The sequence below is a fragment of the Trachypithecus francoisi genome, unplaced genomic scaffold (genome assembly GCF_009764315.1).
Source record: "Trachypithecus francoisi isolate TF-2019V2 unplaced genomic scaffold, Tfra_2.0 Lachesis_group17, whole genome shotgun sequence".
Lineage (NCBI taxonomy): Eukaryota > Metazoa > Chordata > Mammalia > Primates > Cercopithecidae > Trachypithecus > Trachypithecus francoisi.
The window spans coordinates 8,790,846-8,935,024 of record NW_022681462.1 but is presented as its reverse complement, the minus strand read 5'-3'; the positions used below and the strand labels follow the sequence as shown (position 1 = coordinate 8,935,024).

At 38.6% G+C, this 144,179-nt stretch overlaps 1 long non-coding RNA gene across 1 annotated transcript; it reads right to left on the bottom strand.

The window, feature by feature from the left end:
* Positions 1-29,158: 29,158 nt before the first annotated feature.
* On the bottom strand, positions 29,159-110,218 carry LOC117099675. Its single transcript, XR_004443944.1, has 5 exons — positions 110,039-110,218; positions 35,680-35,761; positions 34,420-34,704; positions 30,255-30,363; positions 29,159-29,390 (listed from the first exon to the last, which is right to left on the bottom strand). It is a non-coding gene; the product is annotated as an uncharacterized LOC117099675 (long non-coding RNA).
* Between the last annotated feature and the right edge of the window lie 33,961 nt (positions 110,219-144,179).

Sequence of the window (144,179 nt, the reverse complement as noted above, 5' to 3'; positions counted from 1 at the left end):
CCAAACTTTACTATTCTCTTGTCTTTTTCGAAAACAAAAACAAAAACAAAAAAAAAGAAAAAGAAAAAATGAAACAATGGCCAAATGTGTACAGAAGCACACTCTACTTGTTAGCTATGCTGAGCAAAGCTGGATTTGTTCATGCACAGGAACAGAAAGCACAACAGTGAATCTTGGAGGCATTATTTCTTAGCAAAATTAGCATAACCCAGCACATCAGAGTATTAACATTTAAAAAGGATTTCAAACTGTCCTAGTATCATCAGCAGAGTCATGTCACTGATTTTTTTTATTGGTTCGGCAGGCTAGGTGTAATTGTATCAATATTTTAATGCTTGATGCATATTGCCTGTGATACATTGCTTGCATAAATAAAAAGCACCAATATCCAATTGCCAATGAAATAATCACATACTCTAGATCTTTATTATATCATGCATTATTTAATTACAATAATCAGAGTCCTTTGGAAGGTAAAACAAGATTAAAAAGGTTTTGTTTTATTGGATCTATATATTTGATTTAAACTTTACATGTTAGCTTTACATTAAGAATTTATAAGGCATCAGTTCAAATGGTGCTATTATAAGAGTTTATTTCTTTTATAATTAGTACAGTACTCTTAAAGTACTCTGACTACAAGAGATAATATTTCAGTATTTTAATGAGCTTTTTAAGTGTAATTGATGTAACAATCATTGAATTACACATTTCTACCTGAAGAATAATGAAGGAAGCATTTTAATGAGAAATTTAATCATTATTAGCAAATGATCTACTAAACTGCCATTTGCTGACATTTAAAAGCTTAATAGCAGAAAACTGTATTTTCCTACATCTGCATCAACATCGATGGCGATTACTTTTCTATTACTCTGATTTCCCAGGTTAACTTTCTACCGTCACTAATTTATTTATAAATTTAAGAAAACTTTCTTTAACCCACAGTTGTCAGCTCCTTCCAGAAAGTGTGGGGCTTGACACTTAGAGGGATAATTTAAATAAATTAGCCCCTTTTCCAGCCTTCAGCAGTTTTCGGCATAAAAGGGCTCTTTCTTGTGAGTATTCATGCTTGCATCAGCTTGATTTTGATGAATGCCCTGCGAATTCCCTGATAGTACCTCAGACAGAGAGATCTTAGACCGATGTCAACAAGGGTTTTTAAAGCTCTCTCATTTCAAGAATACATCAGCATTCAGAGGCTGATAGACATGAGTTCTTAAGAGAGCCTACTATGCAGCTTTTGTCGGTTTCTGGGGTTGGGTTTTGCTGCTGGGTTTAGAGGAATCTCTATGCTATGGGAAGAGAGGGTAGAATGGAGACATCATAGTGAAGTCCATAACAACATGTTTTGGGGGTATAAAAAGAACCACGAGATAATACTAGGTAGGCAGGATTTACATAACCCATTGTAGACATGGAGAGTAATGAGGCAAGCTCAGTCGTCTGACTGAGCATTGGACAATGCAACGCTGAAGTCAGTACACAGGCTGGCATAGGCATGATACCTGGAGCAAGGACTAATCCATAGGACCTTGCCTGCATTTTCCACGATCTGGCCATAAGGATAGTCATTTATAGGGCTCCTTACATGGAGTGCCAATCCAACGGTGTGCTTTGTATGGTGTGAATTGTCAATCTAGGGACAGAAAGTGGTTTAGATAGAAACACACTATTATGTATCCAACACACAGTGAGATCTTTTTGTTTTTTAAGTTTGAGTTTTGATTTAGCATTATGGTGTGAGTAGGCAGGAGTGAGGAAAGAGAAAATGCCAGCATGTGACTCACACCCGCCTGCTGAGGGTCCCCTAAAGTCCTTGTCAGTCCAGAGATGCTGGGTTTGGCCCAGATGCCAACTTCTTCCATCACAGAATTCTCACAGCCCTTTATTTTTTCCTCTCTCTTAAAGACTTTGCCCTTTTTCACTTTGCATGCTCTCAAAAAGATTTTCAGAATTAAAAAAAATCATGTTTTATGTTCCTCATTACCATGGGAGCCTGATTCTGTGGCTGCCTCTCCATAGCATATTGCCAACAGCGTGGTAGAGACTCCAGCCCTGACAGTTTGTGCTGGGCACCATGCCTGCGTCTGCAATGTCCAGTTGTCCTATTGCATGCAAATAAGCAGATAATGATAAAATTAGTAAATGACCTGCAAAGGGTTAGAGTACTCAAGGAAACATTGACAAAACATCTTGCAAGTGAAGGACAGAGCTGAGAAGTAATAGCCTACTTGGTTTTTGTGGGGTTCTTTAGGTGATAGTGATGTGGCATGTGATTGTTGATATTGTTTATGATGGAGGATACAAATGCCAAAACTCAAAAGAACAAGGTTGACATCATGTATTGGACTATATTTCAAAGTGTATTCATAAAGCACTTCTGATCCTATACTGAAAAGCAAAATTGCAAGACAGCACTCATAACGTGGATCTGTTTTTCTCATTACATGATAGTTACCTATAAAAATGGTACATGTGTCATATCCAGAAAGGATATAGAGGATGGCACTGAGATTTATATGTGAATCTTTGGGTATCATTTGTTTATAAACACAATGTATGCTTATAGAGGTACGATGTATTTTTTTATCAATATTGAGTTATAATTTTGATTTAAATAAGCATTTTTCCCCAGAACCCCAATATCAGAGGGAAATAAAAATGCAACATCAAGAAACACATAAGGGTATGTCTGACTGAAAATATAGAGTATTTTCAGAAAAGTTGGGTCAAGGTTAGCCATCAGAAATGATTACCAAATTAATATTAGAATGATACTATTCTATTGTGGTAGTACAATATAGCTAGGTACCCTGCATTGGTGGTGAGCCACCCCATTTTTTATAATCATTATGCAGCTTTTTTTGTTACAACTGAATTATAGTGATACCTGTCCAACAGATAATTTGAAGCTAGTCTCAGAATAAGAAGTACAACTTTCTCCAAGATGGATAAATAAATAAACAGATTATTATTGTTATTGTTATTATATGCAGCACTAAACCTATGCAAAATAAAAATGGAGCGTATTCTAAAACATGGAAGAACTTTGTCTCCTGAGAGCATAGTGAAATGAGCCTAGGAAAACACGTAGCCCTACTCCCACAGCCACACAGTGATAAAGGCAACCACATGAGTTGTATGATGGTTGTGGATGCAAATTTAATTCCTTCAAGGGTGTCTCCAAATATTCTGGTATTCAAAAGTGTGCCATTAATGCAAAAAGGGCATATAGATGAAAGTAGGAGAAAATTAGAACAAAAATTATTTCAAATGGAAGGTGCTATTTGAACAAAAGCATCAGTATTCTTGTAAATATGTAATGATTATCTTTTTGGTTAATCACCTGAGCTTTATTCCAGTATACTGGAATCTCAAAGACTTGAACTCATCCTGTTAGCAAACCAGATATAAACAAATGCTACTTTAAAAAATACACTTCTGAAAGAATCCATCTAAAGGTTGGGGGAGTGTGAGATGAAAACCACTGAGAAGGTTAACAATGCCCCCTCAGGGCAGCGTCCTGTTGCTGCCAACAAAGATGGTCAGGGACAAGTTCTCCCAACAGCTGCTAGGGCCTGATCCCAATTCAGGAGATGCTACCAATCACATAAAAGCTTGTATGGAAGATCAGAAAGCACATTCAATGAAGAGAGTTTCCCCTTCTTTTGCTATCATTCAAGGAATGTTTTTTCACCAAAGAATATAAAAGCCCACCCATGCAATCCCAGGTAAATATGAGTCCAATTAAGACTTTGGATCTACTTCATTTGTGCATCATTTCAGCTTTGATAAAACAATTGAAACATATACATGTACATCTATTTACTTCCCATACATACACACAAACACACACACACCTTAAATGCATGTGAATTTACTTCTTTTATAGGCAAAAGAACCATGACTCAGATTTTCCTGATTCCTTACTTTTCTTATTCTCTTTTTCTGGTTACTGTTCCCTAATTTCTTTCTGGTGAAATTTGCTATCTCTCATTCTTTGCTTTTCCTTGTAGCTTTACCTCACTCTGGCTTCATGTGGCCTTGTGTTAGCTCATCATTCCATTATCCAGAGTGAAGAGATCAGAAGCAATGTGATGGTATGAGGTTGCCTAAAAGCAAAATTACTTTCCATTTTATTTGTATCCAGGAGTCATTCTAGGAAGTCAAGTAAGCATGTAAAAAATCAAAATTCTTTCCTAGATTTGGCAGACCTCAAAGTTGTGAGAGAACACCGCAGTGCCATCCAGTCCTGAATCTGGGAAAATACAGACATCTCTTAGGACTTGCTCAGCAGGCCCTCCTACATATAGGCTGTACCATTTAATTGCCACCTGAAATTCATTGTTAGTTAATCATTCCCAAGATAATGCCAGGTAAAGATGTTTGTTTGAACAGTAACAGAAGTTCCAGTTAAGCAAAAAATATGTTCACCTGAGAATTCAGACATTCACGTATGTTCGAAAGACTGGTGGTGCAAGTTTCTTTCTGGTATATTTACATGAAAAATCGGGGTCCTCCTGGGGAAAAATTGACCTATGGAATAGACAGTTAAAGCAGAGATGCAGCCAGGCATGGTGGCTCGCACCTGTAATCTCAACAGTTTGGGAGGCCAAGGCGTTCAGATCACCTGAGGTCAGGAGTTAGAGTCCAGACTGACCAACATGATGAAACCCCGTCTCTACTAAAAATACAAAAAAGAAAAAAAAAAAATAGCTGGGCACGGTGGCAGGTGCTTGTAATCCCAGCTACTTGGGAGGCTGAGGCAGGAGAATTGCTTGAACCTGGAGGCAGAGGTTGCAGTGAGCCGAGATCACACCATTGCACCCCAGCCTGGGTGATGGAGTGAGACAAAAAAAAAAAAAAAAAAAACAAAACAGAGATGCACAAGAGCATAATAGAGTGAGCCCGGGACAACAAATGGCTCTACTCACATAGTCATATGGTGATAAAGGCAACCACATGAATTGTATGATGGTTGTGGATGCAAATTTAATTCCTTCAAAGGGGCCTCCAAATATGCTGCTATTCAAAAGTGTGCCACTAATGCAAAAAAGGGCAAATAGATGAAAACAGAAAGAAGAACAATAATTAGTTCAAATGAAAGGTGAGCAATATCAAAGCAGAGGGTCCTCCTTTAAGGTGCCCTACTAGACCCCAGTATTACATGGCTATTTACCCAGATAGCCTCTAGTCGTTTGGGTATTTTCTGTAGTTCTGTGAATAAATTCTACTTTCTCCTATGTGTTTTCCATAGATTAGCTCAAAAGTTACTTCCTGTGAATCCTGGGGTGTTATGACTGCAACAGGAGAGTCAGAAAAAACAAAGATGAGTTTCATAAAACTTCAATGAGTTATTCATAGTCCAACAAGTCAGCAGCAGTGGCAACAATAACAGCCAACGTTCTCAACCCAGATAACAACCAGATTCCCCTTTGGCAGAAGGCATGAAGCCCAGGTGTGAGTTGGCACCAACTGTCCAGGAAATGCCCTCAAGAGAGAAGGTACTCTTGGTATACATAGTTGTACCCTAGATATTAGACATGGGGAGGATGGACGCCTTTGTCAATGGGCATGAGAAGTGTCATCTTCACAGGTACCATGGAACAGTCACACTTTTGCAGCGGCAAGAGACATAATAATGGAGAAAAGGAGCAGGAGAAAGGAAAATGAAGACGTGCTCTTCTAAGAGGACTAGCTCAAGAAGCATAAAGTTAGCTGCTCCCTAGAAATTCCTAGCAGCAGACATGTAAGTAAGCCTGAGAAGATCATAGAGCCCTCAGGAAAGCAATCCAGGAAAACAGCCTCAGTGTTTGTTTCTGTAGTTTTGATCTTCCTCTGGACAGTGAAGGCCTGGGAGTCCTGAATTACATTATCCTGGAAAAGTCACATGCTTGGAAATATGTAGAAACATGACTCCCATAGCCCTGAAGTGAAAACATTCATTATGAACTAAAAAAAGTGCTCATTTCTTTTATCAAACCTGATATCCATTTCAATGTTAACAACCTAAAGCCTTTCAAAACATGGTATGAGGACTCAATACTGTCTTTTGTAATTGCTTAAACTTTTATTAAAAACGTTTGGTCCTAGGCTCTGCGGATCAGTCATACAAAAGTGAGCAACACATTTGAATGGCAAATGATCCTGCGAAATGTCAGGCCCAGGAATAATTTTGGAGCTACAGTTGATTAAAAAATTGACAAAAATAAGTACTGCATAAAAGCAGAAAAAATTCTCATCCAGTTCTCAAAATTTTCTACACGATTTTTGAAGGCTCAGATTTACTTTTTTTCCTTTATCTTTTAGTGCAAAGCCATGGGTCTCCTAAGAAGAACCTATGCCTATTTTTATGGTGTGACTTTTTATTACAGGTGCCTACCATGGAGGTTGTCCAAATACAGCTTTAAACCTAAGTGCTACAGAATGTAGCTGGGATTGCTGGGTGGGTTAATACTATCAGGACAGGCTCCTTAGAAGCTTTTCTTGAATACCCCATTTCTGCTAGAGGCCGCCAATTGATTTTTCCTAGCAAATAGAGCAAGGTCACTGAGGTAGAAAAAGCTTCCGGTCCATCAGAATTCATCGAAACAGAAAATTCAAACTTTAGGTCCACGGTCTTTGTTTCCAACAAGAAGCCCTTAAGTGAGCAACAAGAATGTTAACTTGACATTGCTTCCGACCAAGAGGGAGTAAAAGTGACCACATTTAACTTCTGCCTGAAAAAATAAAAAACAGATCATCACAGTGGTTTTCAAGACACTAGATAGCAGGCAACAAAGGACAGTAGTCCCTAAGGGATCTGAAACAAGTGAGGTGAACTCGGTAATTGCCATCAAATACACTTTGAGAGTTTCTAGGCTGCGGTACAGGGATGAGGAACCCAGGCAGATACAGCCCAATCCTTAGTTGACGAGACTGAGCTGAGAGTATAGGGAGACAAAGGCAGCTGACCGTTCACAAGACAGTGCCAGAGAGAAGAGGGCTGCCCAGAGAAGGGGCCTTGGGAATCTGCAGAGGCCCTCAGAGTACTTAAGCAGAGTAGTTATTAGCACAGGCCTGTGATGAAACTGCCTGAGGCCAGGGAAAGAAGTATCCAAAAGGATTAGAGAAAACAGTGCCAGGAGGCCACAGAGGGCTGAGAAGAGTGTTTGTTCCCACCAGCAAGGAAACGTCATAATTCACAGGGCACTGTGAAGAGTACACAGGAGTTTCTTGCCTCACTACTGGGAAACAACTAGTGCTAGACCAAACACTGCTCTGGACTCAATCAAAAACCTTAAAAGTAAGACCTTCCAAAATTCAACCTACAGGTAACTCAGTTGTGTCCCAGAACAAAAGACAAAAATATTTATGTAAATGCAAAAATAATCACCATCCAACAGGGTAAAATCACAGTTTCTGAGATTACCAGACATGTAAAGAATCAAGAAAAGAAAAGAAAAAAGGAAAGAAAGGAGAAAAGAAAAGACAACCAAAACCTTAAGGAACAGAAAAATCAGTAATTAAAGCCAACCCAAAATAGGCACAGATGTTAGTATTAGAAGATGAGGCCATTAGAACAATTATTATAACTCCATTTTATATATTCAAAAAGTGAAGAAAAGACATAAAGGATAAAAAAGATCAAAATCAAACTTCCAGAGAACTAACCTGGATGGGATTAACAGAATATTAGTCATTGTAGAAGAAAAGATTAGTGAATTTGAAGACAGCAATAAAAATCATCCAATACAAAAGAGCAGCCCGAGTGCAGGGGCTCATACTTACAATTCCAACAGTTTGGGAGGCCAAGGTGGGAGGATTACTTGACACCAAGAGTTTAAGAGCAGGCTGGGCAATGCAGCGAGACACCATCTCTACAAAAATAGAAATAAAAAATTAGCCAGGCATGGTGGAGCACACCTAGTCCTAGCTACACAGCAGACTGAGGCAAGAAAATCACTCAAGCCCAGGAGTTCAAAACAGCAGTGAGCTATGACCACACCACTCTAATCCAGCCTGGGTGACAAAATGAAAGCCTCCCTGTCTGTAAACAAAACAAAACAGAAACAAAAACAAAACCAAAAGCAAAAAATAAAAAGAACAAAACAATAATTTTTAAAAACATCAGTGAGCTGAGGGACAGCTTAATGTTGCCTAATATACATGTAATTGATATCCTATAAGGAGAGGATGGAAGTGGAGAAAAAATCTGAAGAAATTATGCCTGAAATGTTTTCAAATTTGATGAAAACTATAAACTCCAAATTCAAGAATCTCAATGAGCTCAAGTACAGGAAACATAAAGAAAAACTACCCCCAATGATCAAACCTGGTGAAAAAAGAAAGTTCTAAAGGTAGCCAAAGAAAGAGCCACAAGACACACAGAGGAAGACAGATGAGAGTTACAGCATATTGCTCTTCAGAAACAGTGCAAAGGAGAAGCCAGTGGAGCAACACCTTTAAAGTACGGATAGAAAAAAAAAAAAAGTAACTATTAAACTAGAATTCCATACCAGGGAACATATTTTTCTAATGTAATGATGAAATAAAAATTGGTTTCAGATGTATAAAAACTGAACAATTCAGGACCAACAGGTCTGCATGACAAGAAATATTAAGGAAACCTCATCAGGAGAAAAATAAATGACACCAAATGAAAACATGAGTGTCTAACAAAAGATTGAAGAGCCTTGGAAATAGTAACAAATAGGTAAATAGTTAAGATGTTTTTGTTATGATTTAAATTTCTTTAAAGGATAACTGATTATTTCAACCAAATGATGACAATGTGGTGTGGGATTTATAACAAATAATTATATCAGAAAAATGTATGAAGCAATAGCATAAAGAACGAGAGGAAAACACTAGAAGGATACTAATGTAAGGTTCTTATACTCTACCTGACATGGTACGGTAATATTTTATGTAGAATGAGATTAAAGGTATATATTATAAGCCCTAAAACAAACACTAAAAATAAAGAAAATAAGAGTTATAACTAATAAGCCAATAAAGGAGAAAAAATGTAATAATAAATGATAGTACGTTTGGGTCTGTGTACCCACCCAAACCTCATGTCTAATTATAATCCTCAGTGTTGGAGATTGGCCAGTTAGGAGATGATTGGATCATGAGGGCAGATTTCCCTTTTGGTGTTGTTCTCCTGACAGTGAATGAGTTACCACAAGATGTAGTTGTTTAAAAGTGTGTAGCACTTCCCACCTCTCTCTCTTTCTCCTGCCCTGGCCATGTGAAGATGTGCCTGCTTCCCCTTCCCCTTCTGCCATGATTGGAAGTTCCCCGAGGCCTCCCCAGCCATGCTTCCTGTACAGCCTGTAGAACTGTTAGCCAATTAAACCTCTTTTCTTTATAAATTACCCAGTATCAGATCTTTTTATAGCAGTGTGAAAATGAACACAAATAATCCAAATAATCACCCAGAAAAGTTAAAAAAAAAAAAAGAGTTAGAAAAAAGAAATGGAACAAATAGAAAACAGAAAGGTAATAGACTTAGTTTTTTCTATACAGGTCAATAATCATATTAAATAAAAATAGTTTAAACACCTTGTGTAGTCCAATATTACACTGCTATAAAGAAGTGCCTGAGACTGGGTAATTTGTAAAGGAAAGAGGTTTAATTGATCACAGTTCCACATGGCTGGGGAAGCCTCAGAAAACTTACAATCATCACAGAGGGGAAGCAGACACCTCCTTCTTCACATGGTGGCAGGAGAGAGAGAAGCACAGAGTGAAGCAGGGAAAGACCCTTATAAAACCACCAGATCTCATGAAACCTCACTATCATGAGAATAGCATGAGGAAACTGGCCCCATGATCTAATCACCTCCCATGAGGTACCACCCTCAACATGTGGGGATTACAATTCAAGACGAGATTTTGGGTGGGGACACAGCCAAACCATATCATTCCACCCCTGGCCTCTCCCAAATCTCAGGTTCTCACATTTCAAAACACAATCATGCCTTACCAACAGTCCCTCAAAGTCTTGACTCATTCTGAAATTAACCCCAAAGTCCAAATCCAAAGTCTCATTTGGACAAGGCAAATCTATTCTGCCTATAACCCTGTAAAATCAAAAGCAAGTTAGCTACTTCCTAGATATAATGAAGGTACAGGCATTGAGTAAATACACCCACTTAAAATTGGAAACATTGGCCAAAACAAAGGTGCTACAGGACTGATGCAAGTCCAAAATCCAGCAGGATAGTCATTAAGTCTCAGAGTTACAAAATGATCTTCTTTGACTCTGTGTCTCACATCCAGGTCATGCTGATGCAAGAGTGGGCTCCCATGGCCTTGGGCAACTCCGCCCCTGGGGCTTTGCAGGGTACAGTCCCCCTCTCAGCTGCTTTCATGGGCTGGCACTGAGTGTCTGTGGCTTTTCCAGGCACATGGTGCAAGCTGTCAGTGGATCTACCATTCTGGGGTCTGGAGGATGGTGGCTGTTTTCTCACAGCACCACTAGGCAGTACCCCAGTTGGGATTCCGTGTGGGGCTCTGACCCCACATTTCCCTTCCCCACTGCCCTAACAGAGGTTCTCTATGAGGGCTCTGCCCCTGTAGCAAACTTCTGCCTGGACATCCAGGTGTTTCCATACATCCTCTGAAATCTAGGCGAAGGTTTCCAAACTTCAATTCTTGACTTCTGTGCACCCATAGGCCCAACACCACATGTAAGCCACCTAGGCTTGGGGCACTCTCTGAGACAACAGTCTGAGCTTCTTTTAGCCACACATTAGCTTCTTTTAGCCACATCTGGAATGCAAGGCACCAAGTCCCAAGACTGCACAAAGCAGCAAGGCAGTGGACTCAGCCCATGAAACCATTTTTTCCTGTTAGGCCTCTGGGCTTCTGATGGGAGGGGCTGCTGTGAAGCCCTCTGACATGCCCTGGAGACATTTTCCCCATTGTCTTGGCAATTAACATGTGGCTCTTCGGTACTTATACAAATTTCTGCAGCCAGCTTGAATTTCTCCTTGGAAAATGGGTTTTTCTTTGCTACCACATTGCAGGCTGCAAATTTTCCAAATTTGTATGCTCTTTTGCCTCTTGAATGCTTTGGTGCTTACAAATTTCTTCTGCGGGATACCTTAAATCATCTCTCTCAAGTTCAAAGTTCTACAGATCTCTAGGGCAGGGGTAAAATGCTGCCAGCCTCTTTGCTAAAGTGTAGCAAGAGTCACCATTATTCCAGTTCCCAAGAAGTTCCTCAGCTCTGTCTGAGACCACCTCAGCCTGGACTTTATTTTTTATATCACTATCAGCATTTTGGTCAAAGCCATTCAACAAGTCTCTAGGAAGTTCCAAACTTTCCCACATCTTCCTGTCTTCTTCTGAGCCCTCTAAACTCTTCCAACCTGTGTCTGTTATCCAGTTCCAAAGTTGCTTCCACATTTTTGGGTATCTTTTTTTTTTTTTTTTTTTTTTGAGACAGAGTCTCACTTTGTCACTCAGGCTGGAGTGCAGTGATGCATGGTCTCTGCTTACTGCAAGCTCCGCCTCTCAGGTTCATGCCATTCTCCTGCCTCAGCCTCCCGAGTAGCAGGGACTACAGGCACCTGCCACCACACCTGGCTAATTTTTTGTACTTTTAGTAGAGATGGGGTTTCACCATGTTAGCCAGGATGGTCTTGTTCTCCTGACCTCGTGATCTACCCGCAATGGCCTCCCAAAGTGCTGAAATTGCAGGTGTGAGCCACCACACCCAGCCATTTTTGGCTATCTTTACAGCAGTCCTCTTACTCTATTGGTATGTTCTCACACTGCTATGAAGAAAATATTTAAGACTGGTAATTTATAAAGGAAAGATTTTTTTTTAAAATTATACTTTAAGTTCTATGTGCACAATGTGCAAGTTTGTTACATATGTATACATGTGCCATGTTGGTGTGCTGCACCATTAACTTGTCATTTACATTAGGTATATCTCCTAATGCTATCTTTCCCCCATTCCCCCTCCCCACAATAGGACCCGGTGTGTGATGATCCCTTTCCTGTGTCCAAGTGATCTCATTTTTCAATTCCCACTTATGAGTGAGAACATGCGGTATTTGGTTTTGTGTTCTTGCGATAGTTTGCTGAGAATGATGGTTTCCAGCTGCATCCATGTCCCTACAAAGGACACAAACTTATCCTTTTTTATGGCTGCATAGTATTCCATGGTGTATATGTGCCGCATTTTCTTAATCCAGTCTGTCACCGATGGACATTTGGGTTGACTCCAAGTCTTTGCTATTGTGAATAGTGTCGCAATAAACATACGTGTGCATGTGTCTTTATAGCAGCATGACTTATAATCCTTTGGGTATATACCCAGTAATGGGATGGCTGGGTCAAATGGTATTTCTAATTCTAGATACTGGAGGAATCGCCACACTGTTTTCCACAATGGTTGAACTAGTTTACAGTCCCATCAACAGTGTAAAAGTGTTCCTATTTCTCCACATCCTCTCCAGCACCTGTTGTTCCCTGATTTTTTAAAGATTGCCATTCTAACTGGTGCAAGGTGGTATCTCATTGTGGTTTTCATTTGCATTTCTTTGATGGCGAGTGATGATGAGCTTTCTTTCCTGTGTCTGTTGCTTGTATGAATGTCTTCTTTTGAGAAATATCTGTTCATATCTTTGCCCACTTTTTGATGGGGCTGTTTGTTTTTTCTCTTTGATGGGGTTGTAAATTTCATTGAGTTCTTTATAGGTTCTGGATATTAGCCCTTTGTCAGATGAGTAGATTGCAAAAATTTTCTCTCATTCTATAGATTGCCTGTTCACTCTGATGGTAGTTTGTTTTGCGTGCAGAAGCTCTTTAGTTTAATTAGATCCCATTTGTCAATTTTGGCTTTTGTTGTCGTTGCTTTTGGTGTTTTAGACATGAAGTCCTTGCCCATGACTATGTCCTGAATGGTATTACCTAGGATTTCTTCTAGGTTTTTTGTGGTTTTAGGTCTAACATTAAGTCTCTAATCCATCTTGAATTAAGTTTCATATAAGGAGTAAGGAAAGGATCCAGTTTTAGCTTTCTACTTATGGCTAGCTAATTCTCCTAGCATCATTTATTAAATAGGGAATCCTTTCCCCATTTCTTGTTTTTCTCAGGTTTGTCAAAGATCAGATGGCTGTAGATGTGTGGTATTATTTTTCAGGGCTCTGTTCTGTTCCATTGGTCTATATCTCTGTTTTGGTACCAGTACCATGTTGTTTTGGTTCCTGTAGCTTTGTAGTATAGTTTGAAGTCAGGTAGTGTGATGCCTCCAGCTTTGTTCTTCTGGCTTAGGATTGTCTTGGCAATGCGGGCTTTTTTTTGGTTCCATATGACCTTTAAAGCAGTTTTTTTCCAATTCTGTGAAGAAAGTCATTGGTAGCTTACTGGGAATGGCATTGAATCTATAAATTACCTTGGGCAGTATGGCCATTTTCACAATATTGATTCTTCCTATCCATGAGCATGGTATGTTCTTCCATTTGTTTGTGTCTTCTTTTATTTCAGTGGTTTGTGGTTCTCCTTGAAGAGGTCCTTTACATCCCTTGTAAGTTGGATTCCTAGGTATTTTATTCTCTTTGAAGCAATTGTGAATGGGAGTTCACTCATGATTTGGCTTTCTGTTTGTCTGTTATTGGTGTATAGGAATGCTTGTGATTTTTGTGCATTGATTTTGTATCCTGAGACTTTGCTGAAGTTGCTTATCAGCTTAAGGAGATTTTGGGCTGAGACAATGGGGTTTTCTAAATATACAATCATGTCATCTGCAAACAGGGGCAAATTTGACTTCTTCTTTTCCTAACTGAATACCCTTTATTTCTTTCTCTTGCCTGATTACCCTAGCCAGAAATTCCAACACTATGTTGAATGGGAGTGGTGAGAGAGGGCATCTCTGTCTTGTGCCAGTTTTCAAAGGGAATGCTTCCAGTTTTTGCCCATTCAGTATGATATTGGCTGTGGGTTTGTCATAAATAGCTCTTATTATTTTGAGATACGTTCCATCAATACCGAGTTTACTGAGAGTTTCTAGCATGAAGGGCTGTTGAATTCTGTCAAAGGCCTTTTCTGCATCTATTGAGATAATCATGTGGTTTTTGTCTTTGGTTTGGTTTATATGCTGGATTACATTTATTGATTTGTGTATGTTGAGCCAGCCTTGCATCCCAGGGATGAAGCCCACTTGATCATGGTGGATAAGCTTTTTGATGGGCTACTGGATTGTGTTTGCCAATATTTTATTCAGGATTTTTGCATCGATGTTCATCAGGGATATTGGTCTAAAATTCTCTTTTTTTGTTGTGTCTCTGTCAGGCTTTGGTATCGGGATGATGTTGGCCTCATAAAATGAGTTAGGGAGGATTCCCTCTTTTTCTAATGATTGGAATAGTTTCAGAAGGAATGGTACCAACTCCTCCGTATACTTCTGGTAGAATTTGGCTGTGAATCCGTCTGGTCCTGGACTTTTTTGGTTGGTAAGCTATTAATTATTGCCTCAATTTCAGAGTCTGCTATTGGTCTATTCAGGGATTCGACTTCTACCTGGTTTAGTCTTGGGAGAGCGTAAGTGTCCAGGAAATTATCCATTTCTTCTAGGTTTTCTAGTTTATTTGCGTAGAGGTGTTTATAGTATTCTCTGATGGTAGTTTGTATTTCTGTGGGGTCGGTGGTGATATCCCCTTTATCATTTTTTATTGCGTCTATTTGATTCCTCTCTCTTTTCTTCTTTATTAGTCTTGCTAATGGTCTATCAATTTTGTTGATCTTTTCAAAAAATCAGCTCCTGGATTCATTGATTTTTTTGGAGGGTTTTTTGTGTTTCTATCTCCTTCAGTTCTGCTCTGATCTTAGTTATTTCTTGCCTTCTGCTAGCTTTTAAATGTGTTTGCTCTTGCTTCTCTAGTTCTTTTAATTGTGATGTTAGGGTGTCAATTTTAGATCTTTCCTGCTTTCTCTTGTGGGCATTTAGTGCTATAAATTTCCCTCTACACACTGCTTTAAATGTGTCCCAGAGATTCTGGTATGTTGTATCCTTGTTCTCATTGGTTTCAAAGAACATCTTTATTTCTGCCTTCATTTCGTAATGTACCCAGTGGTCATTCAGGAGCAGGTTGTTCAGTTTCCACATAGTCGAGCGGTTTTGATTGCGTTTCTTAGTCCTAAGTTCTAGTTTGATTGCACTGTGGTCTGAGAGACAGTTTGTTATAATTTCTCTTCTTTTATATTTGCTGAGGAGTGCTTTACTTCCAACTATGTGGTCAATTTTGGAATAAGTGCGATGTGGTGCTGGGAAGAATGTATATTCTGTTGATTTGGGGTGGAGAGTTCTGTAGATGTCTATTAGGCCCGCTTGGTGCAGAGTTGAGTTCAATTCCTGCATATCTTTATTAACTTTCTGTCTCGTTGATCTGTCTAATGTTGACAGTGGGTTTTTAAAGTCTCCTATTATTATTGTATGGGAGTCTAAGTCTCTTTGTAAGTCTCTAAGGACTTGCTTTATGAATCTCGGTGCTCCCGTATTGGGTGCATATATATTTAGGATAGTTAGCTCTTCCTGATGAATTGATCCCTTTACCATTATGTAATGGCCTTCTTTTACTCTTTTGATCTTTGATGGTTTAAAGTTTGTTTTATCAGAGACTAGGATTGCAATCCCTGCTTTTTTTTTGTTTTCCATTTGCTTGGTAGATCTTCCTCCATCCCTTTATTTTGAGCCTATGTGTGTCTCTGCATGTGAGATGGGTCTCCTGAATACAGCAAACTGATGGGTCTTGACTCTTTATCCAATTTGCCAATCTGTGTCTTTTAACTGGACCATTTAGTCCATTTACATTTAAGGTTAATATTGTTATGTGTGACCTTGATCCTGTCATTATGATATTAGCTGGTTATTTTGCTTGCTAGTTGATACAGTTTCTTCCTAGCATCGATGGACTTTACATTTTGACATGTTTTTGCAATGGCTGGCACCCTTTTTTCCTTTCCATGTTTAGTGGTTCTTTCAGGATCTCTTGTAGGGCAGGCCTGGTGGTGACAAAATCTCTAAGCATTTGCTTGTCTGTAAAAGATTTTATTTCTTCTTCACTTATGAAATTTAGTTTGGCTAGATATGAAATTCTGGGTTGAAAATTATTTTCTTTTAGAATGTTGAATATTGGCCCCCACTCTCTTCTCGCTTGGAGCGTTTCTGCCAAGAGATCTGCTGTCAGTCTGATGGGCTTCCCTTTGTGTGTAACCCAACCTTTCTCTCTGGCTGCCCTTAACATTTTTTCCTTCATTTCAACTTTGGTGAATCTGACAATTATGTTTCTCGTAGTTGCTCTTCTCGAGGAGTATCTTTGTGGCATTTTCTGTATTTCCTGAATTTGAACGTTGGCCTACCTTACTAGGTTGGGGAAATTCTCCTGGATGATACTCTGCAGAGTGTTTTTCAACTTGTTTCCATTTTCCCCATCACTTTCAGGCACACAAGTTAGACATAGATTTGGTCTTTTCACATAATCTCATACTTCTTGGAGGCTTTGTTCATTTCTTTTTACTCTTTTTTTCTCTACACTTCTCACTTCATTTCATTCATTTGATCTTCAATCGCTGATACTCTTTCTTCCAGATGATCGAGTAGGTTACTGAAGCTTGTGCATTTGTCACATAGTTCTCGTGTTATGGTTTTCATCTCTATCAGTTATTTTAAGGGCTTCTCTACATTGGTTATTCTAGTTAGCCATTTGTCAAATCTTTTTACAAGGCTTTTAGTTTCTTTGCACTGGTTACGTAGTTCCTCCTTAGCTCTGAGACGTGTGATCGACTGAAGCTTTCTTCTCTCAACTCGTCAAAGTCATTCTCCTTCCAGCTTTGTTCTGTTGCTGGTGATGAGCTGCGTTCCTTTGGAGGGGGAGATGCACTCTGATTTTTTGAATTTTCAGCTTTTCTGCACTGCTTTTTCCCCATCTTTGTGGTTTTATCTGTCTTTGGTCTTTGATGATGGTGACGTACTGATGGGGTTTTGGTGTGGGTGTCCTTTCTGTTTGTTAGTTTTCCTTCTAATCATCAGGACCCTCAGCTGTAGGTCTGTTGGAGTTTGCTTGAGGTCCACTCCAGACCCTGTTTGCCTGGGTATCAGCAGTGGAGGCTGCAGAAGATAGAATATTGCTGAACAGTGAGTGTTGCTGTCTGATTCTTGCTCTGGAAGCTTTGTCTTAGGGGTGTACCCTGCCGTGTGAGGTGTGAGGTGTCGGTCTGCACCTAGTGGGGGATGTCTCCCAGTTAGGCTACTCAGGGGTCAGGGACCCACTTGAGCAGGCAGTCTGTCCATTCTCAGATCTCAACCTCCATGCTGGGAGCTCCACTGCTCTCTTCAAAGCTGTCAGACAAGGGCATTTACCTCTGCCGAGGTTTCTGCTGCTTTTTGTGTAGCTATACCCTGTCCCCAGAGGAGTCTACAGAGGCAGGCCGGCCCCCTTGAGCTGTGGTGGACTCCACCCAATTTGAGCTTCCTGGCGGCTTTGTTTATCTACTTAAGCCTCAGCAATGGCTGGTGCCCCTCCTCCAGCCTCGCTGCTGCCTTGCAGTTAGATCTCAGACTGCTGTGCTAGCAATGAGGGAGGCTCTGTGGGCATGGGACCCTCTGGGCCAGGCGTGGGATATAATCTCCTGGTTTGCCATTTGCTAAGACCCTTGGTAAAGCACAGTATTAGGGTGGGAGCTACCCGATTTTCCAGGCGTTGTGTGTCTCACTTTCCTTTGGCTAGGAAAAGGAATTCCCTTCCCCCTTGTGCTTCCCAGGTTAGGCATTGCCTCGCCCTGCTTCAGCTCTCGCTGGTCGGGCTGCACCTGTGGACCAGCGCCAACTGTCTGACATGCCCCAGTGAGATGAACCCAGTACCTCAGTTGAAAATGCAGAAATCACCCGTCTTCTGTGTCTCTCACACTGGGAGCTGGAGGCTGGAGCTGTTCCTATTCGGCCATCTTGGGCGCCTCGGAAATATTTTTAATTTACTCACAGCTCCACATGGCTTTAGAGGCCTCAGGAAACTTACAATCATGGCAAGAGGGAAAGCAGATACATCCTTCTTCACATGGTGGCAGGAGAGTGAAGTGCAGAGTGAAGTGGGGAAAAGCCCCTTATAAAATCATCAGATCTTGTGAGAACTCCACTCACCATGATGAAAACAGCATTGGGGGAACCACCCCCACGATCTAATCACCTTCCATGAGGCCCCTTGCCCCAGCATGTGGGGATTACAATTCAGATTACAATTCAAGATGATATTTTGGGTGGGGACACAGCCAAACCATATCACACTCCAATTAACAAGCAAAAATTTTCAAAAAATGATTTAAAAAATGAATGGCCTATACACCATTTACAAGAAGCACATTTTATATATAAAGAAACAAATACTTTAAAAGTATAGAAAAAGATGTTCAATTCTAATGATAACCAAAAGAAAGCTGGAGTGACTACATTAATATCAGACAATGTACACACCAAGGGAAAGACTATGAGCTAACTGAGCAGTGGAAAAGAAAGTAATTTCATAATGATAAAAGGATCGATACATAAAAATTCTAAATGTGTATATATGTAATAAAATATCTTCAAAATATACATGAAGCAAAACTGAGAGCTACATGGAGAAATAGACAAATTCATAAATTTAATCTAGAAATCTAATATCTCTTTCTTAATAATTGATAGAAAAAAATGGTTAGGACATAGAGATTTTACAATGGTATCAACCAAATTAACTTAATCGATACATATATATATATATATATATATATATATGGAACACTCCATCCTACAACCATTAGAAAATACATTCTCTCTTGAGCCCTGGAGGTTGAAGCTGCAGTGAGTCATGATCACCCCACTGTACTTCAGCCTGGGTGACAGAGTAAGACCCTGTCTCAAAAAATTCTACTTTTCAAATGTGCTATAAACACCAAGATAGGCTATCTTCAGAGCCATAAAAATATGTCTCCATACATTTAAAAGAATTCAAGTCTTAAAAAATATCTTTTCTAACTTCAAAGGAAGTTAAATAGGAAATCAAAAGAAAAGAATTTCCCAAATATTGAGAAATTTTAACACATTTCTAAATAAACCATAGGTTAAAGAAGAAATCAAAAAGGAAAATAGAAAGTAATTTGAACTGAATGGAAATGAAAACACAGTGTGTCAAAATTTGTGAATTCCAGTAAAACAGTACTGGGGATTGGGGAGGGAATTTATAACAGAAAATGCATATATAAGAAAAGAAGAATAGTCTTAAATCAATAAACTCAGCTTTTACCATAAGAAACAACCACACACAGAAAAAGGTAATGTAAAGTAAAGAGAAGAAAGGGAATAATAACTATCAGAGAAGAAATCTGTGAAATAGAAAATAGAAAAATGATTTTAAAAAATCAATAAAACCAGAAGCAGATTCTTTGGGGAAAAAAAATCAATAAAATTGGTAAACTTACAGCCAGATTAATTCACAAAAAGGGAGAGGAGATATAAATTACCAAATTCAGGAAAGACAGAGGTGACATCATTACAATTTTCAGGACATTTAAAGGATAAGGGAATACTATATACAACCTTATGTCAATAAATTCAACATCTTAGATGAAATGAAAAAATTCCATGAAGTAACAAACTACCAACACTCACTCAAGAAGAAATAGATAATTTGAGTAGCCCTATTACATATTTTTATTTATTTTAAAGTTTAAAACTTTCCCAGAAAGAGAACTCTAAAATTAAATGACTTTACTGGTGAATTCTTCCAAACATATAAGAAATTAATAATAGTGCCAATTTCACATAAATTATTTTATAAAATCAGAGAAGAAGGAATAATTCCCACCTCATTCTATGAAACCAGCATTAGTCTAAAAGCAAAATAAAAAAATAGGCATTACAAAAAAACTACTGATCAAATCCTTCATGGACATAGATGTAAGCATTTTCAAAAACATTTTAGAAAACACAATTTTGGCATGAACAGATTTTGCTTGAAAACCCAAATATATCAAAGTTAGTGAGACCACAGAGAGTGGGGGGCTATATCATGTTGTCAACTCCTTCAGTAAAAAGTTTCCTATTTTCACAGAGCCAAAAAAGCAAATGTTCTCCTTATTCACTAACTTGACTGGGATTTGAAGGTATAGAGTATTGTTTAGATTACAAATTCTGGAGTCACAGATGCCTGGGATTGAATTTTAGCTCTATCTCTTACTAGTTTTATAACTTGGGAACATTACTTATCTTCCCTGTGCTTCAATTTTGTCAGCCATAAAACAGAGATGAGAATATCTCTTTCCCATAGGCTTGTTACAAGGATTAAACAAGTTAATACTTGTAAAATGTTTAGAACAACTGAATGGCTGGGATATAGTAGGTGCTCACTTAGTCTGACAGGGAGCAGCCGTGGCAGGAGGAGTAATCATATCATGTGAAGAGCCATAAAAGATATCCCTGAACTCAGTACTAAAGAATGTGCTTGGTAAACACATCAGGGAGAAAGCAAGGAAATGAACATACCACATAAAGTGACCAGCATAAACAAGCACTTAGCAGCTATAAAGGTTATTGGTATTTTCTAGAAACTGAATAAGCTAATAAGTATTGAGTATAGAATACATTTTTTTGGAATGTGGGGAAGGGGGAGTATGAGGGAGGGGCACCACACCTATAGGAGGCGTAAAAGCTGGAAATTGAGAACAGATAATGTAGAGCCTTGTGTGCCATGTTAAAGCAGTGCAATTTTATCCCAATATAGGAAACCATCAAAGAATTTAACACAAGAATGTGTCATAGCCAGATCTGCATTTTTAAAGATAATTTTGGTAAAACTAAGGAAAATAGATCCAAAAGAAGGAGGCTAAAGGCCAGGGGACTGGCTAAGAACTGATGACTGTATTCATTTACCTATTGCTGCTGTAACAAACTCTCACAAATTTCGTGGCTTAAGACAGCACAAATTTATTACCTTTCCATTCTGCAGGTTAGAAGTCTGACACAGGTCTCACTGGACTCAAATCAAGGTGTTGGCAGGGCTACTTTTCTTCTGGAGGCTGTTGGGAGAATCCGTTTCCTTGTCCTTTATTTATGACCACGTTCTCCATCTTTAAAGCCAGCAACACTGGGTCAAGTCCTTATTAAGTCAAATCATTCTCACTCCTTTTCTGTCCCCATCTTCTACTCTTAAAGATTCTTGTCATTAAATTGGACCCACTGCCATAATCCATGATAATCTCCCTAAAGTCAGTTGATTAGCAACCTTAAACCCATCTGCAATCTTAATTCCCCTTAGACATATAATGTAACATATTCACAGGCTCTGGGGACTAGGACTGGACACCTTTGTGGGGTCATTATTCTTACCTCAGAAGCTATTATAAAACCTCAAGTAAGAGATAATAAGGGCCTGAATCAAGGTGGTGACACTGGAAATAGGAAGGGACATACAAGAGAGTGCTTTTAGATACTTAATTAAAGGATATCAGCTGGGTGCAATGGCTCATGCCTGTAATCCCAGCACTTGGGGAGGTGAGGAAGGAAGATTACTTGAATCCAGAAATTTGAGGCAGCAGTGAGCTATGATCATGCCACTGCACTACAGACTGGGTCACAGAGCAAGATCCTGACTCAAAAACAAATAATAAAAATATAGAAGAATACAGTGATTCATTTGGATGGCTTTAGAGTGTATAGAAAACATGAGGAAGAATAGGAAATTAAGGATGTTTCCTACTTAAATTTGAACAGCTTGATGAAATATGATGCCACTAACTTATGAGTTGAGTGTCTAATATGTAAATATAAAGTTCTCTTAGAATATTACAGGTGAGATGCCCAAAAGGTTGTTGGAAATTTGGTCTGAAGTTCAGGAAAGCAGTGATGCTGTTAACTAAGATTTGAGCATTTTCAAGTAATTTAATATCTCCAACAGAGTAGCCTGCTGTAAGTTACCAAGCACATTAAAGACAAACACACACATGCCCACTGAATATTCAGCAGCTCTTGTTGGTGCTAGCTAACATTTAACGTGAGAAAATAAGACATATCCAAAAAATAAAATGTAAATGATCAATCATATCTGCAGCTGATCTTCATTGGTAGCTCTTAAGTAGAGCAAAGACAAGTCTAATGGTGAACCCCTACAGAGGTGGGATCCCCAAACCCAAGGAATGTGGAAATGTTGATAAGGATATGTTCTGCCCTAAACAAAAATGGGACACTGGATGCAACCCATGACTTTCCAGCCCCATGTTTGCATGTGCTATAGTTTGAATATGCTATGGTTTTGTGTCCCTCCAAAATCGCTGTTGAAACTTAATCCCCAATGCAACAGTATTAAGAGATGAGGCCTTTAGGAGGTGATTAGGTCATGAGGGCTCCTCCCTTGTGAATGGGATTAAGGGCTTTATTAAAGAGGCTTCATAGAGTATTTGGTCCCTTTTTACCTCTCTGTTCTACCATATGAGGATGCAGTGTTTAAAGTGCCATCTTGGAAGCAGAGAGCAGCCCTCACCAGAAACCAAACTTGCCAGAACCTTGGATCTTGGACTTCCCAGACCCCAGAAATGTGAGAAAATAAATGTTTCTGGGTATTTATAAAATACCCAGCCTTAGGGTATTTTACAGCAGCACAAATGGACAAAGACATCATGTTTTGTCTCTCACAGGAACACCTATGGAAATATATATTTATCCCAGTAGAAACCAGGTTTCTATTTAAAATTTAGGGAGGATCTCCCCATTTGTGAGACTCTCCAACTATATATCTATATCTATATCAGTCTTAAAAAGGCATTGTTTAATTCACTAGAGCTGAAAAACTAAGTGGTATAATGATGTTAATATGCCTACAAAGGATGGTAATTTAAAAATATTTTCTTATAGAAAGACAAGACCTGAGGTATTATACAGGTCTATTAATTCCCAGCAATGCAAATGATGCACAGTCCAAACCAGGAGTAATAAAATGCCCTGCAACAGAAAACCCCCTGAGAATTCCATATATATGCCTGGGGGAGGGTAGGTGGGAAGGCAGGGTGGAAATGTCCATTTAAATATAGAACCTTGATTAATTTTCTTCTATAGAGGAACCATAATAACCAAAAACAAGCTCACGGATGTAGTGGTGGTGACATATGAGTTGGAACATGTGGCACGTACAAAGGTGAGTAATAAAAGCCAAGCAAACGAGCAAAAATATATCAAAAGTGACTAAAATTATGTGTTTTCATTGTTAAGATATGTAGTGAAATTCTCATCTGGTGAATTCCAATTCAGCATTTCCTTGATATATCTTTTATAATTTTCACTCTAATTATAATGAAAATCATTTTTCAATGTAATTTTGCAATAAAAATGTTTCTTTATTTCTCATTACATAAGAACATGATCTTGTATAGTTACTGAGCAGGCTTACAATGTGCACACTGTATCTTCTCTTTTTTACCATTTAATCTCTTCATAGTCTACAGATGTCAAGAGGTTCAGATTAAGCTTGTTAAAGATCTGCTTCACTCGAACTCACTGATGATTATTTATTTAGCAGTTTTATGTAACCCTGTCATTGATAAGCACTCTATTAATTTGCCGAGGGACAAATCAACACTAGTTATTTTTCTACCGGCTATTAGACTCGGTGCTGCTGTTTGTTACAAACCACTTGCCAGTTAATTATAAATTATGGGTCCTCTTTGCCTATATTAATTGATATCTCCTCTGCCTTTGTAATACTAGACAAATAAATTGAAGGCAAGATTTATTAGGCAGTGTATGTCTTGTGTCTTTTGATTAGTATTCTTTACTTTTTTAACATTTATACTTGTTTATACAGATTTGACAGACCAATGCATTAGAGAAATGATCTTTAAGGTGTTTTGTAGTGAAAAAAGAAAGAGAGAGAGAGAGGAAAGATAGAAAGAGACTTAATAGGCTTACTACAAATTTATTTCAAATGACCCACAATTCATTGTAAGCAATTCCTAAAAATGCCTTTTGATTTTGTGCTACGGACTGGTGATGGCAGCCTCCCAATTATGCAAAAGCTAATATTCAAGTGGTTTTAAAGTCTATGTATCCAGTTGCTATATGATAAATAAATATGATATGTATATAACAAAACCTATATCACATAAGCAAGCAATAGTTAAATGTCTTTTCTTTGCCTTATTGCTGATTTGCATCCAATTACACGTTCTTTTGCATACATACAGAGCCCTTTTTTCCTTTTGTCACTTAAACAATCTGTAGATGTAACATATAGTGACAAAACAATAAACTATAGCCATTTTAAATTTTCAGAAGCATATGTTATAGATGGCACTTGCCATAGGACATGAACCTTTCCATTTGCAGTCCACAGAGAAGCAGGAATCAGAATTTAGGCCAGGTAGAAATAAAAAAATATTTTACAAAAGAAAGTCTTAATTCGTTTGCTCCCTGGACAGTATCAAACATTGAAGAATTGCAAATTTAATGGGAAGGTTTACCCCAGAGGGTCATTGTACTATATTCTGATTTCAAAGGGCGTCAGGACCTAGCTATCTGCCAAAAGATCTGGGTCTCTGAAATCCTAATTTTGTACATAATTTCTCCATTTAATTGACAGTTTTGACCCAAGTTGCTTTTGCAGTATCTTGGATTCTGAGTAATTCCCCATCTGACATAAATCCAGCAAATGGACAGCAAGCCCATTGGGGTAGGCTGGATGTTTTTCCATTAGTTCTCACGGGAAAACAGAAACATATTGGTCAAGCATATCTATTCCTATTTTCAGTTCACATATAATTGAATCTCTTCTCCAACATTTTCATGTTTGAAGATTTCAAGACTCTCCAATTAGAATTTAGAGAAAGCCTTTAGAGTAAAATTAGCTAGCTCATTCAGAAAACATGTACTCTGCTAATGCGCTGGGAAACTGACCTTGAGCCACTTTTTAATAATGAGATTCCAAGGATCGTCTTTTCCTATGTACTATGCTACCTTTTGTTGGCTGTTTCTGGGCATATCTCCCAATGGATGTCATGAGCGATAGAATTTCCTGATAGCCTTGATTCATTTGATTATTCAGAAAACATGCTACTAATCATCCGTCACCAATTTGTTATATTATCTGTAGATCTTCCCTCTTACTCTTCCTACCATTTACTATTTCACCACTCAAAACCTCTGTCCCCCATGGCTAAATAACATTGGAGAGAAGTAAGATTTAAGTTACTATTTACAACTCAAAACCAATGTGATTAGCAGGGGATTGGAGTTGACTCTAACCTCTCAAATACATCATTTTTGATTATTCACATTTTAGAAATTCACATTGTATTTGAACCCAATTACATAGTTAATCTGCTGGTTGCTAAATTACACTGTACATTTTTTAATGCCTCATACTATTTTACCCTAACCCAGTGACTTTCAAATGAGGACAGTTTTACTCCCCAGGGAACATTGGGCGATATCCCCAGATGTTTGTCATTTTACAAATGGGGAAGGGGAATGAACTGCTACTGGCATCTAGTGAGTAGAGGATGGAGATAATACTAAACACCCTACAATGCACAGGACAGAGCTCCACTAACAAAGAATTATGGGTCCCAAATGTCTACCGTGATGAGTCTGAGAAACCTTGCTACAACCCCTCAAAATAAAGACTAACTTTCTTCCTTGAAGTGGCATCAGTAAGTAGAACAAGAGCTCTAGGGCAGAAAAATTAGAAATCTAATCATGACTGTGTTGTCTAGTATTTGGCGACCCACAGAGCTTGTCATATGTGTTCATTAATATAGGGGCTAACTTGAACCGCTCAGACAAAATGTGTACACTTGGGGACTGAAATGAACCTTCTGTAAAGCTTGCTATGTGTTACCTCATGAAAACATTATTAGAAATGCATTCAAGGAATATAATTCAATTCTATTCAACTCAAGATTGAATTAAGACTTCTGGGTTGGTCAATGCAGGGCAAACTATAAGTTACACATGTCACTGAGGGAACTTGCTCATGGGGCAATAGGCAGAAGAGGAAGCACGCGTGGTTAAAAGGACAACAAGTAGATTTTAGTGTACCTGTGACAATAAGAAGATTTACTAACCTGAGATTATGAGTCTTTTCATTCAACAATTGTTTACTGACATCCAGTGGGTATATATAATATTTGTTTTCCAACTGCTATCTTACTATCACTAAAGTATTTTTAATATATAATTACAAACAATGATATATATGTAATATATGTAAATCCACATATTCAATATTAAACATAATTTCTCATTTTTAAATATAAATAGATGCTCTATTATTATCAAATATCATATAATGTCATAATATTATGGAATATGAAATTTTCATACCTTCAATGTGCAACCTCATGTTGGAAACTGCTGCACAAGGAGATATAAATTTAATTCTTAATTAAATTTGCACATTCACTACTAGATGATACGCTTCTTGAGAACAGCAATGCTGTCTTTTTTTTTCTTTTTCTTTATATTGCTAGCGCTCAGAACAAAATGGGAACTTAATACATGTTTTGTTTAATGAACAAATGTTGGCCTGTAATAAGCTGACGATCCAGTAAGAGGAAATACAATAGATGCATATATAACTATGCTAAATGGCAGAATTATAATATAGTAGTGGCTTTAAAAAAAATTGCCTCTCTCATAAATTTTCTGGAGATACACAACAAAGCTTGGCCAGGCCAAGGACCCCACAAGTATTCCTTTTATTATTTCTCATTCTTAGGTGGTCCTTGGGTTATGACCACATTTCTTCTTGCATAAGAGTGCTGAATTAAGCTTTATAAGGCCCCATTAAGTTGCTTGCATATTACATATAAAGCTAATGTGGGACTCTACTGTATTTCTAGATCCCTTCAGGACTGAGATGAAACCAGCCAACATCATCCAATTAGGAAACACTTCAAACCCTCTCCCTCCAAAATGAGTTTAATTCTCTATTCAAGACAGATAAAGTTCTTTGTCTTTTTTCCTCTTAAACTAATAACTTTCAAGTCAGTCTGTAACTATGATTAACATATCACATGACACACTTATACTGCCAACATTTTGACCACCATTTTAACACTTTATGTGGAAAAACTCTGTGTGTCCTTTGGCACTGTTTTGCTTGTTGGAATTTATAAACAAGTAGACAAGGCTGGAAGGTGAGTATGATCTCATGTTAGATGACCAAGGAATTTTCTGCACAGTAATAAAATAGTCCTCACCACCCCACCCCTGTAACAGAGTAATTTTAATGACTTATACTTTGGTTTCATCCTCAAATGTCTTTGTAACATGTAATCTCCATACACAATGTTAATATTAAAGGGAATTTGAGTAATACTTGAATAATTACTCTTGTATTCACTGAAAATGAGTTAATGGAATAACCCTTTACTAATGCAGGCATTAGCTTTTTCACCTTGGAGGACCAAGCCCATTCTATGCCACCTTCCCTTGTTGACTTAGTTTTGTAATATTCACTGAGCACCTACCTATGTTCATTCAGTTGAGATTCCTTAAATTCTGCCATTCACAGGGAAAATCACTTCCTAAAGGTATCTGAACGCACAAGTATTGTCCAGCCAAGGCGATTTCAGATAAACTCTCTCTCCTTATGGATAGTTTGCTGAATAGGTCTATCTACATAGAACTGTCAAATTGCCTCACCAAAAATTAGCTGGGGAAGATCTGGTTATTTATTTCACACACATTTACATGAATTATATGCATATCATATAACACATTGCATATAATAACCCTATAGAGAAGATATTATCTCTGCCTTAAATGTGAGGAAATTAAGAAATGAGAGGTTAAACATCTTGCCATAGTAGGTCACACAGTAGTATATGAAGTAGCAGGTATTCTAAGAAGCAGAATCTGCATTTATTTAGAGGTAAACATAACACTAAATTTATTATTACATAAAAAATCAGTCCACTTTAAAAGCCACTGTACAACTGATGTGGCTTTAGGGTTTGATTGCAGAATTCTCTGCAATAGGGTTGTTTGGGATGTAATTAACATGACAAACGAGGGAAAGACACAAGTTTAGCAAAAAGCTCACTTTGAGTGGATAAATTTCTCTTTTTCCTTTTTTTAAATGAGAAAGGCTGGATAAAAGGCACATGAAATAACTGCTGACTGAGTGGAGCTCTTGAGCTAAGGACTTGTGCTGTGAAAATTCTACTTTGTCTAGCAAACACTATCAAACAGAAACCTTGAAAAGGGAACATTTATGTTTCTCATTTTCTTAAAAAAAAAATCAGCTCTAACCTCATGACTTCCCTAACAATGCTAAAAGTCACAGGTGGTAGGAGGAATATAGAAGCTAGAAGCAAGGCTTCTACTCCTTGAACAGTCTCTCATTCCCAGCATCTTAGTTTAGCTATGGATGCTGAGTGAATGCACAGACAACACAAACTGAGACGTCTTTAGGCAGTCTGTTCAGATGAGTAACTCAAATCCTCTGCACAAGCCCCACCCAGGGTAAAAGTCAGGAATTTCAGATTGCAATCCCCTAAAAGCCAGATAGAACAGGTGACTACACACAAATACCATGATTTTTCAATCACAGTCGTATCTAAAAGAAAAAGTCAAACACAGTGATTAGTATTAATATGATTTTAACAGAATCGTCATTCCAATTGCTCCAAAGGTGCCGTGGTTTAGTGGTGGTTTTGCGGTGGGCTTTGGAGTAGAACCGAACATTCTTCAAATGGTAACTCTGCAATCTACTGCCATGTAGATTATTTTACCCCTCAGAGTGACTGCTTTTCTTCTTGTAAAATAAATGTAATTCTTATCTCTTGGGATTTGAGAGGATTTAATGAGACTACACAGTAACACATTACTTGGCATATAGTGGATGATGAAAAAATGTGAATTTTATTATTGTGTTAAAAATGTGAATTTTCGGATCCTCCAATAAGTAGATGCCAAGATGAGATTCAATGTGCAAGAAATTTATTAGAGGATATGCCTGTGAAAGAAAATGAGGAGAAGGGCAGGAGAGGCTGGGGGAACTTTCAGGCCATGATGCAAGTCTGACCCCAGGTGAAGGAGAGAAAGGTGGAAGGGTGGAGGAATCCTAAATTGCCATGCATTTCTAAGGAAAGTCTGTCAAGGCCATCAGGCAGTCCTAGAGCCAAATTCGCCCATCGGAGGATCCTGCATCTCCAGAAATAGGCCTGCCTCAACAAAGATGCCAGGCTTATTCACAGGCTGGGAGCAGCCCGTGGGAAGCATAGACTCGCACTGTGATGAATTTCCAAGGCAGCAACTGAAACCTTGGGTCACTCAGGTTCCTTGCAGTACGAGAGGCATGTTCTTGTGGTCACCACCAATATTATTCAATGCAGATTCTTTGGCAAACCACGTGTTATTGTTTCTGAAAAGGCAAAAGAGGGCAGAGAGAGAGAGTGTGTGCGCATACGAGCACAATAGTACACATAGATTAGGAATACAAAGATATAATCTGGGCATCTTTTAGGTTATATATTTGTTTTAAAAATGGAAAGGAAGTTGTATGGATGCAAAAGGATTCCATATAAAATTCTAAGATGATTCTCATTCTGATTAAGAGCAATTAAAAGATTAATAAATCTTTTCCTATTTAGAGCTGACATTCATGAACAATTGATCATAGGTTTCCTTAAAATGTATTATTTTTCTTTTCTTCCTCTTTTTCTTTCAGTATACACAATTAAAAGGTTTTCGACTTCTTTTCGGTCTTGTTAGAGAATCCGAGAAAAACCACTGACCTTCTTCGTCTCTAAAATGTACATATATCCATACATATTAAAGGGTACAATTCCAAAGAGTTTATGGGCCCTATAAGGCCCATCAAAGAAACAGTGCTTACATTTATGAAGCTATTAACCTACATGATTTTAAACTATTTTATAATTTTTGGACTACATACTTCTGTGGATTAAGATAAACAACCAGTTATTGCTATTGAGACCGCTGGCTTTTTAAATTCACAATCTCAGTGCACACTAAGGCCTCATTCATCCAAGCTAAACTGAATTGGGAAGAGTCTATGTGATTGCACATTTAAATACATAAATAAAATGCGTATTTGTGTGAGAAGTTTCTTCTTATTCCTTCTCTTCTGCATACGATATGCCCAGTTTGGGACAGAGGTTCACATGCTTAAGTCAATTTGATTATGCATTAGGTCCTTACTTTCAATATTTTTAAATTGAATATTATACTACAGTTGTAAGTCTAGCACTGTGAGTTCTGTTACCTCACATTTGGCTTTCTTTTCCTTAGTGAATGTGTGTTTTAGGCTCTCTTCTCCTCTTAGTAGATGGGCATGTTCCCTCTTGCTTTCCATAGCTCATCAATGTATCAACCTTTCCAAGAGAAATGGTAAATTAGAGAGACAAACTGTGAAAAAAAAGGGACGGCTCTCCTAAAAATTTGGTCACACACTGAATTCACTTGAGCCTGTATTCTCAGGCAGAAGCTATGTGAAATTCAACATTCATCACACAACTGGTACTGGACCCACACAATACCTGTGCGCGATGGGGTAAATTCATTATGTCTCAGGAAACTGACTCTCTAGCAATGGATGTCTTCAATTACTCAGTCTCCAAAGTGCCTGCCCAGCCTCACAGTCTCAACTCTCTATTTCCTTTCTTTTGGGGGTTACAGTCAACACTTCAACCTGGCAGATTTTTCTCTAGTTTAAAGAACACGGTAAATGAGAGAGGTCTGGAATAATGTATTTCCTCCAAAGCTGGTGACCAATTAGTTGCTTGCCATGGACTGTCATTTCACTGCTCTGAGTGCTGTGTTCTTGTAGCTTGGTGATAGACACACTGTTTATTTTCCACTTAGCAGTCTTTGCCAATACTCCAAGTCCCACACAGCTGCCTCAATGTGCTTTCCTGGATAGCTCATGACAAGGAAAAGATAAGAGGTATGTGTGGCAAAATGGTAACCCTGAGCAAACTTATCTAGGGTGCAAAGCAAAGAGAATAGTGATTTTACTACCTCACCTTTTTATTTTAATGCTTTTCAATGAAATTGTGGGAAATGCCAAGTCCATGAGGTTAATGCTCAGACATAAGTACTGTGGCTAAAGACTTTGTGAGGGTTATTAAGCTGTTGACAATATGAGAATCAGACACATTCACCACTGGTTTAGTAATTGTCTTTCATCTAGGAGCAACTTCCCCTCTCCCCCCACCACCCAACTTTTATGATTCATCATATTTATTTTTTGTTTCCTCAAGCAACATCTTTTATTAGTTGCACACTCACTGCAGAAATTTAATTTCTGCAAGAGAACAACAAAGCAGTTGATTATTATTATTGAGAATCTGGTACAACATCGAGTGAAATAAAATCTATAAGGCATTAAAATGACAGATTAGGCGAGAGCTGTATTCATTTACAAGTGTTAGAACATCATGCTAATGCCTCACAAGCACAACATAAAATGAAAATCAACTCTTTCATGCTGCTTTATGAACAAACGCTGCGAAGCTCCCAGGAACACAAGCCAGAGCCTCCGTTAAAGAGGCAATGTCCTTTTGTAGTTTGCTCATAAGTTCATCCTTGACAAACACAAATAAAAACACTCCTCTCTTATGCACAGCCAGAAGCACTCCCTGCTTATCCCTTGGTCATCCCAAACTAAACACTGCTAATCCCAGTAAGATTTAAATAATTCATATGTACCTCATTTTTTTTTTTTTTTTTTTTTTTTTTTTTTTTGAGACGGAGTCTTGCTCTTTCGCCCCAGCTGGAGTGCAGTGGCCGGATCTCAGCTCACTGCAAGCTCCGCCTCCCGGGTTTACGCCATTCTCCTGCCTCAGCCTCCGGAGTAGCTGGGACTACAGGCGCCCGCCACCTCGCCCGGCTAGTTTTTTGTATTTTTAGTAGAGACGGGGTTTCACCGTGTTAGCCAGGATGGTCTCGATCTCCTGACCTCGTGATCCGCCCGTCTCGGCCTCTCAAAGTGCTGGGATTACAGGCTTGAGCCACCGCGCCCGGCACCTCATTGTTTTTTAATGGAGAGTAACACTTCACTTATTAGGCGAACTCTATTCTTTATATCCCACCTGGAAACCAAAGAGAAAGCGGAAAAAAGGGGCCCAAGAATCAGCAATTCAGGGTTATTATTCCACAACATCAAGTCCCCATAATTTATATGTACTCTAATCATTCAGAGCCTGTTAACTCTTACTTTACACACAATATTAATGCTTTTATGTTGTGAGCTGTAGCTCAATGCAGATAAGAAGCAAGTTACAAGAATGCTAGAGATCATCAGGCTAAAACCTCTAAACACTAGACTGGTTATTCTGGTAAGAAAAGAGCCACAAAAATATAATGGACAGAATGTCTCAAAGAATCTTCAAGGCCACCATACCTGGGGGTGACATTGCTCAGAGAACAGAGCAAATAAATTCTGTTTATAGTATTAACACAAGCCTTCCAAAAGGGACTAAATGAGTTCCATATTCTCTTTCTTTCTTGAAAGAGAAGTAAGTAAAACAGTTCAAAGGAAAGTCCATCAAAATTGTTAAAATACTTGAAAGGTAAGTTTTTAAGTAAGGAAGCCAAAATTTCACATATGCAGATCAATTGATTTTCCAACAATATTGTATAAAAGTGGATTGCTCATATATGCATATATATATTTGGGAATACATCTAATGTGCTTTACTATATATTATTGATTATATGTGTAATTATTCATAGGCTAGATAAACGACATAATTTATTTGTGAACTTTTAGAGAGTCATCTCAGATTCATTTACTATTTAATTCTCAGAAAGCAATTTCAGATGTCAGAGAATTTTATCCTGGAAAAGAGAACATCAAAAAGTTTCATTTCTGCGGTTCTACCATGGGTGGCAATTAAATAATGAGGATCATCAAAGTGACCCTATTAAATATCTCCTCCTAAGACAGTAGACAGAAGTGTCTAACACAGTAGAGGGTATGCAAACTCTCATCAATAATATGTCAAATATCAATTTGCATGCTACACCCATTCCTTAGGTGGTGCCAATGAGATATGCTGACATCTGTATGTCACACATAACTCCTAGAGCAGGGGTCTCCAATCCCCAGGTTGCAGACTGGTACCTGTCCATTGTCTGTTAGGAACTGGGCCGCATAGCCAAAGGTGAGTGGCAGACGAGCCAGAGTTACTGTGAGCTCTGCCACCTGTCAGATCAGCAGTGGCATTAAATTCTCACAGGAGCACGAACCCTATTGTGAACTGCACATGTGAGGAATCTAGGTTGTGTGATCCTTATGAGAATCTAACTAATGCCTGATGATGTGAGGCAGAACAGTTTCATTCCAAAACTATCCCACCATCCCCCATTTCTGGTCAATGAAGAAATTGTCTTCCATGAAACTGGTCCCTGGTGCCAAAACAGTTGGGGACTGCTGTCCTAGAGCATGTATGATATTTCCATCCACTCTCTTTCCCTTCAGGAAAGCATGTAGGAATATTAATAAATGGGAATAAAAATTTGACTTGCTACAATTTATTAAAAACCTAGAAAAATAAGCCATGGGAGGATTCTGCTATTTTTGTTATCAATAACAAATTTCTAATGACACAGCTTAGATATTGAGGTGGGGGAGGGCTGATAGGGAGGAAGGAGAATGTGGGTGGAGCAGGAGGCCTTCCACTCCTAGCTGTGTTGGCTTGAGCAACGTACTTTCACTTCTAAGGACTGTAGGATCAGTAATGAAGGAACTGTGATAGAGTTCCTACCTTAGACGTCTCACAAAGTTTGTGAAAGCTAATTGCAATCACATGATGTAGGAAAGGTACTGTAAAAACATAAGATAGTATTCATGTCAAATACAGGGCCCTGACTTTCCATAGTCTTTGTATCAAAATTTCTTCTCTTACAGCCTTGTAATTTCCAGAATTCTAACAAACCCCCGCCACTTTGAAGATAAGTATGAAATCGTGTATGCCTTGTACCATACATAAGTGTCCTTGGAATTAATGATGCAATCTATCCTACATGATGAGGCAAAGAATGAACTGGCAAAGAATCATTGAATCATGGATTTTACAGCCAGAATACAAGTCTGACAGGCATGAGCTAAAATGAAATGAGTGAAAATGTGAAGGAACATCAATATGGGTGGTACAAAGGGATCTCAGGCATATGGTTGCACCTAAGTTGTAATAAAGAAGCAACCATCCCCTGAGGTGGGAGGAGAAAAAAAAAGAAAGAAAGAAAGTGAAAACACATGAATTTGAGCTCTGGCCTTGTCCCCACTGACTGGCTTCTAATTTCTTGAACTTCACCCAGGCTGTGTGCCCAACAGACCACATGGTGATTGCTAAATTGCTCAATGACCACAAGTTACAACCATGGGGAAAATATTCATGAAAATTAACATCCCATTTAATACTCACCATGCTTCCAGCCAACACTTTGTGTACCAGAAAGTCCTCGAACTGGCTCCAAAACTTTTCAATTCCTGACAAATGCACTGGCCCCTCTCCAAGGAGCTGGGCAGCAATCTGTGCTTTATGCTGGTGTGTGGTAGTGGCAGTACCACTGGTGGGAGAGCCAGGAGGTGGAGGCGTTCTTCTCAAGTAAGAAAGATCTGAAGACCAGTGGCCTTGGGGATGCACCCAGGCACCAAGAACTCCAACTCAGCACAGCAGGGGACAGGTTCTTAACTGCTTTCAATTTCCCTAAAATGAAGGGCATATAATAAAGTCTGGATCTATGAAATAGTAACAAATGTTTGATTAATTTTGTTCATATTAGAAATGAACATTTACATTTACATTGATTTTTAGAGTATTATTTCAGAAGATTATGGCACCTTTGGAAGCAAATCTTCTAAACTATGAATCCTTCAGGACTTTCTTAAAAACAAAAATGACCACACTAATAAAATTAGTCTTGTCTTCTTTGTATGAGCTTGCGCACACACTCTGGACTTTCCTACATCCCTCATATCACATATACTTTAATCGTAACTCTATGCCATTAACTTCAAAAAACTGTCCTTATCCTATTAAATATACACTGGGGGGACCATACTTGTTAGTGCAGTCACTGCATGTCTACTCTTCCTCTCACACACACATCCTTTTCTTAACTACACTAAGAAAATATAATTATTTGCATTCTTCAAATATTCTCAAAATTCCTTTACATACACATTCTCAGGAAAAAGTTGGTTTTCAGGGAAGGATGAACACAGTCAAGATCCATTTGACTCAAGGCCTGATTTTCTCTAGGCTGTGTTATTTTCTCTGAAGTACTAGGTTTGCACAAATGATTGTTTCCAATGGTACAACCATCAGGTAAAGTGTGGGGTGGTGTCTTTCAGCTCTTCACATTCTCCTGGGTCTTGTCTGGAGTTTTGCACATACAATGTATTCATCCTACATACTGGACAATCATGATGATGGCCCAACGTGTATTGTAAATCTCACCTATGCAGGCATAATCATGTCTATATTTGGAAACAGAAAAATCTAACTAATGTCAAAGGTGTAATATTCCAGCTGCCACTTTTCTTTCCCCTTACAAAAGAAAATACAGGATGACAACTGTATGAAGATGCAACCGGAAGCAGGAAAACTTTGTTTCACTCCTGCCTCTGGAATTAGCAATGTGACTAATACTGGCCACATCCCATCCTCACTGGCACTCACGTCTAAAGAAGCATTTAGAGTTGATAATTTCCAAGGTCCCTTTCATCACTTAATTCCCAGCATAAGATAATCTTTTCACCATCTGAAAGACAAAAACATCTCCAGAATATCCAGGTCCTCCACCACATTTCGAACACTGGCCAAGAAAATACTATGGCTTTGTTCCCATGAGACCAATGTTGAACATATCTAGATGTTGAAAATCAAAACATTTAGATGACTGATTGACTGAGTTTTCCACTTTAACTTCTTTTTTAATGTTTTGGTGTTATTTAGAACAGCTCTGAGAACCCTACCAAGAGTTTCTTAGTCTCTTTCAGATCCTTGTACCCCCTATCTTAAAGATGTTTAGAAAATAAGGGCTCTCTTAGTGGCCTCTGTGAAGTCTCATGGTAACTGCAAGCCTAAGTGTAAGAGGTCCTTCAGGAGCCTACAAACAGCTTGCTTTCATTAAAGTGTGGTTCTCCAGCACCATGCAGTGATGACTCACCAGGCCTTATACCAGCAGAGCACCATTTTTAAAAGAGGCACATAAAAGAACCATGCTGTCCAAGTAAGCACACCTAAAACATTCTAAGTATGTAAAATAACCAACAAAGAGCGTTCTGAATCACAGTCCAAACATCATCCTTTAAAAGCACCATAAAATCAACCATCCACTCCCACAACTAGTTGTCATAGACATGATCCCAGTGCTTGATGGACTTTAGGAAAATTGACTCATTTGATGATCTCCACGCTAGGATATGTTGTAAGAAATTTTCAGTGAGAAACAAAGGAGGGATAAATAGGCAATAAGTTGTTAAAGATGTTCTGATGAAGCTAGCTTATTAAGTGAATATAAGAGGCTGTTCCAGGAATGTAAATAATTAAATCAAAGATGAAATTAGCTATAGTAAAAAAAAAAAAATGCTCTGTTCTGTGGAACCTCTATTTCCCTTTACTTGGCTTTAATGGACTGGTGAATTTGTCCATTATTGACCTATAGCCATGGGGCTCACTTGCTTAGATTACGTATAAAGACAGCCTTTTATCACATGGGAATTGGAGCAGATATCTATATATCACCTGTGGGACAAGTGATAAAAATGGAATGCTTAAGAATTTGTACTCTGGAAACAAAAAGGCTCAAATTGCAATCTCTTTTCCTTCTTTTTAACTCTGTAACTTCGTACAATCTATGAAACTCTTGGTGCCTCAGTTTCTTCACCTGTAAAATGGGCAACAATTTCTATGACACATTGCTTGATAAAGCTTAGATGATATATGTTAGACATAGTACTTTGCACTTACAAAACGTTTAATATGTAGTAGACATTTAAATTATCGCTATTTAGAAGGTTAAATGTATAGTTGCCTTACAGAGTAGTTAAGGTACTGGGGATGGCATATTTGTATGTGAATTACAACCAAATAAAGTCTCATTCTGGATGGAAAGAAGTGACTTAGGCTCATGTCCATGTGGCATTTGTATCACAGGGTAGCTGAGGACAGAGAAAAACAAACCAGAGGCCCAGAACATTGATTGACAGACTAGCCCTCAGCCCCTAAAGAGTAATGGCTTCAAGATTCCCCAAACATGGTTTCTGGAGTCTGAAAAACATCAACCAAGTATGTGGAAGGAGTAGAGAAAGTAGAGGAGAGAAAGGAGTCAGCTAATAGCTGACTCCTGGAATGTGATCATCTCAAATCAGACTAGTAGTACAAAAAAAGAGTCAGTATGAGGGGCAAGATGTGACGTACAAAATGAGATGATGGGAGCACCCGTGCTTTCCAGGAAAGCTCCTGAAATCATCTTAGTGGTAGATGGCTGATGGTTGAAGATAACCAGTTAGTGAATCTTTTTAGTTAGACAGCATTAGAGGCCTGTGCAAAGTAGGAAATGAGAAAAAGTGGTCTTAAGTCACTCTGCAGAATAACTTTACAGGAATTTTCAGTTTTCCTCTGGTAGGCTTGGAGGACTCGAGTAAGGCTGGAGACTTGAGGGGAGAACAGATGCTTGTAAAAAGATTACAGCAGGAAGAACAAACCCCAGTTTAATGGTCAGGGACTGAGTCCCAGGGAGGATACACCCTGCAATGAGGATGTTCAAGGAACTGTAAAAGTAGTGATGTCACACGGTCAATTTAAAGATGTTTTCTCTTCTGTGCTATAATCCCTCTCCACTACTGGGACATCATCAATAAATGCATATTATGTGTAATAACTCAATTTTGTGGTACTTGAGAGAATGATGACAGTACTCATTAGCATAGCCAAGCATTGTGGAGAGAGTTCAGAGAAAGCAAGAATTTAGGGCTTGAGGTGCATGGGAGAATATAGCATTACCTGTTTCCAAGTCTCTGGAAGCCTTGGGGAAATCCATAAATTGGGGGTTGGAGCCACTTTAGTTTTTATCTTAATGAACAGAATGTCATATGACTGCTGAAAGATGTTTGTGGATCTCTAAGAGTTGTCTGTTTGGACAAGCGTAGGAAGTGGTGTTGCAGGAGAGCAGTTCTCATCCTCCGTGAAGTTTACTATGAGGGTCTCCTGATGTCAGATGTCAGGGTATGTGGGGTCAAGGATGGAGGCCTCAGGAAGGCTTTTTGGGAAAGGGGTAAAATGAACTTGAACAAGCCTAGAATAGATACACAATGGACCCTGATTTTAATTTGAGTTGAGTAACTCAACCACTTCCTAATGACAAATGCATTCTTTTGCTCAACAGTTTGAATGTACCTACCCTCTCTTGAGAACTCGACCGTGTCAGAAGCTTAGTAGTAGAGTGGAGAGGGCATGGACTTTAGAGGTGGAGGCCTGGGTTTGGATCCTGACTCTGTCACTTGCTAGCTGTGTAATCTTAGACACCCAGTGAACCCTCTGGGCCTCAGTTTGCCTATTTGTAAAATGGGAAGAATATTCTCCCAATGTAGGGTCTGGTGAGATGTAGCACATTGGTTGTGCTTAATAAGAGACCGCTGAAATGATTTCTCTATAAATGCCATTCTAGTCTACACTGTGCACAGAGCCCTGTACCAGTCACTATAGAGACGTTCCAAGTAAGACATACGACCTCTGCCTTCAGTCAGTTCCAGTCAGCTAGAGATGAAAAGCCATCTACCAACCCCAGGATCGTAGAGGGGCAGAAAGTCATCATTTTCCCTTCTGCAGCAGCTTTCCTCTGCTTTGGACTTTGCTTTGGACTTCCTTAAAAAAAAAAAATCCTTTATAATTCTAGCAAAAGCTCCCAAACATCACTGTTTGCTATATAATTTTTTAAATATGCAAAAATATTTATCATACATATTTTATAAAAGATCTATGAACTTTAAAGTGGAAAAATAATTCTAAGTGGAAGGGAAAAAGAGCCATTTAAAGGCCCAAGATATAAAATAAAACTTCAGAAATAGCAGTGTAGGAGGGCTTTTTAAAAACATTTTAGGCTGGGCGCGGTGGCTCACGCTTGTAGTCCCAGCACTTTGGCAGGCTGAGGTGGGCGAATCATGAGGTCAGAAGATCGAGACCATCCTGGTTAACATGGTGAAACCCTGTCTCTACTAAAAATACAAAAAACTAGCCGGGTGTGGTGGCGGGCACTTGTAGTCCCAGCTACTCAGGAGGCTGAGGCGGGAGAATGGCGTGAACTCAGGAGGTAGAGCTTGCAGTGACCCGAGATTTTACCACTGCACTCTAGCCTGGGCGACAGAGTGAGTCTCCGTCTCACAAACAAAACAAAAACAAAACAAAAACATGTCATTTTATTTAGTATTTCTTTGAGAAAATTAATGATCTGAACAAGGAGAAATATTAGCACTTTTTTGACACCTTCCTTTGCACGCTCAGAGACTATGCTGTCAAAGCCGAGTATTACAAGAACATGCCGTGAGAAATAATGCATCAAATGTGCCTGCAGAGGGAAGGTTGTCCCGTCAGGGTCCTGGACTTGGAAATCATCTGATGGCCCCTCTGAGGACACAGATCAAGGCCCAAGATGGTCTTTGAGCAGGGCAAGGGTCAGCAGGGAGAAGGGTCTCATGTGCCACTTGCCATATAATTGCAGACACTGGCATTCATTCCTCAGCCTGGGCAAGGAGGTGGGGAAACACGTTGTGTGGTCTCATTTCCTTTGGCTTTGCCAGTCCCCAAATCACTCTCCCCAGAATGTCAGCTTTACTTACCAGAGCCATGGTGAAGGGCCTGAATCCATGAGGGAGAAGAGTCACTGTGGCTCAGTGAGAATCCTGTTGACCAGAGACCCAGCCTAGGCCACACAGATACTTGGCACAGGCTGGTTCTCTAGGGCTCTGAGGACATGCTGAGATCCCCGAGTAGAGAAAAAAGTCCTGGCTCTGCCATGCCAACTCTGTAGAGTAACACACACATAACAGGATGCGATGATTGTTGTTTCAATAGCCACGAGAGCAACTATTATATTCCATCTGACTAATGGTGCTTTATTTTTTTCTGATGCTTTTTGGACAATTTTATTATGTGAAAGTAGACTAAGCTTGAGCTGGAACCTTTCAAATCATAACATGGCTCAGAGAATGTTGTCAAACACCATGACTGCACTGATATGTTCATTATCTCCACATGACATGCTATGTATTAGGTCAGACCATATGAAATTGCTATTTTTCTAGATCTCATCTGGTCAAATATTGGTAATTTCATATGGCTCATTTAACATCTGTTTGTATGCCAATATCTATTTCCCACCCTAAAGTGTAAGTGCTGTGAGAGTAGGGACTTTGTTATGTTTACTGCTGTATCCCTGGAGCTTAGAACAGTGCCTGACACAGAGGCAGCATTCAAAAATATTCACTGAATGAATGAATACATGAATTCATTGATTTCTAGTGAAACCCTATTATGTGCCAGGCACTGTGCTAAGAATGAGGAATATATGAAAAAGACAGTCTTAAAGAGCTTTGAGTTCTCTTGGGAAAAAATAGATTTAAATCAGTACCTAAAAAACTAATAGGCAAACACTGGGACAAAGGGTAGTGCAGGATGCAAGGAGAGGAATGAATGCCAGTGTCTGCAATTATATGGCAAGTGGCACGTGGGGCCCTTGTCCTGCTGACCCTTGCCCTCCTCAAAGATTATCTTGGGCCTTGACCTGTGTCCTCAGAGGGGCCATCAGATGGTTTCCAAGTCCAAGACCCTGAGGGGACAAGCTTCCCTCTTCCATCATTGGGTCCCGGCCTGGACTGGGTTGGTAGGGGAGAAGGGAAAGAGGGCTGAGGTCTGGATTCCCAGTCAATAAAAACATTAGTATTGACATATGAAAAGGAGAATTGGGTAGGTGAAAACAGAAGCAGAAACAGTCATAAAAGCATAGTCAGATTTCTGACGTCAGACATGTTCACGTACAGCTCCACCAACCACAGAAAAACCAGGAGCATTAGCTGTCTACCTATGAAGTTGGCTGAATGAACCAAAGTATACCTTTTAGTTAAAAAGTAGAATAAATCAAAGGTATGAAAAACAGGCAAGACTAATTGGGTAAATAAATAGGCAAAAGAATCTTTGCCAACAAGGGCTGTAGTATTGTCCTAAGGATGAAGTGTGCTTTTTTGTTTCTTTTTGACTTCTTGTTTACCTTACATGTAAATGTAACAGAAACTAGTGTTTGACCAGTTTTGTGTCTATTTACTGTCTTTACATTTAATGCCTGTCTCTGCCTATTTCTCTCATTCCAAACACTTTAGAAATAACAAAGATTTTCTGAGTTCAATGAGAAAATCGTCACTACTGCTAGCATTTGTTCTATCAAATGCATTAAATAGAATGCCACCTCTGGGTAGGGTGGAGTTTATAGTCTGTCGTGGATCACATAGCTGACATTGCCAATAAGTATAAGAAATGATTTCAGGCTCCATCATTGTCACCCTGGGAAGAGAACACAGTCCTGCAGGTCTTGCAGTTACACAAAGAGGGTCCTCTAGAACGTGGCTGCCTTTAAAACAGAAAAAAGAAAGTGTAGAGGAATGAAACACTTTGGCACGTATTCCCCAAATGCAGATTATTTCTCTAGACTTCATTGTTTGCTCTTCTTCTTCCCATCCTTCCTCTATTCCAGGTGATCAGGGGAAAGATCACATCATCTCTGAGTTCAAATCCCAAAACAATTTCCTAGTCATGGCTATCCCAGGCTGGCAAAGAAAAGAGATACTGTCCTCACAACCTTGCATTGCTTCCAGGCCGGTCCTTTCCTGGAAAGGCATCCAACAGTATAAAAAGCAGCTTCTTCACAGAGCAGCTTCAGCCCCGACTGAGCCTTTGGGAATGGAATGCTACAAATTGTGGTGCTTCTATTGTATGAGCAATTCAATGGGCATTTCATTTCCAGTCAAAATCCAAACTAGTTAAAGTCAGCCTGTACCAGCTGCCTTGCTGAGAAACAGCAGCTTGCATTAAAATTACAATTATATTGTTTTGCCATGTCAGAAGCAAAGGTTAAAATCATATCTTGGCCGGACATTGTTTCTGTAATATTGGCCCTCTGCAAAGCTGCCTTGTGGATGAGCCCAGAAATGATGTGAAATATTTCTAATACAAATTTTATTTTTATGTGAAACTATTCAAATGCTGCTGTACAACATGAACTACCTGAACCAAATCAAATCCTCAGGTCAATTCCTTCTTCCGAGTGCTCCTTAGATAACAAAGTCTTGTTCTGCGAATCTGTTCAATATATTAAAGTTGATTCACTCGGACAGTGTGTAAGATATAATACATTAATCTGGGCCATTTCAATTTCTGAGGCTGGGACTATAAAACTGGTGTGCTGCATATCTAATTTTTTTTGAATACCTGATTTATGCATTCCTCTGATGCCGAGTGTCGATGGTATGGTGGATGCGGCTGCTACATTAACAACGGGCTGCATCAGCACTCAAATCTTATCTTGTTAAATCAGACAAATGTAGCTCAATGAAAAGGAAGGAATAAATGCCTGGGATGGTTGAAAGGAGTGAATTTTAATCCTGTTTGTTAGGGGACTTTCATGGTTTGCACTGGATGACTAAGGGGTGGGGGGGTCCCCTGGAGACTTTGGGTACCATGATTTATATTTATATGTAATACATATAATGTACCTAGAGCACACATATGAAAATATACACCTTATACAAATCAGCACACACCCTAACAGCAGAAACAGTGCTGCAAGATGCAGTGTCTATATTTTACAGATGCTGTAAAATCTCTATTAGATAGACAATTTATAAAAATGGGTCTCTTTTTAATATTTCCATTACAAGTATAAAAACTGCTCCTTTGTGCATAATTCTCTATATTTTTTCATCAAAAAGAAGTTACCATGAAGGCTAAATACCAGGAGGACGGAATAGCTTATCACAATCATTATAAATACGATGTTTTCAGGAACTTTTGTGGTACGCTGAATACTGCTGCCATTCTATAGACAGACAGTATTAATTCTCATTGAAGGGAAACGTCCCTGTGTTTGCACAATCAACAAGACCTTTAGAAATTATCTTTGTGCTATAGGAGAAGACAAGTTTTATCCCTGCATACAGCACAAATGACCAAGGCATTTATAATAGATGAACTAAACTTTAAAAATAAATTATTAGGGAGGATCCTATACTGCTAAACTCTAATTTAAATCTCCTTCTCTTAAAATATCCATAGAGTTCAGCTTCAGAAAATAGAAGTCAATTAAAATCTTTCACTGGCTCAAGGAAATACGTTTGGAAGCATGGGAGCACCACAACACAGCTGTAAACATGCATTGCCTATTAACATGTAAGTGTCACAAAATACAACAATTACAAAAGAGGCCAAAGTGGAGCTAGAATTATTTAATTGGCTCAAAGATAAACTTCCCTGGTCAGTGACACTTTGGAAACATATTATTTAAACATAAGTTCAGTTGTGCTTTCATTGGCTTCTCCCTTTCCTTAGTGTTTAATTATACAAGGTATATGTGTCAAGGGTGAGAGAAGATGAAATCTTATAAACAAGAGATACACTCACACTCCTCTCTTCCTTGTGGTGTTAGGTTTCCAAGATCTGCACCCACTATCTGCAACATTGCTATTAGTTACAATGGTCAGAGCTGTGACATGCAAACATTGAAGACGGCAACTGATTCGTACATATGACCAGATGAACTGGTCAAAGCTTTCATACATGTTTTAGAAATACAGAATGTTATTTCTGGGAGAGACCAGAGAGAGCCTCTTGCCAAATCTGGTCATTTTGCAGATGAAGACATCCAGGTCAAGAATTTTAAAAAGCCTTGGCCAAGTTCAAAGCCAGGGCTAGACCCAAGTCATCTGATATTCAATTCAGTCCATTGCTTCTTGATTGCACCACAAATTCAAAGCTTCCCACACCTCAGGCAGCCCCCACTCCCTGAACAATAGCCTCAAGCCAGAGCCCCTCCCTTTTATACAAATCAATATTCCCTAGACTTCTCATTAGCACTAAAATTTGGACTACATGTTTCTGAAAATGTCATGAAATCTCAGCTCATGTGAGCCTTATCTTAACAGTAGTAAATTGTGAGTCATGTTTGGGCAAGATTCGAAGAATGAAAACTTGAAATTATTTAGCTCTTAAGAGAACAAAATATCTTCATTATCCTCTTTAGAGGACTCAAAACTTGGCTTTAATTTGATAGCATGTAACATGTCTTTAAAAGAATCAATAGAAAGTATGGAGGCAGGTAATGCCAGCAAAATGGAATCCAGGAGCGTGGGCCATGATAATACCTGGTTCAGGGAGAGCACAGTGGAATGATGGAAATGGCAGGGTGAGGGTAACATATGCTTCTGCTCAGTGCAGAGTGCCAGCCAACCTCTCCTGTGCAGTGAACATGTGATGAAGTGTGTAGAACAAATGAAAAAGTGACTTTCAAACTGGAAAACAAAACGGGCTCCTTGCTAGTCAGTCAAGTTGTTTCACTGAAGAGCTCTTCCAGGATTCCCCACATTGCTCAAAATGAGAAGAAGATGCCCACTTCTCAGACCACAGACCAACAAGTCACCCAGCAGGGGAAGCCTCTGACACTATGTCAGCTATACTCAGTGGGCCATCGGTGGCACAGTAGGGGGTACCCTGGCTACAAGAATGGTCTGGAGCTATGAGGGACCTCAGCCATTTTCTACATTTTGCCCTTTCTGAGAGAAGTTTAGGGTCACAGAAATGCATAGTGCTTGAGGAAAATGTAGATGGGATGGAGGCAGAGTGAACAAATCAGCCAGGTCATTTTGACTGCCTAAAGGAAGGAGAGATCTGAAGCTTGAATTAAGACTTCATTAGTACACAGGGGATGCTGCAGATGTATTAAGAGCAAATAATGTGAGATCGGAGCCTCACTAGATGCTTGAATTTATGTCAAAGTAGCTCCATTACATATGTGTTCCCCAGGGTCAGACTACATTAGCTAGTTTCCTCATTCCACATATGATGAACTAAAGAGTCAATGGAGTGTACTTCAAAAATGCCTCTATAAAACATGTGTGGAGTGTCCATGGAACTTAGGTTCAGTTTAAGTGTGTGTGCATGTATGCATATTGCACGTGTGTATGTGAGAGACAAGGAGAAGGAATAAGACATAAAATGTCTCTAAGGTCACAGAACACTGACCTCATTGGCGGGGCTAATTTGATTGTGCGGGAACAATAGCACTGTACTCCTTTGCCAGCGAAGTACATGCTAATTATGCGATTTGCCCTTGATAAGACCTTGGTGGGTCATTCAGCAGTTGTGATCTGTCACTGACTTCTAATCATGTATTATCGTCTGGGTGAGTCAGAATGGGACCCTAAGCTTTCTGTCTTTACAGCAATGTGGCACTCTAATTACCTTATGCCAAGTGGATATGCAGCTACTGAATTAAGTGATCAGTGCGATTGCCTTCAAAATCTTCTCTTTCTCCTTTGTGTTGCTTCACGGCAATTTACATTTTAAGATGCCATGAAGCTTTTGGTGTGACTGAAAATGCCACTCTAAAAAATAATTATTTTATTTTAAATTTAAGCAGGATAATATTAAATTCATGCCATACTAGCATCTTACCTTATTTCTGTGGCATAAAAGCAGAAGCTACAATAAGAATCCTGTGAACAAACTTGTTGAAAAGCACCATGTTGGGAGCCTGGCTTTTGCTTTCAAAAAACAGAAATTGAAAAGGATTGGGAGTGGTTTGGGAGGTGGAGATACTCTTGAGATTGAGAGGACTTTCTAAGGCCCTTAAGTTTTTACTGTACTAATAATTTGCACTTAATAAGCAGACTTTAACAGTAAGCATTATTTTTTAACTTTTAAATAGCATTCGAGATCCACCCAAGGGCTACATGTGCAACAGAAATAAATTAAAACTCAAAGAATTAAGTCTCACCACAAAATAGTCATTAACTAGGGTAATGACAAATTGACCTTATAAGTATTTTAAGTTCAGTAACAATTCCTGACATATTGGTTAACTTGTTCCGTGACAGTTTGAGGGATCAGTGTGGTCCTAATTATGCTAATGTGGGTTGCATTATTTTTCTGATACTTTAAAATTTTGTTAGAGCTATGATACAATTCTCTATTGTTGCGTAGCAACTTTCAAATACTACAAGCAATCTGTTATGCTAAACCAGTTGTATCAACATCTGTATTTGCCTAGAGAATGATCTAATGCCTTTTGCAAAGAAAATGCACTACGGCATTTATAAAATTTGATAAGATACACTGATGTGGATGATCCTTGAAAATATGAACTCTGAAGTGCTCCTTGAAAGTTGTCATAAAATAGACCAAAAAAAAAAAAAAAAAACACCAAAAAAAAAAAAAAAAAAAACAACCATCACAACATCATAGAGCAAAAGTTACTGTGCTACTAACAGGAAATATAAAAGGATTTTCAAAGAATTTCTGCCTTGTGTGTCAACATTGCTGCAGAATTCTTTTATAGTAACTGAAAACTCAAAACCAAAGAGGACAATTGAGAGAAAAATTGCAGCCTTATTTTCCTGGAGTCACATGATGTGGAAAGAACATTATTTGTTGAATCCTTGGTTTGTTTGGGTGGGAGGGGGGAGAGAAAGAGGGGGCGAGATAGTGAAAGAAATGGGGTGGAGGGATAAGGAGGGGGATTAAGAGAGTCCAGAGAGAGAGGGAGGGAAGAAAGAGAAGAAGAGGCGAGAAAGAGAGAAGCCTAGACTCGGAATATTCTGCATTCCCTGGGTGGCAAAACAAAAGAGCCCAAGGAGAGGGGGGAGAAAAAACTGTGGAAAGTTGACACAGTCAAGAATAATGGCTAAATCTATCAAGTTTGATCAGGTCTACTATAATGAAGTGAGGCTTCATATTCCAAGCAGGGACAATGAAGACAGGAGTCAGGCTCTAGAAATGCGCTGCTCACTTTGTGCTTGGAATATGCAGCAGCCAGCAGGGAGCCACCAGATAATTACACAGTATTTGTGCGGTTCCAGGAAGCTTCCCGCGCAGGTTGAATGCCCGTGCTATATTAAAAGGCAGCACAGTGAAATGTTTTTAATGAATATTTTTGTCAGAGAAAGAAAAGGCATTTGAATGATTGTGTGTGTGAGAGAGAGAGGGAGAGAGAGAGTGTGTGTGTTTATGCTTGCACATGGGGAAACCAGAGGTGGAATATCACTGTCAAAATACAGGTACCTTTATTTATTTTTATTCCATTATTTACCATTTCAAGAGTCTGACGTCCTTTCAATAATATGAATCACAACATTCGGTTAATGTTATTTTGGGCTAATTGTATATATAATCCCTTAACTAATATTTGCTAATAATATCTTTCAATGAATTAGTACATCAAACAGAAGCTTAAAACTACTTTTAAAAATTCCAGTAGTAAATGAAATGTTTAGACACATCGAATCAGGAAATCTAAAGGAGAAGTAACACAGATGTTGATACTTACTAGTCAGTAGCCTTTGGCAGTGATAGCTCTAAAACATAAGAATACATTATTTCAGCACTCTTTAATTCTCACCTAACAGATGTGAATAATCCACTGAATTTTAAACCCACATATTCTATTCACAATGCCCCTTTAAGTTCATTTTGTGGGGCAAGACAAGCCACATACACTCAGATAATTCACTGGATAAGGTTGTGATTTTTTTAAAGTCCAATTCCATGAATATAATGCCAGATATATTTCAAATGTTTTTTGTTTACTTGATGAAAAAATATATAACTTCCTAAAATACATTTTCCGGGGCTGCTGCTACATATGTAAAGGCAGCTTTTTAAAGGCTAAATGACTCCCAGCAATTAGCCATAGACATCACACAATAACTTCCCTTTCCCAAATTAAATAAATTCAGCAATTTAAACCCTTTGGATAACAAAAGCATCTCACAGATATTTCTCTTTCATATCAAATGATTTTCAGATAATGTAATGACTTACATACCAAGGTATTAATTTAGGCCTGAAACCTCCACATTTTAAAAGGGGATATTGTATTTCACATGACTAAGTACCGATTGTGAACCATTATCACTTTTAACAAGTACATTCTGATGAGGTAGCATGGATCTTTATTTGAAGGGAGAGTTCCTACCACATTGCATGACACAGATGGTAGAGGTCAACAATTAAGAACAGTGAGAGTCACAGGATTTGTTGGTTGAAAGATGGGTCTGATGAGGCAATTTTCTATCTTTTTTTATTCTCCCAAAGAGTAATTTCAAGTAGATTTCTCAGTCAAGAGGCCTGCCACTCCCTCTAGCAACTGACTAAAATTTAATAGCTTTGACCCTCAAACACACACACACATACACACACACACACACACACGAAACCACACACTGAATTCAACAAAAGTGGTGACTGGCCCCGGATTATTAGAAGAGAAAGCAATAGCCATTCCAAATTCTCAAGGATTTGTTTCAAGGTTCCTGTCATTGAAATGTTTCCTTTTGTAAGCTGTATTATTAATAATTGCAAATACCTAAATGGGAACATTTAAATGAAAACTGGTTTCTTTTATCACATGGGAAAATAAATCCTAACCCTTTTAGAAAATAGATTCAAAATGAGCACACATAAAATACTGAAAAGGAAATTTCAGTAGGTATATATGGTTAAGTATATCTAACAAGAAAGACAGGCAATTACCTTGGCATGTTTAAATCTGATTATCAATCTGTCCTCAAAGACTTTCAATATTAAAATATAAACAATGGTCAATATGTTTTATTTCATTTGAATTACAGCTGCTTACAAATAACACTCTATTATGCTATGGGTTAAAACATAAAAAACACAAAATGCTTTTTAGTCATCTCTTCTACTTTTCCATTTTTACTAAAGATACTCCACTACTATATTAAGGAGCAATTTGTATTCATCATAAAATACTTATACTATACAGACCAAAATGGTCCGGTCATCGTTCTAGAAGTTTTAAAACAAAAGACTTCATTTTAATATCATTTGACCAGAAAGATGGAAAGCTTGGAATAGTGGGGAATAGGCTTTTCTACTTTTGTAAGAATTGCTGGAAATATATACATACAAGAACAGTCCTCAATCACAGGCAGCCGCAAAGGGCTCAAGAGAGGTCACCTTCTATTTTGGCCCAATCATAATTAGTAAACATTTTCAAATCATGGGCCAATATAGAGACGAAATCATGTTGAAGTTTTGTTCTACACCTTCCTTTCTTCCTCCAAGAAGCTATAATGAAAATGTACATTTACATGTAACAGAATGTTTAAAGACTATTTCTTCTATAGACCTTACAATTTGAATTTCCACCTTTTTTGTCAGTTGTCCATACAAATCTCTCTGAATGAGGCCTTGGGGATGAGACTCAGAGTGAAAGGGGCAAGGCCCAACTCTTCTGGCTTGGGGAAAGGTATAGTGAGGGCTTGAAGGGAGGCCAGTCTTTGCTTAAGATCACTGCAGTCATGCTTCTGCAATTCATGGTGTCATTTTCATTTGTCCTGCTCTGTTCTGGCAGCTACCTAGAACTAAATTAGAAGATTTGCTTGGTTTTACATCATTTGCATTGGTCCTCCTCATTCTGAAGTCTCAGATTTCACAGGGTCTTTTTGTGAAATCAAGAGTAAGGTTTTCGTTAATTCCCTTAGCCTGGGTACCCTTGTAAAACATTCATCTGTTTAAAAAAAGATGAAAAGCCAGTAATCTTTCCCATATAAAAAATAAAACTACGATTCCTCTGTCCTGGAAGCCTACATGTTGTTGTACACAAATGCTGGCGTATTCATAAGCAGCATCCTCATATTTAAAGGAATGTTACCCCCAAGATTAAGTGGTCCTTGGAAATGCCAACGACTGCGTTCCAGCCCCTTTGCCTGCAAAGAGCTTTGTGGCATAGAAAAAGGTTCCTCTTCACCTTCTAAGCTTCATTTTATTCAATTGGCTCTTTTTCACATTGTTATAGCTGGTGAATATAGCAAAGTTGGATTCAGAAGAGAACCTTAAGCGTTATCATAATGCTTAGAAGAAATGGCTTCACACTGTATAATCTATCAAAGGTGTCAGATTTACAAAATGCAGATTTTCTGTCACATTTGGGCACTCTAAGCACTGTATCTTTTCACTAAGGTGCTGACTGCTGTTTTAATGAGGCCCTTTGGTGGCTGTAAAAAGCTGAAAGATGAGGATTAGAGGGGTTACCCTAGATATTGTCTATTTGTCTTACAAATTTCACACTAACTACCAATTACATCGCCATAAACCTTTTGGCTACTTCAAGCTGTATGCCATATAATACATAAAAAATATGCTATGTTAACCTCTCCTATATTATACACGTAACTACAGCCACTGATGCAAGTAACATATCTAATGAAGCCAATAATGAGACTCTTTAAAAGTACTCTTGTTATAGGAATAATATTAGAGCAGTTCAGTTAGAGGCTAAGGTCCATTATGGAATACTTCCTGTATACTCTGGTCCTAGGTCTGGAAAGATGCTGACACACTAATACAAGCTCAAGAAGGGCATTAATCTTGCAACCTTCCACTTGTCATGCTTAATGGGACATCCTGCCTAGGTGAAATGAACCTGATGTATTCAGGTAAACATAATTTAATAAGGAAAGATAAAAAGAAATAGACATCTGGCATGACCCTAGGGAGATGAAAATACCTGTCTTTTTATTTAAGAAGCTAATTCCCCAGAAGAATCTACATTGTGCCCGGACACGGCTGTACATAGGAGGCACTCAAAAATATGTATTGCATTAAAAATATGTATTGCATTAAGGAATACATGGAAAAATCATGGTTAAAATTTTGAGACATCTCTGTTGTTTTTTCTCCCTCTAAACTTCCTGCAATCCATTTTGTTGGCGGGGAATGATAATACCAGGCAAGGAAGACAACTGTGTTCATCTTGAGGAAGAAGACACATATTAATGTGGGGTTAAGCATCTGAGTGTGAAATCAAGATCCGCAACAATACAGCATGAGATTTAAAAAGCAGGCATGAATGTCAGTGAGTAACCGTGCATCCTCTTTCATTTGCAATCACTCTTAAGTCTAATGAGCTTCCAAAAATTGTGTCAGTGTTTCAGATAAGCTTATAAAAGGCAGCTGTTGGAGAAGGTGGAAGTCCATCCTGCCAAACCATCATCACACACATCACACACATACACACACACGCCACACACACACACAGACACACATACACACACACGCCACACACACACACAGACACACATACACACAGACACACACACACACACACACACACACACACGATGCATAATGGGGCACTGGTTCCCTCAGTCCATGCTTAAACACTAATCTCCTACAGCTTTGAGAGAGACAAATCTAAAATAGCCCTAGAGAACATTGATTGGCCTTACCATTTAAAACAGCTAAGTAGTATCAAGAATCAAGCTAGTTAATATTCTGGGTGATAAATCTATGCTTGAAGTCAGTGAATAGTTTGTCATTTGGAATTTTTCCAAGTTCTCTTTGATTCAAAGATAAAATGAACATGGCATTATTCAGTCAAGGTTTAAAAATTAGACAAGTGGTAAATATGATTCAAAAGTGGTATCTGAAAACACTTGAAAACTCAGCTTTCTCCTCCTTCTTCCAGCTATTTTCAGATAAGTTAATACGTGGTTAAATAAATTATTTTGACAATAATGTGGTTAAATCCATTGTTGTGAATTTGAATTTATCACATTTCTATATTTAGCTGGCCAGGCGCTTGTAAATCTCCAGAGCTCATTTTTATAGAAAAATCAATGCATTTTCCCCCCAAACCCCCAGAAAATATATGTTACTTGTGAAAATGAGTCTTTTACTTACAATTTATTTCTCATGGGGACAGAGAGAAATGTATATGGGCACTCAACAAATGAATTAAAATAAAAGGCTGAAGAGAACCCTCACCAATAAAAACTCTAATTGGATAGTTCTGCAATGACAGGTCTTCCTCAGCTTCCTCCCTCACTTTCTAGAGCATCTGCAGAATGTTCACCTGGATAAGCAACCTTGCATATTGCTAGGGTTCATTTTCTAGGCAGTCTGAGTGTTACCAATTCCACTAGGCATGATTATCCAAGATGATAAGAAGTTGTCCATGCTAGAGGAACAAATTTGGCCTGTACTTATTATTAGAAAGGATATGAAAGAGTACTCTTAATAGAAGACAGCCATCTTCCTGGTACAGTTGAGTAGACAGGGGTATATGCAGATAACTAGGCATTTGGACCATCACATATAACTTTTTATTCATATTGTTATTTTTGTCCAAATCTCTCAAGTGTTTCATCCACAGAGTGTTAAGAGGAGTTACTTATTCATTAAACATTTTGCATAATCTTTATAAGTAGCACCATGGAAACCAAAACTACTGTACTACTTCGGTCTTTCCCTGGTTGAACTCAAAGAAAGAATTTCCATCCATAGTGCATAAAGAAGAAACATGCCTTCCTTATGTTCATCCCTTTTTTCTTATAAATGTTTTCTTAGCGATTACAATCTTGGATTAGTATCTATCAATTACTGACCCTTAAATCAGAATTGGAGATTCATAAGCTGCCAGTCTTAGAGGTAAGCACAAGGCTCTTCCCAAATCACTAATAACTCTCATTGTTTGGAGACTGCCTCTAGATATCATTCTAGAGACAGAATTTGTTCCTGGGGATTTTGCTCTGCTTGTCCATGATCTTGAACTCCAGGACCTTATTCTTGCCCTTAGATGACACATGATTCCATCTAAATAGGCAAAATGAGGTGCAAAGGGAAGAAAATCTACCAGTAGAACATACTTGCGACATTTGGAATCTATGGGCCTGATTCCCAGAAATCTGAATTAAAATGAGATTGGAAATGAGAAAAAAAAAATGTTGATGTTTCTAATCATTCTAATAAAGTTATCTAGCTTCTGCTGGATCATTTTTTATACCAAGAGCTGTGTTCTATTCTATATGGAATAGACTACGCTAAGCTGGATAAAAAATGTCACCTTAGGCACCTGAATTAATAGTTTGGTTATGTACTCGGTTAAGTCTTTACTATAGATCAGAATAAGTATGCTAGGCAGACAATTCTTTAGAGCTAACATTTTAAAAAGGTGCCAAAGCCCCTTTGAGATCTGTGTGAATTATCCAGATTCAGGGAAAAAATGTTAAATATACTGCGCTTTTCTACCCCCCTCATTTCTTAGTTGCATTGAATAAGTAAAATTGCAGCAAAGTTGGCAAGAATAAATACTTCCTCGGTTTTTCTAAAGCTGCAATTAATGATAATGAAGCTATACCTTATATGGCAAGAAATACAGTACAAATTGGATAAGTAAGAAAAATGATCAGCCATTGTGTGCCTCCGATATAGTACATCAAGGTATCGCCACTGTGAGGCTATCTTTATTTTAAACCATTAAACAAAACAATATAAATCTGCAGGCAGGTGTTTCTTGTTGCAGAAGTATTGAAAGTTGTAATGCAAACAATCTAATTTTAGCGTCTATGTAGAGTGTGAAGTAAATTTACTGATCACTGATGCATTGAGCATAGGAAGAAACAATCAGCAGGAGCTTTCAGCAAGATTATCCTATTAAAGCAGGAAGACTTCATGTGGTTGTTAAGGAAGTAGTCAAAAGCAGGTGATGGAAGTGGGGGTTTGACGACTCATCAGTGGGCCCAGTGTACATGTTAAGTTGTTGTTTTCTGCTCAGCTAAGCAGCAGAGAATTGATATGTTAGCAATGAAGTGCAATGACAATTAAATTGTAACTGACCTACATGTTACCGTCATTACGCGTTCTCTTTTTTACTGCTTTCCCTCTTATTTAATCACACAGTATGGGGTTTTTATTAGGCTGTAATGTTAAAATCTTCATCCATTTAGCCATAAATGTGTGACTGGATATCTATCAGACTTCCTTGCACTATACAAACAAAGCCATTTTGCTGAATCACTGTTGACTTGTTTGTGGCCTAATTTAATGAGTGTAATAACTTACATTACTATCCAGTTAACATTTAGGAGCCCAGAAAGGACCTGCTAGCACGCAGTAAGCTACTGTATACATTCTCTATTCATATCACTCCTCTTTGCAGTAAATTTTATACAATAATATGCACTGCTTACAACATAAGCTCAGCTTCCATCAGCTGAGGATAGCACTCTAGTAAGTTCACTCTGCTCAGCCTGAAATGCTTCCTACACATGAGAACCAACCAATATGATTCCCTTTTTCTGGATACTATAGTGGCTATATCTTCATCCCTTATAAAAATAATAAACACAGGTTATATAACCTGCAGACAAAGATAGTTTTGCCTTTCTTCCCATTTGTCTTACTGATATTTTAAGCCTCTTCCCACCCCCAAACTCAGGAATGAAAAATAGTTACTCAAGGACAGGGAAATAGAAACCATTGTCAATTAAACAAAATAGAGTAGAGTTTCAGGATAAAATTAAAAGCAATAAGTCAACAAATAAACTGAGTTGTCCCTATTTATATGTATGTGATTAAACTGTCCATGATTTTGAATACGCACTATATTTCCCTATACTAAAGTTACCCATCCTCCCATTTGACCCACACACATCTATATGCTGTCTTGCTAATTGTTTCTTTAACACAATCATATTGAAATGTATGTGTTTCCATTACATTACTTTGAAACAAAGATTTAAGAAAATCTTTGTCACTTGACTTTGCCTTAGCCATTTAACTGGCACCTGACAATTCAGTGAATCACCAAAAAAGAAAAGAAAAAAATCTCATTACTTTCATACTAATTTTATGCACAGATGATGCAGTCAAAGCTCTTTACTTGACCAAAATAATCATCACTTAAAAAGAAATATATACACATACACACAGAGTTGACAATTTACAAACAAGCACTTCCCCATTGAGAGATTTGGAAGAGACAAACCTCAGTTTTTCTTTCCACTTTCAGAGCAGCATTACTGCATTGTTTGAGTCAAGATTTAAGCCTTTAATTACTACCCATTACACAATATCTCAGATTGACATTATAATCTTAGAAGTTTCTAATAATAGAGTGGGAAAAATTTATAGATGGAAGAGATAGTTTTAAATTTTATTCCTTTTCATGAAATAGGCAGAGGCAACCTTCAGGCTTCTCATTCCAGGAGAAAATGCATCATTCTGGACAAGTGGAAAATTACTTTGGTTTTCATAAATGACGGGCCAAGTAAACTTTTGAGATGCTCATTAGGACCTCTATGTCTGTAGGTGTATCGACTGTCCAAAAAAAAAAAAAGCATTTTATTGACAACTTTAAATAAAATATGCAAATTCTCAGGTCCTAGAAATTAGGGGAAAAGCAGCTATAATATAATTTTATTTCTTCAACATTAAGCTCCTACAAATTGCAGGCACTCTTCTAGGCCCTGGGGAAAAGGCTACCAAGATAAAAGAACAAAATTCCTTGCCCTCATGGGGCATATATTCTTGTGGAAAAGAGAGAGTAAACAAAACATGAACAAAACAACAATTGTGTAGCCTATGAGAATGTGAGAGATGCTAAAGAGAGAAAAAAATAAATCAGGAAAGGGAGAAGGTGTTTTGTGGGCAAGACTGGATTTTATACGAGTGGTCAGGGTAGACCACACTGAGAAGGTATTAATCCGTTTGAGCAAAGACTTGTAAGAGACAAGAAGATACTTACATTAATGAATAATCTAAATATATATTACATGCAATTTGTTGTATAGTTTCATACATATAAATAAAATAAAAAACCTATAATAAACTATTAAAACTATGATTTAAAAAAACTAGTTGGATTTCCTTCAAGGAAATGTTCAAAAAAAACCTATCAAAAAAATAGGGTTTGGAGATGGTGTTGAGTCAAGCCACCTGGAAAATGAGTTCTTATATGCCCCTTACCACTTCCCCATTTTGAATCCATAATTCATTATTTGTTCTTGTAGTAAACCTGTCACTTGGGGGGATCTGGAGTGATAGCAGTTTTAAGCCAGGTTGGGTGAAGATAAACCTGTGTAATCTTGACTGTTTATTATATAACACCCCAATAATCATGACCACTTTTTAGGTCTCACTCCAAGTCAGACACTTCCCATTAAACATCCTTGAGAAGTAGGTATTATTATGCTCAATTCAAAGCTGAGTAAAATGGAATTCTGAGAAAGTAACCAATATGGGATAGTTCTGCTAAATATTGAGTAGAAGAGCGAACCATCAGACTCTTGTGCTGCAGTTCTTTTCCACACTTATTAGGATAAAATAAAAGCAAAAACAAAACCAAACAAAATAATCTGGAGTGTCAATCAAGAAAATCAAGAGCTTTGGAGGGTAAACAATAATTTGGGGTAAAGGTTGAACGTATCATTAAACTAGAAGTTAAATGCTAGCACTGCTGAAATTATGCGAACAATGGGTGGAGTGGTGCTTTTTTATGTAAAATGTGGAGACCAGCTAAAACTTTTAATGGGAACTGCCACTCTCTTGATGCTTCTTTCATGACGATGACTTCTGCTAACCTATATGGCTCCTATGTATGAAAAATGGGTCCTTTCCTCAGGGTAGAAACAACCCAGTGCTGGGACAGGTGAGTCAATTGCCAGGAAGATTTTTCTCCTCACTGGGTATCATTGTGCATGCATGACCTGCACCAGCAATTCTTGGAAGCCCTACTTTCTAAATGTAAATAGCCGCAGCCTAGCTAGTGACAGAAGTTAGAGAGGCTCTACTGTTACTTGATCATTTTCTTCAGGTTCTGTGTGACTCCGTCTTACAATATCATCTTTCTTGATTGACCTTTTTAAAATTCATAGTGGCAATGGTAACACTGGTAATTTTAATAAAAATCTATAAGAAAAAAGCAATTTATTTTGGCAACACAACGACAGTCTTGGGTAAGTTGATCTGAAGTTGCTGAGCACTTTCTGTCTACCTTCTTCCTATTCATTTCCTTTCCAAGCTCTAGAACTAAGCCATGTAAAGTAATACATCTTGGGATAGTAAAAGAAATGTGGGTTTTTGAGCCAGAGAGAAGTGGGTTTGAAGCCTAGCTCTGCCATTTGCAAACTGCAAAATCTCGGCTAAGTTCTTTCCTCTTTCTATCTGGGCATCACGTTTCCTTACTGATTACAATGAAATGAGATAATAGTTCCACTTTTCAAGATTTTTTGAGAAAATTAAATTTCTACCTGGACTTGTTTCTCCCTCCGGGACTCTGCCACCCAAATATTATCTGTAGGACAAGGGCCAGGTCCAAGGCCTTTCAGAATGTCATCACAGTTCTATCTTTATAACTCCATCTCCAATCCCACAACCACATACTGCCTTTCTGCACTATATTTTATCTTCTACTCTCCCACAACCACATACTGCCTTTCTGCACTATCTTTTATGCTCATGTAACACCAAAATGATTTTAGCTCTGCCAAACATACCATGATATTTCATGGCCCTAGGCCTTTCTACATACTATTCGCTCATCTTAGACTAGTCACCTCTCATCCACAGTCTATCTGGATGGTTCTTGTTCATCCATAACGCTTGACTCAGTTTTTACAAAGATGAAATGAAAGAATACAGTCTACATGCTCAGTAGTGTCACTGGCACATAGTAAGAACTCAGTAAATGTTAGCTCTCTCTCTGATACAAACCAGTTCCTTAAAATTAAATATCCTCTCTCCTCTGTGTAACTGCACCATGTGCAATCTTTTCATATATCCTATTTTATTGGAGAGAGACAATACAGATGGCATAGTGAAGCAAGCATTGGATTGAGACTCATTCTGAGTCAATTCCAATCCTCGCTCCCCACTTAACTTACTCAACTTTGAGCAGATCATGTAAGCTTCGTGATCTTCATCTCTCTATCAGGGATAACATTATTTACTTACAACTAGAACTAGAATTAATGGCTTCATGGTACGTGGTTCATAAAAACCAGCTACTCTTTTATACTATTCAAATCAGCTATTACTACTGTTGTTATACTAATACTATATAGTGATATTCCTCCAGATCACTCTGAATGGGATCCAAAAAATAATAATTCCAAAAATATAGATTAGGTGTTAATTTTTAGTGTGAATTCAAAGCCAGGAATGAAACCCAATATTCAAGTGTGTTATATCTGAATTTACTTTGTTGCAGAGTGCATTACTGTGAGGTCCTACTGTATTATTATTCTTACTATTAATTAGTTCCATCATCATTATTATGTAGTTTCTTATTTACTAGACTATTAGTTCCTTAAGTACAACCCCATATATTTTCCAGCCTAGTCTAGAATAGAGCTTAAGAGTTGAACTGCTTGGGTTCAAATTCCAGCAACATCATCTAATTCTATGATCCTGGGCACATTACTTTAACTCCCTAAGTCTTGATTTCCTCATTTTAAAAGGAGGATGATAGTAATAATGCCTATGTTATAGAAGATTGTGAGAATCAAAGGGGCTGAGGTATGTAACACAATCTGGCACCTAGTAAGTGCTCATTAAAGTTTAACAATATACCATCATCATCATCTTGTTATCACCATCATTATGACTATTGTTATTATTGACCACAGCACCTATCAAAAAGCCTGTTTATGTAGTAGGCACTCAGTAAAACTTAGCTTAAAATTTTATCAAATCTCCTTAAAATTTGGAAGTTGTTATTTAGGTTAGCTTCCCAATTATAGGCTCAGTCCCCTTACAGGCATCTCCAGATGGCTGGGTGTGAAAGGATCACTCTATAATTGGCCTGAATTCCCCCAAGTCAGTCATTTTCTCAGCACCATACTGAGGGCCTGAGGGCCTCTCACCCAGCTACCTCTCCTTCCTCCACCTTCTTCCACCAGAACTGGCCAGCCTCGGGGAAGTTGGCTTTTGTCTGTCTCTCCCACCAGCCATTGCCAAGCATGGCAGCCAGTCCTTTATTGGAGCCAGGTGGAGCTGGCAAAGCCAGCTGTTGCCTGCCTTGTGTTGCCTGGACTTGTGGATGCCAATCTTCCTCATCCCTGGCTCAGGATAAATTTTTGGCATCTTTGCTCCTTTCTGCAAACTCCAGGCTTGGGGTCCCAATACTTGGGGTTTTCCTTGTGGAAATGGTACCGTTATGAAAGTGATAATCCTATTATTCATTTACCTACATTCACTTGTTTGTTTAACTGAAAGTAGATTAATGTAAATGAGATATGGCATGCTATGTCCTCTGGAGCTCAAAGAAAATAAATATACAGATTCAATAAAAGGGGGAGGGGGTACCCACTATGTCTAAACAAGTAACTTCGAGGTCTAGGTGCCTTACACTGAATCCTCTAACTCCGGGCACCTCTTCTAGGAAGTTTCCATTTGTAATTACGCTGAGCCACTAGCCGATTGATCTCTCTTTAGAGGGGAAGTGGAAAAACAGAACTTAAGTGTTTTCAGCATTCAGCTCTCCTAACTGCTACAGCCACGGCAGGCTTATCTGGCGGGAGCTAGCAGGAAGCCTATAACCGCTTCATCCTAACTCTCCAAATGCTGGCAACAATTAAATGAATTCTTAAGAAGAGAATCAAAAAAGCAGGAGGCAAAATGAATGGCTTATCCAAGTGCTGAGGAAGGAGAGGCTGTGTATTCAAGATGGAAAGAATATAAATACACACACACATGCATATTATGTTACATATCTATAAAAATGTGAAATGTTATTTATTTTGAGAATACCCAGTCATTTCCATCTGTAGTAAGAATCCATAATAACATTCTCTGTTTATATAACTCTTTTCACCTCAAGAGATCCCGAATGCATTTCAGACAGCTCTATATACAAACAGAGGCCAGGAGCTCCGCCATCTCTGAAACTGGTGGTGGGAGCCAGGCAGGAAACGCGTGTGCGGCTGCATTCAACTTGGAGACCACTGATAGGAGAGGGGAATAGTTGGCCAAGGGCAGCAAGACAACCCCCACGTTCTTAAAACAGAGTCAGAGGGGACTTCAAAGTCTGGGTGACACCTCAAATTTTGATAGCTAATTAAGAAAAGAAGCTGAGGGGAACTCCATTTATTTACTTTGCAAGGATGAAGGATGGTGCAGGGCAGGGCAAGGTTAGTTAAGCAGTGACTCCAGGGAGTGCAAATAAATCTGAGGCATAGATCACAAAGTCTTCCCTCCAGCTTATATATTCCTATTACGAATACACTGATGATGGGAGGATATATAAAAAGGTAATACATGTTGATTCATTTATACCCATGTTTTCATCCACAATCTGCTTTCTCAGAGAGGATGGTCCGGAACACCTGGAATCCAATTTCTTTTTCTTTTACCAATTCAGTCCACAACAGTTGGTCTGGCTTCCACATAATTCTCATTTTTAAAAAATGAGAAATAAGACGACAGCCATGAGTCACAGGAATTCACACTTCAGAAACCAAAGCCTGACAGAAGAGTGTATTTCTACACGGCCCTCAGAGTAACGTTTGGGAAACTTCTGAGTATCCAGAAAATAAGCTGGAAAGTGGCTAGTCCCTGCCCAAAGAAAATACTACCAACCAAGTGCTCAGGACTGCCCTAGAAATCCTGAAATCTCGTTTGTCTGATTTGCAAATAGAAAATATATGTCCCTGGTGACACAAGTAGGAGATAGAGTGAAGGGATACATCCCACTGTGGAGAAAGAAAAGAGATTCTGGTGGCTATGTGGCCTGCCCTCAGCACTTGGAAGCCTTCCTTTCCTTCCAGTCCCTTACTGCTCCCAGTGCATTATGATCCTCCCACTGAGGCCCCGCACACCAGAAAAGTCCAATCTCTGAGCAAAGCCAGAAGCTCGATCTCTTGCAGTCTCAGACATTAGCTCTTCTAGGTTGTATAACCTTAGGGACTTCCCACATAAACTCAGCAAACAGTATGTGGAGGGGCATAGGGAGACTAAATTCCTTAGGGGCTTGCATTTGAAGCTGGGAAAGATGTAAAAATTACCTGGTGCTGGAGACAAGCCTCACTAGGACACTTTGGCACTGTTGCCTGAAAAGAGTCATGGAGGGAGAAATGGCAGGGACCGAAGGCCAATAGGGGCCTTCTAAAAAGTTTTTGGGAAAATCTTACCTTTCTAAAAATATGCCTCTACTTGCCCAGAAGCCTGAAAGAATCCTAAATGAAACAGTTTAGCACATTCATAGCAGTCCACTTTAAGGGAATACATCTGTGTTGAACTGGACTCTCAGGTGACCTCAATGAGGTAAGTAGAGTAAAAGTCTTACAAAGTAGGAAAGTGAGGCTTAGACAAGCCAAATGACCTAATTACCTCTAGAGCTGGAGCTGGAACCTTCTTACTGCAGAATTTTGAGTTCTTCCTATTGTACCTCACCCAAAGTTATAATAGCAGGCAGGAGATCAAAATGGTTTTCCCACTGAAATATCTATGATGAGCTCAGTGTATCACACTGACCTTTGGAACCTTCAGCCTTTATCTCTCTGTTCTCCTGAATAGGGACTAGGAAGAGGGGAGAGACTACAAGTTTTATAAGGAAAAATAACAGCGATTTTGTTTTCTCTCTGCAGTTCTCATTTAGCTCCTCCTTGCTACTCATCACATCATCCAAACACACATTGGGACAAAAACAGAAAAGGAGACACTAACATAGGTAAACAGATGGATTGATGGATAAAATTCATTTAAAAATAGTATACTGGATGATGTTTTAATTCTGATGAGTTATGAAGAATGTTTTTAAATCCTTGTAAATAACCCCCAAATGGAAAATACGTTCTTTTCCTTTGGTAGGACAAGGAAGGTTCATGTAATAAAAGATTATAGAGTTCAAGTCTATACAGTTATCAAAGTACTAGAACAAGAGCATATTTCCTGAATTTTGGAAGATGTTCTTCAGAAACAATAAAGGGACTACTCAGTTTCACACTAGTCAGTAAACCTTGGAACTCACTCCACCAAGCAAGTGTAGGGTTTCAGATAAAGGCTGAATACAGCAGCAAGTTCAAGGACAGTTTGGAGACTTTCAGGCATGACAGGAACTCAGTGGGGAGCTGGAAAGTTTGAAGAATGCCTTCAATTTTTCTCAGCGATGGATGGTAACTGTGTTTTCTACAACAAGTTTCTTGGTGCCCCTACCACAGACAACCCAGGGCCACATAAAATAGCAAACAGGCCCAATGTGACATATTCTTGAATAAGGAATGGGTCACAATGTTCTTTTTCTGGCTTCGAGGCAGATTTCACTTCCTGTTCTGGATTGTTCTGCACCTGTTGGCAGCACTGACCATAGGAATATTATCTTAAGAAAGATTTTCTTCAATGGAATGGGATGGAACCTTGGAGCATATTTAGAAAACACATCATGCATGTATCCAATGGAAGTTTGTTCCAGAGAATCATAAAATAAAGGCAGCAGAATGATCTTCAAATACCAGAACTGCTAAGCGGAAGAAGTGGTGTATCTATCAATATAGACCAGGCTTGCAATACTAATGGACAACCTTAAAATTTCAGGGACTTTAAACAACAAAGCTCTTTTTTTCCACCCTCACTAGCACTACCTGTCCATCTCTGATCTGAGGTGATGTGAAGGTGAGGGTTGAGACACTCAACACGCTCAGGCACACAGGCTGAAGGAGCCTTTGTTAGCTGTAGAGTCCTGTTCACAGACAGGAAGAAGAGAGGCTAATTGTTCACTTCACACTGATTCTCACAAGTTTTTTCTGAAAATAACCTATCCCTTCTGTGTCCATTTTGTTGGCTGATGCGAGTCACTCTGTCATGGTTTACTTTAAGGGTTTAGAGAAGGTGAAATCTACCACATCCAAAAGGAGGACAATAAATATTAGTGAACACCTTACGAGCTACCAGTAGCATATTTCTTCATTTGGCTCGAGGTGGCTGAGCCAATACCATTGTTTGCAAGGTGCAGGGAGCAGGTATTAAGAAACGGAAGAGCTTCCATATAGCAGTGAATTCCTTTTCATTTGTTGTATTTTAAGAAAAGCATAAAGACTTTCACTAAGAAATCCCAAATATCTACAGAAGCCAGGTAGGTGGCATAATATGTGAATCATCCAGGAAAAAAAAAAATACGTGTTAAACATATGGAAATAATCTATGGTTCCATAAAGACATTTGCTCTTTCTCATGTTTTTTCATAAATGAAGATTTCTCAATCGACTTTTGAAAGGGACCTAAGAATAAAGGGACATTCATTTACTTCTAAACAAAAACTATGGGAGGAATGATAAATGGTGGCTGACACCCAGCCTTAGCCCATGAGCCAACAGAGAAAGGAGAAGACAGAGGAAAACTGGAGAGTAAAAGCTACATGGAAAAGGGAGTACAACTCTAGCTGATTGTTGCCATGTGGAGAGGCAGGACCGATGTGGCCAGATTTTCCAATTTTATTTTTTAAGAAAGGTCAGAATTCTTGATGTGCACATGCAATCTCTCATTTTTAAATGTTGGTGCAATTATTTTCAAAAAGACACTCTCTGTGCCAAACAAAATATGATGTAGGCTGCATTTGGCCAATGGCCCACTAGTTCGTGGCTTTTGCTGGAATGAACAATTCTGTTATAAGTGTGGGTGTGGAGGGAAATGGGGAATTATATGGTCTCTAAGATCTTCTTGGGAGCTCAATAAATAGCACCCCTTTTCCTGAATTCTACAACAACTAAAAAAAACAAGACAAAGAAGTGAGCAGATGGGGGCCAAATTAGAACCTTACTTACTGAAGAAAGCAAGGTTGGGAGAGATGTCCAGCTGAGCTTCCTGGAATTTGACTCCAATTTCCAAGACCACTGGGTCAGGCCCCTCATCCCTCCCTTCCTCACCTCCTGCATCGACCTAAAGGATATACGCTCTCTATGGGCAGCTAGTTCCCTAAAGAGACAGAGAGAGAGGAAAGGAATAGAGATGCCCATGTTTAGTTTCTCCTTCAAGATTCTGCCATCAGATCGATAAGTCATCTCTCCTCTCACTAATAGGGGTGGGTTAATGAAGGGGTTGTTAAGAGTCCAGGAGTGTTTCATACACACAACAGCAATGGGGAAGATAGGATCTCCCACAACAGTTATTTCCAGTCAAGGCCACCTCTAGCTCACTGTATATCTTTGTGAAAGTTACAAAAAGGCACTCCACCCTGGCAGATGAATTGCAGAATGGCCCTTTCCTCCCGGTCGATGCAGCCCCAGGCTGGAGCATGCAGCTTGGCAAGCAGTACCAGGGCTAGATTCCAGCTCACACTTGCCTACTCGGCCTGGTGCCTAAGCACAAAAACCCACAACTGCCCATAGCAGCCTGCTTCAGACTTTAATAATCCTATCAATTTGATTCCAGATTCTTCAGTCTCCAAAGGAACCACATTGTGAATAGAACCCACTCACTGTCCACCTCAAACAGTTGGAATTAATATTGGTCCAGGCTGTGTCAAGTTTGTGAACAGGGTGGAATGGAGGAAAGGTTGGCTCCCTGGTATAGCCTGTGGCTGTTTTATTATTATTGGTTTCTCAATTCACAATCACTAAGTTGGTAGAAATTTTCAAAGAATGAACAGACATTTTTTCAGCATGTCAGAATTTAGTGAGGCTATATTCATTTCTTCACAATGTTTTTCAGTAAGGAATATATTAAGGGAGACATTGTTTTAAAAGTTTCCATGTACAACTGTGGCTTGTCCCAAATTCTTTGTATTCAAATGTCAGACTATAATTGTTGGTTAGCAGCAAGGTTACCAGATGAGTTATAAAATGCATTTCAAATGAATATCAAAAGGACTTAAGAAAAATACAATTAACAGTTGGTGTAGTTAAGGCAGGCTACAGTCTCACGGTAAAAAAATGATAATAATAATACAATCTTCATTAGAGTTGAGCACATTTCTGTGTCCATGATATAACATCTTTATTTCTAGAGTTCAACTCAAGAAGGAAGAAAGACACAGCACTCTAATGAAACCAAACAACAGGGGGACCTCCTCTTTCGGCTTTAGAGCCCCCGTCCCTCTATCTCTGTACAAGGGAGCTTCTTCCTTTTGTCTTCTCCCTTCTCTTCTTGCCTATTAAACTCTCCGCTCCTTAAAACCACACACACACACACACACACACACACACACAAAGAAACAAAACAACAAAAACAAGTGGAAAATTCTGTTTATCAGAGGTGACAGACATGCCCAAGAAGTGGAAAGCTGAATGAAAAATGAAGAATATTTAATTCAAGCTGATCTCTCTGTAACATTTTATAACCAGGGAAATGCAATCAGCACTGTCTCCCGAGAAACCCACACAGGATGTTAGGCTTCTAAATCGTTCATATTTCTACTCAAGCCAGGTGCTTTAGAAAAAAAAAAAATATGTTCAGTGTTATTTAGTTGGAAGTTAGTTCTTTTCCTCAACGGCATTGCCAACAAACAGGATTCCACATTTTTGTCAGCCTATTTCCAGGTCACTGATGTGTTTTAAGAAAAGAAAGCAGACATAGTTATCTGAAAGGCCACTCTTTTAAAGCTGTTTGAGACCCATCCATTCATTCATTCAATACTTATCAAGCATCTCTAAAGGGTCATGAAAATAACTGCTTCATCAGCCTCAACTCCCTTCCTCTGTGAGTAAAAGTATGCAACCAAAGTTGCTCTTCTATCTAGTTTAAAATTCTCACATATTTTCTCAGTCAGATGAGCAAGTGACACATTTAATACCCTTCTTCATTGAAGAAGAAACAAGCAAACAAGCAAATAAATCCAGTCCATTCCACATCTAATTCTATGTATGTTTTTTATAAAAAGGGTAATATATATTTATGATTATCACCTTCACCTTAAAGGAAAGAGAGAGAGAGAGAGAGAGAGAGAGAGAGAGAGAGAGAGAGATCCTGAATACAGGGAGGGGTTCCCTGCAGGGAGCAAGAGCAAATACACCCCTGTTCTCAACTGGGGTTACACTAATCTTAGGTAGAAGGCTGTGGCTGTGCCCTCTGGAATCATGCGTATGGGTTTCCTCATTTCTCCTTCTGACTCTATTTGGAGACCTATGGGGTAAAAAGCAGGCCCACAGATAAATATCCCTAATGTGAGATGCCCATGATCATGAGCTTGCTTTCTCTTCTTCTCTCTTCCCTCACAAAGATAACAAACAGAGGAGGAACGCGTGGCACATGGGGAAGTGGAGTTAAAATGTACTGCACGTTACTAATCCTAACATAACATTGGCAGCTTGCACCATCCCCCTGCCAAACCCAAATTAACACACTGCCTTACTGGAAGGCAAAGGCTGCAGCTATATTTATAGCTCAATTAACAAGTTTCATAACTAAACCTCCAGAAGTCCTAGGCAAACCTGACAAATGCTATGCATCTTAACACCACGGTGACCCTGCCAGAATGCCACCATCTTCTAACAGGGAACAGCTCCTGCTATCACCTTGCGAGAACAATGATGATTGGCACTGGCCCATCTGATAAAGGGAGGCTGGCTGGGCAACTCAGCTCTTGTCAGGGGTACGTCTCATCACAACTCTCAACCAACACACATACGGTCGATTCAAGCAGGCGGCTAATTCTTCCTTTTGCAGACGATGGAAATGCCTGCTTCCTGGGAGCCAATGGCTGTGGAGAATGACTGCCATCTTATGACTCAGGAGCCTTGGTCCTTCCGGGAACAGAATAACAGAAACACAGAGTACGTCATTTGGAGGGTGTTATAGCTTCAAAAGAAATAGAAAACCTCTCCACAATATCTTCTAAGCAGGTTATTTTTGCTAGAGGGAAAAAGGTTCTTCAGAGGATTATTAGTGCACAGACAGCACTGTTAGGGTACAGTAAAGTATTTTTAATATGGCACTTGACTTGGAGCAAACTGCCTTCAGAGTCCAGGTGGGCTTTCCTTTTCTTCAGGAATAACACGAATGCTCGCATGTCACAGTGCATTGTGATAATCTGCCTGCATACCTGGCTCCTGCATGGGACTGTGAGTCCTGGGATGGAGGAGCATTCTGACACCTTATGTCCTCCAAGAAGTAAGCAGTAGTGAGGGTTCAGCATTTGTAAATGAGGAAATGAATACATGGATGAATAAATTAATAAACGGGCCGGGCACAGTAATCTCAGTACTTTGGAAGGCCGAAGTGTGTGGATCACCAGAGGTCAGGAGTTCGAGACCAGCCTGTCCAGTATGGTAAAACCTTGTCTCTACTAAAAATTAAAAGAAAAAACATTAGCTGTGCATAGTGGCAAGTGCCTATAATCCCAGCTATTTGGGAGGCTGAGGCAGGAGAATCTCTTGAACCCAGGAGGCAGAGGTGGCAGTGAGCTGAGATAGCACGACTGCACTCCAGCAAGGGTGACAGAGACTCTGTCTCAAAAAAAACAAAAAATGAAAAACAAACAAAAATCAACAATGCTATTCTCCTGCACACTATCAGAACTTAATAATTCTGCAAGCCCCTGGCTTTAATTTTCAGGCTGGAGTTAAATGTATCCTATGCACCATCCTCATACCTTCACATTAACCTAAACCCACCTCCAGCTACCTCTTTCATAGCTCTCCTCCTTATTAAGAATAGGTTATTTAGGTTACAGAAATTTAGAAAAACACATACCAGCACAGAGAAGATGCGGTGGGCGGGGAGAGAAAAAAGAAAGAAATTTGGAAAAACACAATTTGCCGGTCAGGGTCCCCAATCCATTTCTATTGTTTGAAACCCTTGACCACCAACATGGGGGAGAAGAGATGGACAAGCATGAACACTGCTTAATATATTCAGGTACATAACTGAACTTTAGTTTTCCTGTCTGTTTACAAAGGGCTTAATCTAGAATGATCTTTAAGTGCCTTTTTAACTTTAAAATATTATTTTTTCTGCCATCTATTCATACACATACATATTAATGGCATACTTATTTGTTCTCCGTTGCCTCAAAAAAGATGTTTGGAGAAGCTATTTTTTATTTAACACACCAAAATTTCTGAACGGGGTTGGAGAGAGCCCACACTCTTTTGGTCCCCTTTGAGCTCTCCTTGCTGGAGAACTTCTATTCCTATTCACAAGCTATTCTTTCCAAAAAACACAAGTAGACCACTTGCTCAGGACACCTTTGTGGCTGCTGAGAAAATATCATAAAAGCTGTAAGCACATCATAAAAAGGGTAGGACAAAGTGAGGTGCTGTCCTCAAGGCTGATGGTAGTAAGACTGAACACATTCTGCTAAGGTTCCAGGGTCTACTGTCTCTTTCTGCTTCTCCAACAGGACCTAGAACAAAGATGCCTTTAAAACAAAGACAACAAAGATGTGTCCACTGAACAAATACGGCATCCACTGAACAAATATGGCCCTAGCATATGTTTAGTGAGCCAGGTAATGTGTAGCCACTGTTATAGATATTGTTTTAATATGAGTTCAAATAAATGCCTTTGGGTGGGTCATGTACTGCACAGTTTATCACTGACCCTCATCACTCACTATGTCTTACACCCCCATCTTTTCATTTACTCTGGGCACTGGTTCTTTGCTAAACTCACTGTATCTGTTTTTTCCCACTAGTATAGAATGCTAAGTCTCACAAGTGTAAGTTACTCACCTGTTTGTTCACTTTTACCTACAGTGCCTAGAAGAATGGATGGCTCATTTTAAGTCCTCTATACATATTTGTTGAATGAATTTATGAAACTCCCCTACCAAATGCTCCCTTTCAAACCTCCCTCACTCTCTGTTCATACCACCACAGAAGACTTAATTTGACAAACATATATTAAGCATTAGACATTTATCCAAGTACAGAGGATACTGAGATTAATAATCCAAAGTTCCTTGTCCCAAAAAGCTCACATTTTCGAGAGTCAGATACAATCATCAAAAAAAATAGTTTTAATGAAGGAGATACATTAAAAACGCCTTGGAAAGATTGCTAGAGAGCAGGGTACATTTGTAATGTGCCTCAGGGGTAGGAGAAGTTCATTACCTAGACAGGAGAGGGAGGGCTTTCCACATAGAGAGAATGGGCTAGGCAAAGTTACAGAGCTGTGAAAGTATACATGCTCCAGCACAAACTACTTAGGTAGAAAAGAGAGCATGGTGGAGGGGTGGCTGAGGTGACACTCAAAAGGCATTGCAAATCCAGGATTGTGAAGACAATCACAGGCCAAGCTGAGGAGTTGAGACACCATTCTAGGAAAAAATATATTGAAGTGTTTCAAACAAGGGAGTGCCAGAAAGAGAATGATGTCATAAAAAGTTACTCCAACATTGATTCAGAGAGTAGCCTGGCATGAAGATCTGCCAGGAGGTTTATACCGCAGCCCAGGGGAGAGATACTGAGCCTAAGGCAAGATAGGAGAAGTTGAGTTTCTCTTGGGAGAAATTTATGAAAGAGAAATTTTGAAGACAGAATTAACAAGGATTATAAATCATTCTACTATAAAGACGCATGTACACGTATGTTTATTGCAGCACTATTCACAATAGCAAAGACTTGGAACCAATCCAAATGCCTATCAATGATAGACTGGATAAAGAAAATGTGGCACATATACACCATGGAATACTATGCAGCCATAAAAAAAGAATGAGTTCCTATCTTTTGCAGGGACATGGATGAAACTGGAAGCCATCATTCTCAGCAAACTAACACAGAAACAGAAAGCCAAACACCACATGTCCTCACTCAAAAGTGGAAGTTGAACTATGAGAACACATGGACACAGGGAGGGGAGCGTCACACACCAGGGCCTTTTAGTGGTTGAGGGGCAAGGGGAGGGAGAGCATTGGGACAAATACCTAATGCATGTGGGGCTTAAAACCTGGAGGACTGGTTGATGGGTGCAGCAAACCAGCATGGCACATGTACACCTATGTTAACAAACCCGCACCTTCTCCACCTGTATCCCAGAACTTAAAGTAAAATAAAAAGAAAAAAAGAAAAAAGAATTAACAAGTGACATAACAATTGAGGACAAAAGAGAAAAGATGAGAATCAAGCAGGGGCCTGAGGTGCCTGGCTTGGGAGAGAAACTGGAAAAATTATGTTGATAATGAGGGGAAGACAGAAGTAATCAGCAAGACCACGGTCACTGCACTCTCAGCATCTTGGTCCATGGTGACCTTTATCAAGGAAGTTTCGGAAAAATGAGGGGATACAAATAAGTGCAGTGGACCAAAGAATGAATGTGATATGAAGAATCAAAGGCTGGCAGAACAAGGTGTCATTTATTTATTTTTCCAAAACACTTGGTAAAGAGAGATTGGCGTGGGTGGGTAGAGCAAAGATTTTTAGGACAATGAGAGTCTTCTGTATAATACTACAATGGTGGACACATGTCCAAACCCACAGAATGTACAGCACCAACAGTGAACCTGAACATCAACTATGGAATTTGGGTGACAATGACGTGTCCATGTAGGCTCACGGATGGTAACACGTGTACCTCTGTGGCGCAGGACATCGAAAGTGAGGCAGGTTCCACATGTGTGGAGACAGGGGTGCATGGGAACTCTCTGTACTTTCTGCTCAATTTTGCTAGGAACTTTAAAAACTGCTCTAAAAAATAAAGCTTATTAATTTAAAAAAAACTGAAATTCAAGAGAAATAAAATGATACCTTGAGAGGAAAACAAAGTCAGGAAACATAATGGTATTTTCTCTTTCACAGAATGCGAGCATACATGCACTTGCATGTAAGTATTTTTAGGCTAAGTACTCCAGGAGGAAAATATTTGAGAGAGAAAATATAGTCGGTGCAAAAAAGTCCTTGGGAAGGACTTAGAACAGTGCCTAGTTCATGGTCATTGCTCAATAAATGTTATGTCATTATCATTACTATAATAACCATTACTTTTTTCTTTATTGTATAGTAATTTAGGTCACTGCCCTAGCTCACTAATGAGACCATTAGCTCATATAGGAAGGGTTGTGGCTGCTTAGAGTATGTGTTCTGTATAAGCACTTTTCTTTGAACAAAATACTCACTCATTGATTCAGTCATTCCACATACTGAACAGATGACAGAATTAGAAGCTACTTCAGGTGGTCTTTTTGGCTTCTTCCTTTATTTTAAGTGTACTTTAAGCATGTTTATTCTTACCTTTGAAGTACCATATAAATGTGTATTAAGCAAATGTCTCTGGCCCTCTCAGATGGCAATGCTTAAATTGTAGGTGTCAGTATGAGACTTTCAGCCACAAGTAACATAATTACAGGTCTGGAAGAAGGAGATTGAGGGCACTAGTTGGGTAGGGTCAGAGACTCCATAATGACATCAAGATTGGGCTCCTTCTGAACATGCTGGTCTCAGTACTGGCTTCATCTAAAGACTGGTCTCCTCCAGCAACACAAGATGGCTACAGTAATGTTATTAGTCACATCTAGAGAACAAGATACCATTGCTTCCTGGGTACCTTTCTGGTGAGAAAGAACCTTTCCAAAAGACCCCCAACATACTTCTTTTAAATTTATTGGTCAGAATTATGTCATACGCCCAAATTGCACAGCATTTTCAGTAGCAACGGGGAACAGAACGACCATGATTGCTTTAGAACAATCAGGGGCCACCCCTTGGGAAGAGAAGCAACCTTTTCAGGAGTACATGGTCTGGGGAGGACAGTGGATTCTGGAATAAAGAGGTCTGTCTTTGGATGGATAAAGACCTGAGGTGGAGCAGAGAAATGGATGTTAGGTAGGCAGTCAACAGTGTTCATCAGACTTGAATCAAAGCTAATACAGCATAAGGGGAAAAATGATATAAAACATAAGATTTTATGTCTTATGTGGACATACAGTTTGCTTCTGAAAGTTACTCCCTGAGCAAATAGATGATATAGCAGTGAAGTCATGAGCAGGTGAATAACTACTTCAAGTTTCAACCAGGTGATGTGAGAAGGGCATTGTGAAATTACTTGGAGATCACTGCATACATTGCTCTGCTGTCTCAGTAGAGATTTCATGATACAGAGAGAGAGGTTCTTCATCCACTCCACCAACATTTGAGTATCTGTCTTGTGTAATCTCTAATACCAAAATCTGGAAATAAACACTAATAAATAAGTTTCCTTTCACTAAAAGAGAAAGGAATCTGGAAGAAAAGACTAATGACTAAATAGGTAACTATAATACGTGTTTGTAGATGCATGATAACTGTACAACAGACAGTCTAGCACAAAATTAGTCAGGGTCAATTTTATTTGAGGGCAGGAAGGATTTCATAATGGAATGCAGAGTTTGAACTGGGTCATAAAAAAAGTCATTTGCAAGGGGCTGGAAAAGGCATCCCAAAATGAAGAAATATTATAGCCAAAGGCAGAGAAGCATGGACTAGTATTCTGCTCCTAGGAAACCCCAAGTGGATCTGGATGGCTGGAAGGAGCGCAGATGGAGGTAAGCCTGGAGATTTTGGCAGGAACTAGATGATGAGGGGTCTTTTTGTGTTGTATATAAATTGAGATTGTATGTAATAAGTACCACTGAACACTTAACAAAGTGAATAGGTATTTTTAAACATCACTGGAAGCTAGGTCAAAGGGAGATTGGAATGAAAACAAGACTAGACATGGGGCGTTCAGTTTAGAAGTTTCTTCAATAGTTCAGACATAAGCATGATACTACTTGACCCAATGCAATAACAAAGAGACTAGAGAAGGATGAGAAATAAAATACTTGATGAAACTCACTAAAATCTGAATGTGGAAAAAGAAATGTAGGAGTCTAGGATGACTGGATAGGTGAAAGTACAATTAATCAAGATGGAAAAGACAAGATGAGAATTTAAAACACAGGGCAATCAACTTATGCAGATTTGTCTGGGACTTTCTGAGTTTTAGTAATAAAAGATCTATATCCTGGGAAATCCTTCAGTTCCAGGCAAACCAGGATGATTGGTTACCATACAAGGGAAAGTAAATTTTGAGGAAAATTTGATAAGTTCAGTTTGGAAGATAATGGATCCCAAACCTACTATACAGTAGAACATTTAATTTGCATCTACTTGGCCCCTAAAAAGACGGCCAGTTCAGTGAAAATTCAACCAGCTAGCATTCACTATGTCCCTTCAAAAAGGTGTTTGTAAAACAGTCTTCCATATTTCCATTCTATCTTGTAGATACCACCATCCAGCTTTCATGTATTTAATCTGGGAGACCCTGACACAATTCGTTAAATGGTCTTTCTCCACTGGGGTTCATAGGCTACAGATAGAACATAAAGGATGATTGATGGACACTTTTTGAGTCGTTTATGCAAATTGCTTAAGAAATCCTTAAAGAAATACATAGTATTGCAACCCATGGTCATTTCTATCAAAGGAGCTACCTACAAAATCATTACTTACTGTTCTTACTGCCTACAAAATCATTATTCATCACAAATAAGAGTGCTTCTATGCCTTATTAATCTTTCTACCACAAAGCCATACCTAAACTGTACATATATAAGCACTCAACAATTTGTTGCAAAACTGAATTCCATTAAGCATAAATGTACATATTATGCTTATTACACATTAAATCAAAACAGCTATGATTTCTAAATTCCTTTACCTTTTTTTCAATAAGAATTCGAAAACAGTAAATAAATAAATTTTAGGTTTGAACAGGTTCGAGTGGATTGTAAACATTCAGTTTAGTTTCATGAAAAGCCAAGAAACATCATGACAAAAAGGAGTTTCCATTGAATATATTCGTTTTTCCTTGAGACCAATATTGTCCCACCAATAGTGTACTCTATAAATTGACCTAGTGTTCTGAGAGTCCCCAAATGCCTTAACTAAAACAATGGGGCAGACATTGAGGATGGTGTTCAACTTTTAACTTAGCAATTCCCACTACTGATTTAAACCAGATCTTTAGTGTTATTTTAATATAGGTTTTGGATTTAATTATCTTAAATGTCTAAAAGAATGCATACAATTCCCAAACTGTTTATCTCTTTTATGGTAAAATCTCTTCCCCTATCCCTGGAAATCTGTTTTAATTATTTAATCAGTTTGGCTGAAACTCACAAAGCATTAAATTGTTAGTTGTTACTTAACATTCCTTATAAATTGCATTTATTAATTTCTGGATAGAGACTTGTCCATAGCTACAGTAATTTAAATTAGTACCACATGGCTACAGACCGCTGCTGAATGATGATTAAATCTTTGGGGCAATTTCGGTCTTTTAAGATATTTAAATGGTACTAGAGATAAGCTAACCAAATTTGGGTCCAAGAAGTTACAATTTATCAAAAATGTAATAAACCATGGCCAGAATATTCATCGTAAGCAGCACATAATGTGGTCCATGAAATGACATTTTAGCATCTCTCTCACTGTGGTCACAGGGAAGTCTGCTGACGGTGCAGACACAGCAATGCTCCATTGATATTTAACAGTTCCCATCTACAAGGTACTTTGCAATATTGTGGCTTTTTATACACTCAAGTCCCCCTGGTACTCTATCAGTCATTTTGTTATTCGACACCGTGACATATTCTGTTCTTGGTGTTTTAACTTCACAGGTGCAAACAATCAACATAGCACACAGTCCCTCAGAATCTTAACAACAGAAGGAGGAGCTGTTGGGCCTTGGTGGCATTTCAGAAAGGCAGGAATTGCTAGGAGAAATAGCTCTGCAGGGACTTGACTCTAAACTAGTTAGGTACAGATGATGAGGGGTGGTTCTGGTAGTTAAGTGTCCTATCACAGGTCACAAAAGTGGAGAGGGGCTCTAGAACTCAGGTTTCCTTACAATCCATAACTACTTCTTTAATACCTTTTACCACTACTGACTTCACTCAACTGATACATTCCTAGACCTAAAACTTGCTTGGATCATTGATTCAAGGGAACCCACTGGGGAAATCAAGTGATACAGATGAAATCTCTTCTTGCTTCTAAATCCTTAAAAAATTAGGAAAACAAAAAGAGGGAGATAGGCAGGGGATAGGGGAGACCATAAGTGCCTCCTACTGGAAAGACTGACTGAAACACTCAGGTAAAATAGTAAAATCAACTCATAAAATAATAGATTCATCTTCCTGCAGCTAAAGATAAATATTAAATAATCCTGGGTGCTGCTGGCTGAAAATTAATTTCTGTAAGTCAAATAGTGTAGTACGTATATGTGTTTCAATTTCTGTTTGGCAAGGTGCCTATTTTGAGCATCCTGCACAGACCTTTGAAGTACTTGGGCTGCTCTGATAGTGCGGATGCTTAAACAAGAATTGTTTCCTTGAGGCTCCCAAGCACTGTAAAAAGTGTGTTTTAGATCATCAGGCTCCCAACTAATTCCAGGTATTCAACCCAAAAACACAACATTTTTAAATGCATTAATGACACATTGCAGCCCTTCCGAATTGAATTGTGCCAGAAGATAGGAGTGACATTAACTTATTAGAGGAGTCACAAAGTGCTGAACCACTGCAATTTGTGTTCCCCAAATTACAGTCAGGTGCAGTCGCATGGGGCAAGCTGAAACAGGATACAGAGTGAGAAAAAAGTACTTCAGATAGAGCTTGCTAATGATTAATTTACAATAGGAGGAAGGAACAAAGGGCAAATAATGCACTGTATTCTAAATCATGAACCTATTAGAGTCATCCTGCCTGTCTACTCTTATACCATCTGAGAGCCAAGACATTTTATACCCCCAGTGGTTTTAATGGTGCTTCTTTAAAACTGGCATTTGGCAAATCACATAAAATGTCTTTAGGAAGCCAAACACACTGGCTCAGGACCACCTCCATAAAAACTTTCAGAAAGGTTAAAATAAAAACCACCACCAAAACAACACCAAAAATCCACAACATGAACTTTTTCAGAATTTCCCTCAAAGCCACAGTCAATATTTGTTTTAATCATAAACACGAATCCCTGGAAGAATCTGGTAGGAGCATGGGGGTTAGGGCATAATTTTCTGGACCAAATAAGGTGAGTTCTTACTAGTCATGGAAAGAAAAAAAAAAGTTGCTGAGGAGACTAACAATGGAGCAACGCTCACTGCCAGTTTATTTCTGTAGAAAGATTTAGTGGAATTTTGCATTTATAAATGGGGCCATAAAGTAGGATTCTTCCCTTTGATAGTCTACCAATGCTCCATGCCTCTTTCCAGAAGAAACATGCAATCCAGCAAACTGACCAAATTCTAACATGCATCACTGCATTCCGTCTTCTCTGAATACCTCCTGGAACTTCATGTGGTCTTCATTCCATGTTGTAAATCAATATGAACCGTTGGAAAATTGCCCTTAAGGTGACTGTGTTTCAATACCGAGCAGCATGACTCCTGAATGAAGACGCTTAATACACAGTGTGGCAGCTCCTGCCAGGCATGCAGGGAAGAGGCTCCAAGGTTGAATGTGAATGTGTCTCACAATTAGAGATCGGAAAGATTCCTGACTTCAGGGGAGAATACCAGGTGATACAGAGCTAAGAAATACTGTGTTCTTTTCCTCATCTTTCTTTCTATGCTTGATTTATTTGTCAAATCAGTTAAGGGAAATGCTCTTTATCAGGTCAATCTTCCAGTTAATCCAAACCCTCTCACTCTACCCCACTCTCTCTCATTTCTCTGTCAGGGTTCTAGGCTACTTGAAGGTGCTGCCCAGAAGCCCACCAATGCTCAGAACTGCATTTCTTGTCACAGGGAAGAAAATGTCCTTTTTTTCATCATATGATAAACACTCAAAATGCAAAGACCTCCATGGACTGACATAAAGTTGGAACGACTTTTGAAGAACAACTTTAACGGGGATGGGAATCTCTGGCAGGGGGAGAAGGGTAGAAGAGATGGAAATAACAGCAGCACAGTTTCTGGAAAGCGAATAGAGAACAAGAGGAACCAACATGGGACAGGGGAAAGGGTGTAGAGAAGAGAAACTGTGGAATGCCTGAGATTCGTTTAATACTTGTGAGGCCCAAATTTCTACTTTCTAATGACAACTTTGTAGATGTCTGACTATGTTTTGTTTTTGAATAGCAATGTATTTAGAATTATCCAGCTCTAGTTGGTCATCTGAACTTATTTTGCAAATTTTCTGGGTACATTTCATAGCCTGATATTTAGTTAAGAGCCTAGGATTACTGGGCACTGAGTTAGGCACCAGGGGCCTGGTGGGGAATGGAACCAATGTTCTTGCCCCTCCCGATCTTCTGTCGCTGTAACCGCACCTGGTAAACATTATGGAAAGTCTCACGGGGTTAGGAAAGGAAACCCAGAGGAAGTGAGAGCCAAGCTGAGACTTTCTTTTTTCTTTTTTGTCCCCAAGAAAATTTTATTTGGATTTTCACGTTATCTCTAGTCCATGTAAATCAACATTCTCTGCATTTTGGTTGGCAGATCTAAACTTCAGCCCTGCCTCTGCTAAAATTACAGCAAAACCTTAATTATGTTATATTGAACTATTGAGGTTGTACTTTAATGATGGTTTTCAGGTCAAATTCTTTTTTAAAATATTTTATTTTATTTATTTTTTATTTTACTTTAAGTTTTGGGATACATGTCCAGAATGTGCAGGTTTGTTAGATAGGTATACATGTGCCATGGTGGTTTGCTGTACCCATCAACCCGTCATCTAGGTTTTAAACCCTGCATGGATTAGGTATTTGTCCTAATGGTCTCCCTCCCTTTCCCCCCACCCACCAACAGTCTCCTGGTGTGTGATGTTCCCCTCCCTGTGTCCATGTGTTCTCATTGTTCAACCCCCACTGATGAGTGAGAACACGTGGTGTTTGGTTTTCTGTTCCTGTGTTAGTTTGCTGAGAACGATGGTTTCCAGCTTCATCCATGTCCCTGCAAAGGACATGAGCTCATTATTTTTTGTCGCTGCTTAGTATTCCATGGTGTATATGTGCCACATTTTATTTATCCCGTCTATCATTGGTGGGCATTTGGGTTGGTTCCAAGTCTTTGCTATTGTGAATAGTCACACTGAGACTTTCATGACATGGAGAAAGAAGTCTGATCATCTTTGTGAGTCTAATCTCAGAATTTCAAAAGCTAGGAATCTCCTCCCTGCCCCGGCTCAGGGCACCATAATGAGGCACTAAGAAAACGACCTCATGTGGGAATATGCAGAGCTTGTCAGACAGCAAAGATAGTACATCATCCATCCTGGGAGGCCAAAGAAGACAACAGTTGTGGAGTGGGGTTCAAGGCTTAACTTGAATTTCTAAAATGTCCCAAGCAAAATGTGTGGCTGTGTCTTTGGAGACATAAAATCAATACTACTTATGCCACTGTATAACCCCTCTTCTTGGTAAGATGCCTTAAAAAAAAAAAAAAAAGCAGATGCAAGGAGCAGTAAATATTTGATTTTCTCTCCTCCCTTGTGTGATGTGGCATTGTGCTCACCCTATGCCTTGCTGTATTTGGTGATGTGGTTCCCAGAGTCTTGGTTCTATTGCTGCATCACCATGAATGGTAGTTGAGTACAAATGAGGTCTGTCAGAAGTGAAAGAACTTCAAAAAAGAATGTCACCAAAGTCTTTATTTGACATTTGTAGTTTAGGGTAAATCAAATGTCCAACTCTACATGGATGGATAAGCTTGATACAAAACAAGCCTGGAATAGCAGGGAATTAATCTGACCTCACACCTTCAGAAAGGGTTATTATTTATTACTATCTTTGACCATATTCCCATGATGCAGAATACTTTGAAGTGTAAAAACGCAATCATCCAACAGCTTAGACTATCTCATGTCAAATATCTGTATGGTTAGGGAAAAAGCGAATATTTGCTGTTATGCACAAAGTATCGGAGGGATGAATTATTCACTTTTGTTTAGATAGGCTGTCTGTTACATGGGTTTAATTATTTCCCCCATTTTCTTTTATATGCACTTTCTCTCCTGTTGTGTCAGGATTTTATTATTGTTTTTATTTTTAATCCCAGAAAAAAGGGAAAAGATTCAATAAGGAAAAAGTACAAATGCTGTAAAATCTACTATAATAATGTGTTCAGTAGGAACTGTGGTCATTGCAGGGTAAAGTTGCACACCTACTCATTCTTTTGTGATGATCATGTTTTTACTATTTCAAATTTAATACTTTTTCTAATATATTATGTTACCTCCCATGTATTTAAGCTGTACTTAAAAGCATGCTAAGAACTGGTAATTCTTTAATGGTTGTTCACTTACAAGCGATTGTGGGTCATTACACAATCATTTAAAGGGCATTAATGAGAACCATTTAATGGTTTTAGTAGAATATCATTGTAAGGGACAGGGGAAAAGTTACTGGCTGTAAATTTTTATGACCATTTCTTACAAAACGTATTACTTTAAAGATTTATGCATGTAACAATGAGTACAATAAAAGCCATGCTAAAAATAATTTGAAATCAAAGTAATGCATATAGATAAGTCTTTGCTCTGCTGCCATTGGGTAGGCCTTAAAAAAAAAAAGATCTTCCTTTTCACCTTCCTTCTCCTATTTTGTGTGTGTGTGTGTGTGTGTGTGTGTGTGTGTGTGTGTGAAAGAGAGAGAGAGAGAGAGACAGAGTCTCGCCCTGTTGCCCAGGTTGGAGTGCAATGGCACGATCTTGCTCACTGCAACCTCCACCTCCCAGGTTCAAATGATTCTCTTGCCTCAGGCTCCCGAGTAGCTGGGATTACAGGTGTCCACCATAACACCCAGCTAATTTTTGTATTTTTAGTAGAGACGCAGTTTCACCATATTGGCCAGGCTGGTGTTGAACTCCTGACCTCGTGATCTGCCCTCCTCGGCCTCCCAAAGTGCTGGGATTACAGGCGTGAGACACTACACCTGGCCTCCTTCTCCTCTTTCCCCTCCTTCTTCCTCCCTCATTTTCTTTCCTCCCTCCTTCCCTGCCTCCCACCCTTCCTCACTCTTTCCATTTTCTTTCTTAAAGGACACTTCAGTACTTTGAAAGATTTTGTTGTAATGAAAATGATTAGAGATTGAAATATTAATTAAAATGTTTTCTAGTTGGAAGGCAGGGTAGACAAAGAGGTAAATACAGCAGCACAGCATTGCATACAAATACCTAGACGTAGTGAATCTTTGTTTACAGACCTTTCTTCAATATATCATTAGCTCAAACTATTTCCTGTTATACACCATAGGACTAAAATAGAATATCCAATACTTTCTAGGACATCAATCCCTGAGGTAGGACAGGGAACTAAAAAGGAACTAGTCCTGGTAGGATAGCCATGGAGATCTGTAAAATACCGACAGAAATCATCCTCACATGTGCGCAGAGGAGCAACATACATCTTGCTCCGTGCAGCTCACCTCTTGAAAAGAAATGGGTATTTGAGAAGCTCACTCTACTGAGGGAGTAACCTTATTAAAGTGCTTTAATAACACAACAGTCATCGTATTATGCCTGGTTTTGTCCACTTATGATTCTCGTGGAATACATAATGAATAAGACAATGCCCCTTTCCCAGTATTCTTGCATAACCAGGGAGGATATTTCTAATTAAAAGGCAGAGTTAGTACAGCACATGAAATGAACAGAACCATATCTCTCGAAATGCTGAGATTTTACTATTTGCATTAAGTCACGCTTGTATTTCTCTCTGAATCTAGCCCAATACCCATTACCAATAAGATGAAGATTTAAGATAATTTGGTCAAAAGATGGTGAATTACAACTTTTAATTAAAATGTGGAAAATAGTTGCTTTAAAATAAACATGATAATACTTTCATGACCATTAATTTTTTATGGAGAGAACAACAAAAGCAACCTGAATATTTTAGAATGTGACATTATAAAGTCAGACAAAGGAGATTTTTAGAAAGTTATGGATGTCCCAGAGAGATGACTGTGACTTGCTACTCTTCATTTCTAGTGCCTTGGAAACCCCAGCGGAATGCAACCCATACATCTGGACCCACAGTGATTTATTTACTTGACTACACTCAGGTAAAGCCAATGATGACCATGATGATAAGATAGTAGGAAAGTTTGGGGTTGACACAGCATATTTACATCAAAGAACAATTCAATAAATATTAATTGATAATAGGGAGAAGAAGAGCTGATTTCTTAATGTGACCTGTAAATATTAATACAAAATACAATTTTTATAAATCTAATATAGGGCTTAAATACTATTGATACTATGTTGTATATTGAATATAGCCATAAGATTGAAAGATTGGTGATTTGTGAGTGTGCACTATGGTTCACTTCACCATCATTCGTTCATATTCATGCAGACTTAGCTTCACACTTTCTACCATTGTTTCTAACTCTTCCCCTAAATAAATGTCCTATTACCATTAAGTCTTCTCTGACTGAATATGTGTGCATAGTCTTCTCTCCATCATTTTATTCATGCCAATTTCTGCCAGGAATTACCCTGATTTCTCTGTACCCACATACTGTCTGTCTAGATCAGCACACCCCTTCCAGGAAGCCTTCCTTGATTACTCTTACTAAAGGCCTGGCTTCAAAAATCTAAATCTACCACTGCATACTTAAGTGAGCCATGGTAGGAGTCACTGAGGAGCCAGGATTGTTCACCTTCTGGCAGGCCAGGCATTCTTTTGGATCAGTTGTCATCTTCATCCATAAAATGAGGAAATAATCATGTCTGCTTTGTAAGGTGGGTGTGATAATTACATGAAACACACATAAAAAAGCATCTGGAACAGCTTAGTTTCATAATAAATGTTTTACTTCCTTCTCTCTTTCCTTACCTCTTGAATTCAGAAAAATTTCTAAGCCATTCAGATATATTAACTTATTATATTTACTTACTTTCTTGTGACTTTCAATTTTTATTTTGTGGGCCTTCATTTTCCATTATGTCTTCCAATTAGTCTATGATTCCCCAAAGGAAGGGACCCTTATTTATGTATCATCATATTTCCTGCCTCATCTAGTGTAGTTCCATATGCACAGTTAGGATCAATAAATATCTATGAGAAGAATTAATATTAGTCATTTTCTCCAGTGTTTATATCAAATTTTAATTTTCATAAAAATAAAAGCCCCGAATTCTGAACAATGTATTCTATCTTTTGAATCTTCTGCTATACTGTATATGACTGAATTTATATACAGGGTGGTGAGGGAGGCATCAAAACGTTTTCAGGTAACTTCTTATCACCTGAGCTGGTTAGCCATGTTAGGTAACACGTGGTTCTAACAAATCCAAGATTATATGTTTGACTCTAATGTGAGTGTGTTTATTTTGCAGAATGAAATTTTCCATACCTAAGAACTTTGTTTTTGTACTGCTGGGAAAGTGTCAGAAAGTAAAAATAAAAGAGTGCTAATGACCCCAAGATGGTCTTAGGAAGTGAGAATCAACAAAAACAGGAAAAATAAAAATTAAGCCTCATACATTATGGATGGAAAAAAGATAACTGTGTTGTCTTGGTAGTCAAAGGGCAGTGCATTTTCACATTCACCATTTAACTTGCAAGCTTCTTCCCATCATTGCATTTGGGTAGGTGTGGTTCATACAGGCGGCAGAGCAGAGTGCTTGTTCTGGCCTCTGTTGCCAGATGGACTAACTCTGCTCTGCAACTTGACCAAGTTACATAGCCATGCTTCACCTCTGTTTCCTGACTGGTAAAACAGATAAGAGAATAAGAGTTCCTCATAGAATTGTCAAGAGGCATAAAGAGGGAACCCAGGTAAAGCTCTCACAACAGCGCCTGACGAGGGCTATGCAAGGATCAACTATTAACATGGCAGAATCTAAAACACCTCACCAGGATTCTGAGGTAGTGCTTATTTCTCTACTCCATTCTTTGTCCTTTCATAATGAGCAGACCCCAACCAGCATGTTGAGAAATGCTGAGCCTGGACTCACTATCTGGGTGTTCCTCCCTCTCAGTCAGAGGGAGAAAAATGAAACAGAGGAAAAATGACAGGTGGCTTTTCCCCAAGTCCTCTCTACAATTGCTCTGATACTTTTAAAAGCCACCCATTAAATGGGTGACCCATTTCTGTGATGCTTTGTGCCCCGGACACTCTCTGTGCTGATGACTTTAGTTTGCAAGTCTGGATTTAGAAAGCATCAAACTAGGAGCAAAATGAGAGATGCCAAATAAGAAACTCCTCCCTAAGAGGTGAGGAAACATAATGAGATAACTGGAATATCCTCATTCCAGAGATTACAACAAAACAAGAGTAGTTAAATGCATAATCAAGTCAGAATCAACAATTAGTAACAAAGGTCAGCTCTTAGAAACAAACTGAAATGTTGCTGGTGCCTTGAGACATTACACATCTGACGAGCAGTAGGAAATGTAATAATTTTGCGAATTATACTGGGAGGTTGGTTCATCCTTAAAAGGTATGCATTATTATGTGTCGTCTGATTTGGTGTGATTTCTAGAAAGAGAAAGGTAAGTTAAAAATAGAGATTCCATTTTAATGCATGTTTACTCTTGCCTTTGTCTGGAATCCAAAACTGACAACATGTTCTTCCCATTTACTGCAGCAGTATTATTTTTATATAAAGTTTGAAACCATGTGCACTGCCAAGGCACCCCTCCAAGAAGGTAAACCCGATATTCCCATCTATCACATACCCTTCTGACTTTTTTTACTTAAGGGCTTGTCATTCAGTGGGGAGGAAGATCCACCGAATACCAGCCACGTGGAGTTTTATTCCTTCATGCTGTTTGTGATAAACTTCGGGGGACATATTTAACATTCTACAAAAAATGAAATTTCTGGGGCCACCCAGCAGGAGAATAATAACACCATTCTTACAGCAGCATTAAGCTTTAAGACACTGCCAAACCGTCCAGGCACAGAATGTGACAAAATAGGGGAGTGGGGGTGGATAATTTCTGCAAGCTTCTAAACCACCCAATATTAATCTCCTCATCCCCCATGCTATTATTATTATGTTGTTGTTGCTGTTGTTATTGTTATTATTGCTCTTTGTCTTCTTAGGCATAGTCTCCTCTGGGAAGACAGAACTGTTCACCTTCTGGGAGAGTAGTGATTCTTCTGGATCACAGATTATCACTTAGCCAGTTTCTCTGAGTTGCTAAATTGCCGAGAAAACCATGGGGGTTTGGGCATCATGCCTGGAAGAGGCACAGCTGGGGACAGGCTTAGGGTGCATGCCCCCACCATTCTCCTGTATTCCTTTGGCCCCATTTCCTACAACCTGGAAGAAGAAACAAAGTTGCCAGAACCTGGCTTTGTCTCCAAATTCACTTTAACCATCATTTCAGAGGCTCTAATAGGCCCCAGGTCTGTGGTTGGGGCTGTTCAGAAATAAGGAATTCCGAGTTTTAGGAGCAAGTTGAGGTTGAGACATATTATATTCACACACACGCACACACACACAATCAGGCCTTAAAGATGAGCACAGGGTGTAAATGTCCTCAAGCTCTCCTGTCCTTAGAAATGTGTTAGAACAGCCCTAGCAAAGCCCTAGGGAAAGTACAGTTGCTGGGACATTAACCAAGATATTTGGAGATCTCACTTTTCTGCTGGAAGCAAGAGAGCAGGGATAACGTTAATTGCAAGAAAATGAGCAAAGAAGCGGGTTTTAACTTTCATGCTCTAACAGGGCAAGAGAGGGAGATTACAAGGAAAGCACAAAGGCAAATGCATGAAGCCGTCTTCTGCCTCCCAAGGGAAGGAGATGAGCATCACAGGATTTGCTGCAGAGGCCCACGGCCAGCACAATCTATTAAATAGCTCAAGTTAGTCAATGTGGAAGAAATTTTTAGACACACATGCCCAACCATATGTGCATGGCCAAGATTTAAAATAGAAAAGTGAGAGACTGTTGGATGACTGAGGATTTTTCCCTTGCCAGGAAGTCCTCCTTAAGGATTTCATAGCTTGCAAAAGAGAATTGCTTGCCAGACAAGCCAAGAAAAAGACATAGAAGATTGGGACCTGCTTCCTTAATGATGAAATGTCACGCTGCTATGTAAATCAACCTGAAGAAAAGAGGCAGGCATGATTAAGATGGCTCTGCAGAAACAAGAGAGGTTTCTTGACATCTCCTCCCTAAACTGCTTTAATTCCTCAAATCTCAGGGCTAGAAGCACACACACAATGGAATTTTATGGCAGCCACATTGGGCAATAAGGGAACACCTGTTCCATAGGATTTCCGTGTTGCAATAAAAAATTACACTATATGGCTACAATTAATAAGGGGCAAATATCCTGTATTACCAAGTTAGTGGCAGATCAAAGAGCTGCCCCACTGGGTTGCAGTGTGTTTCTAATGTATGTGGAATGAGACTACGACAAATGAGATGGATCTTATCAGCCACATGAGTATCAGCTTTAATAATTTTCCATTACACTAGATAGATGTTTTTTAAGGGACATTCTACCAAACACCCACCTCAGAAAGCCTATGCTTTAGTTCTTCTCTCTGCCTCCCCTCCTGTCTCTTTTCTCCTCCCCAGTCTTCCTGAGACCATCAGAAAGAACTTAGATGGTACACCATTCCATAGCATGGTGTACAAAACACTGATATAGCTTATGATGGCTAGTGTTTGGGTATGTAATTACTCAAGAGCTAAGGTTGAAAACGTGCTCATTGTTTTGGGGAAAGGGGTGGTTTGGGTGCAGCATAAAAACATAAAGCTATCCTCTCACACCTTGGGAGCTTCAGTGCTGCCAGGGCTCTGGCTCTAGGGTCATTTGGTGTAATTTGTGTGTTTCACAAGAATTACAATAATATCTTCCATAACCCAGGAATTTTCCTCCTAAATTGTGCCATCAATTTTCAATTCACTTAGATCCCTATAATTTTATGACTAGAGGGGGCTTTAGAATTGATTTAATCAAATTATGTCTTTTTACAGAAGAGAAAGGTGAGGCCCTGGAATGTTAAGTGAGTTGTCATATCACAAAACTACTTGGTAGGTACGTCACGATGAGTTTCCCAATCCTTTGACTTCTAGTCTAGTATTTCCAACACTATACCATACTTCAGCATCATGCTGTGTAATAACTCTTCCATGCTCCTAGGAATAACATGGATCTCTCTACTAAAAATAAGTACTTCTTTTCAAATCTCAGCCTACTAAAGTGAGAGTGATCTCTGATGACACACTGGAAAATAAGAATTCCCCACCAGGAAAAATAATGAGAAGATGGATTGCCACTGATAAAAAAATCAAACTGGAACTGTCTGAGTTGTATTAAATATCACAATCACATTATTAATTGATGCCAGAAACAATTCTGTATTATGAAGAAAACATTAATATGATAAAAAAAAAATCAGCCCATGGACCACCTGGAGAATATCTGTCAACCATAAATATCTCCACATAGTAAGTAGGAATCTCTGCTCCATAGGCAGTGATGTGGCTGCCTAGCCCCTCTATGCAGACTCACCCAAATAATCACCTCCACTATCATCAATACCCAATTTGGTGTGTTTTCTAGGCAAAGGGTCAACTAAGTGCCAGGAAGTGGCCATCTTCATTTACCTCCCAGCTGTAAAGGTGATAGAAAATGGAGTCCACCTACTCGCCTCTTAGAGAGACAGGAGTACAACTTCACACTAGAAGATTATGCCACAGCTCTCTAGGGAAACTCATCCTATAGTCTTCTAATCATGCCATTGATGTCTCTAACACATGGGTTACATTTGGTTTTCATCTTTCTTGTCAACTTCAATTACTCTTTTAAGATACCATGGGGAAATTTTCTAAACCCTTAACAGTGCAGCTCTGTCACTATCGGGGAATCACACAATCAAGCAAAACAATTTGGCTCCGTATCCCCCTTTTTCTTCTTTTTGCCTTTGCCATCTAGTTCAGGACAGTGGAAAGAAAAATTAATAGCACATTCAGAGACCTGGGTTTCAGTCCTGACGCATTAACTAACTATACAGCTTGCGAGAGTCACTTGATCTTTCTGGACTTCATCTCTTCTCTGCAAAATGGAAGCACTGAAGGAGATTCACTTACATTGTAGGAGATATACTTACTTTCTTGAATCCTTAATATTCTGGGAACTTCTTACAGCACAGGACTATCACCAGACATAAGATATCAGAGATTATGAAGTCTCTGGCAGATAAAGCTTAAAATTCTCTTAATTATAGTGTCTAACAAATCCTAAGCTACCAATAAATAATCAACTGTCAAGGGAAAGCATCAGCAGCATTTATTGCCCTGCAAGTTGATATGAAATACTAATGTCAAGTACTAGTAATGGTACTTGAATTACTGTATGTATTCAGGTAATTACTGTATGTAATCTGCAAATAGGCAATAGCATGTACATTGTAATGATAAGGATAACAATGCAGTTGATAACAACTTAGGCTTGCATAAGATTATTTTACTTAGGGTTTTGAAGTGTTTCATAAACATTGGCTCATCTATTTTCTGAATACCAAAAGTGCAAGTTACAGCTGGGGACTGAGACAAGGAGGGAGCAAAAGTGTATATCTACACTTTGGAGATGGGTAATCCAGGCCCTGGCAAAAGTACTGATTTCCCCTGGGTGACACAAAGCCAGGGACAGGCCTGGGAACATGGGCCCAGTTTCTGGGTATGTAGCCTGCTGCTCAGAACATTCTACCCCAGCTCTCCAATTTACAGTACAAAGTTTATGACATGGCATTACCTAGGCACTTTCAGGTGTCAATTTCCTTTACAATTTTATAAAATATCATTTGGAAGGAGGAAGAAATTTATGCTTGTGCACTAAGAGCTCTCCTGTCTGCCCACTCTCTTGGGACAAGAGTTTGTTTCACTGAACAGAGTTGCAAATACGAGGCACACAATGCTGCGAAAGCCATGGGTTTGTTTTTAATTTAAAGAATGGCTCTGATTTGGCTACATGTTTTAAGCAGGCACTGTATAATACAAATCCACTGAATTCACTCAGATGGGAACAAGTTATGCCATCTTAATACTGTCTAGAATCCAGATGCATAGTTACTGTTTTCTTTTGCTTTGCTTTTTTTTTCTCTTGCTGCACAAAATTAGTTCCTTGGATACCAAGACTCTAAGAGGCTCATTGTCTTGCAAAATATTCAGGTGCCTCACAACAATCTACAATAATAAACCTCCAGGGTTACAGCAAAACACAGATGAAAATATGAAATAATATATGTGTGTGTATATATATATGCATGTACACATAGAATGAAATATAGACGTGGTATAAAAAAGTGAATTACAAACACAAATAAAGAGAAACCAGGTAAGGAGACAGCAAGATAGCTTCTCTTCCAATCATGTGAACTGAGAAATAGAATGGATGCTCATTAAAGTAGTTTACCGGGACTCCAATTTGTTCTGTGATTAAGAGATATCGGTTAGAGGAGATTGGTGAGGGAGATCAATATTCTTGTCTTCATTCTTAATTCTTCTTTAATGTCTCTGTCTCCACAGGGCAGCTGAATCAGAGATGTAGAGTAAATCTTTATCCACCAGGGGGCTGCACTTCAGGGGAAAAAAAAAAAAAAAAAAAAGGTCTGGTCTACCTCAGCTAGATAAATCAAGTTGATACCCAGCTTTCTTTGTCCTTAAACTCCCAACTTCTGTTCAAGTGTTGCCATGTTTCTGACTAGTAGATGTGATAAGGATGAGGCATGGAGAATAGTATTGGCTGCAGTCATGAAGAAAGTCATTCCTGGATCTTAAAATAATATGATGGTGTTGTAATCCCAGCACTTTGGGAGGCCGAGACGGGCGGATCACGAGGTCAGGAGATCGAGACCATCCTGGCTAACACGGTGAAACCCCGTCTCTACTAACAAAAAATACAAAAAACTAGCCGGGCAAGGTGGCGGGCGCCTGTAGTCCCAGCTACTCGGGAGGCTGAGGCAGGAGAATGGCGTAAACCCGGGAGGCGGAGCTTGCAGTGAGCTGAGATCCGGCCACTGCACTCCAGCCTGGGCGACAGAGCGAGACTCCGTCTCAAAAATAAAATAAAATAAAATAAAATAAAATAAATAATATGATGGTGTACTGTACCTAACAGGGTCTTTCACACCAAGGTACCTCAGCAATGGTATTCTTTCCTCATCTTTCTCTACAACTCAAATTCTTACCTAAAATTCAGTGGTGCCATCGTCTGAGGCTCATCGTGACAGAATCTATCTTCTTCTCTCCGAGTATCCCAGGTTCAACCTCTCTGGCAGTGGTTCCTAACTAGGGGTTATTTTACTTTCCAGGATACATATGCAATGTCAGGGAATGCTTAACTGTCACAAGTAAGGGAAGTACTACTACAACTACTACTACTACTACTACTACTACCACCACCACCATCTAGTGGGTAGAGCCAAGAGATGCTGCTCAACATCTTACAATATATAGGACAGCCCCTATCAACAAAGAATTATCCATCCCAAAATGTTAGTGCTGAGACTGAGAAACCCTCCTCTAAAGTGATGGGGAGACCTTGATGCTTCAACCCAAGTGACTGGTGGGTGACACACCTCACTGAACTCCAGATCTTTGACCTGGAATTACTCTAATAATCTGAAATGTAATGCTTTCTCCTGCTTTACAGCATGCATGTTACATCGAGCTAAACCTCGACTCAATCTTGCTGTCACATGCTCTAAAAAAGGAATCAGAAGTACTTTACTTAGGGCACTGGCTAGGAGACAGAAAAGAGTTTATTTTTTAATTTTTTGTTGTAAGCCTCTATGCCTATAAATTATTAAGCTATTTGTATGTTGCAGGCTGCCATGTATTCATCAAGACCTGTTTCCTTAACTTCCTGGACACACAGACTACATTTCCCAGTCTCTTTTGCAGGTGGATGGCCATGTGACTGAGTATTACCCAATGGAATGTGAGAGAAAGTGACAAAAGCATCTCTAGGCATAGCCCATAAAAATGTATCACATGATCTTTTACCCTCTCTCTTTCCCTGATCCCTGATCAAATACTAAGTTTCTAGCAAAAAGAATTGAAAGCCAGAAGGGATGATGGATCCATCAGAAGCAAAGAACCTGGGTCCTTGAAGAACTATTTTGAAGACCACTTGTTAACTAACAACATCTGCACAGGACTTTATGTGAATAAGAAAACAAACCAGTGAGAGTTTGGGGTTGTTACACTATCTAGCATTAATTACCCCAAATTATTATAATATGCATGAATTACTTTAATTTTACAAGTTATAATTCAAATATAAATCATTTAGTTGGTTTAAAATTTTTGTGGAAAGCATGTTGCTGTCTGGTTTCTGTTCCAGACTTACCATAATGCCACCCGAAATTTCTTTTGCAAATGTAAACTGACCCACGTTACTTTCAAACTCGAAGCACTTCACTGGCCACGCATTGCCCTTATTATAAGATTTTACAATTTATCATGATTCACATGGCCCTTCACAATTGCAAGAGAACCAAGTGCTTGAGGAATAAACTCAGGGGTGTGCTGTTGAAGAGAAAAGCTTCATCTCCCACTACAGAAAGGGAAGGACCCAGTTACCCCTTTTGATACTGCGTGTAGCTAGAGTGTAGACTCAAACAATCTAACATTCTTATTTAAGATTTTTAATCTTAAGGACATAAAGCGAAACAAAGAGAAAATTGAGAAACTATTCAGGGTGACAGTCATGAGAATGAAGCTGCAAGGGCACCAAATTTCCAGGACAGCAGTGGCGGTGACAAGTATAACCTAGACTGTTCCTGCAGCGGGGCCTTGGCTGTGCGGCCCTGCTACCACGCTTCCTTTAGAGCTTGCCTATTTATGAATTTTAATTTGGTTATTAAGATCCCATTGGTGCTGTGAGAATTTATAAATTCCATTTCTGCTCTAGTTAACCAATTTTAGAGTCTATTGCTTGCAAGCAAAACCTTTGAGTAATAGAATATCTTCCCCTCACCCTCAGGATAGCAAGCTCCATGGGGGCAGAAACCATGTCTGTTTTGTTCAACATTGTATCTCCATCTTCTTCCTGCTACACAGTGCCTGGTACACAGTAGAAACTGATTAGATATTTTTAAATGAATGCATGAATGAAAATACAGGCAGGCAATCAGGCAAATGTACACATCAGCATCAGCCCCCAAAGGGTGTACTATCATCACACCATTCTAAAATCAAGAGTTCATAAGGTAGGAGGTCAGAAAATTAGGGAAGGTAGGGTTGAAGTGGAAGGGAAATGGCACCTGGGTGATGAGAGTAAGGGACTGTGGGGATGCTTTGCTGGTTAAGGGTTGTATGGAAGGAAAGCCAACTCCAACTCTCTTGCCTCCTGCTGGATACTGGGAACAGTGCAATAACTACAGTTTTCATGTAACTACTAGCAAGTATATCTCCTTCCCAAGTTCTCCAGCAAGTGACTGCTTCCCAACCATGTGGAGTTTGGTATTGAGGAGTCAGAAAACATGGGTTCCCTCTTGAAAGGTGATTTCCCTTTTCCAACTCTCAGTATCCTGGCTCCACCTGCTTCAACTACCTGGCAGCTTGGCTTTTAGAATTGTATTAGTCCATTTTTACACTGCTGATAAATACCTGAGACTGGGAAAGAAAGTAGGTTTAATGAACTCAGTTCCATGTGGTTGGGGAGGCCTCACAATCATGGCAGAAGGCAAAGGCACTTCTCACATAGCAGTGGCAAGAGAGAATGAGAGAGAAGCGAAAGCGGAACCCCCTTTACAAAACCATCAGATCTCGTGAGATTTATTCACTATCACAAGAACAGTATGAGGAAAACCACCCCCGTGATTCAATTATCTCCCACCGGGTCCCTCCCACAGCACATGGGAATCATGGAAGTTGAATTCAAGATGAGATTTTGGTGGGGACACAGTGCCAAACCATATCAAGAATTCAACAAAATAATGCATTTCATAATGCTCTATAAATTGCTAAAGCATTACACAAATGTATAGCAAGATCTTTAAGTGCACAGTTCACCTTAGGAATGGCAACAAAAATCTCAAAAGAGCACCTCAATTACTCAAGAAAGCAGAATGTTTTTCTACAACGTGGGCTGCAAATCAGCTTAAATTGGAATGATACTTTTTCTTCCACAGGTAGAAATCACCTATTCTTGTTAGCGTGGCTATTCAAGAGTGGAAATAAGTTGTCTTATGGAGGTATCACTAAGGGAACGAGGGCTGGTTCAGAATCAATTAAGAAAGGAATGCAAATGAGATTTAGATGGTGGAAATTTTTGTGGAAATCCCAGAGAACCTTTGCATAGAGTGGGTGCAATGTGATATCATGGAGTCAACTTGAGACCTTCTGGAGAACTTCATTCCTGTTCATGTTACTCATTCCAGAACATGGCCCCTGAATTTTCTCATGAGGCATAATAACGACTGCAGACAGAAGCTATTTCTGATTAGAACTTCTCATAGAAGACAACAGGGACATTAGCCAGCATGGCAAATCCTTGTGATTCCTGCCACAGAAAGGTAAAGGAAGCACCGGGGTTGCCACCTTTGGGGATAGAGCAAGAGGCCAGCAGATATGTTGCAATTTCAATCTCTGGGAGGATTTTAAGGCCACCATTGCACATGCAAGCACATGAACCCTCCATCTGTGGCTTATGACTAAAGCTCATTTGTAGAGTCTACTAAAGTCTATCATTGAATATGAACCTAAATTTTGACTCCTTTCAAAATGTATAAGCCCCAAGGAGAACACATATTTTATATAGGGTGATATGAATGAAAATGCACAGGAGGATGACTAGGGAAATCTGAGTTCTAATTCAGGCTCAACCACCAAATTAACTTGTTTAAGTACCACAACCACTATAGGGGCAAAGAGGTAATACCTTTTCCTTACCCACCACAGCAGTCACAGCCAACACTCCTATAACAAAAGATGTGTCAGCAAGAGAAAAACATAACAAATGTATTTATCAATGTTTTATGTGAAACCAGGAGCCTTCAGAAACGCAGACGAAAAGACCCAGGGAAAACTGCATGTTTTTATGTTAAGTTTGAAAGAAAACATAAATAGTTGTAGAAAACATAATTGGTTAAAAGGGTATAATCTAATGGTAATAGACTAAGGCAGGAAAACCAGCAAGGCCTGTCTGCTCAGATTCTTTTTGGCTCCTCTGTGGTAGTACTCCTTCCCTCCAGGTATAGGGCAGGATACCTGTCACATGAGGGTCTGATGATCAACTTTCAGAGGAGGTAGGTCAGAGAGTGATCTTTCTAGGTTTTATGGTTTGCTCTGGGGGAGTAAGAGGAGTTGGAGACAGAAGAGCAGTAGAAGGTCAGAGAGACCTTCTTGCTTCAGAGGCTCTCCTGTCTCCTTCAGCTCAAAAATACTCAGCATGTCAAGGTATTATATTTTGGGGTATCATGTTCTGAACCCCGATCCCACCCTGGAAGTTATTTTCCTCATCTGTAGGATGAGTGTGTTTAAATAGAAGAGGCAGATTTCAAAGACATTCTAGCAGTAGATTTCTTTCCTTAAGTTAACCTTTAATTTGTGTTCAATATATAAAAACACATAAGAATGGAAGCACTGCTCTGCTTGGATCAGAGGGTACGGACTGGGTAAAAGGCTCTCTGTAGAACAAGTGTGGACAACATTAACCAAGCTAAGCTCATCACAGAGCTCCATGAACTTTTGCTATTTATGGAGTGAAAAGGGTCTAAAAGTCAATGAGACGATGGAGTAGGAGGAAAGTAAGAGAGGACAAAGAGCAAGTTGGGGAAGATATGTTTTGTCTCATTCACAATTGGGCCTAATGTTGGTCTGGCTGCCACTTAAGCAAATGGTGCTCTGGAATCCTGGGTGTTGATGTACAATAAATGGCAGCCTATTGGCAAGGATATAGTAGGTGAGGGTCCTGTTAACCAGTTATGGCTGGTCAGGCAATCTCATAAGAGATATGCATGAAGTTATCAGAGACTTGTAAATCTCCGTGGATCATGCACTTCCCACTTCAGCCCAACCTTCAGAACTTGCAGCAGGTGCCCACTGGTTGCAAATCAGTGGCTGGGCTAGTTGAGAGTCAGTCTCTCACACTCTGTGGTCTACAGGCAAAACAGGAAGTCAGGGCAAGACAGGGGGAACTGAGTTGGGTGTAGACAGCCAGAGAGCAGCCTCTTGCCATAATTCCCACATAACTCCTTCTCCTTCATGGCAGGCTCTCTCCCGCAAAAAGATGGACATTTTTATCAAACAAGAAATAAATGGGGGGGAAAAAGCCCCAAACCTCCCTTCCTAAAATTGATGGTAGGTTTGAGGACCCAGATTTAAAACTTATATCCCCAAGTTAAGCACATATCTGTCCAAACATGATGTTTCCATTCAAAAGTTTCAACCTGCTGGAGAAAGAAGTTCTTGCTTCAGAAACTCAAATGCACTGATTAAAAGTGAGTGCCACAAACACACACTCCAATATCATCAAGAGCGAGTCAGAACCCACACCAGAGTTAACAGGAAACTCGCTGGAAGACAGTCAGAGTCGCCACTGAAACAAAAGCCAGACTCTGAATGCCAGCTCAGCAGGCAGCTCTCGCCTTTTCAATGGGACTTGCTCTTTGATGTGTGTTTTTTAACCGCAACTTTCATGTGGTGATGGAAGAAGCTAAGAGCAAGGTGGTAGCATTATGTGAAGACCAATGCTTTCAAATGCCCTTTGCCCTTCAACAGCACCTGGCAGACAAAGAAGAACCACATAGATGGGAGAAGCCTACCTGTTTTTTAAAGAATATCTGTGCCAGCAGAATCCAAAAGGGTGAGAAGGAGCATGCTCTTCAATGGCAGAAAAAAATTTGGTGGGGCCACTTAGATAGATTTGGCTTAAAATAAAAGTTCATTTACAGTTTCATCTGGATCATAACCCAAATTAAAATTATTTGTATCCAATTAGCTTAAAAAAAAATATCCCTATATGTGGCAAGTCTTTAACACATTTATTTTCAGTAGTGAGAGAACTAAGCAGCAGATAGGACCTGCACCCTTCAGAGACGATACAAGTGTGTCTTGTTTTGCATAACACACACATTCCTGGAAAAGCTGAGTGGAAGTGAAACAATATTTTTACACATAATGTGTCTGCTATTTTAAAAGCATGTCACTGATAAAACCAACAATCTCTGTTTTTTGAGTGTAAACAGAGCTTTTTATACCTCTGGGTTTGCCTAATGAGGTTGATTTAACTTGAAAGATTTGAGCCCCTTGTTTGGGGCAGTCTTACAGCAGCACGTTCCTACAGGAAACCTTTAGAAGCTGTTCTGAGTCGGCTGACCCAAAAAAGGCCACAGAAGAGTCTGAAATGTATCTATATCACTGGGTAGCTACAGGCAACTAGGCTTCCATAGCTGCTACGCTGAACTACATATTACGTGATCTCTCAAAGAACTGGAATGAGGGCAGGCTGTTCTCAGAAACTGGAAGATAGGGAGAAGTATTACGGGTAGGGCACGTCCATGGTGTGGGAGGGGAGGTAATCCAGGTTCGTGTTTCCAGGTACCCCATGCGGCACTGAAAGTCAAGGTTTCAGAGGGTGGTAGCCAAGTGTGGTCAAACTGTCTGGCCTGAGGAAAGCACAGGCAGAGCCAAGAGCCTTTCCACACCCGCAGGGTCACCAACTGGAAACTGCCTATTCAGAACCTGGCTGGCAGGAAGGCTGACCAAGAAGCAGGAAGAAGATAAGGGAAGGAGAAGAAAAGGAAGAGCAGGAGAAGAGGTGGGAATAAAGAAGCAGGACTCTTTCATATACACTGGTAAAGGCTAGAGGGGCACGTGTGTGGCTGACGGCATGATTTTATTTAATTGGTTTAAAGGATTAGTTGTATGTAAAATCATTAACAAAGTCTAAGATGCTAGTATTTACCCATGTACCCTGCACCATACCTTATCTCTTGAGGCTTAATGGATGTATTTTCAGAACAAATAAAAGAAAGTAGCAAAGTGAGTCACCAAGAGGTGCTGTTTGAAAGTTTAAAAAATGTATTTATTTTCTCCATTTATTACAATTTTCATTAAGTCATTGCTGATGAATGCATGTTGTTGTTTTAAGAGATAATAGCAATGATAATAGCAACATGCTCCATGAGCCCCCATGATGGTATCAACCCCATTATATTAGAGCAGTTATCAGAACTCTCACTCTTGGAGAACAGAAAAAGGTGTTTCCTGCCCAGGCCCCCATCTATCCCCACAAGCTTCACTGGCCCCACAGGCAGAAATGACTAGATTTTCTCCATGCTGTCATTGCCTCAAACCCAGACACCAGCTGCTTTTACACCTGGAGTGCCCTTTCCCTCCCATCTGCCTCTGGGCAACTTTGACTTCACCTCTGCAATGCAGCTCAGTTTTCACCTTTCCTAGGCAGCCGTCTGTGATGGTTAATATTGAGTGCCAACTTGATTGGATTGAATGCTGCACAGTACTGTTCCTGGGTGTGTCTGTGAGGGTGCTGCCAAAAGAGATTAACATTTGAGTCAGTGGACTGGGAGAGGCAGACCCACCCTCAATCTGGGGGGGCGGGGGGGGGGCAATCTAATTGACTGCCAGTGCAGCTAGAATAAAGCACGCAGAAGAATGTGGAAAGACTAGACTTGCTGAGTCTTCTGGCCTCCATCTTTCTCCCGTGCTGGATGCTTCCTCTCCTCAAACATCAGACTCTAAGTTCTTCAGCTTTTGGACTCTTGGACTTAACACCAGTGATTTGCCAGGGGCTCTTGGGCCTTCAGGCACAGAGTAAAGGCTGCACAATGGGCTTCCCTACTTTTGAGGTTTGGGGACTGGCTTCCTGGCTCCTCAGCTTGCAGACAGCCTGTTGTGGATGTCACCATGTGATCATGTGAGTCAGAGATCTTACTAAAGTCTTCTTCTTCATATATTCATCTATCCTATTAGTTCTGTCCCTTTAGAGAACTCTGACTAATACGCCATCCTATCGTAGCATTCACCAGGTGGAATTGCAACTTTCTGTTTAGCTGTTCATGCCCAGCCAGCCTGTAAGCACTCTGAAGGCAGGAAGTGGACCTTGCTTCTGTAGTCCCAGTACCTGTCATAGTGCCAGGCACGTACTCACTTGCTATTCCTCAAAACACAGAACCACAGAGGAGCCAGCAGCATGCTCCTCCAGTACATCCCTGTGCTGCCCTGCAGAGGCACTTCCTGACCCAGGCTCACACTTTTTTATGCTCCAAAAGCATCTTGTCTAGCTGTATGGCAGGTTTTTCCATCTTTTTTCATATGTTTTATAGGCTATAATCTGAGAAAGGTAGCGCTAAGTGGTATAGAAAACTGGCCAATGCCCACATAAACAAAGTATCTGCATGAGCTTTAAGTAAAGCTACAAAAAAGTTGGAGAGTTAGTTTCTTGTGGTTTGAGTTAGGACAACAGGGGACAGCCTCACTTTATGTTGAGTACATACATGTGAAATATTTATTTTGTGTATTAGTTTGGGTTCTCTGAGATGCAGATGCCAGGATGGGATTAAATGTGTGAGAGATTTAACGAGGAAGTGCCTGTCAAGGCTGAAGGGGGAGAGCTGGAGAAGGCAGAGCGAGCCTTCAGACCATGCCATAAGTCTGACCTTGTGAAACAGAGGGAAAGAAGGAAGGCTGGATAGAAAGAATCTCCACTGCAACACAGATACAAGAAAGATCCAGTCAGGCCGATGGTGAGTCTCTCTATTCCCCCTCACCCCATTTCTGTCTCTGTCTCTTTCCTTGAATCTGTGTTTGAAATTTTAGATTGTTTATGACCTCAAGAAGTAGGCATTGTTATTATTAAAGCCACCATTAAGTACAGAAGCACTCTGTTTCAAAAGCCATCACAAAGGAAATAAATATCTCATTCTGCCATAAGACTCAATCTTGAGTCTTAACAGGATCTCAAAATGGGTTGAGTGAGAAATAAAAGCCACTAACATTCATTGAGTAGTTATAGGTGTCACGTTGTGTCCTAAGTTCTCCACATGACTGAACTCACTCGTTCCTCACAATAATTCTGTCAGATAGGTACTAAACTGCCGCCATTTAAAGATAAAAAACTGAAGCCTAGATTGTTTAAATTACTTGTTCATCATCACAAAACTAGTGACTAGCAGAAGACCATTCAAAATCAGCCCACACTCATAACTACCACATTTGATAGTAACCCAAGTAACCCAGCCTGGTATATGGCAAAGGCACCTATGCAACACAATTTCTGTTCCTCCTTCCATACTTCGGAGTTGTTGTTGGGAAGTAGATTTCTCAGCTTCCCACCTCAACTCCTGTGTGGTTTTATGACTCATGTTTGCCAACAGAGTGTGAAAGAAAGTGATTGTGCCACTTCTGGGCCAGGGCCTCAAGAAGACAGTGCAGATTCCCCATGGGAACTTCCCTTTCTGTCACCTGAAGCCACTGATGTGCTGTGACCTTGGAAACCACATGTTGCTGATGGCAGAGCTTCTGTCAGTTGGGGTCTTTGAATGTCTTCGTGGAACAGGAATGCCCTCTACTGACTTGAAACCAATTTGGCCCCTCTGTTTTACTGGGTTTAAGTCAATATAATTGGGGGAATCTCTGTGTTAGAGCAGTTACCCTTCTGGCCTAAGAAGGTAGAAAGATATCTTGCTACAAGAGTGTGAAGTAATTGGCTTAAGGTCACAGGAAATAGTAATGGTAGAAGTAGGAAAAAAATGTACAACTAGCTGATGGGGAAGCTCTTGTTCTTGGCATTGCACTGAGAAGGGGCAGTTGGCGTGAGGGAGAGAACCAGGAGAGTCTCAGAAGGCGTGGAAGAAACCCACTCCATCTCATTGCAGTCTCTGAGGAGCTAGTCTACAAAGCGAGACCCAGAAGACTTAGTCTCAACACTCAATTCAAGTGTTGATGAGGAGAATGTGCCCATCACACTGAAGGAGACCCCAGGTACCACTGTGACATGCAAGGCTCAGAAAGTTGGCCTAAAATAGGAAAGCCCCAGAACCATTCTATGGGCATGACAGATTGTCAGAGCCTGTCTAAGCAGGAGGAGAGTCTTCCACAACAGGAAGAAAAATAGGAGCCAAATAAAAACCCCATCCAACTACGCATTTGTGGCTGGCATGAGGAAAACCCCATAGTTTGATGTGTATAAGGACATACAGAGACTCAACAATGCACCATAGGGTCCCCAAACTTATTTCAAAACCAAACAGTGAACCTACCAGGAAAAACTGGATATTCTCTCTGTTTAATTACCATCCTCTGGCTAAAGGGCACTAAAATGCAGAGACTGTTTTGTTAGCTGAAAGTAGTCAATGCATTGTTAACAACAGATATTTAAAATACTGGGCATCTCTGAACACAAATTTCCTTTGGGCCTCTATGGTTTCCATCCATGGTCTTAAGGAAGCTCCCCCTGATGTATGTAGAATGAGCCCTAAGCCCTGTGAAACAACTAGGCCTTTCTGTGCTAAGGGTTCAAGGTTACAAACCTGTCCCTATTGTGGACCCTATCCAAACACAGCATCTTCATGGAACCCCAGGGTAAGGGAAGTACAATACAATATGTTTTTTCCAGGAGACAAAGGGTGCAAACTCTCCAAAAGTACCCTGCCTACTGAGTGTACATCGTGCATTCTAAAAACACATAAGTGCTCTTCTGCTTTCACGAAGAAGGTAAAAGCAAGAAAGTGGATTAAATGGACAAACAACAGCCTACTTCATATTTGGATATTATATTGTCTTCAGTGAAGTGTTTCTAATGTTCTTGAGACTTACAAATAATAAAAAGGGTATCCCCTCCATTGAAATCCAAGTAAATACACCGTAATTGGTTTAGAGTGCCTTTAATACTAGTGTTCTCACGTTTTAAAACTCTTTATTCCAAGTTTCAATAACATGTTCTTGAAAGATAGACTCTCTAAGTATTTCTTTGTCCTTAGGAAGACACTCAAATCACTTTTCTAAACTGATGGTCTGGCATCCTTCCAAAACTGATTTAGAAGTTATGGCTCACACCCCATGTCTGAATCTTCTAACCTTGGCACATTCCTAAGTCCTATGAATAGGGTTGGCAGTTGGGAAGGCTGGCTATAAAAAGAGAGAGAGCTGCATGTATCTAGCTCTGTTTAGCAAATTTTGCTTTCATGAAAATCCTAGAGAGTCAAGAAGACATTGCCAAGATACCTACAAGAACTCAGTAACCTGTTGGACTATTCCATATGCCATATCACACTCAAAATCACTTAAATTTGTCTAGTGTTTTGTAGTTTGCAAAACATTTTCATATTTATTACCTCATTTGATCAATATAATGGTCTTGTGAAAATATACAGGGTAAATATTATCCCCACTTGAAAGATAAAGATACTGAGGCACAGGGGGAGTCACGCTGAACAGTACACAGCTGATTAATGACTGATCTGGGCAAAACACTTGGTCTCCAGCCAGTGAGTTTGATTATCCTTCCACTGTACCACTCTGCCTCCTCAGAAGCCTTTAGCTCCAGTTCATCAGTTTCCAATCTGCTTCTAATGATGGCTAGACTGTTCATAGTGCTGGTCATACCAGGCCAAAGAGAAGAAATTTGTTACTGTGAGAAATGCCACCTCCAAGTAGAATTTAAGTCAGTATTGGCAGAGCTATCAGTAGAGAAAAAAGCCCCTTTATCCACAGTATCTTAGAACTCCAGTGCAAGCGCTCATCATTTTCACTAATGTGCAATTTCTCTCAAAGCCCTTTGGAGTTAGGAACTTGCTTTGCCTACTGTGAGAAAGGCATTCACCAAGCTAAATTGGGCCCTCAGGCATGCACCCAGCTTTATCAGAAGCCAATACTGTTTAGATGGAGTCCTTCCATGCACATCTCCCAGGACGGTTTTAGACAGCCTATGAGTATACTTTATTTCCTTTAAAACAAGTAACCTAGAAAATGAAATAACATATATTAGATTAAGCTCTGTCCCATTTGGCTAATTCACAAGTTAATGGAAGGTCTCTTTCGGTCACTGATATTGGCAGAGACACATTTAGTAAACTCTCGTGGGAACCTCACACAGGTACCGTAGCAGCTCTTACCCATAAATTAAGAATGGCATTTAAAGGCAGCTTTTTCCTCTCTAGGAGGGTGCCATTCAGGTTTCTTTTGACAAAAGCCTGCTCACCAAACTTCCCAAACAATACAAAGAATGAGTGGGGTGGGAGGGGAAGCAAGAGAGAGAGAAAAAGAGAGAACGAGAGGGAAAGAGAGAGATAGAGACCTTATAAATGGATATGACACAGGGTGGAAAGAGAAGAATGAGCCAGATAGCTAACAAATATACTGAGGGGGCCACTATGCATGAAATTTATGGGCAACTAACAATTAATTTTACCTCTTTGAACCATGTTCAAAGAGGGTGTAGCACTAGCCTGCTTATATTGAGGATTTAATGCAGAATGCTGATTTATAATTGTTCTGTGAAATGATTACTTTGAAAATAGTGTAAGCGATACAAAATGAAGCATGGCTGTTTCTTCACTTTAACCCCAGTTCCCAAATTCCAGTAAAAATATCCAGAATCAAATCATTTCCTGAAAACACACTCTATCTAATTGGTTCTGTGATCATCTATTTTGTCAGAGTTGATGAAGGTACTCCACCTGCCTGCCACTTTTCCAGGAGTGAGTCCTCTTCTAATGAAGGAAAAAAAAAATGCAATGACCTCCTCACCTCTTTCCAAATGCATCCTGAGCCTACCTACCATGATGGCAAGACTCTTCATATTATAAACAGTTTAGTTATTTTATTTTATATTTCTATAATTATATATAAGTGGAAGAGGTCGGTAGATTTTTAAATCTTATTATATTACTATCTTTCTTGTTTTTTTGGTATCACAGTGATGCTAACATCATAAAATGAATTCGGCAGTTTTCAATATTTGTCTATATTTAGGAATAATTTAAAATTAATCGGTCTTTGAAGATCCCAGGATTTGCTTTGTTTTAGAGGTAATATTTTTAACACTTTAACCACTTTTGAGATCTTATTTAAAAGTTACCTAACTTTGTCATTGGATACCACGTCAGTTATTTCTTTCCAATTATTGTCAGATAATTTTGTCAATTTATATTTTTCTAAAATATTTTCATTTCACTGAGGTTTCAAACATACTGGAACATAAGGACACAATTATCTTATAATTTTTATTATCCTTGAATCTACTCTAAAACTCATGCTCCCATTTCTAATTTTGTTTTTGGTATCTCCTCCCTTTATTGTTATTGGCATGGTTTCATCAATTAATAAAATAACTGATAAAATAAATAAGTTAATAACATTATTATATATTACACATACCACATATTATAAACACAAATATATAATATATAATTTATATGATAAATATATGATTAAAGTGAAATTTAAAATAAAATAGATTTTCCTTATACCCAGAGATTGATTCATCACTTTTACTATCTTTACATTTCTCATTTCTGTTTCTATCTTTAGTACTTTCTTCCTGGTTATTTTATGTTTATTTACATTTTGAGAGTTTTACTTTTAATTCATTTGTAGTTATCCTTTCTTTATTTCCTGAAAGAAATAAAATATTTAAGGCTATTACTTCACCTCTGAATATAGCATTGGCTGAGTCTCATAGTTTTGATATGTAGCATTCTTATGTTTACTGCTTATTATGTATTATTTATTGCACACATTTTATTATATATTGTTTGTTGTATCCATTATTCCTCATGCCCTTTGAACAATACATTAGCTAAAGTACTCTGAAAAGATGCAATAATCTCTTTAAAATACTGTATAATAACCAGTATAATAAAATACTATATAATACTATATAAAATACTGTAAAATAACTTGATTTATTCATAAGAACTTTAGTTACAACTAAGAGGGCACTTTTCATTATTAACTATTACATATTAGCATCTAAGTTTTTAGTCAGGTAGTTTTCAGCTCTGCCTAAATATACATTGGTGCATATTCTACTTTGATTTCCTGAAGTCAGGGATCAAGTCCTGAAGTACAGAAATTAAGACATTGAAAACTTCAAAGGGTTAGGCACAGTGGCTCACACCTGTAATCCTAGCACTTTGGGAGGCTGAGGCAGGAGGATCACATGAGCTTGAGAGCTCAAGACCAGCCTGGACGGCTGAGCGAGACCCCTCTATCTCTCCAAAAAATTTTAAAAATTAGCTGGGTGTGATGGCATGTTCCTGTGGTCCCAGCTACTCAGGATGCTAAGGCAGGAGGATTTCTTGAGCCCAGAAGGTTGAGGTTGCAGTGAGCTAAGATCATGTCATTGCACCCCAGCCTGGGCAACAGAGTAAGACCTTGTCTCAAAAAATTAACAAACAAACAAACAAAACCCTCAAAGAGAATGTTAGATGTTAAAACTACCAATGGAAACAAAAAATAATGTATCAAATGTATCAATACTTTTCACATATTTTTCAATAAAGTTATCTTCAATAGAAGTTCTATGGAGAAGAGCAACAGAAAAAAAGATAAAGGAACCATGAAATGAAGGTCTCTGTTTCCTGTGGCCAATTATGCAAAATGATAGATATTGTTTCAAAATAGGTTGTTAAAAAACAGGTGCATTCCTATGCTTTTTTTTTTTAATTTTCCACCTTCCTTCCTCCCTTCTTTCACTTCCTTTCTTCCTTTTCCTTCATCTCTCCATCCCTTATGCCCTCCTTCAATAGTGCTCACAAACCACTCTTTAGTGACCAGAGCTGACACTACTTTATTGGGCTTGGGGTCTGATTTATGTAAAAGAATCAGCAGTGCCGACCTCTTACTCACAATCTGCTACTATTCTAGTCAGAAATTGTCTCTGTTATTCCATGGGTAGAATGGAATTTCTCTTTTTCTCCACATAAATTCCCTATCTTCACAGCACGGTCACAATCCAACTGGAAAGCAGGTTATCTTCTTTCCATCTCTCTTTGAGCTGATTGTTATAAAATACGAAAAATTAGTACAAAACATTTAAACTGCTTTAGAAACCTTGAAAGAAATATTAAACAATTAGTTAAAAATAATTGCTTAATTGCAACGTGTCAGGGAATCAAATGGCACTAGGCACAAAAGTAACTGCTTAGGAATAGAACGCCTGTGAAAGCCAAGCAGAGGCTGGGTAGAAAGTGGGAAGCAGATGGCATGGCCACTTCAGCCATGCACCTGTAACATGTTCAGAGCCTCTTAGGGCAGGCCACGGAGGAGAGTAACGATTTTACAAATGGAGACTATGAACATTAGACAGAGAAAATGGCTTTCCCAAAAGTCAGAGCCCTGATTCATGTCCAGGTCTTCAGTTCCCCAAACAGCCCTACCACATCACAGTTGCACCCTCCTGCCTTCTAAGGCTCTGCTCCAACAGAAAAGATCAAATCACCATCCCTTCATGCAGATGCACTTCTCTGCCTGTAGACTTTTGGACCGATGAACTGCTCTCTCCTTACTTTGTTCTGTGTGTCTAAATTCCACACATTCTTCAGGGAGGAGGAAGAGTCTCACCTCTGCCACCAGTCTTTCCCTAGAACTTCATTCTTTTATATTCTTCCCTCATTGTGCCTGGGGCACTCAACTAGCAAGGAACCGCAAATGCGGATTTGACTTATGATTGACTGTAAGCTGGTTCAGGGCAGGAGCTGTAGGTTCCTTGCAGAGCGTAGGACCAGTGTGTCAATGGAGTGGTATACCACAAATCTCAGATGATTTTAATTCTTGAAGAGGAACTTGTGAGAAGAAAAGAGAATATCAAAAGTCAGAGAAACCAAGAAGCCACTGAGCTCCACTAACTACACTCTGTCAACTGAGACAGCCTATCAGGTAGGAATGCTGAGGAAAATGTTCAGGGGCAAATATTCTAAGACACTATCTTACGAATTCACTGTCAATAAGCCATTCTCTCTGTAAAACTCTAACACTTACACTTGCATCTTTATCCCACACAAATATATTGCCTAATGTCAACAAAACTTTCCCTAAATGATTATTCCTAAGCAATTAGTAGCTTCCTATTAACTGGTTGGATTTTGAGAATTTAGTCTGGAAATTTTATTAGGATCTGAAATTTTCTTTTGGGTGATTTTTTTTCCACCATGCTCTGAATTTTCCAATTTTACGTAGCTATTTAAATCAATATTTCAATGCTTATGTAATATTTAAGGATTGCATCATTCTTCTACTTTTTCCCATAAAACAGTAGCTCTCTATCATACTTTTAAAGTATCTACAATACATACTAGTTGTATGGGGTATCCAACTTATTTCCTTTCTTACCGAATACAAGAAGAAAGTTTTCACCAATTTTCTAAAAACTGCAATTGCCACATAGCCATGACTAAATATGCCACAAATTTACACAACACTTAGAGAGCCTGTCCTATGTCTGCCTTCCCAATCTGCCCCAACCCTTATTTTCCTGTTATGTGAAACACATTTGTTTTGAAGAACTTCCGACATCTCTCTAGTTTGTATTGTCCTTCTTCCATGTGTGTGTATTGTTCACAGGCAGGGAATCTAATTCCCTAGGAAGCATATTATCTGAAACTTACAATCTGTATATGCCACAATGCTTAATTTTTTTCTAAATTTCCTCCCATCCTCTTTGTCAATACTTATTTTTAAAAGACATTATTGCCTTCCAGCTGTCCAGATTTTCTTCTCATTTTTCTCTTAAAAACTGACTTAAAGCAGGAAGTCAATATCTCAGCCATCATTAATTTCACACCCTTCCCTTATTTATTCAGTAGTCTTTTTCTCTTGAGGATCACTTTTTTTCCCTGATACATTTATAAAAGACCTCCTTACTCCATTTAACCTCTTTTACTAGCAATATCTTATTGCCCACTTTTGCACTTCTTATCTTTTCCTTAGTAACTTTAAGTTCTTGTGTCTATTTTTATATAGTTCTTGTCATATAGTCTCCACTCTCACGGCAATTGTCCTGTTACACACGGATCTTGAGGAGCCACTGCGGACAACAGACTGTCTTTTCACTAGATTCCTAGAGGGAGAAGGGCCCTGCAGTCCCTGTGTTCTGCCCAGTTCTCTCACTTTGACAGTGCAATGGAGGCTTTTACACTTCAATTATATTGCTTTAGTCTACTTCATACCTATCTACAATTGCAAATCTTAATACTCCCCTTGCATCATCCATATTAGATTTCCTTCCAATCTCATGTCTTCCAGTGAGGAATAATACTTTGTAGTGTCGTTATCAATGATCACATTTCTAAATAGGCTGCGGGCGGGATGGACCTGATTTACTCTATTAGGCCCAGGTCATTTGCATACTGTTAAGTGATTTTCATGCTGGCAGATCCTAGAACCAGGTTTCAGAGACTTCCCACATTTCTCTCTTAATCACAAGGTGTAGCTTATTTTCACTCCCTATGAAATTATCCTTTATTTTCCTCTCTCGCACCATTCTCTCCCACTGGAAATAATACATACTAACAAAAGCATATCATTGCAAGATAGTCTCTACCTTCTGAGCTAATGTTCTCTTTAGCATAATTCATCATCCTCTCTGATTTTTCGGAGCTGGTGACAATGGTGACACCCCTAATATCTGAACGATGTCCTTCATAAATATTTTGCTGAGTGATTGATAGCTCCTCTAGTTATTTTTCTCACACCTCTTCCCCTCAGCATATAACAGATGGGATTCCATCATCAGAAGCAGATGTTGTGGAAAGAGTATCAGGGGCCCAGAAGCCCTAATTCTAGCCCCAGTTCTTCTATTAACTACCTCCACTGCCTCCACAAAACACTTAACCTCTCTGGGCCTCCATTTCCATGTCTGTAAATTGAAGTTGAAAACTCTTCTTCATGGGGTACGAAGGTGATCGGAAAAGATATATACAGAAAGTGTTTCCTACTATAAAGTAGTTTGATACTTGAATTTTTGATATCTGTTTGCCAAATTGTGCTAACTTTTTATAATCGAATTAAAAATGCATTATTTCTGTTTTACCCTTATCCCTTATTAGCTTTTCATAACAATAAGCAAACACACTTTTAGGAAGGTCAGTTACAATGCGAGAAATTCCTAATGGTGAATTTTTGGTTGCTAAACAAAAGGATCATTTTAACCACTCCCACCTCAGTCTCAAACCATGTCTCATTAGCAACCACATTCTCTCCGTTTATTTATGTAAGTTAGGAGAGGCCCTGCAGGGAGAAGCAGAGCTCTTGTTTGATTGTTGACTGGGCTTCATTCATTGAAGTAAGGTGTCGGGGCTGCCTGTGGATCTGGAAAGCATTTTGGAAGTAAGAAGCAGACAAATGTAAATCTTTTAAACCCCTATGATAAGCAAACTCTCCTCAGTTCAACATATAAATATAAACACTAAATCAAATCAGATGCTTATACATTTTTTAATCCTATCATAAAACATTTTGTTTTGACAGCTTGGTAATGTAAAGTAGAAACACCGACAGCCAAAAGAATCAGCTTCTTTGCCTGCCTACTACCTGAAAGTCTAGTCTTTCCTGTATATAAATAGGAAAAAAAAATGTATGTTTATGTAAGGGGAAACACTGATTTACTAGAACTGATTGCTTCATAGTCTAATTACTTTTCAACTGGCTGTTCCAAATTAAGATGTCATTGATGGCTTTTGGTGATATATTTCATTTTAAGCAAATTTATTCTATAATAGAGAACATCATAATGGGAAGCAGAGTTCCTACTCTTCCCTCCTCTTTGTAGCCTGATATCTTGACAAGTAAATTAAATTTAGCAGTTAAAATGCTTCCATTAGTAATTTTATTAAGTTAATTAAAGAATCTCTCTTTCTGAATTTTAACTACCTTCCTTTCAGAACCATGTTGATTTCTTTTTTCTTTTTTTAATTTCATGTATTTAGGGGCTGTGATATATTCTAGGACCAATCAACAACTCTATCAGTATTGTATTCCTGTGGCCGAGATGCTACCAAGCAAATCAAGGAAAGAGCAGAAATAGCCTAAAAGTCTTTGAAAGAGATGCTCTTAAAAAAATAAAAATAAATAAAAAAAAGAGGAAAAAGAGGGTGGAGGAAAAAAAGGAAAAGGAAAATATACTTTTGAGAATATCTACCTTTTTTTGTAAATGGCAGAACTACTGACTAGTGTTGCCATACCTACAGAATAAATTATAAGTAGTTCAAGTAGGTTCAGTGATAGATGGAAAGAGAAAAAAACCCAACCCTTTTTCTTATTCAGTAATACAAGTATGCAAGTAGTACTGAGCAAGATACTGAAATTGGCAAAGCTCATGTTAAATGAAATCTTGGGCCGTCTCCAGGGAGTGGCGTTTTAAAATAACCTGAATATTTGTAAGAGACTTAGGGTGAAAACGAGTTGTCTCGTGGCCCGTTGCCTGTTTCTTGTGGGAGGTGTTCCTAAACTCAGGAATTATGGAAAGTATTTTTAGAGCTGGAAGGGAGCAGAGAGGAAGTTTTACCTTATCCTTTCATTTTAAAGATGAGGAAACTGAGGGCCAGGGATTAACATTACTGCCACCACCAATAATAATACTAGCAGCTGTAACCATGGTGGCTAATATTTGTTGAGCTTAGTACTGTGAAGTGTTGCATACAACATTTCATTAAAAAAAAAAAAAAAACCCGCAAGGGAGATTCTTCTAATGTCCCAACTGTATAGATACAGGAAACAATTCCTGAAGAAGGTTAAATAACCTTGGCAAAATCTGTGACTCCCTAGTCCCACATCCCTAATTAAGTGCACATCATTAATTTAGATGAATGACTTGGGGTCCTGCAACTACTTAGTGATTCTTCCCAGGCTAAAGCTGAGGGCAGCTCCTTCTTAGCTCTGTTCTTTATAAAACTAGGCCATATGAAGAGAACTGGAAAACCAGTGGTCAAGCAGAAGCTTGGGCTTTGAGAAGACACTATGATTTCTTTTAAAAAGAATCCCATTGCCAGAGTACCCAGTGAGATAGTTGCTTTGTGGGTGAAACCTTATCAAAGGCTGCACCCATGTGTTCAGACCTGAAGTGACATTTCATTGAAAATTGGGGGATTCTATCCTTTACTCATTCATTGAAGAAATAAAGGAAAGCCAAAAATACAGTCCATGGCAATTACTATTAATACCTCCCATCATCTCTCATTTTCTAATACCCTGCTTTTCTGAATAGCTCACTCTGTGAGCTCACACGCTCACTGTTCAAACTCCATCATCTCTCCCCAAATCATTCCCACCATCTCCTAGAATTCTTATACCACATCCTTACTCACTGGAGTCTCTCCACACTTACACCTCAGTTATCAGTCACCCCACCCCCATTCTGCCTTTTTATTCTGGAGGATTGAATGCCTTTCATTGCTATATTCCAAACTCACTGCTTTCCTCATGAGGGTAGGTCACCATGGCTTTTGTTCCTTCTGTTCTTTCCCAATTCTTCAGATTCTGCTTCATACAAGTCCCAGAATGAATCTGGCAACTCATAGGCCCTTCCAGGCAGGACAGAAAAGATTAAGCCAGAAATTATTTAATAGGCCAGAAGAGAGAAACAACTGAGACCGAGGTATTAACTGCATGTGTAAATATATATATATATATGTATACATTGTATGTGTGTATGTGTATGTATAAACACACACACATGCACATATTCATTTTTCCGTCTTTTTATACTGAAAAAGGCTAAGATGGCAAGTACCTAATCCAGATGATCTTTTTATATTCTGGGAAGCCCAATCCACTTTCTTTATATTTTGTCTTCAAATATCAAGGTAAAAAGGATTTAAAAGGTTTACTGCCTTTTGCTCCTTATTTGATCCTTTGTAATCAGGAGGTAGGTTTTCAAGATGGTGCACCTGAATTTCTGAAGCACAATAAATTATCAAATGTTCCCATGGATGCTTTTTGTGGAGGATGTTTCTTTTACTAAGCAAGCCCACTCCTCCAAAATAGTGTTTGTAGAAAGACTCTAGCATTCTGCAATATTTTTATAATTGATAGCTAGACAGATAGGCCCAGGATAGCCTGGATCATTCAGCTTTTTTTGCTGATTATATAAAACATCCTCCATTCTCTGACCTTTACCTGAGAAAGAATGCTACTTTAAGGCCATATGAATATTTTCTATATATCTGGCCATAAAGAAGAGATGTTTTCATACAAAATTTACCTTTTACTTGCTTCATATCCTGCCATTCACATTGCAGCTACTCTTGGGTGAAGATCTTTTTCAATTATTTTGGGAAGCTTATTGTTTTTTAATGTAGAGTTCAAGTCCTATAGTGAAATCTGTTTCATATTTGTAATCAGTTTTCAGCTCCTGGACGAAGCCCAAATTGGTAAGTCCCTGTAAGTGAAAAAGAAAAAAAAAAAACAGAATGTAGTTATGCAACCTGAGTTTATAGACGATGAGAGAAGATAACTCAAAGAAGGACTGGCAAAAATAAACATTATGTCCTCTTCTTCCATCCCAGACATTCTGGCTCAGACTTCAACCTGGAGAGTGATCAATTAAATGTATAGAACCACAAAAGAGCCATCTGGATCCTGAAACTGTGTAGCAAAATCTCTATTATTTGTCACGTAAAAGGAAGAATATGTGATTTTGAAATAAAACACCAAAGAAAGATGTACTGAGTTTGATGCAGGAGTAGATGTAGCTGGCCACAGTTGTTAAAGGTTTGATCAGCTTCTTCTTACTTGTCCTTCACCCTGGAGGTTTCTGAAGAGGCCTGAATATCTGGCTTAAAGTGAGTGATGCTACTTGAAATGAAAAGCAAGGAGACTGCAAATCACTCTTCTGCACAGGCTTGGAATAAGCTATGGCACGGCTGATGGACAGATTCAGGTATTTAAGTGAGTGTGATTTCCAAGCAACAATTTCTAAACCCTACACTGTTGTTGACCTCCATCACGCAATTGGACATGTTTATGAAGGCACACGTGGTAGAAAGAAATGCACCTGGAAGAATACTGACGTCATTTTTCAGTAGCAGAGCAATATTACTGCAAAATGAAGCCACATCACTCCAATCAGCAGTGGAGTCCAGTCTCACACACTTCCTCTGCTTAACAGTCTGAGTCCACTCTAGAAAAGGACCTTTCCATTTCAGGAAAGTGGCTCTGGGTTTCGTTAGAAGAAAGCTAATGAGGTAGGTAATCCAATGTGTATGCTCAGGTAAAGTCAACACCTATGAAAAGACTTGAATAAATGGCACCAGCCTATACTTTTGTCTTTTCCATTTTTTCCTTTCTTTTTTCTTTTCTTTCTTTCTTTCTTTCTTTTTTTTTTTTTTAGGCATAGATGTAAGGAAGATGAAAGAACCCTAAAACAATTTTTTTTCTCTCTAATATAATTGGACAGAAAGCAAAAGCACAGTACCCAATCAGTCAGCAGTCATTTAAACCAAACATATCTAACTGTACATTTAAAAATATGATGTACAATTTTCTGTTAATTAAATTGCTAAAAGTTTTCTGTAAAGGTTAAAATCTTCTCTTGCACACTGATGGTACGTAATCTGCTCAGACTTCGTGCTCAAAAGAATTAATTATTTATTTATTTATTTATTTATTTATTTATTTATTTATTTTGAGACAGACTCTTGCTCTATTGCCCAGGCTGGAGTGCGGTGGCACAATCTTGGCTCACTGCAACCTCTGCCTCCTGGGTTCAAGCAGTTCTCCTGCCTCAGCCTCCCCCATAGCTGGAATTACAGACATGTGCCACCACCCCCTACTAGTTTTTGTATTTTTAGTAGAGATGGGATTTTGCCATGTTGGCCAGGCAGGTCTCAAACTCCTAACCTCAATTGATCCACACACCTCGTCTTCCCAAAGCGCTGGGATTACAGGCATGAGCCACTGTGCCCAGTCAAAAGCAAAATTTTTTGATGTCTAGGAGGCATCTCTAAAAAGTTTATTGTAAACTAAATCAAATGTTTTCATTGAACTTCTTCTTGAACTTTTTAGAGAGGAAATCAAAATCCTACTGATAATGAAAGACTATTTTTCATGATCACTAAAGCAACTGCTGTCTCTGATGCGATCCCACCTTCTCTCTAATGCCCATCAGATGTATTATTGGGGAATTGGCTTCATTTAGTCCTAAGGTTATATTCTGTGATATATTTCACACACACACACACACACACACACACACACACACACACATATGGTTCTACTTAGTCTACTCGAGTCTATTTCCATTTGAACCACTGGTAAAGAAACAGTGTTGATAATAGCCATTAGTTAGAGCAAAGAAATCTACAATCATCTCCATTCCAACTGCTGGTAACTTAGTGGTAAAATTTTTCACATAGTGATTTACATACATATCTTCTGACTATAAGAAACTCCAAGGCAGACACCATCTTATTCATCTTTAAATCACTACAGCAACTGCCATAATATTTGGCATATTGGTCTTAAATTATAAAAATAATTGAATGAATGAATAAATAAGGGAATTAATATTTAAATGTGGACACTGATTATTTGTACTAGAGTCATACCACACCGAGAACTGTCTGGAAGAGTTTTCAGAGAGAGACAGAGAAACATTGGCTGACTATTCTTGGAGAACACGTTGACTGTTTGTTGGATAAAGACAGTTCACCAGGAAAGCAGATTTTGACCCTTCAAGAACTTGAATGTGATGATGAGTTTATGACAGTTCTAAAAGCCAACATATGGTCGGTGGCCAGATTGTGGTTCTGGACTCAGAGGCTTCCATTTGGAAGGCAGACAAGCATTTGAATTATGGGTCTAATGAAAGTGTCAATAGCAATCCTGTTACTGGAGGAGCTGTAAAACCCTGCTTAATGAACTAGGCAGGGACACAAAAACACAATGGTTTAAAATGTACTGTATGAGAAAATGATAATTAGTCCAGATTTCATGTACAAGATAAAATGCATAGGGATGATATTACCACTGAGCAGTATTATAGCCCTTCAGGGGACTGTTTTGTTAACAGGGTTTGGCTCAGCTTTTTCTCTCCTCCTCGTATGAATGGAGATGCACTACACAACCATGAGCTGCGAGTTAGGGAAAGAATGTCAGATGGTAAAATTCCTATCATAGATGCTGACAAACATCTAAAATTCAAGACAATAAGAGGGTTCTAGCCTCATTAAGGCTTCACTCTTCTTTGGGAGGCTTTAGGCAATAGGGGGTGATAAGCCAAATAGTTTCTCAAAGAAAAGGAATGGGGGTTAAAGAGAAGGTGATTCTCTAATCTTGCAGTCTACTTTACTAGACCACAAAACGTCAAGTGGTGGGCAAGAGCCACTCACTTCCATGCTGTATTCAGAAGCTATTGAGGTTGCTCTGAGCACAGAAGAGAGCAGTAACCTTGGAGTCAGGGGGCTGAGGTTCTAATCTTAGCTCTACATTAACTCTGAGTCTGAACTTTCTCATTTCTTAAAGGAGGACAGAGGTGAAGGTGGATTGGAATGGCGCTTCAAAATATTTAAGGAGTGTAAAAATCACCTGGGTATTTTGTGAAGATACAGATTTTGATTCAATTGGTCTAGGGCGGGCCTGAGATTCTGCATTCCAAACAAGCTCCTATGTTATGCCAATGCTGCAGGCTCATAAACCACAATTTGGGGAACAAGTGACTAGCTGGTATCTCCCAATTTGAAAATTCCATGAAACTACCAACGTTAATAATAATCCGTTTCCTATCTGTTACTACAAGTGGGAAGAGACAAACAATTACTGAATTTTTGGTATGATCAAGGCAAACTCGTTTTAGCTTTGTTTTTGTCTTGTAAATCTAAGGAAGCTGCTTTATCATAGTTAGAAACTATGAATGCTCTGACCTTTACAAAAACAAATTTGTCAGGAATTTTTGGTGGTAGACTGTTAATACTGTTAGACTAGCTAAATATTGCTTTTGGATCAATGTGTTTTATGACTAAATGGATTGCATGTGCAAACTTAAAATGGGGTAAACTATGGCGACTATGAGTTAAAGTCGTGGATCTACATCTATTAATAATAAAATAAAGACAAAGAGGCTCAAATGATGTGATGTAAGGCATAGTTACTTGTATACAACAATATGTTAATGTAAGCATAATAGCTATAGGATGACATGAGTTGGGTACGGCTCATACCATGCACAAACAGTATCCTAGGTGTTCAGCCTGTTGAAAGTAACTTTGAATGCTGTAATCCACTGGGTTCTCCCCATAGATATTTTCTTCCCTTGCCCAAGTTTAATTTTTAAGATAGCATATGGGGAATGGGGAAAGGAAGAATACTGTATGAATCCATGGCATAAAAAATTATTTCACAGATCTGCAGACAGGGATTTTAGAAGTTAATAGAAATTTTCTTCACTGTGTCAAGTACAATACTTGACACATAATAGGAACTCAATTAATGTCTGTTAAGAAAAATGATCTGAAAACAATAAACAATTGACTAAACTTCAAGAATGAAATTAAATGAAAATTCACAAAATCTTCAATAGTTTAACGGGCCATAAGTTTGGGGGACAAAAACTGGGGACATGTGTCCTTGGTTTTAAAAAAGGAGAGGTCTTCCTCTCCCTCCACTCCCTAAAAAGAAAGCTTTACCTAGAAAAGAATCAGCAAATTAATCTCAGAACAAGAATTTAATGAGCTCATATAATATGTTTTATGCTTCATATAACCTGCCTCTTTTACCCCCTTCAACAACCCTATAAAGTAATTATTATTATTATCATCCCCAGGTGCCTCAGATGCCACAACTAGTAAATGGCATCACTTTCATTCTAGTTTATCTGACTTAGAAGTCAGCCCTCTGCAGATAGCTTCTAATACAGTCAGGGCAGGGAGGAGAAGGGGACTAAATATTTTTAAAAGAAGGGAAAGGGAATATATTTTTGAAAGTGCTAAATTATTGAGACTATGAATTGTACAGAAATTAAGAGAGGAAACTCACTGTGGACTTCAGTCAAAGTTGGTTTTACAGAGAAAAGCTGGAAGTGGGCCCAGTGTTCATTCATTCATTACATACTCATCTGGTCCACGTGGGAAGAAATTTGGACAGACGGTAAGGTGAGAAGATAAAATGTTCTGAAGAAGGAAAATGATAGTGTTTGATTTTGAGAATAAAAGGGTCAGAAGGACTCTCCAGTGTGGACCAGGAGAAAGCAACATACGAAAAACCAATTTTTCATTTTCAGTATGTATCAGGCGCCCAAAATATATACTGCCAATGGGGTGGGGAAAGGGGAGCATGTGTTGCTAAAATAATCTAAAGGCAAGTCCTGAATAAGCTAAAACCTAGTCAAACAAAAGCCTATTTGTAAATAACTACACTTAATTTTTCAGGTCATGATTGCCTCTCTCTCTGCAAAGTGGTTAATGACATTCTCAATTAAGAGTTTGCCATAAAAATGAATGAATGAATGATTTCAAAACTGCTATGAGATATTAAAGATGAATCACTTTTAAAAAGTGGTTTTGTTTCCTGTGTTCTGGATAATGCATTTGAGAATGTAGTTTCCAGCCTCACCCATCACCCTATTGTGAAATCAAATTGAATGACTTTCTGCTCTTAGAATGATCACTCATTCAAATGCATTCAATAAATAAAGCCCAAACACAACGAAGCACTTTTCCTAGAGCATCCCAGAGAGCTGGGGCCTGGTCTCTCTCACTGTATGAGGCTGAGATTGAAGTAAATAAAGCATTTGCTCACACTGACTGCATAATACATAGTGACTTATTGTTTTCTAAGCTTTAACAGGTACATTATCTCATTCGATTCTCAAAATGACCTCATAATAAACATGCTGTTGGCTTATTACCTCCATTTAACAGACGAGGAATGGAGAGCTCAGAGTAATCAGTGATTTTCCCAAAGTCACACAGCAATCCAAGAGGTACTTTAAATCTTCCCCACCTCCTCCCCCTCCAGAAGAGGAAACATTTCTTACCTACAAAACAATATAATTAGTACCATTACCAAAACTGGAATAGTAGAAAGATTTAATTCATTCAGATGTGCCTCTGGTGATTTTGTAAATACTGAGGTATTCATTTTCTACCTTCTGCAATTCTGTGAATTCTACCCTGGACAAAAGGTCATCCAAACATGATCCTTGTTCAGAGTTATGGAAATGTATGCAGCCTAAAAGAAAATGGGCCAAATGCAGAGTAAAAATATCCATGTAACTCCCAGTGCCATTTACTCTTGCTGCCTCAAATCCTTTTTGAAATTAGGCAGGTTATAAATCATAAAAAATATATATAAAAATGTAAACTCTTGTCCTAAATTCAATTATCGTATATCAGAGAAGGTCATGAGTGCAGTAGGTTGGAGAGCTAGTAAAATGAGACTAAAATAGGTATAGTAGGCAAGCCAGAGATAGAGAAAGAGAGACAAAGTTTTAAAAAGAAAAAAAAAAAAAAAACTTTTCAATTTACATCTACAGAGCAGACTAAAAATTATCTGAAAAATAACAGAAAATACAATTTTTCCCCCAAATCAACATCCTTTCAGCCTCTAGTTCTAGTCAGCCAGAAGTTGGCATGGAGAATAATTAGGAGACAGGAGATCAACTTCCCTTAAGTCAATCTGAGCTTAAAACTGTTCATCGAAACAGTTCTAAGTGTACCTAAGAATAGAAAAAAAAAGTAAAAAAACATTAAAAGCCTTGTCTTCATGGAAAGAAGGGGTAAACAGAAGGGGTTAACCTAAAATGAAAGGGTAGCTGCATTTTCTAACATTGCCTTGCAAATAGCATTTCTAAACCAATTTGGGCCAGCCATCTCTTGTCCTCATTCAGACACTCCTTTGCTTTTATCTTCATTGTGACTGTGGGATCATCTGTGCAGAGCAGACCTCTCTGGAAGTTGCAGATCTACCACACTGGCTGGGCTCCCACATCCAGATGTTGAAAAGGCTTGTTGGTTCTCAGGATCCTTTTCCTCAAAATGTCTGATTCCCTTTTCTCCTAAATTTTATGGTATATTTATTCACCCTTGGGTAATTGTGAATAGCTTCAGAGTTTCTGAAAACCAGAGTTTCTTTATTTGAGTCTCCTATTTTATGAGTCGTGGAATTGGGGGAGCCATAATTATATAAGTTAATATTTGAAAAACTGCATTCTTTTAAATGCTCCTAATAACTAATCCATATAATCAAATCATCTGTAGCTCTAGTCTTTTTTCTTCTCCACTAAAAACAAGACACAAAAGTCATGATTCCAGGATTTATTCTTCAAAAGGTAAGGTGACTCTGAGCCAAGGTTAATTACTTGCTATTTTTAGGGATCAGGAAATGTATTTCTAGCAATATTTCTCCATACATTCAGATTTAATTTTAAGCAAAAATAATATATTTGTTCATGACCCATGCTATACAACTACTTTGCATAAAAAGCCCTGTTGAGGTCTTTAAGCCATTTTAAGTGTTATGACCAGTGACTTCAGGCATAAGATTTTGTTTAGATAGAACAAGACCTTTCTTGTTGATTGAAACCTGGCTTGATGCCTCCATACATCTAAATAATTAGAAAAAAATACATTTAAATGAGAAGCAGATGCTGTTTCCAGATTTCTATTTTCACTGTACAGAATAAATAGAAGCTTTCATCTCTGCGTTTACTCTTTGGATATGGTGCATACCACATGAATCATTATTTAAAGCATAGGGTGTTCCTTTCACAAAGGTAAAGGAAATAGAGGACCTCTGGGGTGCTCATTCCTCCGAAATATTTTTGCTCCAAGAAAACTAAACAGGATTATTTATTCTCCTTTACTCTTTACGCTTCCATGTCTGGTACTAAGCCAGTAGATCCAAATAGAATGGGGGAAGGCTGTGCTGAATGCAAAGATGGCAGGCCCTGCTGAAGATCAGTAGCTTGTAATTGGCAACAGACGACAAACATACTGCAAATGTTCAACGTTCATCTTATCAGATGCAAAACCAATTAAGAAGAAACTATACCCAGGCAAGGGAAAATAGAGGACAGGACATCACAGGGTACCTTTGAAAACACAGGGTAGTTTTCTCGAGCTTCTTTATCTGCCACTATGTCAACACTCTAACAGGTAGAGTACATTTTTAGTTTCTCTTCTAAGTTAGGAAGTTACACACTAGGTTTCTGGGCCAATTTTAAGTGCTCGAGATGTTTGGATGAAGGAGCTATGTAAACAAAGGGCAAAGGTCTGCATAACTTGGAAGCAAAGTATGTGTACATGAAATCCACAGATTCCAGAGCCTGATCTTCTGAACTGTTAGCTGCAGTGAGACAAGCCAAAGCAGCTACCAAGCCCAATGGGAATTAATAAGCAATGATGCTATAATTAATTTACTGAAATTACTTTAATATTTTTTTACTTTTTCTCTCTTGCCACACTCCCTCAGAGCTCTACTATTTCTTTTCTAAGAATGTTTCTATTGCTCACCATTTTCCTCCAGGTCTAGCACAGTATCTGCTACAGATAAGTTATCAATCAATCGATATTGGTGGACTGACACTATGAATGAATGGATATAATCTGAATGTTTATTCACTACCCTGAAATAAATACCACAGTTTATGACTTATATAAACATAGAACATAAAAATTTAAGTAGTAGTCACCACTTAACATGTCATGTCTCAGGCACTGTGCTACGAGTTTTACTTGCATTGTATTAATTTTGACACACAAAATGATATTAGGAAGTAAGTATTATTCTCTCTGCTTTATAGATGAAGAACCAGAGGCTCAGTTATGTGAATGGATGTTGCTAAGGATCAGCCCATAAGTGGCAAAACTCCCTCGTCTGTCTTACTCCGTAACCTTGACATATCCTTTAAACATGGCACCATGCTGCCCACGGGGCTTCAAAGGTTTTAAAAGCTTGTTCTAATACAATGCACTACAAACTTAGATTGAATGCAGAAAGAAAGAGTAAAAATTTCTACCAATTAATTAGCACTTGGAATATCAGAATTGGGTTTTCTGTGCACATGCAGTGAATAAACTCTTCTTAGAATCGAACCAGTGATCCAAATGAATAGTGTGTTCTTTCAACAAAGATAAAGGTTTGAAGGGTTCAGTCATATGAATTGTTTTGCTGTGAAATAAAACAAGGTGAAAAATTCACCCAGAACTTTTGATCTGAACAGACATTGAAGCAATTCTATCCTGGATGTGTACATATGGATCCCAAAGAAAATAATACAATGTTAGAAATAGGAATATACATATTACCACTGTGGCTGCTGCTATTGAGGCTACCATTATAAGTGGTGATAATTTGTCATCATTATAGTTTAGATATATTGAAAGTTGACTGTACACCAAGCTTTATAAGTCCTTTTCAGGTAGTTTCTCATTTCATCTTCAAACAACTCCATGAGGTAAGCATCATTGAAACCCCCATTTTTCACAAGAGGAATTTGAAGCTAAAGAAGGTAAGTAACCAGTCTATGGCCAAACAGCCAGTGATGATGGAACCAGACACAAAACCAGGTCTGTCTGGGCCCAAGCTGTGTTCTCACCACCACTAAGTAGTGTTGCATTGATTTCTACACGATTATGATTCTCCTATGACCCTACCTGTGACCCTTTAATTTTAGTTTCATAAAATGCTTTACATGTATTATACTTCAGTTTTATTGCCAACGTGTGTTGGAGGAAAGCGAGCAAGCAATACAAGGGACTTCATTTTGCTGATGGAGAGATAAGCAAGTGTTAAAATTCAATTGTATGCCCCCCCACATAAATCCATGAGGTTTTTTCCCTCAAATTAGAAATAGCAAGCTATTGTTTTGTTGTTTTTCAATATATTACAAGAATGAGGAACTTACTATGAAAATATGTCAGTGTTTGTTAATGACAGGCTCCTCCTATACCAACAAAGAACATAGTTCACACTCACCATTCAATAACTGGTATTGAACATGTCTATAGAGAAATTCTGTATATTCTAGTATATTCTGGTATATTTACTGGCGTTTGCCTTCTAAAAAGACTGCAAATAAAATGGAATTTTTTTTCTGGCAGCATTTTGAACCCTCAGCTACTGGGTATGTATGAAACCTGAAAGTACAAGGGATTTCCATTCATGGGAAATGAGATGAAGGATAAAGCTAAGTGACCTTTTGAGAACACTTTAAAATTATATTCTGTTTATTGAGTTCGTGTCTTGGTCTAAGGTTCAGAATGATATTCATTTTGTATGAATACTTTTTTTCTCAAATCATTGTGAAGAAAATTATAAGCATATGAAAATATTGTATAAAATGAAAATATTCATTTGAATTGTTTAGTGACCACACATGCTTACAGGAACTAAGAGATACAGTTCTCCCTTTGGATAGCTGTAAGAACTAGGGGAAGTCATTTAAATTCTCCAAGCCTCAGTTTCCTTATCATAAAATGTAGGGCTGGATCTGGCTTGTCTCAAAATTACTGTGCAATTACAAATCTATGATTCTTTGAACCTACCTTAGATTGAGCAGTTACATGTGCATTTACAGAGCAAATGATCACATAAGAACTGCAGAGAGCATCTCAATGAATTCCTAAGAAATCATCTGACAATGTAACCAAATAATAAATAGCTATAATAGTTTAACACATATAAGAAGGTAACAAAATTTTTCAACTTGGTGCAGGAATGATGATTATCTCAGCCTTTCTAGGCTTTTCTCATTATCCTGAAACATAGGTATCAAGGAAATAGGAAGTAGAAATTCTTCGTATTTATTCTTGATGCTGATAACATCTATATTTGACATTCTAGAATAACAACATCTCTAGTAGCAACTAAGATATGCATGTTTCAGAACTGAGAAACTTTTAAAATCCCCTTTTAAGCAATGCAGCCACAGAAGACTTTTAATAATAGATTATAATTGATTTTAACCTTGTCCTAACCTGGGCAAAATGGCAAAGCCAATCATCTTTGTCCAGATGGGGTATGAGAAAAGAGCCCCTAGTCCACATCTTTGAAAGCTCCAGATATGAGCAGAAGATAAAATATTTAGTCTGCCAAAGCCTTGACCTCCCAATTCCAGCCAGTTTTGAACTTGAATTGATTTCCGACAAGGCATCTGGGAGATGATTACAACAAAATGCACTAAAGCTGGGCAGCCTTTATTTTAACATCCCAGCAGCTTAACCTGTTAATAACAGCAATTGTTTTAGATACAATACCAATTTTTGTAACTGACGCAAGAAATGGATAACAGCAGCACAGTTTCCAAGGCAGTGCAATAAAAAAAAGAAAAAGAAAAAAAGCACAGCTGGTCACAGAGGAGGTGCTGGCAGTGTTTTCCAAAGAAACTTCAGTTTTCAGGGACCCAACTCTACAGTCTCAAAAAAAAAAAAAAAAAAAATTAGCAGGAGAAGGTTGCATGTTGAGAGAAACTCTGTGAGCAAAGGGATCTGGAATCACATCTGTGTTCTCCTGAGCTATCTTGGGCAAGTCACTTCACATCTCCATGCCTAATTTGTTTTGTTTGAAACAGTGCTGCCCAATAAAAACACAACATAAGCTGAAAATGTGATTCCATATGTAATTTAAAATTTTCTAGTAGACATATTAAAAAATTGAAAGCAAAATTAATTTTAATATCTTATTTAATCTAATACATCCAAAATGTTATTTTGACATGTAATTAATACAAAATTATTATTTAATATTTTATATTTATTTTTCATACCAACACTTCAAAATCTGGTGTATATTTTACACTTACGGCACATTTCAATTCAGATTAGTCATATTCCAAGTGCTCAGTATCCACACGTGATTAGTAGCTATCCTATTGGATAATACATGTTTGAAAAAAGAACTAGAGATGATTGGGCTAATCATCTCTAGTGTCTTCTCAAACTATAAGATGTCATGATGATTCTAAATGTTGCTTCTGCTGCTTTTCATTTGAAAACCCAGCTAAAGGTCAAAAGCATAGATACAGCCTGTTGATCAGTGAGACCCAGATGTCAGAGTGATAGCATCTAGGGCCTAAGTTTGAAGTTAGCAGGGAGTGAAGTCTGTGCTGATGCATGCACATGGTTTTAACCTTATCCCTGGTCAGCTGTGCTATACCAGTTTGTCATAAGTAATGCAGAGTAGGTGGACAGAGTGGGTGGCTGAATAAAATTTCATGACATAGCCCAGCATGTTCTATTAAAGAAAATGATAAATATCCTCAGTGTTTTTTGAGCACTATTTATATGCCACTCATGTTGCATATACAAAATCACTTAATCATCTCAACTACTTTTTGAGGTGGGAATTATTAACCTTATTTAACAGATAGGGACTAAGCCTCAAAGACACAAATTAGCCTGCCCGATGTCAGAGTCCTAGAAAGTATTGTGTGTGGATTTGAGCTCAGTCTTTTTAGATCTTAAGTCCAGTCTCTTGATTACCATGATGCACTGCTTTTACAAATAAGCAGCATTTGGTCTTCTATCTGACTCCTACAAAGGTTTTCCAAATTGAAGACGTAATAAAGCGGAGGCTATAGAAAGGCTAAAGATGGTGCTTTCACTTGTTAATGACTGATAAAGTCAGAAACAGTACAGCAGATGATAACATTCTAATAAACATATACCCCTCTTCTCTCCTAGTCATTAATACCTACAAGAAAGAAAGAAAAAAGGAAGAGGAAGGAAGGAATGAAAGAGACAAAAAGAGGAAGGAAGGAAGGAAGGAAGGAAGGAAGGAAGGAAGAAGGAAGGAAGGAAAGAAGGAAGGGGATGCTGAATATGCTTATGCTCAGAGATCCATCTTCAAATACAAACTCCTGCCATCTCCTTGTCACCAGACTGTCACAGTTAAGATGAGAAAGTTTAAATACTTATATTTTATTTATTTTCAATAACTTTGTATAACATTAATTTTTTGATAGTTTTTGATAGTTATTTCTACATTGAGGAAATGGTTGAGCATCAGAAATAGGACTAGATAGAGATTCTTTTTCCTGCTACAATATGTGTTATTATTTTTCTTTTCTGGTGTCTGAAGGTATAGAGATAGTTCACATTGGTAATTTGAAGAGTAAATTGTTTCTTTTGAAAACCTTATTCTAGTGCATTGTTAACTTGATTTAAAACTAATATTCACTGTGAAACCCCGTCTCTACTAAAAAATACAAAAAACTAGCCGGGCGAGGTGACGGGCGTCTGTAGTCCCAGCTACTCGGGAGGCTGAGGCAGGAGAATTGAGTGAACCCAGGAGGCGGAGCTTGCAGTGAGCTGAGATCCGGCCACTGCACTCCAGCCCCGGCGACAGAGCAAGACTCCGTCTCAAAAAAAAAAAAAAAAAAAAAACTAATATTCCTATAGAGGACTTTGGAGAGGGCCTAGTGGCCAATCTGAAAGCAGTTCTCTGCAGGTGGGCCATGACATGCTCATCACCTGTGAACCAATGCAAAATCACGAAGTCTAATAACTCTTGTTCATTGTGTCTTGACTTCTTGGGCCACTAATATCTTGGCTGCAAGGAGACTTTTCTCCAACTTGATCAAGCACATGCTAATAGTTCATTTACCCAGGATAACAACAGCTTAATCTTATTGCATGATTTCTCTGTGCCAAGCACCAAATCTGTTTGGGTGATTTATGTGGATTAATTAGTCCTCATTAGACAGGTGTTCTTATCAACCTCTTTTTAGAGATGAAGAAACTGAGGCACATAATGCTTATAAACAGTAATAATCAATACATTTACATATCGTTCCCATTTTTTTTTTTCTTCTCCTGGTCTTCCAGTACATTTCTGTCTCCTTAGCAACCTCCATCCAGTCATAACTACAACCTCATCTAGGCCTTAGTGACTCCATTATTCTCGATCCTAATCACAAAGTTATCTGTTGGCCATAGAGAACGGGTTTATGTATTCCATCAGTTATCTATTACTGCATAACAAACAACCCCGTACATTTGTGGATTATATTTAAGACAATTTGATGTGCATTTTATGACAACTTAAATTTTTTAAAAAACTTAAAGTCATAAGTCAATAAAAACAAGTTTACTTACTTATCATTTTGTGGGTCAACTATTTAGCTTGAGCTTAGCTACAGAATTCTACCAGTTTACCAGGGGTCACTCATGCAGCTATAGTTATCTGGTGGCTCAACAAGGACTGGGTAATCTAAGGTGGCCTCATTCACATGTCTAGCACTTGGTGCTATCTGTCAGCTGGGCCACCTGTTTCCAGCAGACCGTGCTTCTTTACATGGCAACGTTGCTCCAAGTCCCAATCTGCAAATATTTTTAAAGCCTCTGCTTGCATCACATTTACTGGTCTTCTGGGCCAACACAAGTTTCATGTTTAAGCCCAGGATCAAAGTTAGAGGAAACTACACAAGGGTATGGATCGATAACAATTTAACATAAAAAGCACCTAACATATTCTTTCTTCTCTTTCAATATGGTCTAAACAACTCAAGCCTAAGAAGACTGAATAAAAGAAGGAAATCCAAATTTCCCAATAAGCCAAGAATATATCAAATTCTAAATTTGGCCTTCAGTTTGAGCCTCAGATGTAAATGAATACCAAGTCCCATATTTCCACTGAAATATATTTCTTTTCATAGCATGTTTTGAAAAGACGGCCAGCAGCTTTGTATTTAAATGAAAAACAATATTTCATTTGAGGGCACAACAATATTAAATATTTTTTACAAGACTCTACTGGATGATGACAATGGCTAATGCTGTATTTTTGCCATGGGAACTTTTGTTTCACTGAACCACTAAAATTACCATCAGATGTGCTCATCTTCTGTTGAAGTAATGAACAATGGTATGTCTGAGAGAGAAATTCAAAGTGCATCATTTATCTTATCCTATTTTCAATTAGGCTGAATAAAGTATAAAGTTGGTTCCAAAGTATATCACAGAAACAGGGTGAGTAAATTTATTATACCACTAGAGTGCTAATCTTAGCAGATGGTAGAAAAAATATTTTTAGCATGAAATATGCTAAAGCAATAAATCTGAACAAGGTGGATCTTATCAACTAATATCTCCCCAGTGTGAGGTAAAACTCTTGCATGACAACTCAGCATTCTTATGAAGTCTGGGTTGATGTGGTTAGATATGGCCCTCAGTGAGAGAGAGAAAAAAAAAAAACATCAAAAATAAGGATCAATTAGGAAAACAACCACACATGCCAGGACACTGCACTGATTTTTTTTTTTTTTTTAAGAGTGAAATGACTATGTTGTATTTTAAATTTCGTTAGATTTTATTTTTTTAAATCATGCATACCCCAGAGTCCTGTCAGTCTTCCATTTGGGAGTTTTCCAATTTGGAAAATTTACAAAAAGTCTCTGTTAGGTCAGCTTTAGAGTAGACATGAGCACATGCATGCACACATTGGTACTAATCACCATTAGTCAAGGCATGTATTTAATAAGAGAGCCCAGGTAAGGGGCTCTGGAAAACTGGGTTCATGCTCAAGGCACCTGAATGAGAGCTTCCAGACAAGGGATGCATCTGGTTCATAGTTCATCAGAATCCAGCTGCTAAGTCCCAACAGACAGAATAGGTTGCTCATTCAGAATAGACAGCATGTGACACTCTGAAGTTCTATTTTCAAAGGAAGATGTGCAAAATGGAAGAGTGAGAGGTAATAGATAATAATGTAAAAGCTATGATGTGGTTGAAAAATCTGTCTGTGAGGTAGTTGAGCTAGATAATTTTTCAAGATGACCATAAACTATGCTTTAAAGCCATCTTGTACCTGATTAATGTTCATGTCTCAAAGAAGTGATGTGTTAGAGTAGATCAGATTGGTGGTGGGTCTGGGGTCAGAAAACAAGAAATTCATGCTCAGATCTGCCAGTGGAAAACTGGGCTCAGGCTCAAGGCACCTGAATGGATCTTCCATGTAGCTGAGCTTATTATATAATTTTTCTGGGCTTTAAATTAACTATCTACAAAATAAGGATTTGGTCTATAGTGTCACTATGTAAAGAATGAGTGTGGAGTGGAAGGAATGAATCAGAATCATTAGAACAAGTTGTACTTGAGGTGAGCAACAACAAACAAGATTTAATAACTCAGGGTTTCAGGAATTCCTCTTAATCCTGGCAACATATCATATAATTTGAATTGTGCTTCATTCATTCACTTGAATTGAAAACAAACTAAAACCATTAAGATGACCAAATGCTGAAGAAATTTCATCTGAGTAAATTATGAGAAACCACCTGAGGTTTATCATACTTCCCAAAGTTTGGTCATAGAGGTAGATGTTGGAGATTAATTAAAGGTTGGGGAGACCAGGAGAGAAACTTCTCTGGTTGGTGAGGTGGGGATGAGGGTGAGGGAGCGTAGAAGGAAGTGGGTAGGGAGTTATACAGGAGGCCACTCCTCACTTTTTCCCCTAGTGCTGTCCCCTTCCAGACTCTCTCACCTGAATCTCTGCTGCGTCAGCGTTAGGACATTGAAACACAGAAACAAAGCTTTTCTAAGACTATGGGGTTAGAGCCTGGAATTTGAGTGTCGCTGTCCATGGTCCTGATCATCCTGTTGCTGTTTCTCCTGACCAAGGGACACCACAGATGACTTTTGTCCAGTTTAGCCAAAATAAAACAAAAAAAAAAATTGTAAATTAGTCATGGAAGAGATTGGACCACAAGCTGTAGATAAAGGCTGAGAGAAAGAGACATAGGCACCAAGAAATTACAAGGGAGAAACAAACAAAAATTCGTTGATATTAATTTTCAAATAATCTCAGGTGCCACAAATAAAACCACAAATTACCACAGCCAAAACAGGTAATGACTGAAGGAGAGTATAACATTTGTTCCAAAGCTATAGAATCATAGCAAGTCCTGACATAAACAAACACATTTAAGTGAGGTATGCAATATGCCAACCTGGTAAAATAAAACTCATTGGTTGAACTGTGCAGAACAGCTCACAGTTTTCTTTGGCTCAGTATTTTCTACTTGAGAACATCTAGAAATTTAACAGTTTCATAGAACTAATGTAATGGTGACTTATTTTGCACTTCATGTAGTTAATTCCATTATGTTTCGCAGTTCTACCATGTTTTCCAAACTACCCCTTGAAGAAATAACAGGTGGAACTGCCCTACATCTCCTCTGCTGTGTTTGTATGTCCCAACCAGGGTAATGGATAGCAAAAGAGACGGCTAGTAATGCTACAATATATCTTCTCCCATTTTTCCATAGCAATAGAATCGTCAATCAGGACTCCACAGAATTAAAATTATATTTCACAGCCTCCTAGCAGTGTAGGGTGGTCAACCTTCTCTCTCTCTCTCTCAAAGAAAAAAAAAAGATGTCCCCTGTCCTATTCTTTATCACCCTTATTGTATCTTGTAGCCTGCATCATCAATGACACAGGATAATATGAGGCTGAGGATTCTAGTCTAGGAGTAGTAGAGTGGTGAGTATGAAACATCATGAAGGAGCAGAGCAGCCATAACAACCCTGGACTTAATTCATCCTGAATTTCATGTCAAAAGAAGATAAGCATGTATTTTTCTTCCTAAGCCACTGTCATTTTTTTTTTCTGTTACTAGCAGCTGAACCTAATCCTAATTAATACACTATTCATCAGCATTTGATGAATGCACAGCAAATACTGGCTCATGTAAATGAAAAAAAGAAAGGAATCTAAGGAAAAATAACAAACCAACAAGCAAAAGAGTTCCATTAGGTCCTCTCATTTTTCCATGAAGCAGGAATCCCCAAATATCTCCAAGCATTGGAACTAAAATTGCATTTTGCCAAAATAAATAAATTAAATAGCCTTTTAAAAATAATTTATTTACAACATGGAATTTCCTAAGAAACAATTTTCTTCTTCCAAACACTCTCTCCATTTTAACTACTGGCTCAGGAGAAATGCTGTGAGCTTCACAATAAACCTTTTAAGTGAATGACAATGAGAAGCTTGAAGCCACTGTCCAATAAAGATGAGTTAGCCACCCTAGATTTTTAGGTCTCCAAAAAGAGATTGTGGGCTCTCCTTTCCTGGTGATATAGGTGTGGACAATAAGCTGATTTTTTCGCACAAAACTTGGTATTTTCATGCAGCATCAACAGTGGCCAGAATCACATTAACTCTGCCCCTTATGGAAATTGCTGTGACCCTTATTTCCTGCAACTGGACCAACTGTCAATTGTCTTTGAATGTGAAAGATGGTGGTGATCTCTTTGTATGCAGGCAGAATGTGTTTCAAAATGGACAACCAGTTGTGAACACTTTGCAGAAAGAGCCAGAATCTCCCTCCAGAGGCTCCTCCCTTCCCTCTTCCTTTTGCTAGAAAATGCCAGGAAAGTTTAAAATTAATGGTGACCAATTGAAAAAGAAAAGGAAATCAAAGAAACATTTATTCCCTGAGAAGCAGCCTTATTTCTTTCACCTTTACATAAGAGCACAGACGGGTTCTGTCAGCTCTGGTTTTTGTAGAGAGGATGGGAAGGAGAAAAGCCCACAGACAGGACAGAAAACATGTTTCCAGGTACACGCAATTTTTTTATTATTTTAAATCTGATAGAAATATAATACAAACCAGGACCATACACTTTTCTCAAGTTCTGTTAATGCTATTAAGTTTAAAATCTCGGATTTTTAGGGTTAAAATCAAATACAAAAGAAATACATAGCAGTATTTTATGTACCAATGACAAAAGTACATAATTCTCCCCTATGAGGCTATAAATACTTCAATTCCTATCTACCTGGATACACAAATATTACTAGTAGCCATAAAGACTGCAGTTGCTGGAACAGGCATCCATGAGAAGATCAACATGCTTGGTGAGTCCACTTCAGAACAGTAGCTTAATGAGACAAAAGTATTTAGCCTCAGTCCCCACAGGGACCCCTTAGTTAATCCATAGCTATTGCTCTCCACCAACTGCTTAATTTCAGCCAAAATCTGATATTGTCTACAAGAGGGACTGTGAAAGAATGTGTGGGTAACTCAGGGCAGAGGCAGTCTCATTGTCAGAAAGACAAGACACAACATATGCCCTGTTAATTGGAGTTACTAATACCATCTTCCCTTGTATAAGAGACAAAGACAATTGTTATTAGCCATATGACTTTGCTATCTGAGCAGTTTGGTCTGAGTCAACTCCAAAACAAGAGAGGTGGCAGAACAAGATGGCAGAATACAAGGCTCCACCAAAGAGTCCTCCCACAATGACACCAATTTAACAACTATCTACATGAAAAAAAACACCTTCATAAGAACCCACAATCAGGTGAGTACTCACAGTACTTGGTTTTAACTTCATACTATTGAAGTAAGCACTGAACTGATTAGGAAAGGCAGCCTCAGACTGCCAATGCCACCCCTCCCCCATCCTCTGGCAGTGGCTGCGTATCAAAGAGAAATCTCTGTGCTAGGGAGAGGGAAAGCACAGAATTGTGAGAACTTGCACTTAATTTAGTGCTGTCCTGTAACTGCAGAAAGCAAAACCAGGCTGAAAGCTGACACCCATCTATGGAGGGAGTATTTAAACAAGTTCTAGTCAAAGGGGAATTGCTCATCCCAGCAGCTGGAACTGGAGTTCTAGCAAGCCTTGCCACCATGGGCTAAAGTGCTCTGGGGTTCTAAATAAACTTGAAAGGCAGTCTAGGCCACAAGGACTGTGACTCCTAGGTACTAACCTAGTACTAACCTAGTACTAACTAGTACTCCTAGTATTAGTGCTGAACAGGGCTCAGAGCCAGTGGACTTGCAGGATATGTATCCTATTGAGATACCAGCTGGGGTGGCTAAGGGAGTGCTTATGCCATCTTTTCCCCAACCTCAGGTTGCACAGCTTGTGGCTCCAAGAGTTCCCTCCTTCTATTTGAAGAGAGAAGAGGAGAGGGAAGAGTAAAATGGACTTTCTTTTGCATCTTGGATACCAGCTCAGCCACAGTATGATAGGGCATCAGTCAGAGTAGTGAGGCCCTAGCTCCTGGATGACATTTCTAGACACACTCTGGGCCAGAAGGAAATGTGCTACCTTGAGGATAAAGACCCAGTACTGGCAGAACACATCACCTGCTGACTAAAGAACCCTTGGGTCCTGAATAACCAGCAGTAATACCTAGGTAGTATGTCATGGGCCATGGGCGAGACTCTGAGACTTGCTGGCTTCAGGTGAGACTCAGCACATTCCAAGCTGTGGTAACTATGGAAAGAGACTTCCTTCTCCTCAAGAAAAGAACAAGGCAAAGTAAAGAAGACTTTGTCTTGCACCTGCGGTATTAGCTTGGCCACATAGGGGTAGAACAGCAAGTGGGCTATTGGGTAATTCCAGGCCTTTGCTCTTGGTGGCATTTCTGCATCTACCCTGGGTCAGAGGAGAGCCTACTGCCCTGAAGGATGAGTCTCGGGTCACACAGCATTCACCACAAGCTGACTAAAGAGCCTTTTGAACTTAAGGAAACATCAGCAATAGCCTCACAGTACTCCCTATGGACTTGCTGGGATCATGGCCATGCAATGAGACCCCCTGCCTGTGGAAGTGGGAGGGAAGAATGGAAAGAACAGAGTCTTATGGTTTGAATGCAAGCTCGGCCACAGTACAACAGAATATCAGGTAGACTTCTAAGGTTTTTACTACAGTCTCTGGATACCAGATGGCACATCTGGACCTGCCTGGAGCCTGGAGGAACTCACTGCCCTGAAGGGAAGGACACAACACTATCTCACTTTGTCACCTGCTGATCAGCTCAGGGCCTTGAGTGAACATAGGTGGTAGCCAAATAGTGGTTACAGTGGGCCTTGAGCAAGACCCTGTGTCATGTTTTGGGTCTGACCCAGCATGGTCCCAGTGGTGGTGGCTACAGGGGTGCTTGTGTCACACCTTCCCCAGTCCCAGCTGCAGGCAGCTCAGAGAAGAGAGAGAGAGAGGCTCTGTTTGTTTGGGAGAAAGTAAGGTGAGAGAACAGGGGTCTCTGCCTGGTCATCCAGATAATTCTTCCAGATCTTATCCAAGACTATCAAAGCAGTACCTCTATGAGTATGCAAAAACTACAGAGTTACTGGGCTTAGGGTGCCCTCTAATGCAGATACAGCTTAGATCACAACACTCACATCCTTTTGAATACCTGGAAAGTCTTCCCAAGAAGGATGGGTACAAACAAGCCCAGAAAGCAAAAACTACAAGAAATAACTCTTCAATTTACAGACACAGTCAAACATTCAGAAGCATCAAGATCACTTAGGAAAGCATGATCTCACCAAATGAACTAAACAAGGCACCAGGGACCAATCCTGGAGAAAAAGAGATATGTGACCTTTCAGACAGAGAATTCAAAAGAGCTGTGTTGAAGAAATTCAATGAAATTTAAGATAACACAGAAGGAATTCAGAATTCTATCAGACAAATTTAACAAAGACATTAAAATAAAATGAATCAAGCAGAAAATTTGGAGTTGAAAAATGCAACTGACATACTAGAGAATATATCTGAGTCTTTTAATAGAATAATTGGTCCAACAGGAGAATTAGTGGCTTGAAGCCATTTGAAAATACACAGTCAGAGGAAACAAAAGAAAAAAGAATAAAAAACAATGAAGCATACCTACAGGATCTAGAAAATAGCCTCAAAAAGGCAAATCTAAGAATTATTGGCCTAAAAGAGGAAAGAGATAGGGGTAGAAAAGGATAATAACAAGTAACTTCCCAAACCTAGAGAAAAATATCAATATCCAGGTACAAGAAAGTTACAGAATAGCAAGCAGATTTAATCCACGCAGATTTTGCCTACCTCAAGGCATTTAATAACAAAACTCCCAAAGGGCACTATATACTGTGGTGTGTAAACTACTATCCTAAATATAGAGACTAAATGAATCAATCAAAAATAAAAACTACAACTTTTCAAGACATAGTACAATCAGATACGAATAGAAACAAAAAACAGTTAAAAAGTGGAAAAATGAAAATAAGATATAGAGTTTGTATTCATTTTATTTTTTCTTGTTTATGCATTTTTGTTATTACCTTAAAATAATGGGTCATAAGATATTATTTTCAAGCCTTATAGTAAATAACCTCAAACTGAAAAGCATACAATGAATATATACACAAAAGAGTAAGAAATTAAATTGTACCACCAGAGAAATCATCTTCACTAAAAGGAAAATGAGGAGAGAAAGAAGACCATAGAACAACCGGAAAGCAAATAACAAAATGGCAGAAGTAAGTTCCTACTTATTAAAGATAATGTTTAATATAAATGGAAAAACTCTCTAATCAAAAGACATAGAGTGGCTGCATGAATAATAAAAAAAGAAAGATCCAATCATCTGTTGCCTAGAAGACCAAAAATAAAAGGATGGAAAGATATTCCATGTTAATAAAAATGAAAAAAGAGCAGGAGGAGCTATGCTTATATCAGACAAAGTAAATTTCAAGACAAAAACCATAAGAAAAAACAAAAAAGGTCATTATATAATGACAAAGAGGTCAATTCAGCAAAAGAATATAACAATTGTAAATATATATGCACCCAATGCCAGAACACTCAGATACCTAAAGCAAATATTATTAAAGCTAAAGTGAGAGACAGGCACCAATACAATAATAGCTCGAGACTCCAACACTATACTTTCTGCATTGGATAGATACTCCAGACAGAAAAACAAAGAAACACTGAACTTAATCTACACTATAGACTAAATGAACCTAATAGATATTTTTAAAACATTTCATCCAATGGCTTCAGAATACACATTCTTTTCCTCAGCACATGTATTATTCTCAAAGGCAGACCATATGTTAGGTCACAAAATAAGTCTTAAAACGTTTTTAAAAACCCTGAAAATATATCAACCATCTTTTCTTCCACAATGGAATAAAATTAGAAATAAATAACTAGAGGAATATTGAAAACTATAGAAACACATGAAAATTAAACAATACGTTCCTGAATGACAAGTGGGTCAATGAAGAAATTAAGAAGGCAACTGAAAAGTTAATTGCAACAAATGAAAATGGAAACACAGCATATTAAAACCTACGAGACACAGGAAGCAGCACTAAGAGGGAAGTTTATAGTTATAAGTGCCTACATCAAAAAAGAGAAAAAACTTCAAATAAATAACCTAATGATGCATCTTAAAGAACTAGAAAAGTGAGAGAAAACCAGACCCAAAACTAGTATAAGAAAATCAATAAAAATAAGAGCAGAAATAAATGAAATTGAAATTAAAAAATAAAACACAAAAGATCAAGGAAACAAAAAGTTGTTTTTTGAAAAGACCAACAAAATTCACAAACCTCTAGCCAGACTAAAAAAAAAGAAAGAAGACCCTAATAAATAAAATCAGTGATGAAAAAGGAGATATTACAACTGACACTGCAGAAATTCAAATGATCATTAGTGGCTACTATGAGCAACTATATGCCAATAAATTGGAAAGTCTAGGAGAAATTAATAAATCCCTAGACACATCCAACCTACTATTGAAACATGAAGAAACCTAAAACCTGAACAGACCTTAGTAAGTAATGAGATCAAGTAAAAAGTATCTCAGCAAAGAAAAGCCCAAGACCTGAGGACTTCACTGCTGAAGTCTACCAAACATTTAAAGAAGTAACACTAATCATACTCAAACTATTCTGAAAAACAGAGGAGGAGAAATACATCCAAACTCATTTTATGAGGCCAGCATTATCCTGATACCAAAACCAGACAAAGACACATTAAAAAAAAAAAAAAAAAACTACAAGTTAATATCACTGATGCATATTGATGTAAAAACCATCAACAAAATACTCGCAAACCAAATACAACAATACATTAAACAGGTCATTAATTATAATGACATGGATTTTATCCCAAGAATGCAAGGATGGTTCAACACAGGCAAATCATTAATGGGATACATCATATCAATAGAATGAAGGGAAAAAAATGATCATCTAAATTAATGCTGAAAAGGCATTTGACAAAATTCAACATCCCTTGATGACCAAAAAAAAAAAAAAAAACCTCTCATAAAAACTTGATATAAAAGGAACTTACCTCAACATAATAAAAGCCATATATAATTAACCCATAGCTAGTATCATACTGAATGGGGAAAAACTGAAAGCTGTTCCTTTGGATAAGGAACACCACCAGGATGCCCACTTTCACCACTGTTATTCAACATAATACTGGAAGTCCTAGCTAGAGCAATCAGAAAAGAGAAAGAAATAAAGGACATCCAAATTGGAAAGGGATAAGTCAAATTATCCTTGTTTGCAGAAGATATGATCTCATATTTGGAAAAAGACTCCACAAAAGTACTATTAGAACTGATAAACAAATTCAGTAAAGTTATAGGATACAAAAACGGCATACAAAAATTAGTAGCATTCTATATGCCAACAGTGAACATTCTGAAAAAAAAAAATCAAGAAAGTAATCCCATTTACAATAGCCACAAATAAAATTGAATAGCTAGAAATTAGCTTAACCAAAGATGCGAAAGATCTCTACAATAAAATCTATAAAACACTGATGAAAGAAATCGAAGAGGACAGCAAAAAATTGAAAGATATTCCATGTTCATGGATTGGAAAAATCAACATTGTTAAAATATCCATACTACCCAAAGCAATCTGCAGATTCAATGCAATCCCTATCAAAATATCAATGACATTCTTCACATAGATAGAAAAAGAAATCCTAAAATGTATATAGAATCACAAAAGACCCATAATAGCCAAAGCTCTTCTAAGCAAAAAGAACAAAACTGGAAGAATGAGATTACCTTATTTTAAATTATACTACAGAGTTACAGTAACCAAAAACAGCACAGTACTGGCATAAAAACAGATACATGGATCAATGGAACAGAATAGAGAACCCAGAGATAAACCCATACGTCTACAGTGAACTCATTTTTGACAATGGTGACAAGAATGTACACTGAGAAAAGGACAGTCTCCTCAATAAATGATGCTGGGAAAATTGGATATCCACAGGCAAAAGAATGACACTATACCCCTAGCTCTTGCCATATACAAAAATCAAATCAAAATCAAAATAGAAAATAGATTAAAGACACAAATCTAAGACCTCAGACTATGAAATTACCAAAAGAAAACATTGGGGAAAACTCTCCAGGAAATTGGACTGGGCAAAGATTTCTTGAGTAATATCATACAAGCACAGGCATCCAAAGCAAAAATGGACAAATGGGTTCTCACCCAGTCAAAAAGGTTCTGCAGAGCAAAAGATACAATCAACAAAGAGACAACTCATAGAATGGGAGAAAACATTTGCAAACTACCCATCTGACAAACGATTATTAACCAGAATATATAAGGAGCTCAAACAACTTTATATGAAAAAAATCTAATAATTCGATTTAAAAATGGGCAAAAGATCTGAATAGACATTTCTCAAAAGAAGACAAATGGCAAACAGGTGTATGAAAAGGTGCTCAACATCATTGATCATCAGGGAAATGCAAATCAAAATTATAATGAGATATCATCTCACTCCACTTAAAATGGCTTAAATCCAAAAGTCAGGAAATAACAAATGCTGGCAAGAATGTGGAGAAAAGAGAACCATCGTAAATTTTTGGTGGAAATGTAAATTAATATAACCACTAATTTACAGTGGAGAAGTTTGGAGGTTCCTCAAAAAACTAAAAATTTAGCTACCATACAATCCAGCAAACTCACTCTTAGGTATGTGCCCAAAAGAAAAAAAATCAGTATATTGAAGAGATATCTGCACTATCATGTTTATTGCAGCACTATTCACAACAGCTAAGATTTGGAAGCAACTGAAGTGTCCATCAACAGATGAATTGATAATGGAATGTGGTACACATACACAATGGAGTACTATTCAGTCATAAAAAAGAATGAGATCCTGTTATTTGCAATAACATGGATAGAACTGGAGGTTATTATGTTAAGTGAAATAGGCCAGGCACAGAAAGACAAAGTTTGCATGTTATCATTTATTTGTGAAAGATAAATATGAAAATATTTGAACTCATGGAGATAGAGAACAGAAAGATGGATATCAGAGGTTGGGAAGGCTAGTGGTTTTGGGGGAGTGGGGATGGCTAATGGGTACAAAAAAGTAGATAGAAAAAATTAATAAGGCCTGTTTCCTAGCACAACAGGACGCTTATAGTCAAAAACAATTTAATTGTACATTTTTAAATAACTAGAAGGTAAAATTGGATTGTTCCTAACACAAAAAATAAATGCTTGAGGTGGTGGATACATTTATCCTGATGTGATTATCACATGTTGCACGGCTTATCAAAATATTTCATGTAAGCCATAAATATATACACCTATTATGTACCCACAAAAATTAAAATAAATAAAAATAAAAGATAAAAAGGAGGTAAGAACTCTCCATTGGTAACATTTTATTTTTTCCAACAGAGATTGCTGTTTTCCCCCTGACAGCTTAGAAACATGGAAAAGTGATGGGAGTAAAAAGCAGAGGGAAAATGACTCTACTGACTGACGTGGTGTATGGGGTTGATGTGTGCAACTGAAGCTACAACATTTTCTAATTATTTACAACGTTTCTTGTAAGCTCAAGGCTGATACTCTGGTTTTTTTTTTTAGGCTGCTTCACCACCTTTGTGTATCTCCCTTTTCTCTTTCTTACCAATGCCAGATATTAATCTCATTTAGGATTTCCAAAGAGGAACAGAGTAAAACACAGATTTAATGAGAAATTTGAGAAATGACTATTTGACTTCCTTTTCTTCCTCCTTTTCGCTGCTCCCCAAGGAGCTGGAAACTCTGCCGAAGTATGTGTGGAGATGGTAAGAATTCTGTAAACTCTGTTCCCTGGTCCCTGAGTACTTAGAAAATCCCATTCCTACCCAATCTGCATACAGAAAAACATTAAATTTCTCATAATTAAAACTCCACTTGCAATCTCCGGTTGTGTTACACTATATCATCCATTTAGCTTTATTGTGATTGATCTGTGTCAACTTTAACTATACTCACAAGGAAGTCAATAAATAAAGATCAATAGTTTTTTATTTCTTCACCTTTTTTTATTAGAAAGTACAGATAAGTTAAATAACACCAGTAACAGCAGTAGCACAGAGCCTCCCTCAGCGCTTTACTTGGTAAAAACTATACTAAAACAAATCAGATTTAAATTCACAAATGGGCATTCTTTGTCCTCTGTCATTAAGTAGCCTTCGGCACTTTTAAATGCAAACATTGAAACAAACAGGGTTTGCATATATTTGTCCTCTCTGAGATACTTTTTTATAATATTATTTACAGTGAACCTTGTATTCCCCAAGATCACGATCTTTTGTAGCTCCGGTTTAATGTATTAATCACTTAATTGAGACTGTGTAGCTAGCACTCTATGGATGCAGAAGGTTCATGTTCAGATGGACAAGTGATTAAATCCTCGTTCAAATAAGGGAGGGGGCACCTCAACCATGCTTTGTGTGGATTCAAAGATGTGATGGTTGAGAATCTGGGGATAATCCAGTTGTGTGTAGAACTCACCAGGCCCAGAGCTACAACCAGATCATGGAGAGCTCTGCCTTGTCAGGTATTAACACTTAGTTGTCAGATCTTGAGAAAGTCTGAGGTGGGGAAGAAGGGAGGAGGCAGTAAGGAAAGAGTGGTTCTAAGAGTAGAGTTTGGGATTTCAAGGTAATGGCAGGAAGGCACTCCCATGGGGCATAAATGATCTAACATTCATTGGGGAAGGAGTCCAATATCTTGAAAATGTAAATGACCACACAGGCGTAGGACAGCTACTGAATGTCAGCCAGCCCTTGAGAGAAGCAAGAGCAATATTCACAAGACAAAGGAACAGAAGTGTGACTATCACCAACTTGCCTCACTTGAGAAAATAAGATTTCCACTATGTGATCTTTGTAATGAATAATGGGAGACTGAAACCTGTTAGCCAGTTTCTTACCCATCAATTTCACTTTAGATAGTGTTTACACATAGAAAATAATCATTTCACCTATTTATTACTCATGTGTTACCTCAGTCTGGCCTCAAAATGTATAAAATGAAATATGAAATAAATTGAGAAAAGTGTATCTTTGTATGTTAAGTTCCAGCTCTCTCTAAAATCAGCATTACATGCAGCCACCTCCTTTTGTATACTGCCACCTGGATGGCTGATGGTACCAAAAATGAATCCCACCTAAATATATTAATTTTATCTCCAAACTGTGTTCTCCTCTTGTTTCTGATTTTGAAAGAAAGGAATCCCCATTCTCCTAGTAACTCGCATGTGAAATACACTCAATTTCTTAATGCTGCTTCTGCCTTTTTCCCTGCATTTAATGAGTACAATGGAATATCTTTTTCATTAATCCCTTAATTCACTTTGATAAAAATTAAAGTGTCAATATGAAAAATACTAATAAAGAGCCACATCCTCTGTCTTGAGAGATGTTACTGCTTATTATGGGCAATAAGCAAGCACATAAAGAATTGTATATGACACAACATATTATTAAAAAAATGCCACAAAACAGGCATGAATGAAACATCATGAATACAAAGTGTGGAGAGGAACACAGTTGAGGGTTTCAGGAGCACTGAGAGAAAACATGGAGCCTGAAGAGCAGGGAAAAATTTAACAGAAGGAGAGAGATGGCAGAATGGGAGAAAAACCCAAAAGGATATGGAAGAATAGCCCTGGGCAAGGGGAAAGAATAAGAAGAGATGAAATTGTTTTAGAAACAATGCAACTACTTTTGCTAAAAGGAAGCGTTTCTGTAGAACAGAACAGTAATGAGGAGTAACACCCAAATGTTAAATTGAATTCATGTTACAGAGGGCCTAGAATCCAGGCAGAGGCAACTGTGTAAAACCGTCTTCTCAGCCAAGAGAGTCCCTGAAAGTTCATGCTAGGACAGTGCATGGTGCTGCTATGGATGTGGGAAAAATTGTTCTTTCTTATACGCTGCTGATAAAATATGGATTCCTAAGCATTTTGGAAAACAGTTTGTCAATATTCATTAAAAATAAAGACTTTTATCTCAGGAATTGTTCTTCTGTGATTCTATCCTGTAGAAATATCAGTCCACAAGTATATATTACAAACACATTTATTGGGCCACTTTTTAAATTGGTTTAAAAAAGTGGAGCTGGTCAAGGTGGCTCACACTTGTAATCCCAGCACTTTGGGAAGCCAAGGCGGGCACAGATAATTTGAGGTCAGGAGTTCGAGACCAGCCTGGCCAACACGAGGAAACACCATCTCTACTCAACAAAAATTAGCCGGGCGTAGTGGTACATGCTTATAGTTCCAGCTACTTGGGAGGCTGAGGCACGAGGATTGCTTGAACCCAGGAGGCAGAGATTATAGTGAACTGAGATTGCTCCATTGTATTCCAGCCTGTGTGACAGAGCAAGACTATCTCAAAAAAAAAAAAAAAGCGGGGGGGGAGGGGGGAACATAATCTGAGTAATCACCAGTGGGGAAACAACTGAATAAATGTGTTTATTTATATCAAATATAGTATTCAATTCATATTATCCAGGTTCTTTTGATCTGAAGGGCATCCATGATATATGTTTAAAAAGCACATTTCATATTCATACATACATATATACATAAATATATATATACACACACATACATATATAAATTATCTATGTAAAACAAAATAAAATCCCTATATGATTAAATAAAATGTGCATGAATCAATGTGTGAAAGACCATGAAACTTAAACCTCTGGTAGAAGATAGAACAAGAAAGGGATGTTTATCATAGATTCTGCTTTCTGCAGGAAATTTTTCAGAAACACTAAAATGGTTAGCTTTTGAGAAGGTATTAACTAATATTAGTGTTAAATAATGTTCGGTATGTATTTTACTAAGAGAAGAAAAATGAAATTGCAAAATAGTATGTATGTATAGCATAAACCCAACTCATATATGCTTCTGTATACATGAAAAACAGTCTGAATATACAGCAACATATTAAAGACATCTGTGTGTGTATGCAAGCATGTGCATTTCTTTTTTTTACTGGCATATTTTCCAGGTTTTCTTTTATTCGTTAGACACATTTATTAGAAGACCTCCTGGATGCCAGACACTGTTCTAAACTCTTCTTCCCTACTTCAAACTGGTATCCAAGTATGCTAAATGGTAAGTGCTATGTTTTCTCATGTTCACTTTGACCATTGTGACAAATATGGTGTTTAAAATGTGATAGGAAATCAATAAATATCTATTGATTAATTGAATAAATGGAAGAACTTAAGAAACTTGTTCAAGGCCACTCACCTAGTATGTCACAAAGCGTGGATTAGATGCCTTTATGTCCCACTTGATAGAGACGATTTGACACTTTCTAGTGGGCATAGAGTAGAAAGTTAACAGAGGAACTTTTCTAATATTTTAAAGCAGAGGCCTTCCATAAGGATATACAACCCCCCAAATTCTGAGAGGATTACTGGCATGCCTTGTCCCTAGAAAGTGAGCACAGGTGCTGAGAAAATTAAAATCAAATGTCTATAACTAAAATGTCAGAATAATCATTTACCATGGTATTATGTGTTTTGAGTAACGTGAATCTTTTTTTTTGTTGTTGACCCTCTCTCTTATCCTGAGTTTTTAGTTCCCATATATAAACGAAACATCTTCCTGAAAGAGCTTGGGTCTATTTGCCAATGGGTTTATGATTCATGTTTATATAGGTTGTAAATCCTTTTCAGGAATTACAAAAATACCTTGCTTTGCTTTTCCTAAGCTGTTTGTTTTTGCTATTACTTTACATATTGTTCTGTGTGTCCAAGATACCAGAGACCTGTGTATTTGGCTCAGCAAATGTCCCCTCTACATTTTCTAAATTAATGTTGAATACCAGGGTTCATAAATTGTAACAAAACCAACATTTCATTCCATGTGGGTTTTCTAACCAACTCTGTGAGTCAAATGTTTAACCTAAAACAAATATCCAAAGCATTACCTGCATACAGTGAAGTATAACTTCTTGAAAGATGAGATTTGGTAAAAAATAAAATTGCCATCATTTGCTACCTATTTCAGAGGGTGGTTGAGTCAAATGTATAATAGAGATGAAAGCATTTTGTAAAGTTTCAAGCACTGTGCATGTGTAAATAACGACATTAATTTGACTTGTCTTATTTGCTTTGGTGCATGTCTCCATAATTGACAGTGGTTAAATTAACATATATCATCATCTTTGGGATCTTAAAGTTACATTCATTTCCATGGAATTTGACTGATCACATCCATATAATATGATTGTCCCAAGTCCTCCTCCCATTTTTTAGGGCCATATTTCTCTTTAAATGTCCTAATGAAATGATTCAGCCCAGTCCTACACATGGAAAAGCAGTTCGATCCCCAACATATTTGGGAGTGTCCAGGAAAAAAAGAGGAGTCCTACTTTCTTGGTCACTGCCATTGATTCCTTTACATATACAGTCATGCCTTCTCAGACTACTCCGCTTTCCTAGACCACTTTACCCAACCATGTGTATCCTCATCTCTGCGCTTTTCACTCTCCCAGGCACTGTATCAGTACAAAGCGATTGTGTGTGCCTAACTTTAATTTTTAGTTTGAGTAAAATAGAAGAGAACATGGTATAGCACGAAATAAGAACAACCTAAAACAGAAAACCAAATATCATTAATCTTTAAGTCCTTTGGTCATCCCTGCCCCAGGAAATTTCTTACTGGTCATTTTGTTCCCTAGACACTGAGGCAAAAGGCTCTTGCCCCTCTTCTTTATTGACTGCCACTGTAAAATGCAAATTATATATATTTTTTAAATCACTTGTTGAATACTTTTTACAAAACCATGTGATTACTTTCTCTTAATTATTTTCATTAAGTTCAAAGGAGTCTTTCTTCCTCAGGAAATAGAACTCCTCAGAGTATTTTCCTAAACTAATGTGCCACCTACCTCTAAATCTCATCGACTTTAGCATTACAAAGATTTTTACATTTTTATTTATTTATTTTTGGTAAACTTCTCAAAGTTCAAATTCTTCAGCAGGGTGGTAGTGGCTGTGATGCTGATAAGCAGTTCTCATTAGATGTTTCTTTTCTTTCCTCAAAAAGGAATTTAGAAAACTTTCAAAGCTATAAGAAGTCTTGTCCTTTATATAAAAAATTCTGCAAAGAGGTAAGAGGTGGAAGAGGCATGAGACTGGGGCATGGATACCTAATACTTTCCAAAGTCTCTGAAATTACATCAAGGAATCACAATACCTAAGGCTGCTCTTGGAATCAATCTCTTCAAAGCAATGTCAGCTTACCAAGATTCCCTGGGTAATGGTCTTCTAAAATATGCAAATGCCATAGATGAAGTATCTAGTTATGGGCACTATTTATAGTAATGTGATGAATCTACCAGCCCATCACAAGTGACTGTGCTTGGAAAGTAGCAAAGAGTGTCATTTTCATTTCTGTGTATTTACTTAAATAGTGGTAGTTATAATTTTTTGTGCATACCATGGATTAGACTTGTAATACAGTTTACACATAATTTCTTTGATCCTCAAAACTGGACAAGGTGCATATTATATGTTATTCCTCCTTTTTTCAGACACCTGACTTTTCCAGTGATACCTAGCTGAAACATAGTGTGGCTCCAAAGCCCATATTCTCCCCAGCACATCATGCTGCTGCCTTTGTGTTTCTCAGCCTGGAATCGACTGATCACCCATGCCTGTGTTCTCTCCAATTCTAGGTCGTATTGCCAAGAGAAGCTCTAAGGGGCAGACCCCAAGAAGGCATGACTGTCCTCTCTGACATCTACCTTAAAGGTTGACTGCATCCCACTTCTCTCTAGAACCATTTATGAATCTGTCATTCATAAATTTGTCCAAACCCTTTTAAAATCCATTTAGATTTCCTGCCAGTATCACCTTTTAGGATAATGAGGTCCCTCATTTTATTGCCCACCGTGTGAATTAGTGTTATCTTTCATTTGTCCTTAGCTGACCTCCATCAAGTTGCAGAGGGCACCGCCTCCTCATTTGCCCCAGGCTAATGGACCCTTAACTATCCTTAGGTCGTCCATCTAAGATGACAGAACATTTAGAACAAGAACATGATCATCCCCACGAATCACAGCATTCCTTGGCAACCAAATGGTGAGTGTTGGGTGGTATTGGGATTTGGTAAAATGCTTTCTTCCACCTGAAATAAGGTATACAGTGTCTTGAGAGGCTGCTGACCAAACAGCAAGGCCCTCAAAGGCCCTGTACCAGCACATCTCCGATGCCAATCAGATTGAGGGGCTCTCCATATGAATTTCAATGAGCCCTTACATTGTTGCCATCAGATAAAGTAAGGCCCTGATAAAGGATGGAGATTCAGTCAACTGTTTAGAGTAAATTAGGATCACAGCTGTGAAGGCATTAGGTTATACAGAAACACAAGACTGGATTCTGACCGAGGAGCAAGTGATAGCCCGTCCTTGGAAACAGGATGCACAGCAGTCACAGGACAAGGAGAAAACCTTGTTACTGGAAGTGGAGTACAAAGTTGATCAAAGCTGATTTCCAGGCAAGTAACGTTTCTTAGACTTATGAGAAAAATCAGAATGGATTTGGGCCTGAAAAAAATACTATCTAATTACAGTAAATAAAAGCCATAATCTCCTCATTTCATATGTACCTCATTTTACGTGTTGTAACACACTGAAGTGGAAACAAAACAGTTTAATTTCTTTTCTATTGCTGACCCTAATTCTACCATGTCCAACTGTCTTCTTCCCCTGGTAAATCATTCTCTTAACATCTTGGTCTGATTTCCTAAATCTGCAGTTCCTTTTGGTAGTTAGAAGTGCCTCATTTAAGACCCACTCCTATTTATTTTAAAACTTCAATTTCAGCTTTGATTCTAAGTTCTTCTCTCCCAAGACCAGGCTAGAGTTGTCTGTGGACTCTAGCTTCCAGTAGGGATGAGGAGGTTGAGGCAGGAACATCTCATTACATCACTTCTCTTCCCCCAGGGTGGCTGCATATGTATCCATGCTGGCTGAGCACGATTCCAGTGACACTATTCGTGCAGACTACAAAGCAGACAGTACCCTGTCCACAAGACAAAGGTGTTTCAATAAAAGCCCTGTGACTTTAGTGAAATTCCTGAAAATTAAGCAGTATACAACCTGTACATCTGATCACAGTCAAATTGCTAGAGTCTCCTTTTTGTTGGAACCGGGAGGACAGAGAAACGAATGGGCAATATCTTTTGAATTAACAGAGGGGTTGCAGTTTTTTCCACTGCTTCTGGTTTTCCTTCTCTGTCTTCTGAGTGAGGGGTGACCACATGCTCTTGCTTTTTCCCTCTCATATGGTACTCACGTGAACCCTGTGAGGGCTCAAGTTAAGGGTAT